At 30.2% G+C, this 144,179-nt stretch overlaps 13 protein-coding genes and 1 long non-coding RNA gene across 22 annotated transcripts in view; 4 read left to right on the forward strand and 10 right to left on the reverse strand.

Annotated features, from left to right (window-relative positions):
- Window positions 1-1,315: 1,315 nt before the first annotated feature.
- LOC109798827 (cinnamoyl-CoA reductase CAD2) lies at window positions 1,316-11,195 on the reverse strand. 2 transcript variants are annotated; one of them, XM_020359226.3, is made up of 7 exons: window positions 10,958-11,195; window positions 10,715-10,887; window positions 7,560-7,751; window positions 3,377-3,539; window positions 3,065-3,248; window positions 2,304-2,353; window positions 1,462-1,601 (listed from the first exon to the last, which is right to left on the reverse strand). In XM_020359226.3, the coding sequence occupies exons 1-6, from the start codon at window positions 11,076-11,078 to the stop codon at window positions 2,332-2,334; spliced, it is 855 nt and encodes a 284-aa protein (XP_020214815.1). In that variant the 5' UTR covers window positions 11,079-11,195; the 3' UTR covers window positions 1,462-1,601; window positions 2,304-2,331. The 2 variants fall into 2 exon arrangements, with proteins under 2 accessions (XP_020214814.1, XP_020214815.1); XM_020359225.3 differs by lacking the exon at window positions 2,304-2,353 and having other exon boundaries at window positions 1,316-1,601; window positions 10,958-11,191.
- Window positions 11,196-13,736: 2,541 nt separating this feature from the next.
- LOC145950691 (uncharacterized) lies at window positions 13,737-15,693 on the reverse strand. The gene is made up of 3 exons (XR_014428549.1): window positions 15,498-15,693; window positions 15,217-15,339; window positions 13,737-15,055 (listed from the first exon to the last, which is right to left on the reverse strand). It is a non-coding gene; the product is annotated as an uncharacterized LOC145950691 (long non-coding RNA).
- Window positions 15,694-17,407: 1,714 nt separating this feature from the next.
- LOC109798648 (cinnamoyl-CoA reductase CAD2) lies at window positions 17,408-20,744 on the reverse strand. The gene is made up of 6 exons (XM_020358992.3): window positions 20,385-20,744; window positions 19,678-19,847; window positions 19,375-19,566; window positions 18,862-19,024; window positions 18,224-18,410; window positions 17,408-17,785 (listed from the first exon to the last, which is right to left on the reverse strand). The coding sequence occupies exons 1-6, from the start codon at window positions 20,506-20,508 to the stop codon at window positions 17,641-17,643; spliced, it is 981 nt and encodes a 326-aa protein (XP_020214581.1). The 5' UTR covers window positions 20,509-20,744; the 3' UTR covers window positions 17,408-17,640.
- Window positions 20,745-26,729: 5,985 nt separating this feature from the next.
- Window positions 26,730-29,977, reverse strand: LOC109798914 (phenylacetaldehyde reductase). The gene is made up of 6 exons (XM_020359347.3): window positions 29,829-29,977; window positions 28,558-28,727; window positions 28,255-28,446; window positions 27,712-27,874; window positions 27,427-27,613; window positions 26,730-27,111 (listed from the first exon to the last, which is right to left on the reverse strand). The coding sequence occupies exons 1-6, from the start codon at window positions 29,947-29,949 to the stop codon at window positions 26,967-26,969; spliced, it is 978 nt and encodes a 325-aa protein (XP_020214936.1). The 5' UTR covers window positions 29,950-29,977; the 3' UTR covers window positions 26,730-26,966.
- A 12,151-nt stretch (window positions 29,978-42,128) lies between these two features.
- Window positions 42,129-43,815, forward strand: LOC109798527 (alpha/beta-Hydrolases superfamily protein). Its single transcript, XM_020358850.3, has one exon. It carries the CDS (start codon window positions 42,281-42,283, stop codon window positions 43,739-43,741), a length of 1,461 nt encoding a protein of 486 aa, XP_020214439.1. The 5' UTR covers window positions 42,129-42,280; the 3' UTR covers window positions 43,742-43,815.
- Window positions 43,816-49,263: 5,448 nt separating this feature from the next.
- LOC109798784 (protein RETICULATA-RELATED 4, chloroplastic) lies at window positions 49,264-53,097 on the forward strand. Its single transcript, XM_083062577.1, has 8 exons — window positions 49,264-49,898; window positions 49,985-50,053; window positions 50,408-50,539; window positions 50,632-50,685; window positions 50,807-50,851; window positions 51,620-51,759; window positions 52,473-52,598; window positions 52,688-53,097. The coding sequence occupies exons 1-8, from the start codon at window positions 49,434-49,436 to the stop codon at window positions 52,722-52,724; spliced, it is 1,068 nt and encodes a 355-aa protein (XP_082918703.1). The 5' UTR covers window positions 49,264-49,433; the 3' UTR covers window positions 52,725-53,097.
- A 3,961-nt stretch (window positions 53,098-57,058) lies between these two features.
- NADK1 (NAD kinase 1) lies at window positions 57,059-65,223 on the reverse strand. 2 transcript variants are annotated; one of them, XM_020359677.3, is made up of 11 exons: window positions 64,990-65,221; window positions 64,207-64,354; window positions 63,988-64,107; window positions 62,908-63,092; window positions 61,421-61,534; window positions 61,177-61,271; window positions 60,442-60,548; window positions 59,180-59,253; window positions 58,428-58,506; window positions 58,027-58,334; window positions 57,059-57,686 (listed from the first exon to the last, which is right to left on the reverse strand). In XM_020359677.3, the coding sequence occupies exons 1-11, from the start codon at window positions 65,014-65,016 to the stop codon at window positions 57,378-57,380; spliced, it is 1,566 nt and encodes a 521-aa protein (XP_020215266.2). In that variant the 5' UTR covers window positions 65,017-65,221; the 3' UTR covers window positions 57,059-57,377. The 2 variants fall into 2 exon arrangements, with proteins under 2 accessions (XP_020215266.2, XP_082918374.1); XM_083062248.1 differs by lacking the exon at window positions 61,421-61,534 and having other exon boundaries at window positions 64,990-65,223.
- A 13,683-nt stretch (window positions 65,224-78,906) lies between these two features.
- TRO (histone H3K4 methyltransferase TRAUCO) lies at window positions 78,907-82,534 on the forward strand. The gene is made up of 2 exons (XM_083061781.1): window positions 78,907-79,990; window positions 82,089-82,534. Exons 1-2 carry the CDS (start codon window positions 78,994-78,996, stop codon window positions 82,352-82,354), a joined length of 1,263 nt encoding a protein of 420 aa, XP_082917907.1. The 5' UTR covers window positions 78,907-78,993; the 3' UTR covers window positions 82,355-82,534.
- Window positions 82,535-83,179: 645 nt separating this feature from the next.
- On the reverse strand, window positions 83,180-90,252 carry LOC109798798 (ABC transporter G family member 15-like). 2 transcript variants are annotated; one of them, XM_083061778.1, is made up of 9 exons: window positions 89,731-90,249; window positions 86,516-86,595; window positions 85,846-86,307; window positions 85,288-85,404; window positions 84,973-85,098; window positions 84,464-84,748; window positions 84,067-84,342; window positions 83,873-83,980; window positions 83,180-83,663 (listed from the first exon to the last, which is right to left on the reverse strand). In XM_083061778.1, exons 1-9 carry the CDS (start codon window positions 90,059-90,061, stop codon window positions 83,307-83,309), a joined length of 2,142 nt encoding a protein of 713 aa, XP_082917904.1. In that variant the 5' UTR covers window positions 90,062-90,249; the 3' UTR covers window positions 83,180-83,306. The 2 variants fall into 2 exon arrangements, with proteins under 2 accessions (XP_082917904.1, XP_082917905.1); XM_083061779.1 differs by lacking the exon at window positions 85,288-85,404 and having other exon boundaries at window positions 89,731-90,252.
- Window positions 90,253-94,740: 4,488 nt separating this feature from the next.
- Window positions 94,741-106,190, reverse strand: LOC109798752 (ABC transporter G family member 15). 2 transcript variants are annotated; one of them, XM_020359138.3, is made up of 9 exons: window positions 105,686-106,187; window positions 102,899-102,978; window positions 102,334-102,795; window positions 97,179-97,301; window positions 96,479-96,598; window positions 95,930-96,214; window positions 95,581-95,853; window positions 95,395-95,502; window positions 94,741-95,237 (listed from the first exon to the last, which is right to left on the reverse strand). In XM_020359138.3, the coding sequence occupies exons 1-9, from the start codon at window positions 106,125-106,127 to the stop codon at window positions 94,881-94,883; spliced, it is 2,250 nt and encodes a 749-aa protein (XP_020214727.3). In that variant the 5' UTR covers window positions 106,128-106,187; the 3' UTR covers window positions 94,741-94,880. The 2 variants fall into 2 exon arrangements, with proteins under 2 accessions (XP_020214727.3, XP_082918350.1); XM_083062224.1 differs by having other exon boundaries at window positions 95,179-95,251; window positions 105,686-106,190.
- A 10,799-nt stretch (window positions 106,191-116,989) lies between these two features.
- LOC109798893 (ABC transporter G family member 15) lies at window positions 116,990-122,827 on the reverse strand. Of its 2 annotated transcripts, XM_020359324.3 has the most exons (10): window positions 122,381-122,827; window positions 120,069-120,148; window positions 119,468-119,929; window positions 119,142-119,264; window positions 118,749-118,880; window positions 118,375-118,659; window positions 118,021-118,293; window positions 117,822-117,929; window positions 117,547-117,620; window positions 116,990-117,456 (listed from the first exon to the last, which is right to left on the reverse strand). In XM_020359324.3, exons 1-10 carry the CDS (start codon window positions 122,619-122,621, stop codon window positions 117,264-117,266), a joined length of 1,971 nt encoding a protein of 656 aa, XP_020214913.1. In that variant the 5' UTR covers window positions 122,622-122,827; the 3' UTR covers window positions 116,990-117,263. The 2 variants fall into 2 exon arrangements, with proteins under 2 accessions (XP_020214913.1, XP_020214912.1); XM_020359323.3 differs by having other exon boundaries at window positions 116,990-117,620; window positions 122,381-122,823.
- A 6,057-nt stretch (window positions 122,828-128,884) lies between these two features.
- On the reverse strand, window positions 128,885-133,737 carry LOC109799010 (2-C-methyl-D-erythritol 4-phosphate cytidylyltransferase). Of its 3 annotated transcripts, none has more exons than XM_020359483.3 (9): window positions 133,583-133,737; window positions 133,292-133,409; window positions 132,456-132,558; window positions 132,207-132,266; window positions 132,010-132,072; window positions 131,689-131,889; window positions 131,490-131,601; window positions 131,189-131,406; window positions 128,885-129,298 (listed from the first exon to the last, which is right to left on the reverse strand). In XM_020359483.3, the coding sequence occupies exons 2-9, from the start codon at window positions 133,399-133,401 to the stop codon at window positions 129,206-129,208; spliced, it is 960 nt and encodes a 319-aa protein (XP_020215072.1). In that variant the 5' UTR covers window positions 133,402-133,409; window positions 133,583-133,737; the 3' UTR covers window positions 128,885-129,205. The 3 variants fall into 3 exon arrangements, with proteins under 3 accessions (XP_020215072.1, XP_020215071.1, XP_020215073.1); XM_020359482.3 differs by having other exon boundaries at window positions 133,563-133,587; XM_020359484.3 differs by lacking the exon at window positions 133,583-133,737 and adding an exon at window positions 133,492-133,515.
- Window positions 133,738-136,842: 3,105 nt separating this feature from the next.
- BIO2 (Radical SAM superfamily protein) lies at window positions 136,843-140,555 on the forward strand. Its single transcript, XM_020359723.3, has 6 exons — window positions 136,843-137,271; window positions 137,529-137,708; window positions 138,023-138,129; window positions 138,358-138,563; window positions 139,313-139,452; window positions 139,999-140,555. Exons 1-6 carry the CDS (start codon window positions 137,077-137,079, stop codon window positions 140,296-140,298), a joined length of 1,128 nt encoding a protein of 375 aa, XP_020215312.2. The 5' UTR covers window positions 136,843-137,076; the 3' UTR covers window positions 140,299-140,555.
- Window positions 140,556-142,405: 1,850 nt separating this feature from the next.
- LOC109798440 (tRNA synthetase class I (I, L, M and V) family protein) overlaps window positions 142,406-144,179 on the reverse strand; it is a 15,867-nt gene continuing 14,093 nt past the window's right edge. Inside the window, exons 24-27 of one of the 2 annotated variants that reach the window (XM_083062608.1) lie at window positions 143,299-143,364; window positions 143,088-143,199; window positions 142,883-142,983; window positions 142,406-142,796 (exon numbers count right to left, since the gene is read on the reverse strand). In XM_083062608.1, coding sequence (XP_082918734.1) covers window positions 142,692-142,796; window positions 142,883-142,983; window positions 143,088-143,199; window positions 143,299-143,364 — 384 coding nt within the window. In that variant the 3' untranslated portion in view covers window positions 142,406-142,691. The remainder of the gene's footprint in view (window positions 142,797-142,882; window positions 142,984-143,087; window positions 143,200-143,298; window positions 143,365-144,179) is intronic. The other variant, XM_020358725.3, reaches the window with a different exon arrangement.

Below are 144,179 nucleotides of genomic sequence, written 5' to 3' on the forward strand. Positions count from 1 at the left end.
AGTGTACCGTCCAGGACGCCTTCCGACCTGGTTTCTCATTCGGAAATAAGGCGAGTAAAACCACCTTCTCGGCATTAACCCGACTGGGGGTCCAGTACAGACCTAGTCGGTCATAGCCCGACTTGACCCGTTAGACTCGGTTTCCCTTGCCTACAAGCGAGCTACTCGGCACTTATCCTGCTGGACCCTTAGTATGGGCCCAGTCGGTCAAATTCCGATTATGCTTGTTCCCGCTAATCCCGCGTCATCGTGATAAGAACAGTTAGGGAAATCCCTCGATCCTCGGGGCCCAAGAGGCCCATGAACGACGTACTATAAAACCCAAAACCCTAGGATTAAGAAGACAGATTACACTATTGAATGTTCTGGCTGTGAGGCACGATCTAGGAAAAAACCCTAGTCCACCCTTTGGCCGGAACAGTATTCAATTTAGTATATTTTCTATTTAAAATATATTATACTTTTTCTATCTTATATATGTTTTAGATTTTTTTTTTGATGCATAAATGTTTTAGATTAAAATATGAGTAGATCACCTATACACTGTCAGTGTAAAGTTTTTTTACACTGGCAACCAAATATATCTTTTAATTGTACCATGTCACTGTTAACACATTTACTTTTAACAGTGACATGGCATAATTAAAAGATATAATTAGTTACCGTGTAAAAAAACTTTACACTGGCAGTGTATAAGTGATTAACTCTTAAAATATTTTCCTTTCATGTTTTTTTAGCATAAAAAAAGAGAAGGGTTTTTTTTAAATTTTTTTTTATTGAACTCGCAGACTTGTCTGTTTGACTGTGGGTTTCGAAGGATGAATACATGGGAAAAAAAAAAAAAAAAGAAGGACTAATTATCTCACAGGTTGGGCTTATTTAGCCTATTAAAATTGCCGGATTTACAGGTTGAGCTATAAATGGACCAGACTGGTCAATGTATCCAACCCTAATTACAGTAACATTGTTCCATGAATTTCAATTCATTTAATCTCTTGTGTGATATGATTTACACAACCCATTTCCATTTAAAGTAAAATATCTTTCTTGGACACTTGTATTTTTAAAATGTACACTTCACAAAGATAACCGCATGGAGAAAATAATTTAAATGTACTTTTTAACTTCGGTAATTGGAATAATATAGCTTTGATAATTTATTGAGCTAATGATATTCACTAATGTTACATTTGATATATATATATATATATATATATATATATATATTCGTACATATTTGATGAATAAATCAAAGATCTTCGTTAGCATAGGTTTGTTATAAGAAGTACTCAACGTTATGTAGTTGGAATTCATAAAATGCAATTTCTTTTTTTTATTTGGTCCTTTATTAATATAACAATTATCCTGTTTGATTAAATACAAGCCTTATTCCTTCTCAAGCATGGAGTTTATCGTAGTCATTAACATTTATTCATGTAGGATATATCAAGAATTAAAAGTTAACAATGTCCTTTTCTCTGAAGCTTTCCACTGTCTCCTTAAGACTCACTTCCAAAGGAGTAAAGTCTATTCCCAAACTCTTTTTTGCCTTTTCCGTGGAAATCTGGTATGTTGGCATATACGCCTCATCCACCTCACACCTGATAACATTGTTAAGATCTGTCAATGTGCAAATGCTTTTAAGGAAATAAAAAGAAAAACTTAAATGATTAAATGCTGAGAACACACAAAAATAAAAAGAATGGAAAGAAAAACAAAAGATTTTCACAAAAGAATTTGCTATTGCTGGTATAATTAATGTTGAAGTAGCGAATCGCCCATGATTCGTCTGTACGGAACTCAACATTTGCAGAATCATTTGTTATTGGTCATGATCATGACGTATACTAATACAGTAATACTGGAGTTTCAAGGTTGTCGCTCCCCACAGGTTGTAAGGCTACATGTTCAAAGTTGTTGCATTTGACCTTATCTGAAGGCATGCCATTTTGTTGCAATAACTCTGAATACATACATAGACACAATAACATCTCTAATCTCACTTTAGAGAGAAACGTAACATATCTCAACCATTAATGTGGACAAAACTCATTCACAAATTGAAATTTTACTTTAGTAATATGCATAAATGTATATGAATAAAATCTGCATTAAACGCAAGAATCTCAATTTTGATTGGAGAACAACATTAATTACATTTAAAAAACTGTATGTAAGCTCTTTCTCTCTCTCTCTTCCATATTCAATAGAAATATAAAAAATGTTGGAAAATCAATCCAAAATTTCCAATTATGAATAAAGAGTCATAAACAAAGAATTGTGAATATGAGTGAGAGAATCACCATCTATTGCAAAAGAGGGGGTCACTACTCAATGAGAGAGGATCACCAACCTATGAGAGAAGAGATTTTTGTAATGAAAGGATTTCTCAAGTTTGTATAGAAAACTTGTAATGTATTTGAATGAATAAATATCAGATAAGATGTTCCTATATACATAAGTAAAAAGTGTTAAACCACGTTAAACTCGTGTCTTTCCTATTTTATATTTGTATTGTATGTATATGTCTATATCACATTCATCTTCACCGTGCGGAATGTTTCCCCAACAAAAAGTTGGAGTTCAAATTATTGGACATCCATTGTGATGGAAAGTGTGCAATCATTCCATTATCATTAAAACCCGGGAACAGGTCATTAAGCAAACTAAAGCAACTACAATAATCCTCACGTCTGTGCAACATACACAGACACAAACATCCATACTAACTAAAATTTTTGCTTAATTATTTTCTTTTGTTTTCCACAATACATCAAATATCAAAGTTATGTATCTTAGCTTTTGAAGTTAGATATCGAAACTTCTGAAAAAGATAAGATGCGTAACCATAGATTGATTTTAATTTATGAAACATGTTTGATTTATTTTATCATCTCATTTTCTTCTCTTATAGAATACTCCTTATTATTAAGAAGTTTATTCATATCGAACCCTACTCAATGTCAATGCATAATCTTTTCATTTTCAGCCTTAGTTGAAGTTTCAAAACGAGCTAGTAAGTGCTATAAAATCCAGTATTCATGTTTTGTAAAATTAAACTTACTTATCTGTAATTTGTAACGTGGGGTACATATCACGTAAAATCCGAGCAAGCTCAGAAAAGTGTATGACTCTCTCAGCCAAACAGTATCGTCCACAAGCAGAAGCAATCTCATATGCTAGAATATGAGCGTTAGCAACATCTTTCACATCCACCCATCCAAAAGATTTATTTGGAAATTGTTTACCTGCATTAAATAAGTTAGAGTTGGTGCTTGTTTGTAAAATATACAAAATAAATTCTCTCCCGCACTTTCTAATATAAAATTTATGCAAACAAAAGTTATACACACTTTTATGAGTAAATACAAATTACCATTTATTAGGTTCAAAATTGGCTCAACGCTTTCATTAATCTCTGATTGTAAGAGAGGTCCTGACACCATTACTGGGTTAATAGTAATCATGTCAATATTGTTTTCATTTACAAATTTCCAGGCAGCATCCTCAGCCAAAGTCTTTGAAAGCGAGTACCACCTCTGAAGACACATAAGAAATGGAAAGGAAATTAGCAAGCATGGTAACAAACTATAGAAGAGAAGACAAATTATTGCAGCATGTTGGAACCAATATATTAGAGATTGAGTTACAACTCAACAGCGATTGTCTACTGAGTACAAGATTAACAGTACAAAACAGTTGTTGAATGATGTTGAAACTCGAAACAGATTAAAAAGTTTTATGGACCATCTCTAATACAGTGGCACAGCCATACGAGCACTGGTAGTGGTGGTGTCAAAGTGTTGTTAGGAACAGCAGCAGTGGTAGTGTTGATGGATGTCAAGGCATTCGATGATGTAACAGTGGAAAAGGTTCAATAGGAGGATATTTATTATTTAACTGTCTGTTTCTCCCTTTTAATGTATATTTGTCTCATGGGGGGAACATGGTACGAAGAAGACAAAACTGAAAGAAGAGTGACGAGAAGAAAATGAAATTGAATGATAAAATAAAAGTGTGTTCCACAATACATCATGAGCACTAGTGTCACATCCCTTACTAATTAAACTGAACTAATAACTGACAAATGAATCAATCTTGCAAACTAACAAATGGAGTTAACCAAACTAAACCAACGAACCGTGTGTGATAATACTTGTATTTATGGGAAGAAATCTTATCATTATCCTAGGGAGTTGCATTTTTCTAATAATTCCTCTTAAATGTAATTCATTCTGAATTCTGAATAGTTATAAATAGAGAAGCAGCTGAGTGCTTCCTCACTCAAGCAATTCATCAAAATATTCTTGCTTTTCAACTTATTCTTGTTATTCAACTTCGGGAAAGTTAAGGAAAATAACGTAAGATATGTCCGTGTTTAATCATATTTCCCTTTCATTATAAAAACAAGTTATGTATATGTATTTATATAATAAGTACTTCTTCAATATGACTTTAATTAAGTTGTTTATCCAAATGGACCCTTATATTTTCCTATGAATAACTCTATCAACATCCCTTGAAATCAAGCAGCGAAGAACATCCACCACTATGGTAAATGTTGAATTTAGGGGGAGAGGAAGAGAGACATAAGTGAAACTAGTTGATAATTTGTTTGTCCAATACTAAAGGTTGTTTAGAACATCTATATGGAGAGACTCTTAGTAAACTTATTAGTAAGGACTATTTCCAAGATAAAGAGTCGTGCTACATCCTAAATTCTAGTTTCTACAAAAACTAAATGCAATTATCATGTGATACATGACCCTTCTAACACAAATGGATTTATATTACATTTCTAATACTTGATAACAATTTTTGCTCTACTATAACAAAACAAACAGAAAGGTACATCCTTCAAGACTCAGTGAACTCCACTTGATCTGGTGACTACTGAATTTCAAAAGGTAAAGAATCACTTATTTCCATCTATTCATTGAACAGTAGTAAAGGATACAATTTTCAACAATCATAAGGATAAATAAGTTTCAGATTAAAAGAAAAGGAACAGATGAGATGAGATTAAGATTAACTTAACAATGCAAGACTGTTTCTGACAATATTATTATAACATTTAGGAATGATATACACCAATATTATTGGAAGGTAACTGTTTTTTGTTCTGTTCCTTCCGGGGAGAGTAATGTCTTTCTTTGTTGTTAAACACTTCCCATAATCAAATAGAGTCGGAGTGTATAAATATCCCCTGCCTTTGGAATTAACATGCTTCACATTCTTGATTAGCAAACGCACATTTATGCTGTTCACATGTTATGATCAACTATGATCAAACTACATCAAAATCACATGTTCTATTACCAAATATAGAAGAACAAATTAACTCAGTTAATTCAGTTTCAGTTGGTTAGACTCCGTTGTTAAACAATTTATTAATTGCTGTTTGTATCCTCACCTCTCAAATATATACAAGAGAGAAGAGGCGTTGTATCAAGTTGCTGAGTTTTATAATATTAGTTTTTTTTTCTTCCTTATCTTCAGTTTCTTCTCTGTTTCTAGCCTGTGTTATGGTATTGGAGCTCTCTTGAGAGAGAGCTTTGCTGCGCTTTCATCATGCCAAGAAATCATAATAATAGGGGTACGAATGACCCAATGGATCCATCTCAAAATCCTAAGAGTCCTTTTTTTTGCATCCAAGCGAAAATCCAGCAAGTGCTTTGGTAAATTCTCCTTTGAACGGAAGGAATTATCACTCTTGGGCGAGAGCAATGAGGAGAGCCCTAATTTCCAAAAACAAGTTTTGATTCTTGGATGGGTCTCTTATGATTCCAGATAAATTTGATCCTATCTTTGACCTATGGGAAAGGTGCAACAATATAATTCAGTGTTTCCTTCGATCGCACAAGGGATTATGTACATGAATAATGTTGTGGAAGTGTGGTGCGACTTGAAAGAGAGGTTTTCTCAAAGTGACTCTATTTGTATAGCCGGAATTACAACAAAAATTATATCAACATAAACAAGGTACACAATCTTTTACTGAATATTTTAATGAATTTAAGGTCACGCGGGAGGTATTAGAGAATTACAGACCATTTCCTCATTGTATGTTCCGTGAGATGCAAGTGTTATGCAATGCGAAATGTCAATAAGTATAAAGAACATGATCAAGTGATGCGTTTATTGATGGGTTTGAATGAGACTTTGGCAATTGTAAGATCACAGATTCTTTTGATGAACCTCTTCCATCGTTGAATCGTGCCTTCTCCTTGGTTATACAACAAGAAAGGCAATCTGTTTTAGGTTCAATTGATCAATTGAAGACCCAGTATCGGTGAATGCTGTTGATAGTAAGAAGAATTATAAAGGAAAGGGCCATTATTGTGGAAGAGTTTGTACTTATTGTGGCAGGATTGATGACACTATAGAAACTTGCTACCGAAAACATGGATTTCCATCTAATTACAAGTTCAAAGGAAATGGTTCTTCAGTAAATCAAGTATCAACAGATGAAACTGAAAGTAGAGATGATGACAGGTCAGTGAGGGATCATGGAGCACCCACTCTTCCTCAAGAAGAATACAGGGGTTTACTTTCATTGCTCCATTCTAACTCGTTCAAAGGAAATTCTGAATTCAAAGGTATTAAAGATTGTGTCACTTGTTCTATAGAAAGTTCTAGCAATAGATGGATTATAGATTCCGGTGCTTCCGATCATGTTTGCTCAAATCTGAAATTGTTTTCTACATATAAGAAAGTCTCTCCCATTTCAGTTAAACTCCCAAATGGGAATATAGCCTCAGCTGATTTTACAGGCACTGTTAATTTGAATGGTTCCATAACTCTCCATGATGTGATTTACCTTCCTATATTCAGTTTCAGTTTGATCTCAGTTTCTAGACTGGCAAAGGATATGAAGTGTTCCTTATTCTAATGGTGTATGTACTATACAGGACACATCTCAGAGGATGATTGGTTCGAGTGAGTTGCTTGATGGATTATACTACTATGATTCTCACACATCAGAGGTTTTTTCTACTGTTTCTAATACAAACATTAAATGTTGTAACACTGTAGTGACAGGAGGGCATTACACATGGCAGCTAATCCTGTTTTTCACGAATGCACGAAACACATCGAATTGACTGTCACGTGGTTCGTGAAAAATGTAAGCAGGCCTCTTGAAGCTACTGCCTTTTTCTAGCTGAATTTGGTTGATATCTACCAACCTTCAACTTACGGGGTATTACCAAATATAGAAGAAGAAATTAACTCGGTTAATTTAATTTCAATTAGTTAAACTCAATTGTTAAACAGTTTATTAGTTGCTATTTGTATTCTCGCCTCTCAAATATATATAAGAGAGAAGAGACATTGTATCAAGTTGCCGAGTTTTATAATAATAGTTGTTTTTCCCTTATCTCGAGTTTCTTCTCCATTTCTAGTCTATTTTATATTTCACCTGCGTGGGCTTGAGGTTTTTCATTTATAAATAAATTTTAGCAAAAATAGCACAAACCTCTAATTCCCTAAAGAAATCTGGATAAACCATATCTCATCAACTACTACTTCAAATAAATTTTAGCAAAAATAGCACAAACCTCCAATTCCCTACAGAAGTCTGGATTTGAAAACCATGTCTCATCAACTACTACTTCAGGAGTTTTAGGTCTTTCATTAAATATAACTGCAGAAACAGAAGAAGTGAAGATAACCCGTTTCACAGATGGTGATTTTGCACATGATTTGAGAACATTAAGAGTTCCCTTTACTGCTGGATCAATTAACTCGGCCTGAAATGAGGAACAAAAGTTAACAGTGGATAACAGGCAATGATCTATTTACACAACAAAGAGGTAATTTTCAAGCTGTACTACAAACTTTTTAAGAAAGTCAAATAGGGATAAAAAAAATCCCAGCTTGGTGAATCTCATGATCTATAAACCATCTATCTCATCAAAACAGGAAGCCAAGGCATGGAACTTAAATTCTAGTGTGTACTTTTCATAAAGCTCACAGAATTTGCTCGATAGCTAAAAAAATTTCTGATACGTGAAATAGCTAAAGTAGAATTTCGACAGTGCATTCACTTTGTTAAATATGCAGAGACACAGAAATTGGAGAGCCTTATCCTTATTATTGGTATTGTGCAGGAGAGAGAGGATACCTTATCATATGCTATAATAGTATCCCACGAACAACTCTTCACTAAAATTCCATTTATTGCTCAAAATAGGAAATTGTAAACAAGTTTGAAGGGAAAGTGACTACATCAACGAAGTCATGTCATTTTCTTCAAATGGTAAAAAGGAAAAGTGCTACAACGTCACGGCCAGACCATTTACAACGTGCTATAAATAGATTAATTAGAATAGTGGTCCTTCTATATCTTCCTGTGCAATAAATATCGGAGTGAGCAAAACTAATTGGGACGGGTGAAATTTCAATAGTACGAAGTCTTATCACTTGCCTCTCTTACTAAAAAAAAAAAATAATAGTTATTTAAAAGTGTATCTTTCTCATTTAAAAAAATTAAAACAAAAAAAAAATTAGGAGAGTGTAATAGTTATTTAAAAAAGTATAGATGTTTATAATTTATAAAGTAATAGTTTAAAAATAAAATTAGAAATAAAATGTATATGTGAAAAAGGCCTATCATATTTATCTTATTAAAATTATTCTATTCAATAATTCATAATATATATTAAATTTCAACAATTAAATCTTTAAATTAAAAATTTTAAATGCATAGATTTACAAATTTTTAAAAATTTAAAAATTATTTCAATATTTTATTTCATTAATTTAAATTAATAGATAATCTTAAAAGTATTTTATATGTTAATTTAAATTTATATAATAAAATATTATATAATTTTAAAATATTTTTAAAATTTATAAACTTAATTTATACATTAAATTTTTTTAATATAATGGTCGAATCATGAAAATTCATTTGATCTCTTCTCTATGTATATATATCACAATAAATAATATTATGTATCAGTAAATATGATATTAAAATCAAAATATTTTATTATATATATATATATATATTTTAAATATAGGGACATGGACTAACTTAGGACAAACCAAAATATAATTCAAACTTCCTAAAATATATAAGGACATGGACTAACTTAGGACTAATTGGTCACGTAACCCCTAAATAAACATATATGATACACGGATAATAATTTGTACATTATCATCATAGATATTTCTGTATCTATATATAAATGGAATTCTCCATTTTGCGCACTTTATTTGATTTAAATAAAAATAAATAAATTTATATGATAATTTCTCAACTATTTTATTAACATGAATAGTTATACGGAGGGACGTAGTGTCTTTTTCTCATTGATTATTAATAACAATTTAATAGTAATAATTGACATTTAATTATAATTTATTATAAATAATAAATTTATTATTTTTATAATAACTATTTTTATAATTATACAGTAAATTTATAATTATCAATTTATTCTTTTTAAAATTTCTTAGACAATATATCACCATTAAACTTTGTTAATAAATACAATAAATAAGATTATGGTAAAATAAATAGACATCCTCCTATCTCTTGCATGTAATTACAGTAATATATATTCACAAAAAAAAAATATATGTAACTTATACTTATTTAATAATAAAAGAGATTACTCCATCTGGGTACATAATTATTTTTATAACTACCTCTTAAATTACTTATTTTCTCTCTCAACCATTTTTTATTTGGTTTTATTTTTGTTTTTCACTTTACAAAATTGCTCAAAAATTACATTTATAATTACAATGTTCCAAAAATTATTCAACCTCTAATTATTAACCGTTCACTCTTATTTTATTTTTCTAAAAAATATGTGATATAAAACATCTTTTTTACGCTAATTAATATAAGATATTAATATTATAATTTGTGTAATATATATGTTAAATATTTATTATATAATTAAAATGTATAATAAATTATATATACAAATAAATATTATGATTGAGTATATAAATTATATTTAAAATTTACATGAATAACTATTTTTAAATATATAAATTATATTTTAAATTTATAATAAATAATTTATATGATAACATAAAAATATTTTATTTGTTGATAATTTATTTTTAAAATATTAAAATTTAAATAAAAATCAAATTAAATAAATTCTGAAAGACAGCCTCTGCGAACATAAACGTCTATCGAGCAATTATTTTTTCAAAGGCATCATTCAAGGAAAATGGATCCTCTCAATATATTTTATAAAAAAAAGAAAAGTAAAAATAAAAACAAATAGACTAATCAATATTTTAGAAAGGAAAAGAGTTAAATTATTGATTGATATAGTTAACAGAGGAGAAGGATAGGAGAGGTGAAGCTAATGAACCAGGTTCGATTTCCTTTTATATTGAGATAATATACGATTAACAAAAACGACGTAAACACACATTAGTGAATAAGAGAAAAAGTGGAGGAGGATTAATCAGAATAAGATAGTGAAGAGGAAAAGTGGAAGTGGTTTTACTTTTACAGACAGAATTATCGAGAAAAATTTAAGTCTCGTTACAATTAAAAGTTAGATAATTAAATAATATATAAATGAAAAATAATTCTTACAATGTTACAAGTTAATTTTGGCTTTGTAAAATTGAATTAGACGTATTCAAATTTTATCGAATTATTTATTTATATATTATTTAATTATTTAATTTTTAATCAATGTAACAATTAATTTCTAATCGACGTAGAACTTACCTGTGGATCGTTGACAGGCCCTAGACGAACAGGTGAAGCGGTATGAAAAACAGCGTCGCAGCCGTCGACGGCGGAGTCGAAGGAACCTTCTTCCAGCAGATCCGCCTTGAAGAGCTGCAGCCTCTCATTTGCGCCCTCCAGTCTGAGCAAGTGGTCAACCTTGTTCGGATTGCCTGCATTCATTTTCATATCAAACATTCAAATTACTCAAACAATTAAGACTGGAATCAGAAGCTCACTCACTAGGCTCGCGAACGGTGGCTCTGACGGTGTAACCGCGTTGGAGAAGGAATTTGACGATCCATGAAGCCATGAAACCGGAAGCACCGGTCACACACACCACATTTCCCACGCCCTTGCTCATCCCACACGCTTTTCTCTCTCTCCTTCCTTACGCTTCACTTCCCAATTTTTCAGATAGTTATTGCTTAACGATGATTATTTTTTTAAAAGAGTTTACTCTTCGTCCAAGATAATCGGTAGCAAACTCTGAAATATAACACTCTTTTTCATTTCATTTTATTTAATGTTTAAGGCTCTTGTGCATTGATTAAGAAAAACATTAATATTTTAGTTTTTTTTTACAAAAGAATATTATATTATTCACTTTCTTAATTATATCATTCAAGTTTAATTACATTTTTGTTCGTATAATTCATGGATTTTATCATTTAATTTTTATAATTAAATATATTTTGTTTTAATTTTTATGCATTTTATTTTCATTTTTTAAATTTCTATAATTACATAAAATTTACATTTTTTTATAGAAATAAACTACAAGAATCAGAAGCAAGCAAAAATAGTATAGATAAGAATTAAAATATAACATTTTTAATTATGGAAATTAAAAAAAGTAAAATTTCCATAAGACTAAAAAAAGTAATTAAACCTATCATCTATAGTATTGATTACTTTTTCTATATTTTATACTTTTTTATATTTTTCACCTTACTATAAATTGTTAAGTATATAATAGAAAAATATCTTTAACGCTTAATAGATTTGTAGAATGTTAACTGAAATGAAAGAATTTTTTTATTTTTTTTATCACAACGTCAAATAAAATACTAAAACTGAGAGCATAAGAGATGTTTTGTTTGTACTCTTGAAATATAAAACACAAAAATGTAACGCTTACTTTTTTCGTTATTTATTTGTAAATAATTAAAATTTTATTAAAAATTATCAAACAACAAATAAACACTTATTTCCGATATCTTAAAAAAAATAAAATTAAAGTGTACTATTTTTGGATGAATTAAGAACCATATGTATTTATTACATATATTTTGCATATTGATTTTGTATTCCTCTTAAGGATAAGATTTGTTTGCCAAGTTTGAAGTAACTTCCTACTCACGTAACTTTGTTATTTATGAAGGAATGCATCTTGACGCATCTATGATGAAGATTATTTTAGAGAAATAATTGTTTTAATTTTATAAGAATTTTTAAAACTTTATAAAAAAAAAGTCTTGTGAAACAATAATTATAAGGTGTAACACTGTGTGAATATTTAATTTATTGATAATTATATATTATATATTGATTAATTATTGTAATTAATGTTATTTTAAAACATTGAGGGATAATGAAACTTTGAGAGTTAAATTATTGCTGAAGTAGTTTAGTTAGGGTCAAGTTGGCCAAACTTGGAGAATAGTATATAAGATATTTCTTAAAAGGTAAACATTATAAGTTCATTCTTAAGAAAAGTTATAGAGAGACTCTAGAGTCAAATAAGTTTTTTCTCATTCGGATTTTGTTGATTTCCTTCTAGATCCTTCCCTTAGATGAGTATAAGCAATAACGTATAAGATTCAACGTTTGGAGGCTGAGAATATGAAGTTTTGAGTTTTGTGGAGAAGTTGTGTTCTTCTTCCTTGTTTCTCATCTCTTCTTAATTTGGAGCAGTTTGAGATAAAAGGAAGTTTGTTACTCAATACAAATTGTAACTATATTACATACTTTATCACAATTATTAATATTCATCGGTAATAATATAGAAGGAAAATAAAACTAAGTTGATTTATTTAGTTAAGAAATTTAAAATGTATTATCCCTTGAAGCGAAAAAAAAAAAGTGAGAGATGTGGGAAGAAAATAGAAGAAAAAAAAATAAAAATAAAAATAAAAAGTTCACAAAAATATTCAATAAAATTACTATTTAAGAAATAAAATTAAAGCACTTTTTGCCTTTATTTCTTTTTTTTTCCACAATTTCAAAGTATCTAATTTGTGATATTTCCTCTTCCACAAGACTGTATTAAATCTTATATTATGTGTGACAAATTGAAAACAGTAAAAAAAAAGAAGAAAAGAAGTAGTACTTTCTATTTTTGACAAAGATGATAGGAGATAAATTAGATAAAATGTAAATATGTAATATAGAGGGTAGAGGAGAAAAAAAGTAGTATCTTTCATTTCTAACAAAGATTGACATTTGAAATGAAAAATAAACAAAGAGGATGAGAGATAGATTAATAAATGTAAATATGTAGTATAAAGGATAAAGGAGAGAAAAAAAGGAAGAAAAAGTGATACTTTTCATTTCTGACAAAGATTGACATGTGAAATGAAAAATAAGCAAAGAAGATGAAAGATAGATTAGATAGAATTAAATATTAATATAAAGGGTAGAGGAAAAAAGAAAAAGAGAAAAAGTAGTACTTTTCATTTCTAATAAAAATTGCCATGTGAGATGAAAATTAAACAAAAAGGATGATAAATAAATTAGATAGAACGTAAATATATAATATAGAAGGTAGAGGAGGAAAAAAAAAGAAAGAAAAAGTAGTACCTTTCATTTTTGACAAAAATTGTCATATGAAATGAAAATAAAATAAAGAGGATGAGAGATAAATTAGATAAAACGTAAATATGTAATACAAAAGATAGAAAAGAAAAAAAAATAGTACGTTTTTAATTATGATGATTATAGTAGAATAAAAATTAGACAATAAAGAAATGAGAGTTAGATTATATAAAATGTGGAACAAGATATAATATATAGAAGGTAAAAGAAAAACATGATAAAAGATAAAAATTTTGAAAATTTATCACATAGACAAATATGCTGACATGATAATAATATAAAATTAATTTTGTAATAATATATCAACATAATAGAGTGTAACTTAATTTTTATATTATAAATAGATATTTCATTTGATATATATATATATATATATATATATAATTTTATTTTATTTTTTTCTATCGTGCATTTTCAATGAATAAATCAAAGGAGATCTACCTTAGCATAGGTTTGTTATCAGAAGTACTCAACGTTATATAGTTGGAATTGAAACAATGCAATTTATCTTTTTTTTTTTTTTTTAATTTGGTCCTTTATCAAATTAATTTAACGCATTTCATTAAAAACAAGTTTTATTAACAAAACTTCTTAGACCAATGACAGTAGGGTCTGTTGTGAAATACGAACTCCGATTGAACTTTTTAAAACTGATTCGTGTAATAAAATAAAGTTTGAACGAGTCAGATCTCATCTTATTTTAAGGTGATAATTCCTTCTTAAGCATGGAGTTTATCATAGTCACAAACCGAAGGCGGTTGAGATCATCAACATTTATTCATGCAGGATATATCAGGAATTAAAAGTTAACAATGTTCTTTTCTCTGAAGCTTTCCACTGTCTCCTTAAGACTCACTTCCAGAGGAGTAAAGTCTATTCCCAAACTCTTTTTTGCCTTTTCTGTGGAAATCTGGTATGTTGGCATATACGCCTCATCCACCTCACACCTTATAACATTGTTAAGATTTGTCAATGTGCAAATGTTATTTGTCCCTTAATGGGGGATGAAAAATAACTTTCCGAAAACTGGGCACAGAGACATGGCAATGAACATATGATAATACTAAATGAAGGCTAAACTATATGCTTAATCAGAGATAGCAATGATTATAAATACTGCAAGAAGCAATTACTGGGGAAAAAATAATGAAAACAAGAAAGATAATTTCAGCTTCAAAATAATGAAACATCTCTATAGGCTAGTACAGTGCCAAATTTAGCAAGGTTGTTTTTCAAAGAATCAAGGGCAAATGAACGAGGAGGAAACGAGCCAGTAAAGGGCCACAAAAGGAGTTTCAATAAATGGGAATTCCAATTCATGTTTTATAAAATTAGATTTACTTATCTGAAATTTGTAATGTGGGGGTAAAGATCACGTAAAACTCGAGCCAATTCAGAATAGTGTATGACTCTCTCAACCAAACAGTATCTTCCACTGGCTGAAGCAATCTCATGCAAGAATATGAGGGATAGCAACATCTTTCACATTAATCCATCCTATAGATATATTTGGAAATTTTTTACCTGCATTAAATAAGTTAAAGAATTACTTCCTGTTTGTAAAATATACAAAATCAATTCTGCCACTGTAACACATTTTCTAATATAAAATTTATACAAACAAACATGAGTAAATACAAATGACCATTTATTAGGTTCAAAATTGGCTCAACGCTTTCATTAACCTCTGGTTGTAAATGAGGACCTGTCACCATTGTTGGGTTAATAGTAATCATGTCAATGTTGTTTTCATTTGCAAATTTCCAGGCAGCATCCTCAGCCAAAGTCTTTGAAACCGTGTACCACATCTGAAGACACAAATAAGAAATGGCAAGAAAATTAGCAAGCATGGTAACATATATACTATATAGAAGAGAAGACAAATTATTGCAGCATGTTGGAACAAACATATTAGAGATCTAGTTACAACTCAATAGCACAAGACTTGAATCAGAAGCTCACTCACTGGGCTCGCGAACGGTGGCTCTGACGGTGTAACCGCGTTGGAGAAGGAATTTGACGATCCATGAAGCCATGAAACCGGAAGCACCGGTCACACACACCACTTCTCCATCCTATCACTGTTCCCACTCCTAGTCAACCTTATCTTTCACTTCCCAAATTTTAAATAATTAACTTCATCATTATTCATTCATATGCCCCCACAGGCCCACATTCACTATAAAATACATATATACCACATCGCCTCGTATCAACTTCATAGATTTTAAGTTTTTAATCAATTTATAATTTAATTTTATCAAATACATTATTCAAAATAAATATTTTAATAATTTCAAAATACAAGTAATTATTTTATTATTTACGATTTTAATAGCTGAAATTTTATTATTTTCATAAAATTTAAGTATCCAATTTTCTATAAGAACAAAGAACTTAATTATATCTAAATGTTTTCTTTGTATTTAGCTTTAACTCCTTAGGAACTTTCTTTTATTGAAATTTTAGAGTATTTAATAGAATTTGTATAAAAATTCACTTGATAGTAAAATATTATTAAATAATAAATCGTTAATATTTTGTTAAGTAGGAATAGATGATCTTAAGGATATTTATGGATTGAATTTTTGAAAAATTTAAATCAAATCAAAATGATCTGTTTAATAAAAGTGGATATATTAATAGATATTTTTTATAAAGTGAATTAATTCAATTTTATTAAAATATTAATTTTTTTTAAATTAGATCCCATAGTACAATTATCATTTTTTTAATCATATGAATCAATTTTTTTTTAAAAATCAAACCAAATCAAATTGATCACTTTGTAAAAATAAATGAGATAATTAAATTATTTTTTATGAATTGTTCAAACAAAAATTCAAAATTGATCAATTTTTTTTATGCGAATCAATTATAGATCACTTTGAATTTTGTACACCCCTAACTATTATAGGGTAATAAACAATAATATATTTGGACCGTGATCCATAGTTTTAAAAATCGGACCGGTCATCGAACCGGTTAAGGTATTGGGTCAGTGGGTCAAAGGTTGAATCGGTGGGTCACTGGTTGAACCGCATGACTCGATTTTTATTAAAAAATATTCATATTAAATATATTTATACTTATAAATTTTAATAAATTCATATCTTATTTTAAATTTAAATTTTTCTATCTTATTTAAAATTATTTTTATTTTTATTTTGTAAAAAAATACATAAAAAAATTACATGTTAAACGGTATATTAATACAAATTAAAAATATAAATAATATGTACATATATAATATGCTTGCAATTAATATCACAAAATAATATATGTAATATTTACATAGATATTGAATTATTAAATATATAATTTAAAATTAATAATATACTATAAAAGTTATTTAAGTTGTATATATTGCAAACAAATATATTAGAACAAGTTGTCATTGTTATATTTAATAAGACTCATTGCTTTTTCATTAAGAGATTCAATTTTCATTATTATTTTTGTGATTTATGGTCCCTTAAAAAAAAAAAAAAAAGTGGTTGAACCGGTTTGAGCCACCGGTTCACCGGTTGAACAGGAAAATTGACCGGTTCAATCCGGTTTGAAACGGGTCGACTGCATAACCGATCCAACTTCAGATTCGGACTGGCTGGACCACCGGTTCCCGGTCCAACCGGTCCGACCGGCCGGGTCGGTCCGGGTTTTAAAACACTGCCGTGATCCACACTTTGCCAGAAGAAAATAATTGCGCAGATGCTTTGGGTAGGATGGAGCTTTAAAAGGGTACCCTTTGGCTCTTGCTGGTTTTTTACTTGCGGACTCTTTGTGAACTTAGTATCAGATAGGCTAGATTTGTTTCACTACTTTCTGTTTTGGTTTTATTTTCGTCCCATTACCCAAAAAATACACGATAGTATATTTGGACAAGAAATAACATGATACTTATTTCCAACTTATATCACTAGTTGTTCACCTTCACGACTACAAACCAAAATAAAATCAACAAGATAACAAGTGGTCTTGCTTTATTACATACTTAATATTTCAAAACATTAATTTATTTTATAATATGGAGTTCCTGAAGCCAGAATCATTTGCCAAACATCATTGAGATTATTAATGTTCACTCATGATGAAAGGAGACGTTGGAGTTAAAAGTTGGCAAAATTCTTTTCTTTTAAACTTTCCGCAGTCTCTTTAAGGGTAACTTCCAAAGGAATAAATTCAATCCCCAAACTTTTTGCCTTTTCTTTAGAAACTTGAAATGTTGGTACATAAGGCTTATCATCTGCAGACCTGCATGAATACCAAAATGTTATTAGAAAAATAAAAGATAATTTTGGTTTTAAAAATATTTAAATATAAACATGGACATATACCCCCCCCCTCTTTTTTTTTTTTTTTTGCAAAAAGACATGTAATATATGTTACACTAATCAATTAATCAGCTATGATTCTTATTCATCTAACTCAATATCTGTATACATGCCTACATATTATCAAACTTGTCTATATTTTGAGATGTCTTGAAAGACACATTATCTACTAAGGTTTGTACCATAAGAAAAACAAGAAATAGTTAATGCTTCAAAATAATTTAAAAAATAAACACATTTTCAGTATTGAATCAAGATGCAAAGTAGCCTAAAAAAAAAGTATTTAGAAAATGAGAATTTGAATTCTTATACTATTTACAAGTATGAAAAAAGTATAACAGCACAAGACTAAACTCACTTTTCTGGAATTTGAAATGTCGGGTACAAATCACGTAAAATATTGGCGAGTTCAGAGAAGTGTGCCACTCTCTCGGCTAAACAGTATCTTCCACTAGCTGAAGCAATTTCATATGCCTGAATATGGGCATTTGCAACATCCTTCACATTGATCCATCCATAAGTATCATTTGGAAAAGTTTCTGAACCTGCATCAATCAGTTCAAAAGAATCGGAATATATTTAATGAACATAACATGGTCAATGAAAACATAACATACGATACATATTATAACAGCATAGGAAGTGCTCTTTCTTTCACTTTTCCCTTGGTTTTTATGTTGCAACTTGACGAATGAAACCTTATTGATATTTTTTTCCAAACAAAACCTTAATAATATTTTTTTGTGTCTTGTTCAAGACAAGCCAATGAGAAAAAATAAATCAAGCTATAAATATCAAGGGATCGTATTCTTATCTAGCATAACAATATCTCCATTTTCACCTTTTGTTTCCCTTTTCAATTTTACTTGAGACGAAAAAAGCAATTCAGTTGGATTCGATTTGGAAGACATCATGTAATGTAACCCAGATGCAGAAAAATCTGATGACAAAATTTCATTGCAGCCTAACAATAATTCAATGATAAACAAAAATTACCATTTATTAAGTTTAAAATTGCAGCAGCACTTGTGTTAAGCTCTGCTTGCAAAAGTGGCCCCGCAACCATTGCTGGGTTAACAGCAACCAAGTCAAGGTTGTTTTCTTTTGCGAATTTCAATGCGGCATCCTCAGCCAAAGTCTTTGAAAGCATATACCATAGCTGATCACAAATAGCAAATGACAATAAAGTTAACTACAATGCTAACACACTACTAATTATTACCTTCATGCTCATCGAAACAAATACATTAACAACATAACTGGCTTAATAGTTATGGTCTAGTGATTAAGTGATTCAAAGTGCTAAGATGTTTTCAAATTCTTGACACCAGCAAGAATACAACGAAGTTCATAAATAAAAAGTTCTCTCTCACATAAGGAACACACAAATGATACAATCATATAGCTCACATTTATCATAGTAATGTCAATGCACGAAAACTAGGTTTATATGGAAAACATGTGTTATTCAATTCCAACTTTTGAATGATTATGAAAAATAAGATATACCTTTAATTCCCTACAGTAATCTGGATTTGAAAACCAGGTTTCATCAACTACAACTTCGGGACTTTTAGGTCTTTCGTTGTATGCAACTGCAGCCACAGAAGATGTTAAGATGACTCGTTTCACAGATGAGGATTTTACACATGATTTAAGAACATTAAGAGTTCCATTCACTGCTGGGTCAATTAGTTCTGCCTGAAATAAATAAATAAATAAATAATATAAAAAAAACTTAGTTGACATCGAATGCTTATTTGACCATAAAATCAGATCACATTCAATTAGTTATAAACAAAAGCATCATGCCTGTGGGTCTTTGATGTTGACAATAAAGGGAGAAGCAGTATGAAAGACACCATCGCAACCCTCAACAATAGAGTCAAAGGAATTTTCAGCCAAAAGATCTGCTTTAAACAAGTGTAGTCTCTCCTTTGCACCTTCAAGCTTAAGCAAATGTTCCACCTTTTTATGATCATCTGCAAGCAGTGATTACAAATTCAAGTAAATCACTCATTCATAGTGCTACTCAATTATGAATCACTACTTATTAGTTATTGGGTTCATTTTTCTTATTACAAAGGAGAACACAAACATACTTAAAGTCATATTTTAATAAACTTTTCGATAAGCCTTTTTTTTTATTTTAAGAAACATTAATTTTTTTAAAAAAATATTTCAATTTTTAATAAAATATGAGATTTGTTTCTTAAAACAAATTAGTAAACAGTTTTATTATCTTAAAAAAACAATTTAGACTGACATATTAAAAAAAATTGAAAACTGTTTAAAATAATTTTTTTATATAATTTTTAAAAAAAAAATGGCCAATCAAAAGTAATTATAAAACCTCTCTCATTTAGTTTTACAAAAGTTAACATTAACTTATTAAAAAAAATAATTTATTTTACATTCTTACATGTAAACTCAAGGATTAAATAACATATTAAATGGCGTGAAAGACAGTATTAAAGAAAAGATGAAGAGTAACAAATTAATAAGGGAAAAAAACTGACTTGGATTTCGAACAGTAGCCCTGACAGTGTAACCACGTTGAAGGAGGAACTTGACAATCCATGAAGCAATGTAACCGGCAGCTCCGGTGACACACACCAATTTCCCTGCACCGTTGTTACTCATTCTTCACCTCTTCAACTGATTAATATTATTATGGATTGAAATCACTCACTTAAGCACTTGCCATTGGTGATGCCTTTATATAGACCCCTGTGTTTGACCATAAATTAATACCATATTAGTGGCCACTCAAGATATGGACCCATTAAAGCTGTGCTTGTGCTTCTTAATTTAGTTTTCTATTTCATTTTTTTTATATGTTAGAACTAATAAGACTGTTTCACTATTTTTCCTAACAAATCTAATCTAATCTGGTCTTTTCATCTTTGATTCATTCGACTAAATCATGAAGGATTAAAAGATGTCTGCAGCAGAATATATATGATTAATCTTTTATAGTAGAAAATTTTATTCTAATCGAATACATTTATTATGAGTAGTAAAATTTTCTATTCAAGTATTTAATATAATTATATATTCAACACTTGAATTCAAAATTAATGATTAAATTATAAAACCTTCTTACCTCATGTGCTTGTTGGTACAAGACAAACGGAAAAAATTAAAATTTAATTAACTATAACATATTTTCCTTATTTAATTGAAGAAATATAATAAAATATTTATAAAATCTTTTTGTTTCCTTTATAAAAAAAAGGGGTTAGGTAGACTTGGCATGAATGTATGAAACACTTGAGGTTTTAAAAATGTCATTTGATTAAGTAAAATAAAGGTCCACTTTGAAAGCTATGATAGCCATATATTGTAGTTAAAATAAAATAATATGATATGAATATGAGAATATATGATGGGCGAGTACTGTGCATGACGTGTGCACTTACATCACTACATATATGATTGCAATTAGTACAATGTAATATGTGAAGAGGCTGCTAACTTTATTTAGAGTTGTGCTACACAGTGCGAATAGTTATTCGAATCATCGTTCGAAATTTTAAAATATTAATATTTTATAATAAATTTATTATAAATAATTATTTAATTAAATATTTTATAATTTAAATTATTATTTTAATGTTTTGAATGAATTCGGCACACATTTTTCGGAGGAACAATCATTTTCCCTTTATTTACTAAAGTAATCATGCACAAATGAAATTTGCTGGTGTTCTGTAAAAAATGTTTCATATGTTTTAGAATAAATATTTAGGAGAGGTAATGGGAGCCTCCAGGCCTACACCTTGTATTATTCACCCAACACTATCATCTTTACACCGCTTTTTATATCTTTAATATAACCCCATAGACTACCTTGGTTAAGTATCTTATACCGACACATAGCAACAATAAATTATTTGGACCAACAATAACTATAATACTGTAAATAAAGTTGGTCACTACAGGTGTCGGAGATATTAATGGTAAGAAGAAAAAAAAAGATTGTGGATTTTGTGTTACAACATCTGTCTGACAAAATAAAATTTGAAGTTCGTTCATTTTAAATTTTTCTAAATTTAATATTGAATCATTAAATGTAATTAAAAAACGTACTCAAATAAATTTAAATCATAGGTTTTATGTTAAAACATATGTTACGATATAAGAAATCGGTTTTGATATCTAACTTGGATTAAGTCAAATCAGTTTAGTTTTGGTTTTCTAAACCAGAATTATACTAATGCAACTATGTAGTTTGATTCGATTTGTGGTATTAGGGTATATATATATAATCAAAATAGTCGTTAAAAATACATAAAGTCCTTGTCAAACAAACAAAACAACAATGACCTATAAAAAATATTACAAGATTAAGGTATAATATCTGTTTCTTAAATTATTATCAAGTTGGGTCATTGATCACATAATTTAAAGGGCTAAAAAAAGTTTAATGATAATATAATATTAATGTCAATTTTTTTACACAATTAACCGATTAAAAATCACAAATTATATGATTTTTTTAAGATTATTATTATAAAAATTAAAAAAAACTTGTTATATATATAAAATTTTAACATTATTAATATATTATTATTAAACTCTAAATTAGATGACAATTTAATACTTAAACTAATTAAAATCAAGTTTCATTTGTTTGAGTCTTACTTGTATTTTTTGACTTTTTATGTATATAATTCATTAAAATTAGGAGCGGCAAAATGGGTTAATTTGATCTCATCCCATTTTACCTCGTTCAACCACCAACTTGTCAAAAATAGGGTGAGAGAGTTAGCTTATTTGATGAAAGCGGACTAAAATTTTTGGTTTGTTTCACTTAAAGACAGGTTGGCGAGTTAGCCCACTAAAATTATTAATTTTTTATTTTATTATTAATTTATTTTTTTTACAACAATTGAAAATTTTAGTCAAATGAATCATAACATAATATAACTTTATCTTTCAACTTCACGACTATAATATAAAAATAATAAATAATAAATTACTAAAATCTTTCTTTTCAATTAACATTATTACTAATGGTCTTTCAATAAATAAAATTATTATAATCATTAAAAATTACAAAACAAATACTAATAGTTCTTAAATAATAAGATTATATTCCAATACAAATTGATATACAATAAAAGTTACATATTAAATAAATAAAAAATTAATTGAATGGACTAGCAAGCCAATCCATCCTAGTCAGACATTAATTTGGCCAACATGTTGTTAGGTTAGACGGGACGGGCCTGACAAACAATAGTTCAAATGTATTATAGAATAATTTTTGTTTTGTACTTCTAAGTTCTAACTATTGGACAATGTTCATAAATTTTATGATAATTAAAAAAAAGTCGTAGTGAACTTTGATAAACATTGAAGTAAATTTATAGAGTTATTTTACATGATTTGTGCATTGATTTAGAGGAATTTTAAAGGAAATGACCCAATTATTAATAATGTAATGCATTCATGTTTTTAACTTCGATATTCTTAAACTTGACATGTTTTGGGCAGGAATCGGGTTTGGAAGTCGCTCGTGAGGTTGATGTCAAACACCACTCGCTTGACAATGCATTGACAAAGTCTGCATATTGGCTCATACAATGAGTTTTTGGGTTTAGGGTTTTGCACAGGAAATGAAGGGGGAAAAACAAGACTAAGTATAAAAATAAAAATAAAAAATGTTATATGTTTGGAATTTCTTGAACTATTCAGAGGATTGGGAGCAACAAAGACTTGGAAGTTGGAAGAAACATTCTTTAACCATGGATCTTAGGAATTCAAGTTGGACTTTTTTCGAGGTTATGTGACTTTTCTATTTTATTCTATTTTCATTGTTTTGCATTTAGGAACCCACCAGTTTTTAAGCCCTTTCTTGGTTAAGGTAGGATGAACCTTGGTTGAACTTTTTGTCATTCATTTTTTTCTTTTTGATTTGATGACTGTTAATATAATTTAGTTATTAAATATTTGTGTAATGTTTTATTTGGCGATTGATACTCGTTAATTAGAAATTGATTTGTAATTTAGATCTTGCTATTGAGAAATTGAAGTTTAAGTTTAAGTTGATTCAATTTAATAAATTGATTTGTGCGTGAAAAAATTTATTTAAATTGTTATACCTTTGCACAATTTTTTTCTACTAAAAGTGTTCATGAAAAAATTTATTTAAATATTTTTGTTTCCGACTAAATGCCATAAGTTGTTTAGCTTCACGAGAATAAATGGTATAATAAAATCAATAATTGATTTTTTTTTTTTTTTGGTGTTGTTTTTTTCGGTGTTGAATTGATTTTGTTTTATTACTAACTTTACATTTCAAAACAATAATTTATTTTCAAGCATGGAATTCCTAATATCAGAATCATTTACCATTGGAAATTAAATTTTTAAATTATTACTTATTATATAATTGATTTATTATGGAATTCCTAATAATTTATTTATTACTTATTATATAATGTTTGAAAATTGAATTTTTAAAAATAATTTCAAATTAAAATTAAAATTCAAATCATCCATGATAATAAAGTTGTCAATATCTCTCGATAATAGCAAATTAATACAATAATAAATATTTATAACAACATAAATATCTTTAAAATGATAATAAAATAATGATTTATGTTTTCAAGAAAATAATAACATATTATAATTTTAAACTTAATTTAAAGTAAAAATAATAATATTAATAATAAATATTAACATTATTATTTTAAAATAAATAAATTAGTAGTAGACTGATACTATAAATTTAAGTAATAAAAATATGATTATAATGATAATTAATATATTAATAATATAAAATATTATAATATAATTATAAAATAAGAATAATAAAAAATTCATATATATTAATAAATCTTATGATAATAATAAAGATAATTAAAAAGTTTTATAAAACTTAAAAAAACTACTAAAAAATATAAATATTTATACATATTTATATACAGTACCAAGTCTAATTATTAATATATATATATATATATATATATATATATTATTTAGTTAAAAGATATGAAATCGAAATATTTCATCAATTGAGACAAATATCTAACATATTAATACCTTAACAATTTTTTTTAGCAACGAAGGGTAAAACTGATCTAAACAATAATCATTTCGTTCATGAAGTTATTTATTCACTCGCAGTCAATTCTAAAGGAAGAGACAAAACATAATCAATCAACTTGATACATGGATAGCTATACAAAATCTCATAGAAAGATTGAATCTATTATACATGCTTCCTTTTCGTGAACAAATAAATAAATTAAAGTGATCAATTTAACAATGAGGAATTAGGTTCACTATCCACCATGTGTTTGGAACCGTGTTAGATACACACGTATAAAGCCAATTTAACGCCAAATAACAAATTAAACGTTTAACCAAAAACTATCAAATAATATTTAGCATATGAGATAAAAGTAATTTTATTCAATTTCTCGAATTAATGAAGTGAATATGTTAAGAGTATTTCTTTTAGTAAAAAGTAAAAAATCACACTTTCATTTGACTACGGGTAATGCAGTTTTTTGAATTTTTTATTATAAGATTAGATGAAATTCCATGTTAATCTAATTAAAATTTTATATTTAATAATGATTTAATCACCTATATACTGTCAGTGTAAAAAAAATTTTACACAGACAACTAATTATATCTTTTAATTGTGTCATGTCACTGTTAAAAGTAAATGTGTTTACAGTAACGTGACACAATTAAAAGATATAATTGGTTGTCAATGTAAAAAAAAATTTACATTGACAGTGTATAGATGATTAACTCTTTAATAATTTGGATAAAAATTCATTGGATAGTACAATATTATACAGTACATTGTTAATATTCATTTAAGTGGGAAAAACTGGTGTAGTAGTAATTAACAAAAGAATATATTTGGTCTCGTCAAGAAATAAAATAAAATGGAGCTAGAATATATTTTTGAAGCTCAAATTGCTTGATACTTGTACTGGGAATACGCCGAGTATCCCCTCAGGCCGAATACACATCAGGTCAATGAATAGGTCGAGTACCCCCTTCAGGCCGAGTATCCATCAGGCCAATGACTACTAGGCCAAATACCCCCTCAGGCCGAGTACCCATCAAGTTAATGAATAAGCCGAGTACCCCCTCAGGCCGAGTACCCATCAGGCCAATGAATAGGTCGAATACCCCTTCAGGCCGAGTACCCATCAAGTCAATGAATAGGTCGAGTACCCTCTCGGGCCGAGTACCCCCTCAGGCCGAGTACCCATCAGGCCAATGAATAGGTCGAGTACTCCCTCAGGCCGAGTACCCATCAGGCCGAGTACCCATCAGGCCAATGAATAGGCTGAATACCCCCTCAGGCCGAGTACCCATCAAGCCAATGAATAGGCCGAGTACCCATCAAGCTAATGAATAGGCCGAGTACCCATTCGGCCAACGATCATGTCAAAAACCCTTTCGGCCAATGAACAAGCTGAACACCCCTTCGGCCAACGATCATGCCGAATACCCCCTCGGCCAATAGACATGCCGAATACCCCCTCGGTCGATGAACATACCGAATGGGAATTCGGCTGTAACGAATTTACATGAAGTAAAGTAGAACAAATATTAATTACATTAAAGACATCCACGTCAGCTATAATCAGTGTGCAAAACCTTATGCACCAGCCCAATAATACAAAAAGCTCACCAGGCCCAAGAACGTCACTATAAATATGGTATTGATGGGACTGATGAGACATGTATGATTATTTAATGCAATAGCCTTTATTGCTCTGTGTCGAATACTCTCTTGAGCATCGGGGTGTCTTTGTAAGTACCCTCCCCACTACTCGAAGACAGGACTCGACCAACATTTAGAACTTAAAGAGACTAGTCAAGAGAAAGGAGAGAAGAAATGTTCATAGCAGGAACAATACTTATTACCAACTTATACTAGAAGTTGTGTAGCTTGACGAGTACAAATCGAAATAAACCTACAAGTAATCTTGTTTTATTAGAAATTTTAACTTTCACAACAATAATTTATTTCAAGCATATATATGACGTTGATAAAATCAACAAGCAAATGCCGTTAATATCATTATTCACTCTTGATGGAGGAGAGATATTAAGAATTAAAAATGGACCAACTTCTTTTCTTTCAAGCTTTCCACAGTCTCCCATAGACTTATTTTCAAAGGAATATATTCAATCCCCAAGCTCTTTATCTTTTCTTTGGAAACCTGAAATGTTGACTCATAAGGCTTATCGTCCACACACCTACACCAAAGTGAAAATATTATTAGAAAAATAAAATTATATTTTATACAAAAAAAATTATTAATTTTTTATTTCACAAAATAATGTGTCATATAATATGATATATGTTACAACAAGTAACAACCAATCAATCACCCATATAAAATAAAAGTAAAATGACTAAATAATTAAAAAATGAAAGAATAAAATATTATAAATATTATATAAATAAATTATTAAAAATATAAAAATATATAATAAAATTATAATTACAACTGTATTAATACCTTCTTAAATAATAAGGATACTATAGAATTTCTCAATAAATAAACTTACTTTTCTGAAATTTGAAATGTCGGGTACAATTCACGTAAAATCATGACGATTTGAGAGTAATGTGTCACACTCTCAACTAAACAATATCTTCCACTAGCTGAAGGAATCTCATATGCCTGAATGTGAGCATTTGCAACATCCTTTACATTAATCCATCCATAGGATTTATTTGGAAAAGTTTCTGAACCTGCATCAATCAGGTCAAAGACACCATAATAATGTATAATAGAATTTCATTGCAGCAAACGTGTGTAATAATAACATCATAGCATAAACTGAAATCACCATCTATTAGGTTTAAAACTGCAGCACAACTAGTGTTCAGATCTGCCTGCAAAAGTGGTCCTACAACCATTGCTGGGTTTAGAGAAACCAAGTCAAGGTTGTTTTCTTTTGCAAATTTCCAAGCAGCTTCCTCAGCCAAAGTCTTTGAAAGTACATACCATTTCTGTTCATAACACAAGCTAGTTCATTAATCGGATGATGTATCTTAATGATAGTCAGTATATCACGTCATGCAATTATGAGACCACTCAAAAATGATTAATAATGTAAAGTTTACATTCAAGATGTTAAGCTCTCATAGACTGTCTGATAGAAATGACACATCCACTAAAGATATAATCCAAGATAAATAACTCTCATGTCATAAATAAATTTTGTTGGATTGAGCTAATTTTAAAAAGTAATATTTTAAGACTTAAAATTTACAATTATGATGCTCACACAAATTTGCAATTATAATGTAAAGCACACAAGTGATGTTTATATAGAAATTAATCGTGTTATTCAATTCCAAGTTGTTAGGAAAAAATGACACATGTATACCTTTAAATTCCTACAGTATTCTGGATCTGAAAACCATGTTTCATCAACTACAACTTGGGGAGTTTTAGGTCTTTCATTATATGCAATAGCAGCAATAGAAGATGTTAAGACAACTCGTTTCACAGACGGCGATTTTACACATGATTTAAGAACATTAAGAGTTCCTTTTACTGCTGGGTCAATTAGTTCGGCCTGAAATCAAAAGAAGAAAAAATCACAGTCAAAATCGAATACTAAGTTGACCATGAAATTAGACCATATTTACATTCAATTATTTATCAACATAAGTTGAATGGAACAAACCTGTGGGTCTTTGACATTGTGATAAAAAGGAGATGCAGTGTGAAAGACACCATCGCAGCCCTTGACAGCAAAATCAAAGGACCCTTCATCCAGAAGATCTGCCTTAAAAAGTTGGAGTCTCTCCTTTGCACCTTCAAGTTTAAGCAAATGTTGTACCTTTTTTTCATCATCTGCAGGCATATAATCTACACAATTACTATAATAAACCAATAATTCACAATGTTACTCAATAAATTACTAACCACCGAATTAATTATAAGATCCAACCCCATATAATCTACACAATTATTTTAGTTTTCTCCTGTTGAGAGTACTAAATTGCTTTCATAAAAGATCTATTCTCTAGCATTAAATATTAATCGCAACGTCCATCATGAAAACCAGTAACGTAAGATAAACAAAAAAAAATGGTATTAATCAACACCTGTCTCTCATATATATATGGGTTACTCTCATGTGTCAATATTATAAATGATTATTTTATCATTTATTTTTTACACACTTCATCTTCTATTTCTTTTTTTCTGTACCAAACAGAATGTTACTCTTGGGTGTTTGTATAATTGAAATGGAAGGAAGAAAAATAAAGAATATATCATATATTACTTGTGTTTGATTGGAGATAGAGAAAATTAAAAATATATATATTTTTTATTTATATTTATTTAATTTAAATTTCAGATCAGTGTCGTTTTTATTTTTTAAGATGGCGACAGATCTAATTTTTGTTTTCTCGCATATCCCAGGGTCACGAGCAGACAGTTAGATTTATTTCTATCTATGAATATGAACAACAGATTTACTTTTTTTAGTTGCTTTCTATTTGTTACTTGTTTTGCTACCCAACAAAAGTACACCAAACTTGTTCCCAGTCACATCCCAGGGTGGACCGCAAACTTTTCACTCCCCACAACTCTCAAAGCTATTAACTCACGTTTGTGAATTAGACGTGCCTATTTTCGTACCAAACAAATTAAACATTTTTGTTCCTCCTAAAAATAAGGTTAGTTTGTCTAGGACAATCACATTTTAGGTTTTAGGTTGTTTTGGGTTTAATCCATGTTTTTGTTACTCTTTTGACCTTAGCTCTTTCTTTTTATATCAGTTTTTTAAAATAAGTTTTCTTTCTAATTTAAAAATGAAATTAGTGCAACTCTATTATTTTACTTGTCCATATATTTACGTGTTTTAAGGTGACATGACTAACATACACAAACACTAAAAAAATATTAATGGGTGAAAGGAAGTATGGAGGAAGAGGAAGCACTGACATGGGTTTCGAACAGTAGCTCTGACAGTGTAACCACGTTGAAGGAGGAACTTGACAATCCATGAAGCAATGAAACCGGAAGCACCAGTCACACACACCACCTTGCCGTTGCTCATGCTCATTCTGCACACTTCATTCTACACCTTTCTCACACTCACCTACACTTTATAAAGCCAAATTCTACTATGCTATCCATACCTTTACAATTTATTCCTCCAATAAAATATTGTCACGTGTATATTATTATCCACCTTATCTTTTTTTTTTTTTTTAAATGTTCTTTTAATTTTTTATTTTTAAAGTACCTTGGTAAAAATTATACAATTATTAAATAATCGACAGGACTACCCTCTCGGATTGTTATTGGATTTTTTTGCCTGGAACAGTAAGGTATGCACCAATTAGTCAGTTTTGTAGTTATAGCATTAGGACAAGAGTACATATCACATCATATTTTTAAAAATAAAAAAACAAAAATACTATTTTGGTCCCTTATAATATTTTAAATTTTTAATTTAGTCTCATCTTAATTTTTTTGTTTTAATTTAGTCTTCAATAATAAGTTAAATCACTGTAATGTCGGACCTTCCGTCCAAATTTCTTAAATGGAGTTAATTATTGGCCACGTAGATGCATAGGTGGCAAGGTGTCACGTCTTCCTCCTCCTCCTTCTTTAATGCATCTGGAACGGCCCGTTCTGAAATCAGAATGACCTGTTCTGGTTTCAGAACGGGCCGTTCTGATCCCAGAACCCCAACCTCAAACGATCAATGATTATAGTTCACGCCCGTGATTCAAAATCACGATTGTGAATTGTTCAAGAAAAAAAACCAAGATACAAAACATTTCAAACACTGAATTAGGTAATATTATCAATGGGGGATTGATAACTTCAATTACTAAATATTTGGGCTATACACCATTTCTAAACCAATTGCAGGATATAGAAACTCTTATAAGTATTAATTATAATACTTGTTATGCAATGCAATGTATCATTAAGGACACTAAGAACAATGGTGACAGGTTTTATTTCATTGTTAGTTGTGAATCACTTACTATCAAATTGGCACTATACACTTAAGGATGAAACGACATGGTTTTATTTCCCTCCTCAGTAATTTATTTGAACTTTCTTAGCATATGTTTTGTTATGAATTTATTTGTAGTCTCTGAACCATATTTCAGTCTTTGAATTTATGTTATATTATAAATTTTTGTTTTCAATCTCTGAACCACATTGCTGCATTCTTTTGAACATATGTTAGCTTTCTAGAACGACTCGTTCTGAATACAGAACGACCCGTTCTAGAACCAGAACGGCCCATTTTGGAACCAGAACGGGTCGTTCTAGTTTCAGAACGGGCCGTTCTGCTTGCACTTATTGTGTGTTAAATGTTGTATCAGGAATAGCTCGTTCCAAATGAAAAATTAACACACAAGTAGTGCACGCAGAACGGGTCATTCTGGTTTCAGAACGGGTCGTTCCAGATGCATTAAAGAAGGAAGAGGAGGAAGATGTGGCACCTTGCCACCTATATATGCATTTACGTGGCATCCACGTGACCAACAGTTAACTTCGTTTAAAAAATTTGGATGGAAGGTCCGGCATTGCAGTGATTTAACTTATTGGGGACCAAATTGAAACAAAAAATTAAGGTGGGACTAAATTTAAAATTTAAAATATTATAAGGGATCAAAATAGTATTTTTACCAAATAAAAAAAATTACAATGATGATTGAAATGAGAATTGAACATGTCTTCATATTTTTAATTATCCAACTCCTTTCTATCTAACTACTAGACTAACCTTAATGGTTCATCACATCATGTTTTAAATATATACGCGAGATTTATTTTATAAAATTTAAATTTAAATTTGACTTATTATATATTATAATTTTTTTTTATAAATTTGACTTGAACTTTTTAAAATTAAACATGATTTATTAATTTATTTAAAAAAAATTATATTAATAATGTTAATTGAGTCAATAAATTTAATTTTAAAAAAATTAACATAATTATTTTTAAATATGTCACTATGAGTTATTTTTTAAGTTACATGATAAAATATAATTTACTTTATTAAAATTTAAAATTTTAAATATATTCAATGTCACAAAAAAGGAAAAGAGTGGATCGTTTTTTTTTTTATTAAAAAGACAATTTATGTGCAATCACCACTAGTACATAATATACCTTTTACGTCGGTCATTTTAGGGGTTTTTACGTCAGAAAAATTTCTGACGTTAGAGCGGTAAACGTAAATTTACGTCGAGGTGCGAAAACCGACGTAAATTTACGTCGGACGTGCCAAGGTCCGACGTAAAAAGTTATAAAAAATTTATAAAAAAAAAATTTGAGTGCAAGGAGAACGGCCCGTTCTGCTGCAGATCCACCCACGCGCAAATAATTTTCTACCTGTGAAGAAACGAGAGGGTGCAGCAGTGAAGAAAAATACATACAAAAGGGAACTTGTACATGGGAAAAGGAAACGTGACCTTTCTCTTGTTGCCATGCATCTACAATGTTGGTGTGGATGAAGAAAAAAACACCTCTCTTCCACAGCTTTCGAAGGCTTGAAGTCCTGTTTCAGCGGAGAGCATCGGGCACCTCTCTTCCACAGCTTAGCATCTGGCACCTCTACCCAGTTAATCCCAAAGGAAGTTTCTGTGAGAGAGCTACGTTCCCCTACCCAGTTATACCGAAATGGCTCAATTTAAAACTTACCGAAATGGTTCTTGAGGCGGGAAAATTTGGAGAGATTTTTTACGTCGGGTACAGTAAACTCCGACGTAAAATTTAAAATTTACGTCGGTCATTAAATACGTGCGACGTAGATTTTATATTTTACGTCGGACCCTATTAAGTCCGACGTAAAAAAGTTCACAAAATTTACAAAAATGCCACCGCGTCTTTTCTACGTCGTTTTCTGTTTTGACCGACGTAAAAATAGTGACGTAAAAGACTATTTTTCTACTAGTGCACATACGTTGGTATACACTCACGCATATGTCATAAGCCTATAAATCTATAATGAAAAATGATAATTCTATAAAAAAAATATTTAAATATTTTTTATATTTAATTTGATATATTTTAAATAATTGAATCATATTTTAATAAACTAAAATAATTATAACAACAATTTACAGACTAAAACATTATTTATTGTACATGAGGTGATCTCAAGATATCAAATACATATACAATGTCATAAAGAAAAAATACATAACATTATTATATATTATAGGAACAACTCATATACATCCATATATACTATGTACGCATAGACTATGATAAAAGAAGTTAATCTTATTAAAAAAAATTAAAATTATTTCAATTATCTCATTTGAAATATTTTTCAGTAACAAACTCTTATTTTAAAAAATTAAAATAACTATAATAATATTCATTTAGATTATCAGTTTAATTATAGTAAAATTTAATAATTTAAAAATATTACATAATTATTCAATACAATTAGTTTAATATTAATACAACTATTTATTTATTTATATTATTAATAAGACATGTATATAACTTTTTATTACATTTTATAAATAAATAGACTAATCTAACCGATTTTATAACTTTTTTAAATAAATATTATTTTAAAAAATTTAAATATAATTTTTTTATTAAAAAGATCACACAGATCAAATCAAACTTTAAAAATATCTATCCCCTATTTAAGATATGAGATATTTCATGCCTAATTACCATGAGTCAAAAACATAACCTGAGAAGTAGGCATGGCAATCTAACCCGTCCCCGTGGGTACCCGCCCGAACCCGCCCCGATTTGGACGGGGAAAACCCGTGTTTATCGGGTTCGGGTTCGGGTTCGGGTTTTCCCCGATTGATAAAATCGGGGGCGGGGGCGGGGACGGGGATGTTAATACCCACCCCGCCCCCGCACCCATACCCGCCCCCGCCCCCCGCCCCGCTTAATAATATAATTAAAAAATTATTTTTATCTATATATAAACCAAAATTAAAAATATTTATATGTAAAAATTTATATTATTTTTCTTTTCTTTTATTTTTTTAAAATTATTCATATTTATTTAAAAGAAAAATAGAAGAAAAAAAAAAAGAAAAAAAATAGGAGCGGGGGCGGGGACGGGGCGGGGAAACCCGAACCCCGCCGGGGGCGGGGATGGGGACCTAGATTTTACCCCCGGCAGGTATCGGGGGCGGGGGCGGGGGCGGTTTAAATTTGCAGGGGCGGGGGCGGGGAACGTAAAACCCGCCCCCGCCCCGCCCGCCCCGTTGCCATGCCTAGAAGTGAGAAATGACCAGATATAGTAACTACTATTAGTGATCCCTCCTTCAAATGCAGCCTCTAGTGATGCTAAATTAAAAATGTCAGATGCTGTTGGAATAGCTGTAGCATTCACGTAGGAAACAACCAGTAACCATCCTCTTCAAAAACATTTTCTCTATTTATTTTTTTACTAAAATTTTAAAAGTGTAAATACAATTCTTCCTAAAATATACATTAACTTCATTTTATTGATTTTTCAAAAATTTAAAAGATGGAAGAAATTTAAGTAAAAGGAAATAATGGGATATATATTCGGACCAACACCATTGGCATTTGTTTTTTTAAGGTGATATATAATATTTCCTTTTGTTTCATAATAATTACGATTTTAATATTTAAAATTTTAAAATAAATTATTTTTTTTATTTTTTAATATAATATTAATTATTTTTTTAATTTGTTCTTTTATAAATTATTCTATCACCATAATTCAAAGTAATGTAATTATTAAAAGAGTGAGTTATTTTAGTAAAATTGCACTACTTCTATGGACTCATATATATGTAAAAATACTTAAGTTTAGATATATTAAAGAAATTAATTAAGTTCATTTCAATTTTATTGATTTCATACCAAAAAAAAATATTTTATTTCTTAAATTATCTTTAATAGTAATTATTGGAAATAGTAATCACATCTAATTTAAAGATGATTTTTGAAATAATAACATTAAATAGGACTAAATTAGTTAGAATTTGCTTATATTAAAACTAAAAAAATTTAGGTATTTTTTTTACTTATATACGAGTCCAGAGAGAGTTTAAGGTATATATACTCTCTCCTTCCTACGATGATTACAATTTAAAGTTTCAACACATAAATTAAAAATAAAAATAAATATATCACTTTTTATACAATTTTACTAAAATAATTTTACTCTCTCAATAAATACATTAATTTTAATAATAGTAGTTAAATAATTAATATATACATCAAAGAGCGAGAACATTAATAATTTTGAAACAATTTTCAAATACTAAAATTGCAGTTAATTTGAAACAAAAGGAGTATATTATAGTTTTCAAACTTTGTAAAAATTATAAACTTGATTTATTCATTAAAGACTTCTAATTTAATAATTGGATTGTTAAAATTTAATTTATATTATAAATTAAGTACGATAATTTTATCAAAAATTACTTTTAGAATAAGTATATATCTTCCCATATATGTGTGTGCACACATTTTTTACATAGGGTACTAAATGAGAAAATTACAACTTAGAATTTCTTTTTTACAAAATTATCTTATAAGTTATAAATATTAATAGTTAAAATTTTATAAGAATAATTTTTTTTCATAATTAAGATTAACTTAAATATAAAAAGACATATTTAGTTATTTAAATTAAAAAAAATTCAAATAATTAATAAAAATCAAAACTAAAATAAAAAAAAATAGTTTGTAAACTAACTTATTTTCATAAACTACTTAAACTAAAATAAGTTAAAAATTACTAAAAATATATTTGCGTAACAAAAAAATTATTTTTTTAACATATAAATCAGTTATATTGACATCTAAACTTCTCTGGTATCTTCTCAGACAGAGTTTTTTGTCATAATATCTTTCTTCATTTATAATTTAGTACTTAATTTAATTATTGTACAAGTTAGTCTTGAACTTAGAAAAGGCATATCAAGATAGTTTTCTCATGAACATCTAGCATGACACATGGTAGTAATGTACACATAATCTTAACCTTTTTATTATTACTATAATTTTAATGAATAAAAAATTCAGTTTTTTTTCATAGAATAATTAAATATGAATTAAGAAAATAAGTTGATACGAATTCTATAAATTCAGAGATTAGCTCGTAATAGCACAAAAAAGAAAGACCAACTCATAAACAAAATCAAGTTAAGAACTAAACGATCAATTCAGCGAAGAGTTTGAATTTCTAACTTGTTCAACAATTAAACTTACTTCCCCTGAAATTTATATAGTTGGGTATGTATGTAGTAAAATCTTTGCAAACTTGTTAAGTTTATCGCAGTAAACTTGTTTGTTGTTTACTTTTTGCGTGCATCTGCTCTTAGAAAAATTCCAAAATCATTGATATTTTTCTTAAATTTTAATTATTGTGAAATTAAATCAAAACTAAATTATTCTTCATTATTTCTATTAGTTAGTAGTTAATAGGTATGACAACTAAACGAAACAGAAACAAATTCCAGGATCTTCGTCTCCATTCTTGTTTTTGTACTCGAGACTTATCTCTATATTTGATAAGTATGAAATTTTTATGTTCATCTCTATTTCTGTTGGATATTAGATATATTTATACTCGTAGTTGTCCGCTCCAAAATTAATTAAATATACTTTTTAATATATATATATATATATATATATATATATATAATTAATATAGAATAACAATTATAAAATTACATTAATTAAATGTTATTTAAAATAAATTTAAAATTAAATAAGAATTATGTAAATTTTAAATAATAAATTCGAAAAAAATAAATTAAGTTTTTAAAAATTTAAAGTAAATTCGGATATAAGTAGAGGACAATTATGTATGTATAAGCATTTCTTTCCCATATCCAATAAATCTAACATTATTCACACCTGTATTTAAGAATAGCAATGGGGTTCGTGGGAGCAGGTAGTAGTATACACGTCCCCATCCCGCAGGATAAAATTTCGTCTTGTACCTGTTCCATATCCATGGATAATTATGATTTTTTAAAGAAATTAAAAAGTAAAAAAATTATATTACAAATAATTTTAAGTTTGTATTTGATGTCTTTGAAATGTTAAGAATAAAAAATTGATGTTAACTTTTAAACTTGCATTTAATTTTAATTCTGTTGATATTAAAAATAATAAAAAAGAATGCAAGATAATCAATAACTTAAAATACACCAATCTCATAATTTAAGAAATTTTATTAAGTGAGTACCTGCAGGTACTCGCGGGTATGGATACTATTATACCTGTCACACCCCATTCATAAACGAATAAAAAATTATCCGTACCCACTTGTGAATATTCATTTAGAATATTTATTTATTACCTGTAACGAATTTTATCTATAAATACCCACAAGTATATGTATTTTTTGTCATTCCTATCAAACTAGATATTCCCTATCAAATGAATTCAAATATTACCCATCAGTGTACAAATTTACTTGTCTTCTATGGTTGACTTTGTCAACTAACATATTACCTTTCAAACTTCAATTCATACAAGCGAGATACTTTGTACTTATAGTTTTAATTTTTACGATTCAGCAAATTCGTCGTGCATTTTCCCACTATAGTACAGAGCGAGGCACGCCATGAAAAGTTTCAGACGCCAGTCCACTAGTAGTTCTTCCTTTGTGCTTTAGTGGGCACGCAAAAGGACCACCACAGATCCCACTCCATGTACTCCTATACAATTATTACATGACCATTCAATTTTATTTATTTATTAATTTATGGAATACAAATACAATCATATATATATATATCCCTTCTTATCTCTAATTACTAATTAGTATGTATTTTTTTATATTTAAATGTAAAAAATATTATATCTGTTATAAATATATAGGTTAGATTGCACTTTTTATTTATTTATCGTTGTTAATATTTAATTTTAGTTTTTATTTTAAAATAAAAATATTTAGTTTTCTTATTTAAAAATATGGAAACTTAATTTTGTTATTGATTTAATATTTTTTTAATAATTAAATCTTAATGTTGTTCAATGATTTATTAAGTTGTTACGAGTTAAATGATATGATATTTAATAAGGTTGTATGTAGAATTTAAAAAAAAAATAATATACAAAAAAACTTTATTAATATATATTTTAATCAGTAATTAATATTTATTTTATTAATAAATTTTATTTATATTATTTTTTTAGCTTTTTTATCTTCAAATATCATATTATTAAATATTACATTATTTAAATCGAGTAAACATTAAAACTTAAAGATTTATATATGTTAATTTGAGGGAAGCACCAAAAGTGGGGATTGATAAAAATAGAGATTAAAAATATAATTTAATCAAATATATAATTTAAATAGGTCAGTCAAGAAATTATATAATTTTAAAATATGTCTAAATATATTTCTGATCCATATAAAATTAGTAGATTTTGATTTTAATTTCTATAAAAAATTGTGTGTTTTTATCTTTCCAAAATTGGAATTATATTTTTAGATCCTATTTTTTATGTGATTATTTTTACTACATTTTATTTATTAAAAGGTTAAATGATCATGTTATTCATAATTATTAGTGAATAATGATATCATATCATTGTTTGAAACCTTAAAATTTAATGGATTCTTAAAATAAATATTATACATCTATTTCCGTTAGGGATTAGAAATAATAACTTTGAATTTTAAAGAATAAAAATCTAAGAAAAATATTTTATAGTGGGATCAAAAGCAAAATTTATTAAATTTACAAGGATAAAAAAATAATATTTATAAATTTTAGAAAGGTGAAAAATAACAAAAAAAATTTACAAAAAACTAAAATCAAAATTTACTTATTTTATAAAAAAATAACAATATATTTAAATATTTAAAACATTATGAAAATAATAATTAATATATTATATTAATACTTATATAACATAATATAGATATAGTTTTAATTAACACTTAATTTATACATATCAATATCATTGTGTATTGAGAATATTCATTGGTCTAGATCTTATCCTTAACATTTTGATAATTTATTTCCTATGATGTGGGAATGAAGAGCTCAACACCATTAATTCAATAGTGGACCATAAAAGTGTGTAAGTTGACAGAGTGAGGAATCCACAATTCCACAGCATGTTTTCTTTCATAAAAATCTTATTTTCCCAGCACCCCATTCTTAACCAACTTCATTGCCACAAATCAACTCACACAAGTTCCACATGCACTTTCGATTATTAATTTTTTATAAAGGGATATAATTCTTTCTAATCTAATTAATCTTATAAAAATAAAGTCACATTTTTTAATCACATCTTCATATTCAAATCGAAAATTAAATCCTATTTTTTAATTAAAAATATAAATATTAAACTATTTGTATTAGTAACTTTGGATTACACTTTATATTTTAGCTCACACTCCTTTAACCTTAAAATGACAAGAGCTTCAATTATATTTCATAAGTTTGTGCTTTAATTATATTTTCTAATTTTGTTTTCTTTTATATTTTACTTTCTTGGTATGCATCATAAGAGAAAATTTTACTTAAACCAAAAATGTGATCGTAAAGCTTTTTCTTAAGTATTTGTTTAATTTTTGAAAAAATTATTTATTTTAAATAAAAAATAATATTTTGTGCAATAATATATTAAAAAATAAAATATTCTTTTGCCGTCACGTGTTAGGTGTATATATCTCGAGAAGGATGGAGAAAAATGACAAATAGCAAGTAACGAGAAGATGAAAAATGCAAAAATAAACATTAAGTTATAGAGTTTTTCAAAATTAAAATATAAGGTTGAAATACAATTTTTATCCTTGTAATTCACCATTATTGTTGGTTTATCCTTTTAGTCCTTGCAATTCACCATCTTGGTGAATGATTTTTCATTCTTGGCAAGCGGACCAAGCTTCGTTGTAGTAATTTGATATCGTCCTTAGGGATTTGGGGATACTAGTAATTTCCTTTCTTGTTTACATAGAACATGAATGAAGTATTGATTTAAGTTAAATTAGAGTAATTAAAAGCGAAAGTAAGAATCTAACAGTAAACCTTATATGAGAAAGATATTGGATTCAAATGTACTTTCTAACTCTTTTAATCTTCATCAGATAAATATGATTCCACTTCTATTACTTCCATGTTCAATAGTTAGCTCAACCAGATTCCTCAAAATTGAGCCCTAAGGTGATTAACCCTAAACATGATTCCTCTATGATTTAAGATTAACACCTTGCATTAAGACAATAACTTGAACCAAAATGGCTAACAAAATCAAGTCTATTCCTAGAACAAGAGATTATTAGGTGAATGATTCAGTTCGGGTTTTGAAAATGTTTCCCAACAAAGTTCAAAAACCTAAAATCATAAAACGGGTGATCAAACCGGATTAAGCATTAAGAGAAGAATCAAACACAAGTAATAGAGCTGAATATCATATAGATCTAAGAAGAAATAGAGTTAGTAGTTACATTGAATCCAACCCAAGAGAAACTAGCCACTCATGGTGAGGGCCATAGTAAATAAAAAGATGAGATTACACAATAGAAGAGAAGAAATGAAGATGGGTCCTCGTTCCCAAGCAAGCCAATCTTCAAGTCTAATCTTCAAGCTCTCCTCTTCTCCTGGGTGATCTTTCTTTCTATTCTTTTCTTTTTTTCGTTCTATTTCGATCCCCTTTTTCTTTCTTTTCTTGCCCTAAAATACCTCCTGTCCAGGTGAAAGTTGGGATTTTTAACCCAAGGCTGCAACTCTGGATGTGTGGCTGCAGCTCTAAAAGTGCTCCAAGATGCACAAAGCTTCAAGGTTGTAGCTCTGGAATGGGGGCCGTAGCTCTGAATTTCTGGACTGCTCAGAATGTTCCAAGGCTGGAGCTCTAGTTTCATGGCTGAAGCTTCAACTCTCTGGAATTGGTTCAAGCTTCGTGGCTGCAGCTTTGGATCTGAAGCTATAGCCTTAACTCTCTGGAACACTTCATTTTGGTTCAGGCTTCATGGCTGCAGCTTTGGCTTTGAAGCTATAGCCTTGGATTTCCAACTTCATCAAAACCTACACAAAAAGGAAATATTTTCAACCAAAGAAACTATACTCTTGTAACTTCTTAGATTAATCTTAAATTATCTATTTGGAGGGTCAAATATAACCAAAATTACTTACATCTCTCCCAAAAAAAGTGTCAAATTAAGCATAAAAATATGTAATTTGAGCACTTATCACATCTCCTTTATGAGGTCATCACCAATCGTCATCTCATCACGGAGGAGTTTAACCTCATGTTCGACTAATTTTTTATCATGGAAGAGTTCATATATTGTTAGAAAGTCTACTATTGCAAATATAGCATCTTGCAAGGTCAAGAAGAACTGGACAAATTAACTCAAGACATCAAGATTGTTGTTACCTATTATAATTGTCTTCATAGTGACGATCGGGACATCTCATCAGAGAAGGGGGGACAATAGTCTAACCTGACTACTAACGACAACCAGGATGTGGTGTTTCGTAACCTAAAGAGGTTATGAGCGAAGAGTGTGATAGAATGACAACACTGAAATACATTTTGAAATTGTCTAAAACAAAATTAAAATCAAGTTACTTAAGCATTAATAATGAAGTAGGCTATTTTTAAAACAACAAAAATTTTACAAGAATTAAAAGTGAAAAAATGATAAATTATAGGGAAAAAAATTATATTTAAACAAAAAAACAAAGTATCATCCATCTCATTTTGAAGGGATTGATATAAAAAATGATAAGGAGATAAAGAAGAAAAAGATAGAGAAAAAAAATGATATACATCATAGATTGATAAGACAAAAAAACGAAGAGAGTGATTGAGAGAAAAAGAAGGTGAAAGTAAAATAGGAATAGAATTGCTAACTCAATAGCTTGACAGAGTGGTTAAGTATGTTTGTTTCTTCCTATGTGCAAATGAAAATTCCTCAAGTCAGCAATAATTGCAATATTACAAGCAAATGAGATTAGTCTATGATCGAGTAAAAAAAAAGTGTACATACATCAGTATTTTTCATTGTTACAGTGCTGCAGAAAGCTGGCCTCTGACAATACAAAAGCAGCTCAATATGAAAAGCAACAACTAGCATACTAGCTAGTCCAATAATTTCGGGGTGATCATTATTACTTCCTCTATGTTCCTGCCTGTTTTTAGACCCAAAAACTGAAACAAAGTCTAAAATATTTGATTTTCTTTTATTAGATCGCTTATTCTTTCCCCCACTAGTAAGTGTATATATATATAAAGGTGACCTTGACAATACAAGTGCAATCCAATATAACAAATAGAGCTGCACTTATTATGGCTCAAGTAACCACAGCAAGAACTATATGTAATATGAGTCCATTGATTTGTTGGTGATCAAATTGTTGCTTGCTCCCCATATATTTGAGGCTACTTATTATTTCATAACATAATTAATAATTTCTCATAGTATGGCTTTAGTTGTACCTCTACACCACACTCTCCCTTCTCTTCCTCTCCTTGGAAGATCACCCATATCCACACCCACAAGTCTCTTATCTCACAAAACCAAACCTAATTCAGCAACCATCAAGTGCTCTTGCACCTCAAGTGAATTATCCGAATCAGAGCCTCCCTTGAGGCAAGTGTGGAAGCAAATCCAAGGCAGCAACGATTGGGAGAATATGATAGAGCCGACGATGAACCCTCACCTGAGGAACGAAATAATCCGGTACGGAGAACTAGCCCAAGCATGCTACGACTCCTTCGACTTCGACCCTCACTCAAAGTATTGCGGAACGTGCAAGTACCAGCCCTCGCAATTCTTCGACAACCTCAACATGTCCCACATGGGCTACACCATAAGCCGGTACCTCTACGCGACCTCCAACGTCAACCTCCCGAACTTCTTCCAGAAGTCCAGCCTCGGCACCGTGTGGAGCCCACACGCCAACTGGATGGGCTACGTGGCAGTAACCACCGACAAGGAACAGATCCAACGCCTCGGACGCCGCGACATCGTCATCGCCTGGAGAGGCACGGTCACCTACGTCGAGTGGATCTACGACCTCAAAGACATTCTCCGACCACCACTCTTCTCCAACGACCCCACCATCAAAGTGGAATCCGGTTTCTACGATTTGTACACCAAGAAAGAACACTCCTGCACCTATTGCTCCTTCTCCGCTCGCGAGCAACTCCTCTCCGAAGTCAACCGCCTTCTTCACTACTACCGAGACGAACACATCTCCATCACCATCACAGGCCACAGTCTCGGTGCTGCGTTGGCCATTCTCAGCGCCTACGACATAGCCGAGCTCAACCTAAACGTTCTTCAGGAGACCAAGAGTATTATTCCGCTCACGGTCTTCTCCTTCGCGGGTCCCAGAGTGGGGAACCTCAAGTTCAAGGAGCGGTGCGAGGAGCTTGGGGTGAAGGTGCTGAGGGTGGTGAACGTGCATGACGTGGTGCCCACGCTGCCTGGGATAATAACCAACGAGAAGTTTCAGTTTCAGAGGTACGTAGAGGAGGCGCTGCGTTTCCCGTGGAGCTACGCGCACGTGGGAACGGAGATGGCGTTGGATAACAGGGAGAGCCCGTTTCTGAAGGGGAGCAATGATCTGGTGTGCGCGCATAACTTGGAGGTGCACCTGCACTTGGTGGACGGGTACCATGGGAAGGGGAAGAGGTTCTACTTGGCGTCCAAACGGGACATAGCGCTTGTCAACAAGAGCTGTGACTTTCTGAGGAGTGAGTACGGTGTTCCGCCGCACTGGCGCCAGGACGAGAATAAGGGGATGGTCAGGGGCCGAGATGGGCGGTGGGTTCTGCCGGAGCGCCCCCGCTTGGAGGCTCATCCGCCGGACATGCTTCACCATCTTCACCAAGTGCTCAACAACCACCTCCTAGGTCACCCATTAGAAACCACTTAAACTTGTTTTTTTTTTCTTTCTTTTTCTTTTAGAATGAAAAAATATATGAATGTCAATTCTTCATTTAATTACAATGCATATGGATAATGTCAAATTTTCTCATCTAATAATATGTTCAATCAGTTCAATTTTAGAATAGTTACTTTAAATAATACAACGTCATCCAATCTTAGATTATTGTATATAATAAAATTGTTAATTTTTATAATAATTACTTTTAAAATACTTTTTTCAATTGATTAACGATATAATATGTTCAAATTAATCTCTTTTGTTTCATTTTTTACGTTACGTAATTATTATATTTATTATTTTCTTCATAATTTTTCTCATTTGTGGTGCTTACGCCCTAAAGGATATCTAAGTAATGGTTAGAAGGTTGTCGTTGTCTCCTCCCCCAAAGTGATTTGCAACATCGTTATTGACACATAATAAAAGTTTATTTATAAATTTATTTTTTCTATACAATGTATTAAATTTTTTTTTTTATCTAACTCAAGGAAAGAGTGCGGACATGGGCTGCATTAAAAACTAAACAAAAGTCCATTTTGGCATGACAACAAAATACATGGCCCATGAACACCATGAAGGGCTTGAAGACCCACTAAGGAGTGCTTGAGTTTGTGTTGTGCCCAAATTCGACGACATTCAACGATCCAAACTTAGTTGAAGCATATAAAATTAATAAATATAGTAGTAGCCATTAGATTGGAAGTTTGATGTACAGAATGCTATTTATGGTTGAAGAAAGTTTATTGCTCTAAACTAGGTTAAGTGATATGGAAATACGAGGTGGAATCAATATGTGTACGTTCAACTAACTTTGCGGTTGATGTATAGCATAATTGCAAGCCAAAGATATAAATTGTTAAAGAAAAGGCAATTAACCACAATTTGAATAAAGCAACAATAAGGATTCAACTACAAATTAACCACAATTTGAATAAATAACAGATAGAAATAGAGCACATGCAATATCTTAGGTACACCCACTCAAACACACACACACACTACATGACACGAAACATCATGCATTTACTATGTCCGTTGTTAGGGTGGAAAATGGACAAGTAGATTTTGTGATAACAAAATACTAATTCTCAATAAGATTTAAGTGACAACAATAAATTTTTGGGAAAACTTTTACTAAACAGAGTTCGTCAAGATTTGTTAGAAATCAAGTTTCACGTGGAATTTATTAAAAATGGTTGAAATTGTAATTTTCTTGTTGGCTTAGTTAGTTTGGAAGAAGTATACAATAAAGGAAGAGTAACGAAATTTAAATACCTATCAAATTTGAATTTATTCTTGTGGGCAAAACAAGAAGTTAAACATGGCAGAATAATTTTAGTTAGAACATTAATTGATGGTGTTCGGGAGTAAGTAAGAAAGGATCAAAAAGATAAATCTTAATTAGTAGTACTGGGTGAAGGCCCATCTCAGTAGGTAGTTTAATTTTTATATGCCAAAAATAAAATCAAAGAATCTTGCTCGTACTACAACTACAACGCATCTTTAGGATTCCAGAATATTCATTTAATATACTAATATAGGCACCCACGTTTGGGATTGGGAGATTACCCTACGTCTGAACGACTCCACCCAACCGAAGACTTAAAAGTTATAATATCTTTGCAAGTATCCCCACCTTCTATCATCTACTATCTAAGTAATCATGTAAATTATTCATGAACAAAGTCCTGATGCTTGTCCTAGTTCAGTTAAACTTTCTTAATACTATATAAAAATAAATAAATAAAAATCTACCATCATGGTGGATCCATGCCTAACTCCATCGTCAACCCTCAAGCAATTCATGTGGACATCACTCATTTCATCCCTAGTAACTCAATTTTATCAAATAATTAACTTTAAACAACGCTTGTAGGAAACTATTAGTCAGGTTTTAGAAAAAATACTTAAATACACTTTTTACTTTCAAAAGTTTAACATTTTTCTGTATTTTTAATTTTTAATTTTTATGAATTAATTTCTCATCTTTTAGTTTACATTAAAAATAAAATTATAAGAATAAAAGAAGAAAAAAAAACAGATTGGATGGGAGGTGACATTGGCCGTAGAGTCACATAGTGACAGTCATATAAGTTGAATATTTAGAGTTTAGTGAAAGAAAAGAATGTTGAATATTGGGGTGAGAGAAAATAAAAAAGATATTCACCTGACGTTGGATTTGAAAATTGAAATGAAAAGCATTAAACAGCCGTAAATAAGTCCAACTTCCGCGGAGCTTGGACCGAGGGCCGGCTCCTAAGTCTTCACTCTTTTCTACTCTTTCGTCTTGTATTCTACTCAATAATTTATATCACATACTACCAAAATCATCACCCACAATTCAATTTGTTTCCTAGTAACACCAACAATAGTGTTTAATAATTTATATATCTTTAATACCATGGTGAGATTAAACCTTTTTGTTTTTGGCACAAAACCCAGGTAATAAAAATTTTGACCATGTAAAAACACAACTAACTATGCATTTTAAGATTTGAAAATGTAAAGACTTGGACCATAAATTTATATTTAGAGGTGATCAACACAGTCCTAGTTGAGGAATACGCGCCAAATAATTCAGGATATTTGGTAATGGTGATTTTCTTCCAGACAAACTATAGTCACAAAAAAAAATTATTGTAATGAAACAATATTTATTATTAAATATTATTGTAATAAAGAATGGATTGATTTGGATTGTATTTAATTTAATTTAATTTTTGAAAAAATAATTTTTCAAATTCATTCAAATTTAATCACAATTTTCTTTTATGATTGAATGAGATATATTCTTTTATCAAATTTAATTATATGAACGCAGTGCATCTACCATCATGCAAAAGCTAGTGATGCTTTTCATTTTATAACTCATTAAATATTTGGGAATATGATGAGTATATTTGAATACACATTTTGAATGAAGAAGAATCACATCAAATTATTCAGTAATGTATAAGTTATAATAGGAAGAATCTTGACACAAAAGAAAAAACGAATTTTAAAAATGTCATATCAAATAAACACGCACTATAAATATTGAATAATGTAAAACTTTGTTAAGTTAATGGTGTCAAACTTTAAAATTGGACAAGTTATCTTGATTTTCACTCTTATTTTCTAACTAACGTTTTTTTTCATCTTTTAGTCAACAAAGAAATGAATTATTATTATTTCTTTATTGTGAAAACTTTTAATTAGAGTAAGAGTATAGTATTACTCTGAATAAGGTGGATGACTAATATGTCTCGATAATCCTATTTAAAAAATTTGAGCACTATTTCACTCAAATTTGCCGCATGTTGATCAATATAATAAATATTTAAATTATAATAAAAATCTAAAACCACATGTTGACTAAAAACATGTATTCGCAGGCATATATTAGAAAATTCATTATTTTTTAAAGTTTAAGATTTATAAATTATTTTAACTTAAATAAAGAGCATAAAGCTATTCTAGAATGGTGATTAGTGAATAGAAAAGGGTGTGTGGTGTGAACGAATAATTTTCAACATCATGCAAAAGCCAATGATGCGTCGATTTTACAATTTATCGAATAACTGAGAATATTGGACGATCTTAAAATAAATGCGGCCACATAAAAACCACTAGTAATAAATATTTATTTAATATTATCTTACATAATCATCGATTTATATTGTGACATGTGAAGAATCTTGGTTACACTCTCTCGATACCATCTTTTTTACGATTAGAAGATTTTTATTCAAAATTACAAATTTTATTGAATCTCATTATTAAATTATAAAAAAAACGCATTTAATAAAAATTGGGACTCATCAATTATCGTAATTTTTAATAAATTTATGTTCATTAAACGAAAAATATTAGCAAGATAGTGTTTCGAAAGTGTATTTTCTTAATAATTCTTAATCAATTTTATATAGTATTTAAAGGATAATATATTTATTTTTATTTATACCAATATTCCAAGCTTTTATCTTAAACTAATTTAGTTTGGTTAAAGTAAGTAAAATTTAACTATAAATTATTTTTGTTGAGAATCAATAAAATATTTAAGAGAGTACGACAAATATTTTTCGATGAAATAAATTTTTATATATTAAACACAATTTTTTTTAAGGGAGTATCTTTAAGAGTTTATTTTTTAATGAATGAATTTGTAGAGATTTTTTTTAACTTTTTATCTAATTTGATTTTTATTTATCATAATTATTTATAAATTAAAATTTAACATTTTAAAAAATATTATCAATAACTAAAAAAATTTATTTATTACAATACAAATTATTTATAAAAATTTAAAATATAATTTATATGTTTAAAAATATTTATGTATATGAATTTTAAATATAATATATATATATATATATATATTTTCTTTCAAATATAGTATTTATTTATATATAATTTATTATAAATTTTAATTATATTATATATAATAAATATGTAATACTAGTATTATTAAAAAAATATGGGTCATGATAATAATAATTACTGATTATTAAAAAAGCATAAATAAGTCAAATGATTTGATGCTAGTTAAAGAAAATCTAATTTTTCATTTGGAATTAAATAAGTAGAAGGCAAAAGAAAACAGTTAATTATGAAAGTGTGAATATTTTATTGAGGAAATAGAAAAACGAATCGAAAGATACACGCTATATACTATATACTATTTATTGTTTAGAGAAAGGGAAACTTTATCAAAAGAAAGATAAAATAGAATAAAAGAGATCTCAAAAAGGCATGGTTGTTATGGATTATGATAGCGCTTCGGCCTGACATTTTTTTTTTTACCAAACAAAACATTAAAAAATCAATATACTTTTTTTTATTAATAAAAATGACTACAATAACAATATTAAATATAAAATCTAAATTATCATACATCTACGATCTATCAAAACCTTATACTTATACCACTCTATAAATCATCATAGTTTAATAATTAACACTATCTTTGATCTTATTTATAAATAATATAGGATAAATCTTTAATACAAAAATAATTAATATTATTCTTTTTAATTAATTCTATCATAAATTTAAATTTTATTCTAAATATGCTTTTCACTTTTAAATGATTGTTATATTTAATATAATTATAAATAAATACATAAAAAAAAATAGAATTAATGATAAATAAAAAAATAAAATAAAAATAATTTTTAACAACTTTAAAGATTAATAATAATTGCTTATAGTCAGGAAAAAAAATAATTTATCACTTATAATTAAGATTGAAATAGCATTTTTTTTAATTTTTTTTACAGCATATAATCAATCTAGTTTAAAAATTAATAAAATAAAAATAAAAAACACATAATATTAATTTAGGTATTTTAAATAATTTGTTGATTCCTAATTAATAATACAGCGAGAATAATGATATTAATATTAGAGATTATGGGGTGTGAAAACTGAAAACTGAAAACTGAAAATAGAAACGTGAATGTTGAAAAAAAAGAGGACAGGGTGGGAACAAAAAAGTAAACCTAAGAAGTAACGCCCGTCGCCTTCAGCTTAAACGGAGAAGGCAACAACAATTTTGTCCCAATATTAAATATGGCATTGCAGTATTCCACAGCACTCGCGAAAAACGAGAACAACAACACTAAACACTAAACACACAACACAAGACATACATAATAAACAACATAAGAAAGTAGCACATCATTTGTTTCCAACTGTAACAATGTCGATCGCTTTCTCCTTCTTCGCTCCTCCCTCTTCCCTTTCCAACGCCAAATCCATTCCCTCCTTTTCACTCTCTTCCCCTCCCATCCGCCTCCCCCTCCGCCGCCACTCCGATCGCTTTCTCCCTCTCCGCTCCTCCGGCGGAGGCTCTGGCGGCGGATCCTTCGGAGGTCACGGCGGCGGCGGCGATGCTCATGGAGACGGCGGCCATGAAAGAGAGAACGAGGCCTTGATGGTGGTGGCCGAGGCCGGTAGGTCGCTGGAGAGCGTGCCGGCGGACTTGGCGGCGGCGATAAAGGCGGGGAAGATTCCGGCGTCGGTGGTGACGCGGTTTCTGGAGCTGGAGAAGTCGGCGTTCTTCCGGTGGCTGCTTCAGTTCTCCGGCTTCAGAGAGCGTCTCCTCGCGGATGATCTCTTCCTCGCTAAGGTCGCCATGGAATGCGGCGTTGGCGTCTTCACCAAGGTTTCTCTATTTCTCTTCTCTTATGTTCTCTTCTTTCATCGTTTAAATATCGTTTCCAGAGAAAAAACTAATTCTCTTGTGTTTAGACTGCTGCTGAGTATGACCGAAGAAGAGAAAACTTTTTCAAGGAGATTGAAATTGTCTTCGCTGATGTGGTATGTTTTTTCTCGATAAATTATTCATTTCTTAACATTTTAATTACCAACAACAGAACTTAGATACAATACCATAGATATTGTTGTTGCTACCTTAGATACTTTTGGTACTATTTTCTAACTTGAGAGAGTAGGGATTCATATATATATAATAGGATCATTTAACAACACCAGCAATAACTGATACTGCTTGACATGCAATCAGAATTAAAATACGTTTTCCATTTGATAGAATCATTTAACAGCATCAGTGGTACCTATGATAGGTTTTGCTTCTTAATACATTTCAGTGTGTGTTGTATTGCACTTTGTACATGGCATGACATCAGTTTGTACATGGTGCTGTTTTCTTAGGTGATGGCCATAATTGCAGATTTCATGCTGGTTTATCTTCCTGCGCCTACTGTGGCTCTTAGACCACCCCTGGGACTCAATGCAGGGCCTATTGCTAAGTTTTTCCATGGCTGCCCAGATAATGCATTCCAGGTTTTTAATATTCACACAGGTTTTCATTACTACGTAGTTTTTGTAGCTGAATGGTGGTATTTACCTATCACATTCTTGATTTCCTTCATCAGGTAGCTCTCTCTGGAGCATCGTATTCCTTGTTGCAAAGGTTTGGTGCAATTGCGGTACGTACAATTTGGTAACTTATGTTTTGTTTATCTTGCAAGTTGAATCCGTTTTCCTCCCTTTTCTTTCTTTTAGTTTCCTGTCGCTAATTCTTGTATGTGATTTGGTTTCGTTGCACAGCGTAATGGGGCTAAGCTTTTTGCAGTTGGAACTGCTTCATCACTGGTTAGTTCTTGTATTCCTTGGAATTTTTTCTTCTGCTTTTGTGGTTTAAGAAAATTTTGACGTCACCTGACCTTCTCTTCCGCATAACTTTATGAGTATTTCTGGATATTTATTCATTAATCATCACAAGAGTGGAGACTCATGATTTGGTAACTGAGTTGACTGATGCAGTCTCTCATTGACCTTCCATAAGTCTTGATAGTTGCACAATGTTTTGGACTTCATGTTTACCTTCAAAATATGGGTATGATCTTAGTCAGAGTTAGCACTGCCGAAATTCTTGTGTGAAAAGGGGTTATTTTTTAATGTTTCTCATATAGGCATGTTGAATTGCAATTTTAACTACTGATAACACGGGTGCTATTTGAATGTTCTTTTGTATGATTTAGTTAAGTTTTATGCACTTGGGTCTACGAGTTCAGTTTGTCTATGATAGTGTAAATATTGATCCTCGTGCTTCCTTTTGAACTTATTTTTCACCCCTTGAAGGTGCAAGATAAGACTGATTTGGCATAATACATTTCCACTATTACAATCAACTGACTTTTTGCATGTTCTTCAAATATGATTTTGAGACGTTGATCAACTAGTTCTTAAGAATGGCCTAAATGGTTTTCCAACAACCCATTTCATATGTATCGCAACCTTTTCTTTTAATAAATAATCCTGTCCTGTCAAAGCCTATTGTTCTTTGCCTTCATGTTTTACATGTGACTGGAATCAACTGACTTCAGGCACTGACATATACTGCATTTTGTATTCATTCAGGTTGGAACAGCTATGACGAATGCCTTAATTAATGCAAAGAAGGCAGTTGATAAGTCTTCTGAAGGGGAAATTGAAAATGTTCCCATATTGTCTACCAGTGCTGCCTATGGTGTCTATATGGCAGTTTCCAGCAATCTCAGGTAAAAGGGACTATTTAATTATTGATCAATCATTTGATTATTATAATATAAAATCTATAAATGAATCTAGCATGTGGCTTTTGCTTCAAACTTGCTCTTGTATTTATGCATCTGGGTTTTCCACTAATTAAATTAAATGTTATACATTTAAATGACTACTGGAACATTTATACAAGTTATTTCTCTACTTAAATGAATAAAGACTATAAGAACCATTGAGAAATCAATGTGAAAAAATATCATCAATATGATTATAATGGGAGTGCTACTCACCCATAATTAAGTAATCTTCATCAGTTGTCACTGTTCATAATGTTTAACTCATTGTCATCTGATTATGGACGATCATCTCAATCCATATATCATGGTGAATTGCTTGGCAAGAAAGGGCATGCTTCCTTCTCCATTGTCGTCCTATTTAAATATGTTTATTTGATGTGATAATGAACATTTAATAGACAACTAAGACTACTGGTAAACTTAAACAGTTGTTATGAAGTGCAGATTATTGTAGATGGTATTTGCACAATTTTATGATGTATAATTTTCTAAAGAAAACTCTTGATTTATAAACGCATATTTTGCCATATAAAGTACGTTATCATTATTATTACTTTATCATACTAAAAAACGCTCTAGCTTGTTCATGCCTCCGATAACTGTATATTGATTGTTGTTTAAAACCCTTGCTAAGAATCTGATTTTGCTGACAGGTATCAAGTACTTGCTGGAATCATTGAACAGAGGCTTTTGGAACCTTTGCTGCACCAGCACAAGCTCATGCTTAGTGCACTTTGTTTTGCTGTGCGGACTGGCAATACGTATTTGGGCTCATTATTGTAAGAAATTTCATGCCCTTTTCTGATTACATTTAGAAGGAGCTTTACTAGTTGCAAGTGGTTCATGTTCTTGAATTTTGCCTTGCCAGGTGGGTGGATTATGCTCGATGGATAGGAGTCCAATAGGCCCAAGAACAAGATTACATTACTTTGATCTTTCGTGATTGACTATATTTTTCTCAAGATGTTCATTTGCTTCAGTACTGGACATCACAAAACTTTATTTTCTTCAGAGGTTTGGTTGTAGGATTATCTCAATAGGTTTTGGTTCCCTCTATTTTTATATGCTCATTGCTGAGCACTCAGCGAATTCTTGTTTTTCTCTCGAGTTTCCTCATTCAATCAATGCTATGAGGATGTGGAAATAATTTATTTTTTGTTATCAGGACATAATTTGACACTTAGATGAAAGCTGAAAAGCTTGTGATTGCAAGACATTAAACTAGTGTTTTGTTACTAACATAATAAAACCTCTGCCATTGAACGAGCATTTTACAAACTTAGCCTTCATGTGGACTAATTCCCTGTAAATTTGGTAGAATTATGCTACTCTTCAGGAGATTTTTAAAATCGTTTAATTCAGACTGGGATATGGGTGCATTTGCTTGAAGGGGGCCTTTTTTTTTTTGTTTTTGTTTCTCTTCCATTCATAAAATAGAATTTTATTATTTTTATCATCAATATTTAAATACATGAAAAAAGAAAAAGGCTTATTATATATTTGGATAAGATCTAAATTTTATATATACTTTTTTATCCTGTATTTGATCATAAATTAATGGACATTAGTTCTCAAAAAATGTTATAGGACATTAAAAACACACTATTAAACACTTTTAATTATTTAAAAATAAAATATGCGTAACTTAAAAAAGCACAATTTTTTAGTTTTTATTTTATCTACTTGTACTCTTGACGTTTAAGACATAAAAAAATGCTAATGAATTTAATCTATAATAGAAGTGAAAATTACAATAACTTCATTTATAACAGGATTTTAAAGGACATGTTATAAATTGTTATGCTAAAACATGGTATGACATATCCGTTCCAAAGTAATTAATAATTATAATTTTTTTATTGTGCTATAATTAATAATATCCTTACACTTTGCCTAAATAATTAGGTAAATTATTTTAATAAGTCCGTTTTATATTTTATTTCATTGCTTCGTATAATAACATTTTCTTCGTTAAACTTAAAAAAATATTTTTATGTGTTTCTAATTTGATTTTACCATTGATATACTAGTACTGATAAAGTTCATTATGAATATAAATATTTTTCATTCATCAAAATCGAACACGATGCAAAAAAAAAAAAAAAAAATCCTATAACTGTCAACCAAATAAATTTGATCCAATTGCTAGATAATTATAAATATAATAATCTCTCATTTCCAAAGTTGTATTTCAAATATCTCATTTTCAAAGTTGTATTTCGAATAGATTTGTTACTCGTGCAATACTTAGATTATTATGATAATCCATTTGATGATCTCTAAACTTTTTTCATCATAATAATTTTTATATAAGTTAATTTCATGAAAAAAATTAGAAAATAAAAAATGATACTTGATTTTTCTTATATACAAAAATCAATTAGAATAAAGTAATGAGACATAATAATGAGAACATGAATAATAAAAAAAAGTTAAAATTTAAATTTTAACTCGTACACATGTAAGTAAAAGTTTACGATAAAATGTTATTTTTTTATGTCAAAAATGAAAAATGGTATTGCAAACTTAGTAATATTTGATGCTGATAAAATATTAAAATAATTTTTATTATAAGAATTTCATTACTTTTGGTAGTTGTTAATGTAATAGTGTGAGTTTTAGATGTTTTAATTTAACTATGTGAGTAAATGTTGTTGTGATGTTATAAATGTTGTTATTAAGAGCTTTGGAGTTAAGAGACCATGAAAGTTAAGTTGTTTTTAAAGTAGTTGAGTTGGAGTTAAGTTAGTTCAACTTAAAAAATGATATAAATTTTTTCTTCATAAATGAACTTCATAAATTTTTGTTTTAAGAAAAATTTTAGAGAGAAATTCTTTGAACAAAATATTCTTCTCCTATTATTTCCTAATGAAAAACTTTTTTTTTCTATAGTTGATCTACTTGGCTAAGTTGAAGATTCAAGATCGTAGCTGAGAATCTTAGTTGGTGGAGGTCCTACGGAGTTGTTCTTTCTCTTTTCCTCTCTCAATTTGAGTAGACAAGAAGGGAAGCTTGTATTAAATGAATTGTTGAGTTGTGGTTGCTTTGTGCTAGTTGAAATCATTTATGAAATGAATTTTTGATCAGATTATGTTGAATTGTAGTTATTCTTGAATTTTGGTTTTCTTGTTGATACTTGGAAAGGAAATGAGTGATTAGGGTAATCTAATGGTTTTATGTTGTTTTTGATGATGGGAAAGAGATCTTTATGTGCTTATATGTTGTATATTCAATGCATGTTGGTAAGTTGTTGTGTTTTAGGTGAATTGTGAGAATTTAATTTTTTTATAAGTGCAAAAACTAATATTACGTTAGGCGCGTTTTCAAGGCATCAGACACGATTTCAACCAATGGATTCTATCTTACTCACATCGGACATAAGATTGGTGGCATGGGACATGAGAAAAGAAAATTGTTTTACAATTGAGGAGAGAGAATGACATCATGCATGAAGAGAGAGAATTGTCTCTGCATGGATTCATGTCAGACGCTATTGGAGTGGTGTTGGGTGTGAATCAGGCAAAAAAAAACCTCTACTTGATTGGCGTCAGACATGGATGAGATATGAAGTCCCATGCCTCAATGGTATCGGGTACCTAGGGGATATCATCAGACACAAGTTACATGTCTTTAATATGATGTTTAAGTTGTTATATGATTGATAAATGATTACTGAGTTGTATGATGAAGATGGTATGATGATAATTCATGATGTTCCTAGTTTATATATTATATAATGATGTTTATGTCGTTAAGTTGTAAGCTGATAGATGATGATGTTATATAGTTGTATAGTAACTAAACTATAGTGAGTTTAGAGACCTATCTAATGAGAATTTAGATAAATGAAAAATATTTAGTTAATAATAAATGAAAAATATAATTTAATTTAATGGTGATTAAAATATTATAATTTCATAATTACATAAAAAGTAATGTTTATTTTTGTGTAATTAAGGAAAATAATTAGTAACTATTAGTAATGATATTTATAATTAATAATAATAATAATATTAAAATACAAAAATATAATAAAATGCTAATTTTAATTGTTAATTACACAAAATCTATATATATTTTTGTCAATTTTATTCATTTATTTTGTCCAATTAATTTTTAAAATTTAATAGAAATCTAATAATGATTAGTAATGATTTACATTATAAAATATTTAATAATGAAAAATATTAATACATATTTATATTCTTTTTAATTTAGTCAAATCTGTCAAAACATTTTTAAGAAATTAGTTTTCTTTTACATAATATATATATATATATATATATATATATATATATATATATATATATTGTTATCAAAATTTATTCTTTTATTTTATGAAAATAATTTTTATATGTATAAAAATTGAGTTTATCTAAGTAAAGATATAAACGTATGACAAATATTAATATATATTGAGATTTTTTTAATTTAGTCAAATATTAAAAAAAAAATATTATTTTACATAATATATTTACTAACTATTTGTTAACTATTGAGGTATTAATTATTTTGATATATTTATTTGTTTTTAATTATATTTAGTAATAATTTATTTTATAACAATATTTATATTTAATAATATATAGGATTTAGGAGGAAGTTTTTGGAGGGAAGCTTTGGAATTTATATATAGAAATACTTAGGAGAGTTTTTGGAGGAAAGTTATGGAGGAAAGAAATTGCTCCCTTTATATACTTTTTTTTTATAATATTTATTTATTTATTTATAGCTGAATGTATTACCAAAATCAATTAAAGAAATTAATTTTGATTTGTATTTAAGGTCCAACTTGACCGTTTAATCAAACGGATTCATTTATTCCCTATCCATTTTTTTAATGTCTTAAAATGTTTTTAAAACTTTATTAAAAAAATTCCCTTATTTTCAATAAAAAAAAAATTTTCAAACACTTATGAATTTGTATCTAAACATATTATAAATGAGACGAGTTAAATATATTAGTAAATCAAAAACACCAACTTAACCTGTCATGGAATACAAATCCACAAGATTTAACCTTTTCACAACTGTTTTCGACGTAATTTTAAATAATCCAACGTAAATCTAAAAAAGTTCATCAATCTTTACATATCTCATCATCATAAGTGGACACTACTTGTGTATAGACTATAGAGTAAACTAAATGGTATTCTCTTTCTTTCAAAATGTTTAAATTACACTTCTCTCCCTTTTTATTTTAAAAATTCATACGAATATAATATATATTACATTTAAATTTATCTTAATATAGATAAATTATTTAAATATTTTATTGAAATGAACTAAAGTATAATGCATATTCATCTCTTCCACGAGGAGAGTGTACATTTAAAAATAAGGGAGGAAAAGGGTGTAATTTAAGCATCTCAACAGAGAAAGTATAATTTACTCTAAATTATAACTACATGTGCCTACTGATAAAGGAATACAATTACATTAAATATTAAGCTGCTTCTAGATTTTCTGTAACACTGTTTTTTATCTTGAAAAAGGACTAATCAGTTTCCAACTATAGTTGCTCTACAGGCTTACTAAGAATGAAGGATAATGGCATGTCATGTATCCCGGGGGCCATCAAATGATTGTGTCTTTCTCAAATTCCAATGGAGGCCTTCATGAATACTGCGCAAGAAGTCATTGGTAGAATCAACCAAACAAGCTGTGGGAACAGGCCATGGAGCAATGCTACAGACAAGTGCATCTCCAGGTGCTAACTGCTTCCTGTCCTTGCCATCAAATGATGCCCATGCAGGGCTTCTGCTGTTGAATGGTACTTGCACCCGCAATGTCACATGTTCCGGAAATATCAATGGCCTAAATGATAGAGAATGTGGGCAAATTGGTGTGAATAAAATACCTGGAACCTGCATATCGAAGACTCAATTAGCCTCATGATCATGCCACTGACACAGTAAGGTTAAGGTGAATGTAGCTTCAAACAAATAGATTACTATGGCTCTTGAACAAATATAGCAGACTTCATTCAGAGACAAAGGGACTTTTTTAATGAACTGACAACTAATAGCTGTTTGATCAAATGCAATTAGTGCACAAAGGAATTCTTCATTCAAATTAATTCATTATTTAGAAGGAACAATATTCTATGGTTTTGACTTATGGGATAAGCACTAGACTGTAAAAAAAAAAAAAAAAAATGAACTCTGCAATCAAGACATAAGAATAAGAAACACTTCATCTAAGTACCTGCGGATGGACCATTGATCCTCCAGCTGCTAAAGAATATGCTGTACTGCCCGATGTTGTAGATAAGATTAATCCATCCCCTTGCACACATGTGACAAAGGAGTTGTCACAGTAGCATTCCAAATTTGTGAGGAAAGAAGATATTCCACGATCAATTGTAACCTCATTTAGCACAAGCATTGGTTCTTCAGTTTCATATTCATTTTTAGCTGCATCTCGTATAACATGACATAGCAGACGGTGCCGTAATGTGATACTAATGGGACCCTTTAAAATTGATTCAAGGCATTCTTTGTAATGTTCACTATCTGAAGGATGGTTAAGTTCAGCTTCCAATTAAAAAATGAAAACAGATATTATAATAAAAAGATAATATACATGAACACTAAGTTGGAGGATACAGAAAGGGGTCATAAAGCCCAGAGACCCTAAAGAAAAGGGGACAATAGGAGGGACTGGCCCTTTGAACATAGATGCTGCCTGCACGTTTAGCACATGATCATTACTAATCAATGTCACAACTCACAACACAAAGCAAACCAATATACAAAATATGATAGGATACTAAGGATAGGTAAAGTAAAATCAAGTATTATAATAGGCCTAATTACCAAACTCTTCAAGAATGAATAATCCATTGCCAGAGATTTATAGGAATAGAATAATTCAGTCATCATATTCTTAGAAATTAAAGTTAAAAAAAAATGATAAAAACCCAAGAACATTAATGTTAATTAAATGAAATTTAAACTCTTAAGATGAAGGTATTTTTTGTTTAGTGATATTAGTTTGAATAAGCAGATAAAAGTATAACAGTACAATTTGATACATTATGTATATGCATGATACAGACTTACTTATCTCAACACGACATCTCTCCCTCAAAACTATCACAATGCATAGAATAATTCACAATAAAGTATCTAGCAATACCTATTGATTAAATTTTATGCAAATTAGTTTCTGGCTTCTAACCATATATTATGTGACAAAGTTGACAGGTTTCACTTTGAAAAATGAACCTTTACTAGAATTGGATCAGAAATAGTTTTTGTTCAAAGACTAAAATCAAGGAAATTCCCAGCTTCATTGTATACTTGAAAGCTAGACTGCTTTCAAACATAGCAAATTAATTTAAATTTATTTCACATACCCATAGGACAGTGCCATCTCCACCAAGAGTTACCACGAGGTCAACTTTATCGTGCAGCATCAAAACTTCCTTATCTACCAAAAAAAAAGGTTGTTCATAAATAGTTATAATTTTGAGAAAAATGACAGTATGCAACCATTATAAGCAAATATTTGATTAAATAGATACTAAAAGATATTGCATGAAGTGAAATTCATCATCTTAATTCAAATAAGGAGGCTGTAATACAATAAATAGAACACAAATTTCTTAATAAAAAAATCATGTTATTTGCTTCAAGAAAATGATTGATTTGGGTCCATCAATTCTGAGCTAAACTCCAATAATCCTGGCATTATGTTCTGCCAAAATTATGCTGACAATAAAAATGCATCATTATAAGTAATATAGTATATATTTTTTTTGTGCAAACAGTAAATAAGCAAAAAAAAATTGATTTTATACATTAAGGAAATTAGCTGTCTGCATTAAATTTTACTAATCTCATAATATTCTTTTTAAATTTTCCTTGTTATAAATGTCAAAACAAGTAGTACAACTGAAATGTCATATATTAAAAGAGGGGTATTTTAGAGAGAATATCATTAAATGAGGTAAAAGTAGTTGAAATTTGCTTATATTTAAAAAAAAAAGTGCTTTTTGTTGTTTATAATAAAGAATAGAGGGAGTTATTTGTTTTAAGTTTGTTGGGTCAACCATAAAGGCTATGTATCTAGTGTGGGCTTTTATGAAAATAAAAGGAAAAAAAAATACCTGCACATGGTCTAAATGATTTAGAAAAGGCCCATGATAGGGTTCCGTGAGAAACTGTGTGTCTTACGGAAGGGTTTAGAGAAGAACTTCATATCAGAAAATAAAAAGGATATAATGGAGTAAATGACTATGTTTGGAGTTTGGACCAAAGGTTGACTCTGAAATCTGAATACTTCATCTTTACCTCTGTATTAGATGTATTTATTGGGAAACCAAGAGCTAATGCTTTAATGCATGCTTTTTACAAATGAAATGATCCTAGTTAATGAGATGATAGAAGAAGAAAATACTAAACTTTATTTGACCCTCTGTTTTCCTTATCTTCACACAAGTTTTCCATACATAAGGTAGCATATATAGGCAAGGTGCACTCTCGGATGTAATGAATCCACAAAAAAATTAGAAAACATCCCTAACAATGCCTCCAGATATAACCTCAATGTACAATCTGTACAATTTTGTAAAGCACATTAAATAGAAAGTATTCTTTCATGAATTTAATTGCTTACCATTATTCCAAGTTTCTACAAAATTAAAGTATGATGATTCTGTCAAAAGCTCCACCCTGACACGTGGTTCCACATAGATGTGTAGTTTCTTTCGCTGCCTCAACCATCTGGGAATGAAAAGAAAAAAAAAAGCAGAGCACCACTTAAACAAGGTTTGGCATGAGCTGAAATGGTAACATCAATATGAAAATTTCCATGCTATATAACCTGTTATTCATTTATATCAGACAAAATATATTGAAGGATGAAAAAGCGGAGGATAGATGTAAATAGATCATAATAAGAAGTGGAGTTAAACTTAAAACTTGAAAAGAAACAATCTTCACTTTGCTACATCAAACTCAAAAAGTCAGGTTAACTTTAATTTTTGCATGAATCTAGTAAGAGGTGATGGGATTGAATCTTGACTATCCATTATGATTGAATGGTTAAGACTCGTTCCTCTCACACTCTTTTTGTTTGTGTGTGTAATCACAGAAAGCTCTTCCATCTTAAGCAGAGACCTCTAAGTTTTCCCAACAACCATCAAGAAAGAAAGAATGAAAGACACCATCAGAGGTAGCAAGTTTCCATAAAAATGTAAAATGAGTTTTTGAACTCTGATCAAATTCTATTCCGTAGCAACATATTTCATACTTTCGTGCAGAGTTTCAAACTCAAATCAGTATCACATTAAAGAAAACATGACTTTGGGAGATCTAGAAGTGAAAACAAACAATATATTAGCATTCATACCTAATCATTTCAGCACACAAAATTTGAACTGAAACTGAATTTGGTTTGGTCAATATGAGCACTGTCTGTGGGCATGACTCCCACTTCAAAGAGATCTGAAATAAATATCACTTCTCAATTAGACAATATACAAGTATAGCTATCCAAAATTTAGTAACTAGCATGAGGCAAACTTTAAGAAAAAGAAACACGAGCTTATCGATCACGAGTAATAAAGTCAAATCGCTCACAACTGAAGAGACACCTGCTTACTACTGCGCTCTGCAGTGGTTATATTTCCTCTTTCAAAAGAGACAATGTCATGTTTGTACTGATCACTTTGCTCACCTTTGCAGAACCATGAAAGTTTAAACGAAGCCTGTCTCGAGAATAAAGAAAAAAATTAAGATCAATTTGCTAAAGTAGGAGTAAAACAAAGTATATGCATTGCAACTTTAGCAAGAGGCGAGGGGAATATGACTTGGAAGTAAAAATGACAGAAGATGTCATACCACATGTTTAAGTTTAAATATTTGGGATCAACAATACAAAATGACAGAGAAATTAATGAGAATTTCACACAGGATACAAGCGGGATATCTAAATGGAGAAAGGCATCGACGGTTATTTGCGATTGCAATGTGCCTGCCAAACTCGAAGGCAGGTTTTATTGTACTGCTATATGTTCGGCTATGTTATATGGTAGTGAATGTTGGGCTTCTAGGGAAAATATGAGAGAAAGGTGGGAGTAATAGAAATGAGAATGTTAAGATGGAGGTGTAGCCAAACAGAAAAAGGACAAGATACAAAATGATTATAAGATTGTTGTAGCATCGATGGAGAAAAGGATGATAGAAAATTGATTGAACATGTACAAAGAAGCCTGCGATAGGCACTAGTGAGAAGAGTATATGGCATGGTTTTTGGACCTGTGAAAAGAAGAACGAGACCAAGAAAGACTTTCGAGGAAGTCGTCAAGAGAAAGCTCATAGTAAGTAATATTCTTGAAGGTTTAGTTTCAAACCAAGAAAAAAGGTGTCGTGTAATTGAAAAGATGTAGTGGTAGTTCTTGACATATGGTGATAGTACTTGCATAATTTCATTGAAAAGATGTACAACAAATTCAATAGTAATTTCCACAATTTTGTATCAGTAATAACATTACTAGTTAGTAGTTAACCCGATTGTCATTTGAATGTAGTGACTCAACAACATGTGCTGTTGTGAAGAGTCGGTGTATTCAGCCTAATGGATGTTTGAACATCAACAAAATGGCTAGACAAACACGTGTACACAATCTTAGGAAGTGAATTTGAGCCTAATTTAACTTTATAAATTTGGTTTATAAGGTGAAGGTTGTTCTCTACCTATAAACTATTTGTTTGTTTTATCACTAGTCAATGTAAGATTTTAAATTTTTCTAATACACCCCCTCACATCCAACATTATTAGGTTTAATACGTGGATAAATGGCAGATAACTCTTTTTAATGATCTAAGGTAGTCTTAATACCATCTTAGAAAGTGGATTTGGGTCTAACTCAATCTTACAAAACCAGCTTGTAAGGTAAGGGTTACCCCCTACTCAAACTTTTTTTTGTCTTATCTCTAGTCGATATAGGACTTGAATTTTTTTCAATATACAAAAACACAAATATTTCTATCAAATATCAATAGGAAACCCAACTGTGACAGGATGATCGTAGCATAATAGCCCAATTTGCTTCAAGCAGGGATTTATAAAAAAAAATACCTTTTTGATCATCTTGGAATCGGAATCAGGTGCTCCATCCCTAAGAACCTCATGGGAGCAAATACCATTCCTCGAACAACATTTTTCAGATTGCCCATTAGCCTCATTGCATAATGTAGGTTGTTTGGCTGGGTTATCTGTCCTCGTGTCATCAAGATCAGCCTGATGGTCAAGACATGATTTCTCTGCAATTAAAACAAACAGTGAAAATAAATTATAAACTTATAAAGTTGAGATATAGACAGAACAGATCATAACAGTTAAGATGGAAGGCATATAATCAGCAAGAGTATGATACAGGCACATGGTAACACAAATATGGACAAAAAATTAGAAAATTCCAACATTTACTTTTATGCCTCAATCATTATATCTTTGAAATGTTTTCAATATTACCAGTGGACCTTTCTACATATTAGGAGTTTAGAACGTATATATTAACATCAAGAATATTTAATGGTTCAATTTCTCTTCATGGCAGGATTGAGACCATCATACTGACTTCTTTGCAACCATATGATATATATTTTATTTTCAATTTTCAATAATGGAAATGGAAATTCTGAATTACAATATCATGTCAATTGAGAATGAATACATAGTGAGTTCAAGGGAAAACCAAGACACTCAGAAAAATGTGATGAACAAAACCACTCCTTATTTAAAGGAAGTGAAAATCTTCAATGCATCAGAGATTTATAAAAATAAAAAATAAAGCCAGTAAAGTATTAGTAAGAGTAGACTGCAAAACAATATGATACAACTACAAGAACACGAATCCCAATCACTAACAGACAGAAATTGCATTGCATTAAACAAAGACTCTAGACAACAATTTTGGATGAAAAGGGATACAAACAATGAAAATAAAGTAACAGGAATTGTATATAACTCAAATATAAGAATAGAAGCAACCAAAAGAAATAAATTATTCATCAATCAGCAAGTATACAGAGAGCACAATTACAGTTAAGTCAAAAAACAGATGATAAATATTATTTTCCTGATGCAATATCACCTTTATAAAATAGAAAATATAAATAAAGAATCTAAATTTTGTAGTTATTCAACTATTAGCACCTGCATGTTCAAACTTCAGATTCCGTGCCCTCTCCAATTCAAATTTACGTTTCCATTCAGCAGCCTCAGCTTGAGCAGAAGCTTTCCCTTCGGCAACCTGCCTGAGAGCCTTCGCAACAGCTAGAAGAAGTTTAAGATAAAATAAGGACAAAGATCTTTGTATCAAGATCACGTCTTGTTGCAGTTGATATTATTAATTTGAACAAAATATGATCATACTTCTTAAAGCTTCAGAGAACTCTATAAGATGGTCATCCGACCCCTGGACTGGAGATTGAAGAAGCTCTTGCACTGCTTTCTCAGGGAAGAGAGAAAAGGAATTGACAAAACCATTCTCAGCCTGCGAACATGACGTACTTGTATTTCCCTGTTGCACGAAGGAAATCAAACAAATCAATAAATACAGTTGTCACTGATACTGATGCATGTGATACAGCTGCCCTCCAAAGCTGGGGAAATACTTGGACTTTGGTTGTCCTTTGTTTTGTTGTAACTTGTAAGCATGAACATATGAATGACAATAGATATTGATTTGAAAATATCCTCTATGGCTCTATGTCAAAGAGATATGAAGGTAGCCCAAACTGACATGAAGAGTAGTGGTTTACATCAAATCCAAACTAACAATTTTGTTCATACAAGCAATCCTACTGGACACTGATCCTACAAGTAATGAGAGAATCAAGGTCAATTTTAATTGTAAGTCATTTTTGTGCATTCTCATTTATCTTCTCCGTGTATGGCATGTTGCAACAGTAAATGATTCATTCCAGGCTCCCAAATTCCAGGAGCACAAGTCCAAACTAAATTAAAACATCAAAATGGGACATGAAGCAACAACCCAATGAACAAAGGCTATTGGTAAAGAAAAACCCTAGCAGTAAAAACACATGAACCCAACCAACCAATAATTAAGATTGAAAAAAAAAAAAAAAAAAAAAGGGGGAAAACAAATAAAAACTGAAATTGAGAATGACATGATGAAGATAAGAATACAATTACCGGGGAATTGAGCTTGTTTGGAGCCATAAAAGAGAGAGTGGAGAAGATGAAGAATTTGGATCCTTTTGCCTGGTTAAGCCTTCCCCGGTGTGGTCTTTATTTATACATACCAAGTGCTTGAAGAATTTTGACCATGTAATAATATATATATAATATATATACCATTCACAATTCACTATTCTCCCAACGTAACGCAACGCACATGCTGTAGATTAAAGATTTCCTTGAATTGTAGTAATTTCGAATTTCAAACAACCCAGAAACACTCCAGTTTTCACATCTTATTTTTATAGCCAGTAGAACACTAAATTCACTCGACAGAATAGTGCACTGAAATATTAATTTAATTTCACTCATCAATCTATTTACTTTTTCTATTGAAAAAAATAATTAAAGTAAGCATAATATCACAATCCAAAAAAAAAATTGAATCTATGAGCTTAGATTTGATTATATAAGTGCTTATATTTACGGATTTACCTCAACAACAAGTGAAAACTTTATTTCTTGCCCCGCTAAAAAATCTGATTTTTGGTCAAGTTTGAGTTCATCTAAATGGCTAAAATTAATGAACGCTACTACAAGTTTAAATTCATTCGTTATTACTTATTTTCTTAATTCTACTTAAACATTCTCTATATTAATGAGTTAAAATCATGTATTAGTATATCTATTAATTTAGGGAATAAGAAATTTAATTTCATTTTGAATAAAGCTTTTTTGAATTCAAATATTATGAATTAAAAAACTAAATACATTATTTTCTATTAGCCACCTTAACATTTCATGGAAAACTAGTATTTTACGGATTAAATGTTTATTATATTTAATTAAAATTTATGTAAATAAATTATAAATACATTATATACTATATTTGAATATATAAAATATATTTAAAATTTGTATAAATAGATATTTTTAAACATATAAATAATAATTTAAATTTAAGATAAATAATTTGCATTGCATCACATAATTATTTTTAATTGATAATTTATTTTAGAATATTAAAAATTAATTTATAAATAAATATGATATTAAAAAAAATTAAAATATTTTGATCGAAGAATAATCCTTAAAAAAAGACTCTTGTGTAATATAATCATTCATGTTTAATATACATGGGTTGATAAATTATATAAATAAATAAATATTATATTTAAATATATAAATTATATGTAAATTTGTATAAATAAATATTTTTAAAAATATAAATTATAATTTTGATGTATAATAAATAAGTTAAGTTATATTGTGATATAAAAAAATAATTATTAATGAGTTATTTTCTAATTATTAAATTTTAATTTATAGATAAATATGATAAATAAAGTTTAAAATAGATAAGTCAAAAAATCTATAAAATAATTTCATCAAATTTATTTAAAATATTAAAATTTAATTTATAGATAAATATGATAAATAAAAAAATTATATAACAAAATTTTTAAAAAGAATTAAAATCACTCTTGTTAAATAAATAACAAGTTTTAATGCCTAGTGTCATTGAGGCTGAAAGCCTCTAGCACGCCAACGCTTTACAAAAATTTCACGCCAACGCTTTACGAAAATTTGCCTATGTCTAGCGTGGATGAAGTAAAGAGCCCTTATGTCAATCATGTCTAATGTAGCTAGACTTATGCTCAACCTCATTTAAGTAGAGAGTCTTTGCCTGACCCACATTGGGTGTCATTCATCCTACACCCAATGTCTTTTAAGCAAAGAGTTATTACCTTGATCACATCTGACGCCACTCAACCAAAGCCTAACATTATCAAGTCATAAAGCTCTTAAGGCAATCATGCTTGGCATCCCTCAACCCACGCTTGATGTAACCAAGTCAAAGAGCACCCATCTATCTCACGCCCAATGTTACCAATCTTGCACTCAACGCCAACAAAGCAAAAAGTCTCTAACTTGCATTATGCTTTGCGTCATGAAGTTGCACCTAGCACAATAGCGATTCCTACACTCAACATAATCACGATTTGACTCAATTCACTAGAAAATCAATACAAAACCAACATGTTATGCATAGCAGCACAAATATACATTTCAAGCAACTCAAAAGCATCATAATCAACATGCAACCATCAAAGGCAAGATTCACCAATTCCTTTTCATTTCACCAAAAAACAAAGAAACTACACATCAAGTATTCACTACTCAATTTAACTCACAACTATAATTTGATGAATCTTGGCAGCATACAATTCACAATGTACCACAAGGTGCAATCTTATAAGTTTCTTATACCTCCAATTGCCTATAATAAAGGAAGAAGAAGGGTGAGATCCTTCAAAAAAAACTATGCACGAGAACTCTAAGGTCTTTAATTTTCAGCTCCAAAAGTTTCGAATCTCTACACGACTACTCAATCTCACTCCAGGGAAGGTTCTAGAAACCTCTCGCGGACTCAAAAGATGGAAATCCCTCTAGCTCTATAGCTTCTCTCTTTTTTCTTTTTTTTTTTAAGAATTGGACTCATGAAGTTAAAGTCTTAAAGAAAACTTTATATACATTCTTTTAAACTTGATCAACTTTGATCTTAACTCAAAATAATTCTTAAATGACTAAACTTATAATAATTCCTAATTCTATAGAGTTTTACAACTATTAAACAACTAAACACACAATAAAATCAACATTTAATAGCAAAATTCACAGTATTACAATAATTATCTTTTTTGGTTTTCACTTTTAATTAGTCAATTTTACTCATAAATTAATCATTTTTAAAATTAATCGCTCTATAATAAATAATAAAAAACAAAACAAAAACACTAACTTACTAATCTGTATAGTTACCTATTTTAAAATCTTATTTTTTTACAACTATTTTAACACATGAAAATAATAAATATAAAGAGATAAAAAAAAGTGTTTATTTTCCGACTGTTTAGGATAAAGTAAAAGTTTCACACTTTTATTTTGGATTCTTATGGGACCACACCTATCTGCATAGTATGAAACTTTTACTTTATCTTAAATCGCCAAAGTTTAAAATAAGATACGTAATAGCAGTTATGAATTTCATGAGTGTTTGACTCGACCAAGTGAAAAATTTATGTTTAATATATAAGAGTTATTATTTATTTTAAATTTAAAATATATTTTATATATTTAAAAATATTTATTTATATATATATATATAATTTATTGTAAATTTTAATTACACATAAATATTAAAAGATCTGCATTCTAAAATACTGGTTTAAGTTTGAAAATTATATACAATTAAAATTTTTAGATTAATAATTATGAAAAAGTACATTATTGTTAATAAATAATATAATAATATAAATTTTTTTTGCATTTTAAAAGTTTTAAATTTACGTTTAAAAATTATTGTAGTTGCATAATTACCGTATATTTTTACCAAAATTTACTTATTATTTTATAGTTTTTAATGTAATTAAAATTATTAAAAAATATTTACTTTGCATTATTGTATGTGACATATGATTTGAGGATGTGTATTTTTTTTTCCAGAGCAAATACAACGGTAAAAGTACAATTTTGAAAGTTCACTAATTCAAGGATTAATTCACGATAGATTTCGTCTTAAACCTTATCTTTATTATTTCTAAAAATGTGAAGACAATTATAAAATATTAGTGGAGTTGTGATTAACTGTGTCCTATATTTTATTTAAATTTTTTAAATAAAATAAAATTTGAGATTAAATAATAAAGATGGTTAAAATTTTGAATGCTTAAAAATTATTAACTTATTTGAGTGGTTAATTTTTAATATTATTTTTATTATTTAAAAATATAAAAATAAAATTATCTTAAAAAATCTGAAAAAAAGAGCTATAATTTATGTATTTTTTTATTATATATAATTATAAATTTTATCTACCTATCTCTTTAAGTTTTTAGATATTTTTAAACAGAACTTATTCCCAGTCCTTTTTTAAGCACTCTTAATATTTTCATACCAATGAAGACTTGTAGATTAGAGACCACTAGTAAGTGATGATAATAGATAATAAAAAAGAAAAATATTCGCACACAAATGAATGTAGAAATGACACCGTAAACAAAAGCGTAAAATGATTTTTATTAATTATTAAATACATTGTTATATCCATTTTAATTTTTATGCATTGCGAATATAAAAAAATTAGACCATTAACTAATTAAATTTTTTTCTAGAAAAATTAAATTTTGTTATCAATATAATTTTTAGATATTTTATTATAAAAATTAATAAATTTAATATAAATAATATTTTTAATTTCATGTAAGTATAAAAAGTTTCTATATATAAGTATATAAATACTATTTCCTCTTTTATCTTATCATCAAATATATTCAACAATATATTTTCTTATTGTAAATAATAATAATAATAATAATAATAATAACATGTTCTATATTATTCTATTTTTTTCATTATTAGATCCATCTTAATGATATATTCAACTGTATATTTCAAATTTTATAAAATTATCAAAAATAAACAAAAAATAATTTTAAGAATATTATTCTTAAAAATCGCACACTATGATTGAATCATAATAAACATAGAATAATTTTAAGAATATCATCCATGAGAATTTTGCACCACAAATGAAAAGTTATTTCCTAAAAAACTGAAGTTTAAGTTATAAATTTATCAATAATAATTTAAGTTATAAATTTTATTATTATTTTTTTAATAATTGCCTTAAAAATTATTAGAAAAAAAATCAACCACTCTAAATTTTATTTTATTTTTTAAATAGGCACTATAAACTTAAATTTATCTTAATCAATTATTAATTTTTATCTGTTTGTAAAAAATCATCATAAACTTTAATTTTATTCCAATTCTTAATTTTTTTTACAAATAAACACTCTTAATTTTAATTTTATTCTGATTGATATTAACATTTGATAATTTATTATTTTTATTAATAATTTTTTATTACTAATTTAAAGTTAGATTATTTGTCATAAATATCAATCATTTACTATTTTTTTTACCATTATCTTCAAATATAATAAAAATATAAATTTTGAAAGAAAGAAAAAAGAGAATGATAAAAATAATAAATAAATATTTATTTGATTTTTAAAAAATTATATATATATATATATATATATGAAAATAGATTAATATATGTACCCAAAAATTAATAAGTATGATTTAAAATAAATAATTTTTTATATATATTAATAATTTAATTTTAATATAATACAAGAGACTATTAAAAATCGATAAAATTAAAATTTAAGAATAAATTAAAATAAAATTAAAATTTATTGTGTCTATTTATTTACAAAGATTAAATTTAAGATAAAATTAAAATATGTGATATTTATTTAGAAAGGAGATAAAATTTAAGAGAGTTAAATAATATGTTTTATTGTTTAAGAATAAAAGTAAAGTAATTTAATTGAAGATATAGAATGAAGTATGAATAGTTACCAGTCGTGTTAAATCTTAGGGCCAGCTATCCTACTTTTTGAGGTACTTCCAATGTAACGAGGAGATTAGTCACTGCTATCGGTTATCAACGGTGAATACTCCAGAAAAAAAAATAATAAGATTAGTTACCAAATAAATGATGATGTGATTGCAGTTTGGCAGGTGTTGAAACGCACATGGTCAACGTCGAGACAACTACCACCCACCCGCGCATCCACAACCAACCTTACCTATTCCTTCTCTTTATAATACAACTTCTTTCTGTCTATTTTTTTTTTAATTTTTTTTTAATTTTTTTTAAGACCATTATATATACATGATAGTGAGTGAAAATAAAAATTATATAAGATACAAAACAAGAGTTGAAAAGAGACAGACAAACAAACATAATTATAAATAAGGATGGCAATGGGACTTTATGGGAGTGGATAATAGTAAATTTATTTTGTCTTGCTAGTTAAAAATTGACCCATATCTATCTTATATCTGCGCGGGTATCTATTAAGGGAGTATTCATGAATTTCTTGAATACTCACGGATATCTATGGATATCCATGAATATTTATAAATTTATTAAGAAATTAAAAAAATTATAGTACAACTAATTTTAAATTTATATTTAATGTCATTGAAATATTAAAAATAAAAATTCAATGTTAATTTTAAATGAAGGTAGCTGAAAACCAATTCACTTATCAAAAGGAGGTCCACCTCTTTCCCGCCTTCTTTTTTGTAGATGACGTGATTTTGTTTTGTGAAGCTTCAGAGTTGCAAGCCCATGTGATGACCTCAGCTCTTGAAGAGTTTTGTTTGGCATCTGGGATGAAGATGAATCTAGACAAGTCAAAGTTTGTCATTTTCAAAGGCGTCTCTAGCTCTCGGGTTGAAGACATTTCACATATACTAGGAATTGAGCATTCGACTAGGATAAAGAGTTATTTTGGGGTACCTATGCTTCAAGGGAAGACCAAAATTGCTGACTTTAATCAATTGTTGGATAGAGTCAATAATCGGGTAGCTTCTTGGAAAAACAAACTCTTGAATAAGGCTGGGCGTTTGTGTTTAATAAAACCAACTCTCACTTCCATACCAGTTTACATTATGCAATCTCTTTGGATTCCACAGGCTATTTGTGATAGGATTAATCAAGTTTGTCGTCGGATGTTATGGGCCAAACCAGGAGCTTCTTACTACTGGTCTCTAGTTGGGTGGAATACGATTTCAAAACCTCTAGAGATGGGAGGACTAGGAGTACGAGAGGCTCGACATATGAATATCTCGCTCCTTGGGAAGTTGATCTGGGATCTCATCCACTCCCACTACAAACCTTGGGTTAGTTTTGTTCGTGCCAAATATTTGAATGGTGAGTCAGTTCTCCATGCAAGCAGTAAGTCAGGCGCTTCGCCAGTTTGGAGGAGTATAGTTAAGGCACTTCCTTTCATTTGTGAGGGGTTTCGTCCAAAGTTTGGGTCTGGTCACTCATCGTTGTGGTTTGACGACTGGTCTGGAATGGGTAAACTCGGAGCTCAGGTTCCAGTGATCCACATCAGTGATTCTACTGCTACAGTGGCAGATTGTTGGCAACTTGGAACATGGGATTTTGGCTTCCTTCACACTACTATCCCGAATGAGTGGCTGATGTCTTTTCAACAACTTGATATACCTTCGTCTAGAGTTGGGGTAGACTCGTTCACTTGGACGGGAGACCCTTCGGGATGTTATTCAGCTACATCGTGATGGCTTCCTCCTTCCATGATTGATGTAGAGTGTGAAGGGGGAGACCTTGCCCTTGATCTAGGCTCACCAAAGGGTAGACAAAAGGGAGGTTTATGGTGGAGAAATGAAGATAGGCGTGAAAAGGTGGTGTTTGGGCGGAAGTGTTTAGAGTGTTGGTGTATGGTTGCTCAAGGTTGGCTCACTCCAAGTGTAGATGGAGGCCACTCTAGGGTTTCACTCTCCAAGGGTGGAGAATGAAGGAAGCTAGCCGAAATTAACCTAGGGACTAAGGATAGGATTTGAGGCAAGAAAATTCTCTCTCAAATTCATATAATCCAAAATATTTACAAGTGGTGGGGGTTGGGTATTTATAGGAGGGGAGGCATCTAGGGTTTCATTTGGGACATGCATGGCCGAAATTCATAAGGCAAATGCACTCTAAATGACATGCCAAATGAACCCTAGATGCTACTTGGTGACCAAGTTTGGAATCTATGGGTCTAGATTGGCTACATCAAGGTGCATGATATGATCATGCAACCTTTGCCCTCCACTTGGGCCTAAACCTTTCTATCACCAAAAAAAATAGGTCCAATGGTCACCAAAATGCGTCACCCTTCTAGTGAAATACCCTAACCCAAAATTAAAATCCTAATCTCCTAAAGCACCCCATAATACAAGGGTAAAATGGGAAATATAAAGAAAATAAATCCTATGACTAAAATACCCCAAAATACAAGGGTAAAATAGGAATTAAAGATAAGGGCAAAAAAAATAGGAATAAAAATAAATGCTATAAAAACTTAGGAGCTAAGGCCCAAAAGTAGGCTTATTCCTCCTATGGGTTTTCAACACTAACCCATTCCTCTTGCTTCCTTCAATATATCACCTCTTGGTCTTCTTGGCCTTAGTGTTATTCCATCACATCAGGATTTAGATTTCTTAGTGTAGAGGGTACCAGATTGAACAATCCTATTTGGAAGAAAGTGTGGCGACTACACATTCTGAAAAAAGTGAAATTTTTTCTTTGGTTAGGATTGCATTCAGCCTTACCTATGAACATGTTTCGCTACTCGAGATGGCTGGGGGAGACTGACCTTTGTGCTCGTTGTTCAGGTGGGCAAGAGACAATCCTTCATGCACTTCGAGATTGCCCACATTCCCGTGAAATCTAGTTTCGGTTAGAAAATACTCCACCTCATCTATTCACCGGCTCCGAGAGCGTTATATGGTTCAAAGACATCATTATGCATTCTGAGGCTGTCAAGTTGGCTATGACCAGTTGGTGGATATGGAGGTATAGAAACAATATGGTTTTTCAAGGTCTGCGTTGGTTAATGCCTTCGGTGCTAAAGAAAGTGCATGTTTCCCTTGCTGAATTGAATTTGTGGCTTAATTATAGGAAAACATGGTTGGAAAACACATGCTGGTCCCTACCGGATTATCCAGGGATTAAAGTAAATATTGATGGTAGCTGGTTGGAGGGTCAAAATAGGATGGGGTTTGGAGGGGTTATTCGAGATAGCGTAGGGAGATGGCTGGATGGTTTTGCCAGTTCAGAAATAGGGGGTGATCTTTTACGAGCTGAACTTTTGGCTATAAAGGAAGGATTATCTTTTTGCTGGAATTTTGGTTACAAACAAGTGGTATGCAAGGAATATTGTATTGATGCGATATCTGCGATTGAACGAGCTATTTGGGAGAGGAATCTTGTTCATAAACATAGAGATATAATCAATAATATCAAAGATTATGTGACACCCTTACTACCCCAACACATACATCAAAATAATATAATAAAAATTAGAAGAATAAACTTGATCAAATTGGAAAAAAAGGTCACATAAAACTTTATAACTATTCTTTCTCAATGACTGAAAAATAAAACTTGAAAGGTAAAATCTAAGAGTTTACAGATTTTCAAAGAAAATTACATTCATTACGATACCAAATCCATATAAATATTCTATCCTAGAAATCCTCTGCCCCGATGCCACACTATCAGAGCATTCCCAGAATTTAACCGTTGGCATTCTAGATGCCACTCGTAGCCGGATCTTCTCCACCTAAAATATCCACAATTTGTACGGTGAGAAAAGAATATATCTATATGCAAAGTACATCCAAACACACCATATTAAAATCTCATCATATTTCTTTTATTTAATAAAATATTTACAAGCATGTACCATAATGTATCAATCCATCACAATCCATTTAGATTATCATTTTTACCTTTCCTCATTCACATCAATATAACAATCATTTCAACATCTATAATTCATGTCAATCTCACAATTAACATTATGCCAAGACCTCGCCACATCTGACACAAGTGATACAGGTTAATTGCCTCACTCAACCCACACCAGACCAGGGTCATGCCCTCCCTGTAGCATCACTTACCCAGGGGTCATGCCATCCCTAATCATTTGGTGTGAGGAAACACAATCACATTACAATCAATACAATCTCTTGCAATTAACCCTATGTCAGGACTGCCATAAACGACATAAGTGGTGTGTGTTAATTGTCTTACTTATCCCACACCATGCTAGGGTCACGCCCTCCCTGTAGCACCACTTACCCAGGGCCGTGCCGTCCCTAGTCATCGATGTGAGGCACCACAATCAAAATCAAAATCACATTCATAACAGATAAGCTCAACAAATAGGGTTTACATACCCCTCAAGCAATTCACATCAATATCATTCATTCTTAACAAGTAATATAGCAATAACTTTCATTAATATAATAATCAATAGAATAATTAGTATAAACAGTAAAACCCCTGATTATTCCAAAATCTAGCTCACCGCATTTCCTTTATAATTCATTCTTCTTCTCAGATCATCATTCCTACACTTAGGCATATCTATAAACCTCAATACAGATAATTTTAATAGAACCAATAAATCTCCAAATTAAATAATTATAAAATTAATTATAATCCTAAGGAATTCTTCCTCTACCCAATTTCCTCATGTACTCTTCATATAAATAATCCCCTTTTCCCCCGTACCTGGATGAATAGGAACTCGAGCAGAATCTCCTCATCTTTTTCTTAAATCGGGACAAGAACTAGAGCAGAACTTCCTCTATCTTCCTCCTCTTTTCTCTCCCTAGGCAGAACCTCCTCTTTTCTCTCCCTAGGCAGAACCTCCTCTACTGGCTTCTTCTTCTTCTCTCTCCTCTTTTCCTTCCCCTCTTCTCTCTCTCTCCCTTTCTCTCTCTTCTTTCTCTCTCTAGGACCTCTTCTCCAAGTTATGATTTTCACCCCCTGCCTCCTATTTATAGGAAATCTGACGCACCCGGAACGGTCGTACTGGATTCGGAACGGCCCGTTCCGAATCCTTCAAATGTACGTAAACTTTTGAACTGGAACGACCCGTTCTAAAATCGGAACGACCCGTTCCCAAAAAGCAGAACGACCCGTTCTAAAATCAGAACGACCCGTTCTCAATCTCAGCAAAACGGCCCGTTCTCCCTCCGGAACTGCCCGTTCTCCTTCCAGAACGGTCCGTTCTCCTTCCGGAACGGCCCGTTCTGGGCCCGTTCCCAACTTAAAATTTCAGTATCTTTTTGTTGCTTGGAACGGCCCGTTCCAATTTTGGAACAGCCCGTTCCAAGTTACCCATTTACCCCTCAATCTTTAATAAAATTGTGAAAATGCCATTAATAATAAAATTACAAAAATACCCTTATTCCTTTATTAAAATTACGAAAAATGCCATTAATTACAACAATACCCTTTAAAAAAATTTGGGATGTTACAGATTTGGTGGAGAAAGATTGGCGAGTTGTATTTATTGGGATCCCAAGAGAGATTAATCAAGTAGCTCATGTTCTTGTAAGTTGGAGAGTTAGACTAGGGACTCAACATGTAACATGGAGGAGTCCTCCAAATTTTGTGTTTCAAGTGTACGGGGAGGATCTCTGTTCCCTACACTAATTTCATTTCTTTCTTGTTTTTTGTCCTTTATTTTTTTCCACAACACAAAAAAAACCCTTGTATTTAACGTTAATTTTGTTGAAATAATAATAAAAATGCAAGATAATCAATAACTTAAAATACATTAATCTCATAAGTAAGTGAAAGTATCATATCACAAAGATGAGAGTATAGTTTTAGGGTTATATGGTATAAGGATAATTATGATATTTAATAAATATTATTAAACGGGTACCCGCCCTCGCCCCGTTTATAAACGAGTAAAAAATTATTTGTCTCCATTATCCGCGGACACGCACTTAGTCTATCCATTTATTATCCGTAACAAATTTTACTTGCAGATACCTACGGGTGCAGATATTTCTGTCATCCTTAATTATAAGACTAGTGAATTTTTTATTAAAAATATAAATATAAATATAAATATTTAAAAAGTTAAAGAACAACGTGAAAATAAAAGTTTAGATATAAATAAATGATTTTTTTAATAAAATTTTAAAAGATAAAATAATTCAAATTAAATAGATAAAAAATAGTTAGAAAAAAAGTTATTTCTTTTATTTATTGTTATAAATATGCGTTTTTCTTGTTTTCCGTACAAGAAATATGACATCAATGTTAGATAGGTTATAAATTTTATAAACATAAAATGTGGAAGTATGTCATATTTGACACCAATGTTCTCAAATATTAATTATTTTCCTCTTCTTTTTCTATTTTATTGAGGCAACTTTTTCTTTCAAATAATGTAATATTTTTCTTCATCAAAGATATTAGAATAACAACATTTGTCTTCTACTATTTTTGTTTGGTTTCTTTTTTACTTATTTAATTTTAAAAATTTATTTATAACAATAATTTTATATACAAGATAGATAAAATATACTTCAATTGATTTTTTTTCTTTTAAAAAAACTTAAATTGGAACAAGATACGACCGTATGTAAAGACAAAATTAAGTACTATTTTAATTGATATAATTACCAATATTCATCTTAACTAAAATTATTTGATTTATGTTTATTGTTTTTAATTATACATTAATTATTATAATCAATTATTTTAGTTTCTTTTATTAATTATAACAACACTAACTATTTCATTTGTTATATGATTTTAGCAATTCTTCATTAATTGCTTTTATGTATGTTAAATTTATTCGTACAATTTTAATTCTATTATTAATTGCTTTCAAATAGATTTTTTCATTTTTATGTTAATTTTAAATTTTTTTTAGTTTAGTAGATAAACTATCTATTATTTGAAAATAAATTTAATGCTTAATTACTTTTTTTTTTATCGATAGTTTCATAAACATTATTATTATTTTTATTTCTTATATATAAAAATATTTAATTTTAGTTATTGTATATAATATTTTTACTTTCTTTTAATCTCTATCATCTATTGTTAATTATAGGAACTGAAAGATAAATTTTATAAAACAATAAAACTTAAATAAAACAAAAATAGTATATATATAAACTAAAATATAATGTTTTTAACAATAGAAACTAAAATGTATTCATGAGATTATAGAGATAAAAAGATAATTAAATCCAATGTTAACTATAAATCACTATTATTCATGTGGTAAAATTTTGTAACGTCTGAAAAAATTTTCTAATTCTTAGGTGACCAACTGACCATATACTTAAGAGACATAATTATGTCACATCTTATTGATCACTTATATACTATAATTAAATTGAAAAAATGAAGCCTTCAAATTTTTACATAATTTATAAGATTTTTTTTTCGTCCTATAACATTTCTCAGCCATTTCTTCATAAAAAGACATCTTTGTTTTACGAATTAAAAAAATATTTTCAATATCGTTAACTATATACATAATACTTATGTAATAATTATTAGTTTTGAAAAAATTATTTAAGAGTCAGCTTTCAATCTCTTTGAAAAATTCTGATCCGATTACAGATAATTGTCCCCTATTCTCAATGTAAATTTGAACAAAGGATATAAAGAATAACAACAATTAAATTCAATCTAAAGTTTTAAGTAGTGGTGAATTCAAGAACCTAAATTAGTGGAGAAATTTTTTTAAATAAAAATTAATAATCATCATCATATATACAAAGAATAAAACATAAATGTTGAAAATAATTATTAATGAGTTTAATGTATAAAATCAGGGTGTATATATACAATATTTTTAAATACACACTCATAATTTAATTAAAATGAAGAGATCAAATTTTTACAATATTTTTTTTTACAACTTAACAATTAAGGAGTTTATCTCAATTTAAGCATGGTGCGTGAATTGTTATAAATTTCATTGATATTAAGTTTGATTTTCACAAATAAAAAATTTATCTACAAATGAACATAAAACATGCTTACCATTATGATATATATAAATGTTTTGTGTTCGAATCTTATTATTTTCATTATAAATTTATATTGATAAAAATTAAATCATTCAAAGTTAATTTTTTTATTCTATATTAAATAATATGTTAATAGTGAATTGATTGTTTAATTTTAAAAGTTTAGAGATCAAATTTATAATAAAAAATTTTGAAGACCAAAATTACACTTTACCAAACTACACGAAGAAAAAAAATTTTAACCTAAAATTAATTACCACAATATATTTAGATATTAAATTATCACATTTAACCCGCATAGGATTTTGCTTAGGATTCAAATTAAAAGACCAATAAAATGTTGCATGTGTGGGCAGGTCTGGTACTGTGGTTGGTAACTTTCTGGGCTTATTATGGGCACATTGCGGCCTGCTATTTCAGGGCCTGAAGAAGCCCAACCCACTGGGCTTTACTAGTTAACTACTCTCAACTTTCACTTTCGTGAGTTTCTTCCATTCCACTCCTTATCGGAGCCACCCTCACTCTCCGCCATGGATAGCCTCCGAGCCACTTACAAAGACGAAGAGGATGAAGAAGACGAGGCACCACCTCCGCCACCAACCACCGCCGCAGCCACCGACGCCGAATCACCGGAACCCCCTCCCGCCGCCACCAGTACCCCCCTCCGACACCCCGACCGAGCCCCCCAACGACGCCCGATCGGAGCCAGACGACGACCTCTCCGACGACGAGGCCGCCTCCGACGGCTCCAAGAAGTCGCCGAAGTCCGGCCGCGACGAGGGCGACGCCTCCGACGAGGAACCGCCGCCGAAGAAGCAGAAGCCGCTCTCCTCTCTGACGGCGGTGAAGGAGGAATCGCCGTCTCCTGCGCCTCCGGAGGCCAACACTAACGGCGCCGCGGCCGCCGCTCCGGCGGCGAACGGCGCGGCGCCGAAGAAATCGAAGAAGAAGAACAACAACGTGTGGGCGACGAAGTCGACGCGGAAGGGGAAGAAGAAGAACAAAGGCAGTAGCAACAACAACAACAACGGCAACAACGCGAACGGCGAGGACAACGTGCTGATCACGCCGGTGCCGCGGTTCCCGGACAAGAGCGACGACACGTCGGAGATGAAGATTTGCCTCTCGAAGGTTTACAAAGCGGAGAAGGTTGAACTGAGCGAGGATCGAATGAGTGCGGGGAGCACCAAGGGTTACAGAATGGTGAGGGCCACGCGCGGGGTCGCGGAGGGCGCGTGGTACTTTGAGATTAAGGTTTTGAAGTTGGGGGAGAGTGGGCACACGCGCCTTGGGTGGAGCACTGAGAAGGGTGATTTGCAGGCTCCGGTTGGGTACGATGGGAACAGTTTCGGGTACAGGGATATTGATGGGAGTAAGATTCATAAGGCTCTTAGGGAGAAGTATGGAGAGGAAGGGTATAAGGAAGGGGATGTTATTGGTTTCTATATCAATTTGCCTGATGGGGAAAAGTATGCCCCCAAAGCTCCCCATATGGTGTGGTATAAGGGCCAGCGGTATGTTTGTGCTCAGGATTCCAAGGAGGATCCGCCCCAAGTTGTGCCTGGTCAGTACTCAACATTGCTACTTGGATTTCATCATTTTGCTTTGTCTTTTTCAATTAGGGTTGTGGAACTTTTGATTGGTATGTGTAGGCTTAGATGAGCAATAGGATTGGATTGTTGGATTTGGTGCATGGTGATTAGTGTTTTAAAGTGAACATGCTAGTGCCTGATTGATTATTGTTGCTAGTTTAGTGTTTGAGGGCCATGTTGACTGTCTATGTTTTTAGGGTGTTGGGAGGGAGAGATTTGGCTTGACAACCTAATTTTTATCTCGGGATTGTTTGATTGTGATTGGGTTAACGATTCCATTTTGTGTCCTAGAGTATGTGAAGCTCAATGTTGCCAAGTTATCACTTATCAATGATAAGTGGTGGCCAAAATTCTGTCATAGACACGAAATGGATGCTGAAGCTTCTAGTGGCAGAAGCTAGGAAACCTTGCTAAAAAAATGTAAAATACACAAAAAGGACCGGTGAAATGGAGACAAAAGGAAGTTAACAACTTATGTCTGCCAAGTACAATAAATATAATAAAAACGTTTTCTAGCTAGTAAAAGCTCGAAACCATGTGAAAATGAAATATTAGGGCTACCATAGATACTGATCATGCGATGATGATATCTTGCACACGAAGAAACCAAGAAATAGTCAGAAACACATGGTTTGATTTGCATAATATAAATGAAACTGAGAAATACTGAAAAAGCGAGAAACAGAGACACATTTATTATGGAAGCGGCCAGAAACAGTGTCTGAGATTTAATAAAACAGAGACTAGAGCCTCCGGAGAGAAAACAAACAAAAAAGATGACAGAGACAAAACTTGAGAGAGAAGATAGAAACAGAGATGAGAAAATTTGTTCAAAATTTCCACCCTTTTCAGTCAAGAAACATGTAGCAGAAATGAGTGAAATTTGACCATAAGGTTTTCATGTCTTTTTATTCATTTTTTTTTACTGTAACAAGAGTAAGTAGAAACACCAAAACATCATCTAAAATTTGGTAAACATGTGTTAGAGTTATGCACAGAACTGGAAAATGAGGAAATTCTCTTATGCCTCCTCCATTTTCATTCAGGTAAATGGTCATTTGAGAACAATGTCTCAGTACAATTCAAACTACTAAACTGTGTTATTTCATTCTTCCGAGCTCAAATCTTGTTGATTGGACTGATCATGGATGTGCTATATTTGGAATTTGGATATGGACATACGTAGATCCTAAAAATAAATAGTAGTTTTTTTGCTTTAATTTTTAAATGACAAAAGCTCAAAAGATAGTATTTATTTTTTTTTAATGAACAAAAGGCCAAAAAATAGAGCTTCTATAGAAGCTAATTGGAGGAGTTTTTGCTTTAATGAGAAGAGAAGCCCAAGAAAAGCTAAGCTAGGTCAAACATTGAGCTACATTTAAATACTTCTTATTGGGCAACAGCCAATTGGAGAGGAGGCTGGAGGGACATCATTTTGCAAAACGGTTTACAAACTCCAGGATGACGATTATGTGTAAGAAATAATGGCTGGTAGTTACTTCTGTATTAGAAACTGCAGGATGACAGTTATGTGTAGATGCTAACTGCTGGTAGTTATTTATTAGGATTTAGGAGTATATATCTGATAGGAGGTTGTGTGATTATGCTCTGTGAAGTTATTTGTAGTTTGTGAACAGAAATACTGTCTGTAGGAGACTTTTGTCTCCGAGACGGCAAGTGTACTGCTATATTATGTGTGATTTCAGAGTTCAATATTATATTTTATTACTTTATCAATTGCTGTTCTATCAGAGTGGAAGTTAGGGGTGCTTGTCAGTGACTCGGGAACCTTCATAGCAAATCAGATTGTCAGAGCCCATCATTAGTCATGCTCCGACAATTGAAAATGCTGTTGACATTTAATATCTGCTTGCTTGCATATAGTACATAATTTACAATGATATTATTTGATCATTTATATGACCCCAATTAGCAGGAAATTGGCTTGATTGTGATTATTGTTCCATTGTAGTACAAACTTTGAATTTCCCTTGCTGTAATGCAAGTTGTACTTTATGCATCCAATTTGTAAATATTAACTTGCTTCCGAATATTCTATTCTCTGTGCAGGAAGTGAGATATCATTCTTTAAAAATGGCATATGCCAAGGTGTAGCTTTCAAGGATCTTCAAGGTGGCCGTTACTATCCTGCTGCTTCAATGTTTACTCTTCCCAATGAACCAAACTGCACAGTCAAGTTCAACTTTGGTCCTGACTTTGAATGCTTTCCTGAGGATTTCAATGAACGGCCTATTCCCAGGCCAATGATTGAAGTTCCTTATCATGGTTTTGACAATCGAGTTGAAATTGGAGAGGCTAATGAGAAGAAATCCTAGAAAGAGTGACGAGGGTTGCATTTATTGTTAAGTTCATATGCACAGATGGATGGCTTCATATTCTACTTCAATGTTTAGTTGGTAGTAAAATTGATTCACAAACATTTAGATTAGTGGTGTAAACTTCTGAAAGAGAGAAATTGGCTACGTGAAATACATAAAAAAATTTCATGTGTTCAATCATATGTATTGTAGTTTCTTCCTTTGGTGTTGTCTTAATATTGTTCTATTGGAGATACGTAATGTCAGTATCATCCGCAAATCCTTTGTCTGGTCACTTCCCCCCAAAGGAAATAACAACGAGCAAGCCTATGCTCACGTGGTAATCTAATGATATCCCTCTTGTAAGGTATCAAGGCTAGGGTTGGTTTAGTGTTAATAGTGCCTATTGTAAAATGCATAACGGGAACTCTGACTACCCGGATCCTATTGGGAAAAATCTCAAAAATTGAAGCTCCTTAACGCTGAGGTTTTGTTTGGTTGGCCCATGTTGGCTGACTAAACACCAAAGTGAGAAGAAGAGCTATAAGTGGAATGGAAGTAACTCAACATCTGCTACTGTGGAAACCTTGATTCCATTATTCATGTGCTTTTCGTGCTGTGTCCAATGGGCAATAGTCTGGAATAGGGAGTAGGCGAAGACCAATTTCAGTAGCCATCACTATCCTGTGCTAGCAGTAAACAGTGAACTGGCAAGTAGAAATAACTTCTACAGAACGTTATGGGACACTACTAGCCACAACTTTTTTTTTATATATATTTTTCTTTAATTTATCTGTTCCTATTGAGATTCGGCCTTTGGTACCCTTGACTACGTTGTATACCTGACCTGAAACCATAATACTACGTGTTCCCGTTCTTATGTTTATAATGTCAAAACAAAGTATTCCCCAATATACAATAATGTTCGGGGTATGATGTGATTCTTGTGTTTGTATCAGCAATGATGGTTCTAATGAATAGGGGAGTTGAGACCCTCTTGAGAAGACAAGGGATGTGGTGACTGGTGACGCTTTGAAGGGAAAGATGGTGCTTTCCTGAACGAAGGTCGCTTCTTAATACGGTGCAGTGTTTGCTTGGCGTAGATACCATAAAGGAAAGGTGCAGCTCTCTCCTTAAATTTCAGAATAAGAAAGAAAAGAACTCTAAGCGATATGAGGATGATTATGACTGCAGCTAAGTCCCACCACTTTGAATTATCAGCTTGAATGCCGAGCATGGTTTTGAGAATGATTTCTCCTTTCAGTTTTGGGTCCCCAGGTTCTAAAGGATCAAACTCTTTCCCAATCAAGTCATTCTTGTATTCTCCCTGCATTCCCCATGATCAGTAAGTAAGCTCAACAAATCGCGCTTGTCAACTAAAGCATTAGAAGTTGTGATTGGAAAATTATATTTTGATTTGTTAACAAGTTTAGATATATAAACTATTTAGTTGTCAGTTGGATCATGAACTTTAGATTTTGTATGTTATTGGAGAATGGTGAGGTTCCTAGGCGTTATGATTTATGAACTTTCTACCTGCAATCCCCATGCGCCATAATTGATGTATGATACTGGGTAGCGCCAGAAGATTTTGGGAAGATCAGGGATCGGACGGAAATAGCCACAAGTCATCATCAAAACACCCTGCACAAGTACTTCAATCAGCAACAAAAGATTTTCAATGAAAAATGGGCTTATATATATATATATATATATTGGATTACACTTACAACATATCCCGCTCCAATTATCAATCCCATGAGGAAGTTGGGAACCAGTGAAGCTATAATCATCATGGAGCTCTCCACAACCGCTATGGAGCCCATAAGATCCAGACAGATATACAACAAATGTGAAAATTCTGAATGAGACCCATTAACCATATAATAGGTTATTGTCCCCGTTAAAATGGACATCCCTGCTACAAAGGGAAAGGAAGAGAGAAAATTTGATAGAATGTAGACGCCAACGCCATAATACCCATTCAGTCTTTCTTTGTAGAACACCTATCAGGATGGGGGCAAAAGTTAAGCACTGATAAAAAACGCACTGATCAAAAACTTAATTAATGCCATAACCGTTTCCCCATGTTTTGAACTAGTTAAAGTTGTGTCAAACATTTGATACCTTCACTTCTTCTATGAAAGACGGGAAACCCCCTATGGACATGAATGACATGAAGCCTGATATAAAAGCAGCACATGATCCTCTCGCAAAAATGTCTCTATAACTCAATCCAACTCCATGAAAGATTGTTCCAACACACAAAGATAAGACAACATAGACAGCTATCCTTATCCAGTAGTATCCCACATCTCTTGACATGTTCACCATAGATCTACGAGTCAGCGTTGATAGTTGCTTCCACCATTTTGCTTCGCATTTGCTTTTACGTTCAACATCACGTCCTTCCTGTAATAACATTAATTCCTGTAATCTAAAGGGCCACCACCATCCCACAAAATATGTTTCTGACGACCCACGGTCACTGTTATTTCCTAATAATTATTTTCTTTCATAGTCTAACTAGCTGTAACATTTTCAGCTCATACAAAGAATTGATATTACGTGACCCTTTTATGTTCTGTGAACAACAGTTAGCAATTATAACGTGTTCTGAGTAAATGGCTACTTACATGAATGTTTGAGATTTCTTTGATTCTTGCTCTTGCGGTGGTTGCGTGCTCTGACCATCTGTATTTCTCTATGAGTATTGCTTTGATTTCTGCAGTTGATAATGACCCCGTTAATGATATTCCTTCCTGTATACAGCGAAGATAGTGAGAGGAACGAATTTTAAAGGAAGAGATTTCAAGGGAAGGAGGAAAAATATTACATTAATAGTCAGAACTAAAAAAATAAAAATGGAGAAAGAAGGAAATAAGTAAAATTGACAAATAATTATGAAACTTGTGAATGTATTGATAAAACAAATTGTTAGAGATATATACATGAGTTCTTTGGGACATAGTGGTCGTGACAGCGTCAAAATCTGAATTAATACAACGGAGGAAATGATCTGAAGGATTTCTTCTGCTTGGACATGGGAATCCCGCTGTGGCAAAGAACTGTGGAAATATATAGATGGATAATTTATAAATGCAGGTTTTAACCTATTAAGAATCGCAAGGTTGTTATATCAAAACACAACAATTTGCATTGGAACATATATCGGAGAGGCACAAGAGCAAAGTTAAAAATTCTAACTTGAAAATTTCTAGCACACTAACATGTTGACAGATTCTACGAAATGCTATCTCTCTGTTTTTATTAGCTTCTTTGCAGTTATTCAGTTAGATTCTGTTTCTTTTAGTGTAAGTTGACTTTTAGTTAATGAGTTATGTTAGTTATTAGCCAAGCAAGTTATTTAAATTCACGTTTCCTATGAATAACTAACTTGAGCCTTCTTTTCATCTTTCATCTGATTCACTAACACCAAACCAAACACATTAAAACATAGGCAAATCCAATGCACCCTTTGTATATCACACGTTTTTTTAGAAATGTACCTCAACTGCCTTTTGTGCTGCTCCAAAGTAAATAGTTTGACCTCCAGAAAGAAGAAAGAGATGGTCAAAGAGTGAGAAAACTTCACTACTTGGCTGATGTATAGAAGAGATAACAGTCTTGCCATCATGAGCTATGTTTCTCAAAGTTTGAGCAACAAAATATGCTGAGGCACTGTCCAAACCGCTGGTGGGTTCATCAAGGAACAAGAGGGAAGGCCTTGTGAGGATTTCAAGTGCTATGCTTAGTCTTTTCTTTTCTCCACCGCTTATGCCTCTCAAATGCCAATTCCCTATAAGCCTATCAGCACACTCTTGAAGACCCATTTCCATGATTGTTCCCTCTATCAAGTCATTCACCTCTTCTTTGCTCATGCTAGATGGGAGCCTTAGATTGGCTGAGTAAGATATTGTCTCTCTCACTGTTAGTGTTCCCAGCAATGTGTCTTCTTGGGTCACATAAGCCTATATAGATAGATAAAAAATTTCTATGATGAGGACATTAACAAGCTAATCAACAAAAAATAAAGTAACAGTTTGATAAATTGGAAAAATGTCATTTGCATAGCGCCTTCTTTTATTATCCATGCAAATTCAATAAAAGGCCAAATACCAGTATAACAATATACCAAATTTAAACTGGAATGTAGAGTTAGTATTTACTTAGACTTACTACAACTCCATAGTCTAATCTCCTCTTCTTTCCATTTAAAAGCACGTTTCCAGACATGATAACGTTTCTAGAGAGTCTTCCTGCAATGAATCGAGATTAAATTTGCATTATATTAAATTATTATATAGTTCAAAATATATGATATGAGAGTTGCTAAAGTATCATTTTAAATTAAGATGTTTTGATACAGTCAATTTTTAAAATCAATACAAATTAATGACTTAAAATGTATTTTTTTTTTCTTTTTTCTTTTACTTTTTTCCCTCTGCATTAAGTATGTGTTATTGACAAATAGGTAATTTAAGTAATTAATTTATTCTTTTTTCTTATTAAATACTAGTCCAAATATTTTAAATCATTTTGTAAAAATCAAAATAACTTTGAAAAAAAACATAATAAAATTCTATTTGCTGAAATAAAGGAAGATTTTGTGAATTTTTTTTATCCAATTTGTTTCTCAAAATTTATATATAAATATGAAAAATCGTAATATATATATATATATATATATATATATATATATATGTATATATATTAAGAATTTTAAGAAAATAATAAATATAATTAAATTATTCTAAAATATCAAATATTCACAATTTTTTTAAACATAAAAAAAGTTTCAAAACCCTTTAAATTTTTAACGGTACTGTAAAATTTCTCATATGATAATACATATGGTCCTTGCCAATCTTCTTTTGATTTTTTTTTTTAAATTTACAAAAAAAAAAGAAGTTAATATAATATCCACTTACATGTCACCTAGCGATCGACTTTAATTCATAGACATTGGTGATTTCAAACCATGCAATGATTTTTCTTATAATTAGTGGAGCTTTATTCATAATAAACAAGAAACTGAAAAATAGCAAGCGGCTAGCTTACAAGTTCATTTGTTCCTACCCAATTTCCAAACATTCATGGATCTACAAGCATGTATGGCTGAGGATGATAAAATGATTTTACATTTATTTTCCATTTTAAGCATTGTTTAATTAAGAAAATGTTTCTTTTTTAATTTATGTCTTTTCAAAGTTATGTATAAAAAATTGTGATTTTTTAAAATTATTTTTTATACAAACATTTGAAAATAAGAAATAAACAAAAGCAATTTTAAGTTTATTTTGTTAACCAAAGTCGATCGTGAAAATAATCGAACATTCAATCCTCCTACCAAAGGTAGATATTGTTACTAAATTGTACGCAAAAGAATTAATGAGTTTTCCGTATAAGATAAGGATGGGGTCATAGGATGAACATTTATTTATTAACAATTATTTTATATATATTTTTTATCTATGAAACCAAATTCAATACTAAACAAGATTACAATAACTTATGTACTTTACTTAAGTGAAGTATACTTCATTGTTAATTATATTTTAAGGTATACAATTATTACGTGTCCATAATTTTTATTAATTTCTACGTGATAATCAAATTTTATTATTATTATTTTTCAAAATGATTAAATTTAATTACGTGTCACATAAAAATTAATTAAAATAAAAGATAGAATAGTCGAAAATTAAATCATACTTAATTTTATTGTTGTTGATAGATGTTAATGAAGGAAAACTTATTACATAATTCCATTTTTTATTTACGAAAAACAATAATTAATAATCTGCATAGAGATTGATAGTACTACGTACTCTCATTACTATATAATAATTTCACGTTCGCTAAGGCACATTTGGCTATAAAGAAATTTTGCCTTTTCAAGCGTTGTAATAAATAAATGGGGACTGTGTGTCGGACTGTCGGTAAACCAAATAGCTAATTTTCCATTGCTCATTTTTAGCCTTATGTTATGAATCTACATCACCATGCTACTTACTTAACATTTTTGAGGAGGAAAGAAAAAGAAAAGAAAAAAAATACTATAACTATAATATAAAATATAATGTGATAAAAAGAGATAATATGTGTTGAGAAGTGTTTATCATGGAGATCATATTCATATATAATTATTATAAATGACTGATAGCATTATCCTATTTTGTATATTTTTTAGGACGTTATTTATCTCTTTAGAGATATTTATTAAGTTATTCATGTTTACTGAAAATACATGTATGATTATATATGTTAACTAATTTAGGGCACACTTCATCCTTTTAGACCTTTATTATTACTATATACTTAAAAGTTGTCATGACATTTACTAATTAATTAGTTTGAAAGGGCACATGTCCCTTGGTCCTTTGATTGGAATGGACATCATGATGGACTTATTATGATTTTTTCATACCAATATCTTTCAATATTTTCTTCGCACCTCTTTTTATTTTCACTCTTTTTAAGTTATTAATGGAGATCTCACATATATAGCTAAAATAATATATATAATTATAAGAGTTTTTAATAATTTTTAGAGTTTAGTTAGGTTTAAATTCATCATAAACTTTTTAACCTATGTTTTTATTTGAGCAACTTTTATCAGGATGTAATGAAAAAAAGGTATTGTTGAATATACAATTCATTTTTAGGGTGCATGAGTAGAAAAGAAATAGAGAAAAAATAAAGACATCAGAAAGAAAAAGTTATAAATATGACAAATGATATGAGGAGGAATAACGAGAAAGAAAGAAAAATAAAATGAGAGTGGAATGGATGAAAAAGTGAGCCCATATTTTTCTAAAGAGAAAAAATTGGTTAGAACTAGATCACGTAGTTATTTACTTCCATTTTCCCATTCTTTTTCATTTGTGCTTCCAAACTACAGAAAAGTTTCTCTCCCTAGTTTTCTTTTCCTCTAGTTGTGAGTTCTCGGTCTTCTGATCCAAAATTCACCTTAAAAATTCTATTTTTGGTACTGCATTCTCACATTGGGTGACTTGAAACACATAATAAGTCATAACCATGACCTCAACAAGAATATTAATTCAAACTTTTCTTATAATAAAAGAAAAGACAAGACTAAATATGAAGACATATGTAATAAGTTTTAAAAGGGAAACTAATGATAATTAATCAAAAGTGCGTGGAACGGGAAACAAAAATCTTACGTGCCATGGTGCAGATCACGGTTATTAAACAAAGCTAAAGGGTTGTTTAAGTTATAGAAGTATAGCATATACTTATTTAGGTACTAGGTTCTTTGATATTAAAACCAAACACGAAATTAAAGAGAATCTTTTGGCAAGAAAATGGTATACAGGTAGAAAACAAAAAAAAACATGCAGACACTTGCAATGATATAGGGAGAGAGAGACCTGCCAAAGCATCAAGAAGAGTAGATTTTCCGGAGCCAGAAGGACCCATGATAGCCATGATTCTGTTTGGTTCAGCATATCCACTCAACCCATTCAGCAACCTCTTTGTGTGTTCATTCCCAAAGTTTGGAACTACAACACTTAAATCTTCCCACACAACATAATACATCCTTCTCTTATCATCACAAACTCTCATCATTTCATCACCACACTCACCAACACTCTTTTCATTCCTACTTGCTTCTTGTTCTATCTCCATTTCTGAAAGCGAATTGATGAAAACGGGGTTTGGTTGTAAACAAATCAAAGAGCAGGGAAACAAATACAGCATATATGTGGTATAGTAAATTACATAGATATGTACGTGATCCAATATTCAATTGTAAGGGTAAGCAAAAATTAGTGGGGCCAGTCACAATACAATGTTATTTTGGGCCATTGGTCAAGTATGGCCATTAATTATTATCATCCAACTCACACAGAATAGTAATAGAGACGCAGCCATCGTACGTTTTGTATATGCATGTGAAGGAAAATGACGATACGTCTCTAGGGGTGGGGATTCAACTCAACAAATTGAATTGATGTACATATATACTTGTCTCATAAACAATCAAGGTTTTACTTCTCATTCTTTCTCCATTTTATGAATTTTGTCTCTCACCCTTTTTTCCCTTTTTTCAAACGTAATTATTCTACTAATTCAATTAATTTGGTTCTACAGTTAAATTTAAATCTATCTCAAATTAGTTAGTAATAGGATGTGCATTAACTGTATAGTCTCTTATATATTATCACCATTCTTGTAAATTTGATCTCTCATTTTTTATTTATTTATGTAAGTATGCGTCGACCATTAACTATATATTATTTATTGTATAAGTAAAATAAAGATGAAAGTAGTGGTGCTATGATATGTCTTCTTAAATTTGTATGAGATGAAATTGTGTAATGTTATCATATAGGCCAGCCACAAATGTTATTCTTTTATCCTAGCTTGTTTATGTAACATGGTTATGTGAGACACTGAAGAATAAGTTCAAAGTTTTTTCCTAACATTTTCTTCTTCAAGCATCTAATAATTCACAATTGCTAATAGCATATGTTACTAAACATCTTAAGCATAAAGTTTCTAGCATTGAATATATGTAAATAATTTGATAATGATCCCGATAATAGTGTAGTTGGGAGTTTAATAATAAAAATTATTAAAATAAATTTTGATATTATTTTAAAAAATGTGTTAAGAGTCTAATTCAACATTGTAAAATTAGTTTGGTAAAAATTGTTCTTTACTTTTATATATATATATATATATATATATATATATTAATTTAATCATATCACTAATTAATGTGAGATCTTCAACACTTAATCCCAACTTATTAAAAAGTTTGCTACCATGACCATGTCATTAGAGGATATCACATGCAATTGAATCAATTGTGTAAAGATATACATTCATTATCATTGTTTCTGCTATATTTTCCATCCATACCTCATACCCTCACATCCGTAAGTATTAGTACAACTCCCTTTAGGTGTGTAGTACAATTGAAAGGGAGGTTCTCCAAAAGTACTAGTACAACTCCCTACAGGTGTGTAGTAGAGTCTAGTTTTGAGTGATTCTTTATGCTTGTCAAATAAATTCATAAATATTTTTGTTTATTACGTCACACTTTTATGATGCTTAATTATGTAAATTTTATTTTAGGAATAATTTGAGAATATTTTAAGCTACTTCAGTTCATGCTTCCTTTGAGAGGATGTTCATTGAGGGGATTAATGTTTGGTAAACATGAGGGACAAATTGAACATCGCACAAGAAAAACTGACACCGGTTGTAAATATCAAACATAATTTTTTTGTTTGATTATTTTACTTGATTTTGGTTCAATAATTTAATTTGTATCTAACTTATATATTATATTTTCTCATAATAGTTTATTTTTCAAGTTATTCAACTCATAAAAATCAGTATTAATTTTTTAAACAAAAATAAACTATTATGAGAAAATATAATATATAAGTTAAACTCGTAAAAATCAGTATTAATTTTTTAAACAAAAATATACAAATAAACAATATATATTAACTAAATTAGTTACATTATAAAAGATAGTTTCTATTATATATTTGAACATAATCACTTTACGGAAATTATTTTCTATAGTATTACAAAACTACTTCATTTAATGTTAGCTGTACTTTTTAGAAATACTTTTCAAAAAAATATGTTTTGACAGTAAATATTTTTCAAAAATTAGTTTGAAAGAAATACATTTATCAATAAAATTACAAAAAAGAAAAAACAGCTAAGAGGCCGGTGCCAATGGAATGCCGGTAAATTAGTTATATTGGGTTACTTGAGCCCATTTGTATTAAATAATGTTAATCCGGTCCAATATACATTAACACAAAATCATATATATAGATAAATACACGGAGAAATAAGAAATACATTAAAAATAAAAAAAATTAATAATAATAAGTATTTTTCTTAGTAGATGCGAAACTTAATAAATACAATATAAAAAAATATTGCAGATATTTTTTCTAATTAAAATCAAAATTTTACTCTCTGTCATTTTTTTTATATAAATTTTACTTTAATAATATATAATAATAATAATAATAATAGTTATTATTATTATTATTATGAGGGAAGTACAACTTTAATTTTAAATATGGACTTCAATTCATAGTTTATTTACCGCATATAAGTTTTTCTATTATTATTTTAAATTTGCTCTGATCACAATACTTTTTCAGCTTGTATCTGCATTAATTTCATCATTATTTTTCAACTTGTATCTATCTGCATTAATTTCATCATTTTCAAATTATATCTATCTATCTGCATCGATGTTCAACCTTCTTTCTTCTGCACCATGCTCGTCATTTTCAATCTTCCTTTGCGCCATGCTCACTATTATCTACAAAACAGCTCAGCAGATGAATAAATAATAAATGAATGAAAGCGGAAGCAATTCAGGAAATTTAGATCACTGCATTATTATTACTAAGTATAAATATTTTTTTAGTTTTATAATTATACTTATTTTATCTTTAATTTTTATAATTTAAAATAGATTCTTCTAATTTATATTTATATATATATATATATATATATATATATATTTTTTTTTTTTTTTCCATTCTTTTTATTTTGTATAGTTTAAGATAAGTTTTTTTTAATCTTTATACTTATAATTGTTTAAATTTTTTTATCTCTATCATTAATTTTTTTAATATTATTCATTTTATATTGACATAATATATAGATATTTTAAATTTTGTGAAGGTAAAAAAATTATTTCAATAACAAGCTTCCTATATTAGGACATAAAAATAGTACAAAATATTTACATACTTGACTTAAGGCAAATTCAATAAAATAAATTTAACATAAAATATATAAAGTTGAATTAATATCTCTATCATATTAAAAAAAAAAAGATTAATAACAAAAACTAAAATGATTAAAAATTTGTAAATATAAATTAAAAATATCTATTTTAAATTAAAAAAAAATTTAAAAATATATTTTAAATTATAAAAAATAAAATAAGTAAAATTATGATAACTAAAAATATATTTTAACCTTATTAACGTAAAAACTCTTCAACAAATGAGATTTTGCCTCCTTCGGCATCTCTACCTCTTCGTGGTTCTCAAATACCTTCGTATGCAATAATGAAAGTCATCAGTATCATATATCAAGATATCTACAAATGATTTATACATAATATTTAGATACATAATATTTAACTTATTCAGTTAAAATGTTTTAGTAATTTAAATTTTATTTATTATTTCTTCCAATCTTTTATATTAAAATTAATTAATTAATTTATCAATAATTAATAAAAATAAATAAGAAAGTTAGTTTTCATTAATATATAATGTAATAAAATTAAATTTATATTAAAAATATTCCTTGAATTAATTGGTAAAAATAATAGTAGCATTAAATAACATTATAGATACATTTTTCGGTAAATAATTTAAATATAATTTAAAATTAATAAATAATAAACTTATATAATAGAAACATTTTTCGGTAAATAATTTATATGGTTTATTATTTAATATATTTTTTATACAATACATATAAATATACAACTTTGTCTTTCATTTATTTAATTTTTAACTGTTTTTTTAATACATCACTAATATTATATTATTTATTTTAATATTATAAAATTTATATTCTTTATTATATTTCTATTATTTATGAATGATATATCTATTATTTACTCTATTTTTCATTTAATATCATTAGATTTTATTCAATATTTATAATTTATTATTTTCTACTTTCAATTCTAATTATAAACAGTAAATTAATTTTTTTATTAATTATAAATAATCATTATTAAATTTTAAAATTACTTATACATAAATTTCTTTTATATTTTTAATTAGTATTTTAGTCTATATAATATATAGGCTAAATATTTATTATGTGTAGTCAAAACTTATAATAAATTATATATATATATATATATATAAAATATGTTTGAATAGATAAATCATATTTAAAATTTATATAAATATATATTTTTAAACATATAAATTATATTTTAAATTTTTGATAAATAATTTATATTGTAATACAATATTATTTTTATTTATTAATAATTTATTTTAAAATATTAAAATATAATTAATAAATAATTATAATAAATAAAAATTGAATCAAATAAACAGTTAAAAATTCTTTTAAAATTTTTTCATTGAAAAAAATCAAATAAATATTTTTACGTAAGATGGGGATTAATATTTAATACATAAGAGTTGATTTGATTTATTATTAACTCTATTTTTTTATTCATTTATTTATAATAAACATTAAATATAACAATCATTTAAAGTAAAGAATTTTTTTTAAATAAAAATTAAATTTACGATATAATTAATTTAAAATGATTAACTTTGTTACTTTTATTGATATTGATAATTTGTTATAATTAATACATGAGGTAATGTTTTTTCATGCAACATATATAAATATAAAATATATTTTGCTTATATATTTTATCCATGTGAATTGTGAAGACAAAGTATTCCTCATTATACAACGTTACATATATAATATTGGGAGTATGAGGTGTGATTGTTGTGTGTATCAGCAAATGATGGTTTTTCTAATGAATAGGGGAGTTGAGACCCTCTTGAGAAGACAAGGGATGCAGTGATTGGTGACGCTTTGAAGGGAAAGATGGTGCTTTCCTGAACGAAGGTCGCTTGTTGATGCGGTGAAGTGTTTGCTTGGCGTAGATACCATAAAGGAAAGGTGCAACTCTCTCCTTAAATTTCAGAATGAAAAAGAAAAGAACTCTGAGAAATATGAGGATGATCATGACTGCAGCCAAGTCCCACCACTTTGAATTATCAACTTGAATGCCAAGCATGGTTTTGAGGATCATTTCTCCTTTCAGTTTTGGGCCTCCAGGTTCTAAGGAGTCAAACTCCATCCCAATCATGTCATTCTTGAAAGCTCCCTGCATGCATATCACTATATAATTAAGCTCAACAAATTGATCCACTTCAGAAAAAACAAACTATTTTTATAAAATTATCTCATTTGTTAACACGTATATATAGATATATAAACTATTTAGTTATCAGTTGGATCAAGCACTTTATAATATTTTCTACCTGCAATCCCCATGCGCCATAATTGATGTATGATATTGGATAACGCCAGAAGAATTTGGGAAGATCAGGGATCTGTCGGAAATAGCCAGCAGTCATCATCATAATACCCTGCACACACACTCCTTAATCAGCACCATAAGATTTAGTTTCAATGAAAAATGGTCTTATATAATATAGTACACTCACAATATATCCTGCTCCAATTATCAATCCCATTAGAAAGTTGGGAACCAATGAAGCTATAATCATCATGGAGCTCTCCACAACCGCGATGCAGCCAAGAAGATCCAGACAAATATACAAAAAATGTGAAAATTCTGAACGAAACTTAACCATGTAATAGGTTATTGTCCCAGTACCAAAGGACATCACTGCCACAAAGGGAAATGAAGAGAGAAAATTTGATAAAATGTATACTCCAACGCCATAATGCCCATTTCGTCTTTCTTTATCGAACACCTGTAGTTAAGTACTCATCATAAACTAAATGCCATAACCATAATTGGAGATTTATATTGTATCAAACATTTGATACCTTCATTTCTTCTATGAAAGATGGGAAGCCCCCTATGGACATGAATGTCATGAAACCTGATATAAAAGCTCCGCATGCTCCTCTTGCAAAAATGGCTCTATAACTCGACCCAACTCCGTAAAAGATTGTTCCAACACACAATGATAAGGCAACGTAGATAGTTATCCTTATCCAGTAGTATCCCACATCTCTAGACATGTTCACGAATGATCTACGAGTCAGCGTTGATAGTTGCTTCCACCATTTTGCTTCGCATTTGCTTTTGCTTTCAAAATCACGTCCTTCCTGCGTGTAACACACCATGCATTAATTCCTTGCTCTTTACATAAAATGTTCTTGTTATTTAACGGATCAGCACCTTCCCACAAATTATATATGTTTCTAATTAATGACACTCGATATCACTGTTATTTCCTAATAGTTTTTTATTTCCACAGCCTAGCTAGCCGTAACAGTTTCAGATCATGCAAATAATTAATATCACGTATGGTCTGTGAACAATATTAGTTAGTATTATACCATGTTATGAGTAAAGGGCTACTTAATTACATTTATGTTTGAGATTTCTTTGATTCTTGCTCTTGCGGTGGTTGCGTGTTCTGACCATCGGTATTTCTCTATGAGAATTGCTTTGATTGCTGCAGTTGATACTCCCGTTGATATTCCTTCCTGGGTTAAAAAAGGAACAGAAGATAGTCAAAGAATAGCAATTTATAAAGGAAGAGATTTATTACAGTAATAACCTGGTTAAATGAATAAATAGTCTTTTATTTTTTTCCGTTGTGTATCTCATTCAATTTTGTAATTGTCGTATATATATAACTATAGAACTATATATATATATATATTGACATTATAGTAACAGTGAATACTTAAAAGTCATATTTACTATATTTTTTTGTTAGGTTAAGAATATAATTCATACGTATCAAACTGTTCGGATAACAGATTCTTGACTCAAGATACATGTAAGCTACCTTTTGAGCTTTCTATGATTTTTTGAGGATCCTGCAAAATTAAATATGTTCCAGCTAGATAGGTAAAGTTTCTTTTGCATCAAGTTCACCTTCTAACAATAAAATTGAATTTGCTCTAGAGCAGGGAAAACAATATGAGGAGTCTTAGACGGAAGAATAATATCAAAAGCAGGTAGAAGGGGAAAAAAGAATTTAACAAACAAGGAAGTAAAACAGACAAATAATTATGAAACTTGAATATATAGATTAAACAAATCGTTAGAGATATATACATGAATTCTTTGGGAGGCCTTCATAGTGGTTGTGACATCATCAAAGTCTGAATTAATACAACGGAGGAAATGATCTGAAGGGTTTCTTCTACTTGGACATGGGAATCCCGCTTTGGCAAAGAACTGCGGAAATATATGATAAATTTGTCAGGTTTTAATAACCCATTAAGGTTCGAAACACATGGTTCTGTTTATATCAAAACTACACAATTTGCATTGAAACATATATATGGAAGACGAGAACCATGTTAAAAATTCTAATATAAAAACTTCTATCAAATTTTCTCGCACTTGGCATATAAGTCTTCCAAAGTATTCTCAGATTCTACCAATTGATCAAGTCGAGCATTAACTTTTTGAATCTGAGTAGAATTTCAGTCCAAATTTTCAGTCTAAAGTCTTAAAATGTTATTAATTATACGTACGTGTACACACTGAATCTAAATAGAATTTTAATTATCATTACAAAAAGATGTTTGAATTTTTATTATTAGAAGAAAAAAAAAGTATTAATTTGAAGAAGAACTAAGTGGTATAACTTTATCCCACTATATCAATCTATTTTTTTTAAAGTAAAGTAGTATCTTTAATTAACACCATATGTATAAGAGAGAAATTGAACACTAATTCTTGATTAAAAAATCAAACAAATTTTAATTCTCTTTACATTTTTTTTATCATATTACATATCACCTATGTTGTTGTGTTGGTTATTCTGTTTTGGTTATTCTGTTCCTTATCTCTTGTATAAATACTGTGGTTCTCTCGTTTTGCAATATACATTTTACGTTCTAACAACTGGTATCCAGAGCTGTGGTTTGAAAGAAGTCCCCTCCAACCAAGAAAGGTTTTAGACTTGAAGGGATTATTGCTGCAATGGCAACAATATCAGGTTCCATTCCCACGAATCTTCCAATTCTCACGACAAAGAACTATGATAATTGGAAGATACAGATTCGAGTTATTATGAGATTTCAACGTGTATGGAATTTCGTTGAACAAGGCTATGAGCACGTCGGATCAAGTGGGACAGAGGCACAAAAGGCTGCGTATAGGGAGAATGAGAAGAAAGATTGCAAGGCTTTGTTCATCTTGCATCAAAGTGTGGATGCAGCCAACTTTGAGAGGATCTCAAAAGCTGAGACATCAAAGGAGGCATGGGATATTCTTGAGAAAGTGCATGGTGGTGCAACCAAGACCAAGAAAGTAAAGCTTCAAACGACCAAGACCAAGAAAGTAAAGCTTCAAACGTTACGGCGGCAATACGAACTTTTGTCAATGGAGAATAATGAGACTGTAGCTGAGTATATTACTCGTGTTCAAACAATTGTGAACACAATGAGAGGTCTTAGGGAAAAACTAGTTGAGTTGCAGGTGATTGAAAAGGTGTTGCGTACACTACCTGCAAAGTTTGATCACATTGTAGTGGCGATCGAGGAGTCAAAGAATCTTGAGGAGTTGAGTCTTGAGGAGCTTCAAGGTTCTTTAGAGTCACATGAACAAAGGATGATCGAAAGGGGTGAGGAAAGAAAGGCTGAACAAGCCCTTCAAGCTCAGTCTAACCCAAAGGATGTATCAAAGAAGAAAAAGAAAAATAAAGATAGACCGAGGCAAGATTTAGGCAGAATTGAGGGAAAAGAGGTTCAAGATACCAGAAAGAACGTTGATCATCAACAAAAGAAAGGGCGTAATGTTGACCTAAGAAACGTTAAATGCTACAATTGTAATAAGCTCGGTCACTATGCCAAGAGTTGTCAGTATCCTAATCCTAGAAGGGACGAAGCCCGACTTGCTCGAGAAGAGGAAGATGACGATTCAGAACAAGTCCTTTTAATGGTTACCACGACTCAAAAGGAAGGTGGAGGAGACAATTGCTGGTATCTTGACACGGGATGTTCGACACATATGACAGGAAGGAAGGATTGGTTTGTAAATCTTGATGAATCAATAAAAAGCAAAGTAAAATTTGCTGATGATCGAGTCACGATAGCAGAAGGGGTTGGAAAAATTCTGATCAGGAGAAAGAATGATAGTCGGGCTTTCATCACTGATGTATTGTTTGTTCCCGGGATGAAAAGTAATTTACTTAGTCTCGGACAACTTCTTGAGAAAGGATATGTATCGAAGTTAGAAGATAAGATGCTTACTATATATGACAGTCAACATCGATTGTTATTAAAATCACCATTGACCAAGAATCGAATGTTTAAGGTCGATATCGACATACTCGATCATGAGTGTTTTGCAGCTGCAATCAATAAAGAGGAATGACTTTGGCACTATCGATTTGGACACCTTAACTTCAAAGACTTACATACCTTGAAATCAAAAAGCTTAGTGAAAGGATTGCCCCACATTAATCAACCTAGTGAAGTTTGTAAAGAGTGTCTGGAGTGTAAACAGTCAAGAAACTCGTTCAAACAGCATGTGTCGATAAAATCAAAAGAGAAGTTGGAAGTAGTCTACTCAGATGTCTGCGGTCCAATCCAAACTGAGTCCCTTGGAGGAAATAGGTATTTCGTTTCTTTCATTGATGATTTTTCTAGAAAATTATGGATTTACCTAATCAAAAGAAAGAGTGAAGTCTTGGAAGTTTTTGAGAAGTTTAAGGTGCTGGTGGAACGCAACAGTGGCCAATTGATCAAAGTTTTGAGAACTGATGGAGGAGGTGAGTACATGTCAAGAGAATTCCAAAAGTTTTGCGATCAAAAGGGTATTGAGCATGAAGTTATCCCACCATATACACCTCAACATAATGGGACTGCAGAGAGGAAAAATCGAACTATAATGAACATGGTAAGGAGTATGCTAAAGAGTAAGGAGCTACCAAAGTATTTGTGGGGTGAGGCTGTGTCAACAGCCACCTACATCTTGAACCGAAGTCCATCAAAGAGGCTGGAGGGAGTGACTCCAGAAGAAGCATGGTCTGGAAATAAACCCAACGTAAGCCATTTCAGAGTGTTTGGCTCAATCTGTTACAGACATGTACCCGACCAATTAAGAAGAAAGCTGGATGACAAAGGGGAGCAGATGGTGTTGTTAGGATACCATAAAACTGGTGGTTACAAGTTGCTTAATCCAATTAGTAAGCAATGATAAGTAGAGATGTTGTGTTCGATGAATCGAGAAGATGGAATTGGAAGTCAAGTTCAGATGACAGATATAATGGTGTTGTCATTGATTCTGAGGAGGCTGAAATTGATGAGAATCAGGAAGTTGATTCAGCAAGAGGTAGAAGCATATCCCCAATTCAAAGAAGATCTCAAAGGAACAGCCAAGTTCCCAGTAGGTTCAAAGGCTTTGAAATGACGTCAGATGCAAATGTCAATGAAGATGGTGACATTGTACACTTTGCATTATTTTCGGAGGTTGAACCTGTTAGTTTTAAAGAAGCTATTGAGGACAGGAAGTGGGTTGATGCTATGACAGAGGAGATTAGGTCGATGGAGAAAAACCAAGTGTGGGAGCTAGTATCCTTACCGAAATCAAAGAAGGCCATTAGTGTGAGATGGGTCTTTAAGATCAAAACTGATCCAGGAGGTAGGATTGTAAAGTATAAAGCGAGGTTGGTCGTAAGGGGATTCCTTCAAAGGCCCGATATTGACTACAAAGAAGTGTTTGCTCCTGTTGCTCGAATTGAGACGATAAGAACAGTTGTCGCTATTGCAAGCTCAAGAGGATGGACATTGCATCAGCTTGACATTAAATCAGCATTTCTAAATGGGCCCCTTGAAGAGGAGGTGTATGTGTTGCAACCTCCTGGGTTTATAATAGAAGGACAAGAGGAGAAGGTGTTTAAGTCGAAGAAAGCTCTCTACGGTCTCAAACAGGCGCCGAGAGCCTGGAATAAAAGAATCGACAACTACATGATAAAACTTGGTTTTGTCAAGTGTACATGTGAGTTTGGAGTTTATGTTCGAGAGAAACGAAGCTTGATTATAATTTGTCTGTATGTTGATGATCTTTTGATTACTGGAAATCATGAAGGAGATATTGTCAATCTTAAGAAGGAGTTGATGCTTGAATTCGAGATGACTGACTTGGGACCCTTGTCTTATTTCTTGGGTTTCGAATTTACAAAAGTAACAAGAGGAATAGTGATGCATCAACGTCGATATGCAACAGAAGTGTTGAAGAGGTTCAACATGCTAAATTGTAATTCAGCAATCACTCCATCAGAAGTGGGTCTGATTCTAGAGAAGGATGGGAGTGATGAATATGTCGACGAAACAGAGTATAAGCAGATTGTTGGTTCATTATCTCTGTCACACAGGACCTGATATCGAGTTTTCTGTTGGGCTGATATCAAGGTACATGCAGAAACCTAGAGTATCTCATCTTCTTGCTGCCAAAAGGATTTTGAGATATATCAAGGGAACAATTGCGATAGGTATTTTGTTTCCGAATAATAATAAATCAAAGGAGGAGGTTGAAGTCATTGGCTACACTGATGCAGACTGGGGAGGTGACAAGGACGATCGAAAGAGTACTGCAGGATTTGTATTCTTCGTTGAAGGAGCTCCGATATCGTGGAGTTCAAAGAAGGAACCGGTGGTGGCTTTGTCTACTTGTGAAGCTGAGTACATAGCCGCTGCTATGTGTGCTTGCCAAGCAGCTTGGCTGGACAAACTGCTGATAGAACTGGGGCTAAAAGGAACAGAAGGTGTGAAATTGCTCATAGACAATAAATCAACTATTAGTTTGTCTAACAATCCTGTGACGCATGGGAGAAGCAAAACATATCGAGACCAAATTTCATTATCTAAGAGATCAAGTAAATAGAAGGAAATTAGAATTGATCTATTGCAGTACTAACCATCAGATTGCAGATGCTCTAACTAAAGCAATAAAAGGAGAAAGGTTTAGATTTTTGAGAAATCAATTGAATTTGATCAATCTTGTAAAACAGAATTAAGAGGGAGTGTTGTTGTGTTGGTTATTCTGTTTTGGTTATTCTGTTCCTTATCTCTTGTATAAATACTGTGGTTCTCTCGTTTTGCAATATACATTTTACGTTCTAACAACCTATACTTTCTCTATCCGATTCACCCCAAAATAGTTTGGACATTTATCAGTTTTCAATTTATAAACAGAAGTTAGTTCAACGCTAGCCGTTAGTATAGCAGAGTTTTTAGAATGTGAAAAATAAATGTACCTCAACTGCCTTTTGTGCTGCTCCAAAGTAAATAGTTTGACCTCCAGAAAGAAGAAAGAGATGGTCAAAGAGTGAGAAAACCTCACTACTTGGCTGATGTATAGAAGAGATAACAGTCTTGCCATCATGAGCTATGTTTCTCAAAGTTTGAGCAACAAAATATGCTGAGGCACTGTCCAAACCGCTGGTGGGTTCATCAAGGAACAAGAGGGAAGGCCTTGTGAGGATTTCAAGTGCTATGCTTAGTCTTTTCTTTTCTCCACCGCTTATGCCTCTCAAGTGCCAATTCCCTATAAGCCTATCAGCACACTCTTGAAGACCCATTTCCATGATTGTTCCCTCTATCAAGTCATTCACCTCTTCTTTGCTCATGCTAGATGGAAGCCTTAGATTGGCTGAGTAAGATATTGTCTCTCTCACTGTTAGTGTTCCCAGCAATGTGTCTTCTTGGGTCACATAAGCCTATATAGATAGATAAAAAATTTCTATGATGAGGACATTAACAAGCTAATCAACAAAAAATAACAACAAAGTAAATTTCAACTGGAATATGTTGGTTACTTACTACACCCCCATAGTCCAATTTCCTCTTCTTTCCATTTATAACCACATTTCCAGACATGATAACGTTTCTAGATAGTCTACCTGCAATGAATACCAATCTGATGATGAAGTACATAATATACAGAGATTTTTTCATAAATAAGAAACTAGCTTAATTACAAGTTCATTTGTTCCTATCCAATTTTCAAACCAGGGTCTATCTATTCAGAGAGTTTTTGATTATTTTATTTAGTTTTCACCTTTTTCTAAGGGAAAGTAATTTATTCATTGTCAATATATATGATTTTTTTTATATAATCAACTAATTAAAAAAATCTTTATACATGATAATTTTCAAATTTTATAATAATTATTGCAAAAGTCATATCTAAGATGATATTTTATTGGCAGATAGTATATTTTTTAACATCAACAATTAATGTATAATATTCTCTTTTTAATTGTGCTAATTATGTACAAGCATGTTTAGCTGAGGCTTATGTTTAGATGATAAAATAATTTCACACTTATTTTCCTTTTTCAACATTGATTTAAGAAAGTATTTTTTTATTTTTTATTCTTTTAATAAATAATTACGTAAATGTATCTTCTTTTTTAATTAATTTATGTCTTTTTAATGATTTGTTTAAGAAATAATGAAGATAAAAAGAATCTTATTTTTACTATTTTCTATATAAATATTTGAAAATAAGTAATAAAGTGAAAATAATTATAATTATAATTATTTATATAAAAAAAAAAGTAAACATGAAATTTATAAAATTGAAGTATTTTTCTGTAATCAAAGTCCATGAAAAATAATGAAACATTGAATCCCCTGGCAAGGGTAGATATTGGTACTCAATTGTCAATAAATGAACTGATCATTTTTTCCGAAAGAGGAAAAGGATAGGTCAAGGGAAGTAATCCTCCTGTGTTACCAAAGTACTAGACTATTGCATTGCTTTGCTTAAACCGTTGTAATAAATAAATTGGAACTATATCAGTAAACCTAATGGCTGATTTTTTTTCCATCTTATTTTAGAATGTCGGTCCAATAGTAAATGTACCTTAAATGAAACATCTACATTTTATAACTTATTTTATTAATAAACTTAAAATTTCAATTTTAGTTGCCTTATCATTGAATCGGACCTGTACTTTAGACGGATTAATTTAGTGAGGGAATTCTTGTGGTTAAGGTGTTTTTCAGAAAAAAAGGAGTTTTGTTGGAGTTGGAAAGAAGAAGCTTTGAGTAGAGAGGAAGAGGGTGTGGACCTTGGGTTTGGATTTGGAGAAAAGAAGTGTAAGCTTTAGGGTCAGAGAGAAAAAAATGAAGAAAAAAAAGGGAAACTCTATTTAAAATTGGTCTCCCACCGTGGGAGATATCATCTAATGACCCACATTAGCATCCGTCCCTATCTTAAATTGTTTTCCAAAAATACCAATGTTTTGCTTTGCTCTTTGAAATCAAAAAACAAAATTCTACACTTTAATGCCTCCATTGCTAATTTTTTCCCTTTTGTATAAATCTACAGTATTTCGACCTTTCACCTGGAAAGTGTTACCATGAATAAAGGGTTCATAACGTTATCTTTTTCCTTTTGGCTTCTCTATGTTGGCAAGTCATTTAAGTATATGGGATGGACTACCTACCATTTTAATCACCAAAAAAATGTGGAATGAGCACCTTTTCATTCTCATCAACGTTTCTCTTCATACCCCTTTTAATATTTCTCTTTCTCTGTTTCAATTATATGACCATCAAAAGCTTTTTAATCTAAGCTTTTATGGCAACTAATGAGGTGTTAAAAATTCCTCATTCGTGGTGCGAAGTAGAAACCGCAAATTATATACATCTATGCACTTTTTTGGAGAGAAAAATTGAGATATGAAAAAACATTTTTTTTATCAATAATAAAGATTATAAAGACATCAACAAGTTTTGAATAACAACTTTTATATATATATATATATATATATATATATATATATATATATATATATATATATTATATTCCAACTTTTCGTTATTAATAAATCAATTCTAATGGTTTAGGAATATTTAAAAAATAAAATAGAGGCTATAATGAAATAGGATTTGTATCCATGATTGTTTTGATTAGATGAACATAAAACAAGGAGGAAAAAAATAGAATAAATACTACTATATAATAGAAAGAAGAAAAAAAAAACTTCAAATAAATTGTAAATACATTATTAACTGATTACGTTCAACCTTGATTTCAAGAAAGTTAATGCAAAATAACGAGAAATATCAGTAAATCCTTTTCGAAAGAGAAAAGATTTGGGTAGAGATCACATACTTTCACTTTCCCAAATGTTTTCATTTTGTGTTTGCAAATAGTGTTTAATAAAAACAGTTTCTCTTCCTAGTAGCTTTGAGTTATTGATTAATTGAAACTAGGTTGTCTTCTAAATACCCCACAAATTCTATTTGTAATAGTATTACGTATGAAAGAGATCACACAAACTTTCGCTTAGATGGAATAAGATAAAACGAAAGACAAGACACATTAAGATCTGTACAAAATTTAAAATGAATATGAATGAAAATCAGGTGGAACGGAGAAATAAAATCTTACGTACGTACCATGGTGCAGATCAAGGTAACCAAAAGCCAAAGGTTCGTTGTTTAAGTCATAAAAGCATCTCAATGTTATTAGGTACGAAATTCTTTAATATAAAAACCAAAGATGAAAGAGAATCTTTTGGCAAGAAAATGGTACACAGGTAAAAAACAAAAAAAACATGCAGACACTTGCAAATGATATAGGGAGATAGAGACCTGCCAAAGCATCAAGAAGAGTAGATTTTCCAGAGCCAGAAGGACCCATGATAGCCATGATTCTGTTTGGTTCAGCATATCCGCTCAACCCATTCAGCAACCTCTTTGTGTGTCCATTCCCAAAGTTTGGAACTACAACACTCAAATCTTCCCACACAACATAATACATCCTTCTCTTATCATCACAAACCCTCATCATTTCACCACACTCACCAACACCCTTTTCATTCCTACTTGCTTCTTGCTCTATCTCCATTTCTGAAAACGGGGTTTGGTTGGAAATTGGAATGAAATGAAAGAGGGAAAGAAATAACATAAGTAGTAGCCAGCCAGCAGCTTGCATACACATAGATATATATGTACGTGATGGATGGTAAGGGCAAGAGAAAACCTTAGTGTGGGACCACTCACAAAGTCCCAATGTTGTGTTTTGGTCATTCATGAACTATGTGCAGTAATTACTTTCATCCAACTCCCACAGAACATAGTAATAGTGACATAGCCCTCGTTGTGGAGTTATGACCATGCATGTGAGGGAGAACAACACGTCTCAGGTTTAATAAAGGAACTGCACAGCTTCGGGATTCAACTCAACAATTTCAAAGAAATATAGTATTTTTTAGAAACAATAAATGGCTAAATATTATAACTAACGTTTGGTTGGTTTGAATATACGTATCGGATTCCGAGTTATGTAGAAGAAGAAAAAAATCACTGAAAGAGAATATTTTATTAAAGATGCATGGTCGGATAATTAAGTTCTTTGATAACTCGAAGAGATTAGTCGTAACTCGTAGTTGATAAAACTGGTACATATTTTACATTTTTACGTGATAACAAAAAATCAACGATGTCTAAATCAAGTTTTTTTAATATATATATATATATATATAAAACAAATTTACTGTATTAGCCCATACACCAAAAACCCCTGAAAAGGCCACTTCCTCTACCACCAAAAATATCCCTAAAGAATTTCATATTTTAGAAAATTGTGAACATGTGGTTACTCTTGAAGATCACTGGACTGAAGAAGATCCATGGAAGATTATGCAAAGTCTAGCTCCTCCTAAATGGAGTTGGATCCCAAAAAATGAAAATTTAAAGAAAAATAAAAAGTTTTATCAATTTATTTTAATAGATACAGGCTCTGTTGAAATAACTCCTGTATCAGATACCCGAGATCCTTCTATAGTAAATTATTCAAAATTGGCATCAGGACGCTCATTTATGCGGAAGGAGAAGAGAAGAGAAGATAAGAATTATAAAAACAAATTTACAAAATCTTCTAAATATTCAAAGTTACTACTTGAAAGAAGAAATATGCTAATAAAGTTATTATATTCTTCATCACTGTTAATTTCTTGATTATATATATAAACAGGAATTAAAAATGAAATTTCATAAAAATAAAATTCGATAATTACAAAAGATTCAAAGAGATTATAATTATCATACAGATGTACATGTGCAAAACCATCAATAAAATATTTAAGCATTATTATTAAACTTACAAATTTTTACAGACTCATTTCAAGGCTGGGCGTCTTAACTATGAAGGAGACTCAAAGGAAGATAGAGGTTTTAAGGCTCAGGAGAGCTGTGTCCTCTTACTCCGAATGAATACTCTTTTATAGATGAGAAAAGAGCCTCACGACTTAAAGCAACACATCCTATACATACACGTGTTGCAATCTAAGAAAAAGAAATTACAACTGGCAAGCCTTTACTTTCGGCTGCCGACACAAACGACAAACTAAAGAAAGCATCTTTTGGGCGACGTGGGAGAAAAGGGACCCACGACTTCTTACTCAGATGCACTAAACTATTCTTCAATAGTATTCCAGTACTGATCTTCATCTGATTTTATCTTCAATTTTTCCAAGATACGTTGCACTTGTTCATTCATTTTCTTCTTATTTTGCATACTTTGTTTTTCAGGATGTTCGTCAACATTTTTCTTAATTAAAACAATCTTTTCAGATGATTGCTATAAATTAAGAAAATCAATTTCTTCATCTTCTTCAGGCTTCTGAGCCATTTGGATGGCATAACAATCTTCAACTTCTTCTTCGTCTTCAGAGTCTGAACCCAAGGAAGATAAGGCTTCCATCAGTTTTTTCTTCAAGAGCGTCTTCTCTTCTTTGGATGAGGAAATTTTCTCTAAATTTTCAGATGTTAGAGATTCTCCTATTTTCAATTTGGGCTGGACCTTATATGATGATGTTTGAAGGCCCATTGTTTTCCATTTTTGAAAACGATCTTCAACATATTTTACTTCAAATTTTTTCCACCAAAAAACTTTTGTTTTTCTACAAATAGTTTTCGGGTAGGTTTCTTCTTTGTGTTGATGAACTTCAAGAAGATGGGCCATGAGCCAACTAATTCCCATGGCTGAACAGAATTTTATTAATCTGAGATGGGGTAATTCTTTTGGGGGCTGCCGACACAAACGACAAACTAAAGAAAGCATCTTTTGGGCGACGTGGGAGAAAAGGGACCCACGACTTCTTACTCAGATGCACTAAACTATTCTTCAATAGTATTCCAGTACTGATCTTCATCTGATTTTATCTTCAATTTTTCCAAGATACGTTGCACTTGTTCATTCATTTTCTTCTTATTTTGCATACTTTGTTTTTCAGGATGTTCGTCAACATTTTTCTTAATTAAAACAATCTTTTCAGATGATTGCTATAAATTAAGAAAATCAATTTCTTCATCTTCTTCAGGCTTCTGAGCCATTTGGATGGCATAACAATCTTCAACTTCTTCTTCGTCTTCAGAGTCTGAACCCAAGGAAGATAAGGCTTCCATCAGTTTTTTCTATACTCTCACCTATTTTTTAATTGGAGTATGTTAACAACTTATACCAAAATTTTATATATAAAAAAAAAACATTCATTTCTTTTGATTTAATTAATATATATAAAAGATATTATAGTAATTTAATTTTAAAAAAAATACAAATATTTTCTATCTTCTATTAATTTCATTCTCTAACTTACTTCTCTTTTCTATTAATTAATTTTTATTTATTTAGGGAGAGAGGAAACATTGTGAGAGGTGAGAAAGAAATGAGTTAGAAAAATAATTTAATAAATGGGAGAGCAATGAGTTGGATAAGAAATTTGAGAAATGAGTTAAAATGAGTTGGAAAAGAAATTTAATACGAAAGAGAAATGAGTTAAAATGAGTTGAAGAAAGAATTTAATAAAATAACATATTAAATTCCTTTTTCAACTCATTTCTCTCTCACTTCACACGATGTTCTCTCTCTCCGTAAACAAATAAAAATTAATTAATAAAAGAGAGAAATAAGTCGAAGAATGAAGTTAATAGGAAAGAAAAAATATCTTTATTTTTTTTAAATTAAATTAAATTACTATAATATCCTTTATATAAAATCATAAAAAATGAGTGATTTTCTTGTCTTAAAATTTTAGTATAAGTTGCTAACACACTTCAATTAAAAAATAGGTAAGATTTTTTTTTTTTGTACAGAAAATAGATGAGATTATGTTAGCAATCCTCGTATATATAATTTACAAATGGGATTCAAGTATTTTAAAAAATTAGAAAAATGATTATTTTTAAAAAGTATTTTTTACATTTTAATTTCTCTATTATTTTTTTTTCTTCATTGAATAAATTTATGATCACTTAAATTATAAGGAGATTTAGAACTCACCACGATATGATCATGTTAGAAAAAATATATAACTTTTATTAAATATAATTATTTTGTTTTATATTTAATTACAACGAGTCTTTATTTAATAATAAAAAGTAATTTTTTTCTATAAAACTATTAATTTTTAAAGTTAATATACATAAATAAACAAGTATTTAATAAGTGTGAGTATTTCTCTTTTAGATTAATTATATATATTATTACGAAATGTTATCAATATATATACGTAATACGGTCTTTTTAATAACTCTAATTATTGGTAAACATTTATAAAAAAATTATACGAGTGAGAATCGTTAAATAAAAAGTTATACCTACAAATTTTTGTGGTTTTTAACAATTTTCAGTCAATAATGAAAAATGACAAGTGAAATCTCTCCATTGAAATTTAATATGAGAATAAATTAATTTAATGTCATCCATTTATACTATTTAAACACAAGTTTATAATATTTTTCATAAAATAAATTAAATAATTTATTGACAAGTGAAAATGTTACTACCAAAGATTTCAACCCTTAAAAGTTAGATGTGTTACTAATAATTTTATATCTAATTCTATATTATTATTTTTAATTTAATAAAAAGTATAATTTATTTTACCAGTTTAACTTCTTTATAAATAAAATGATATGACTTAATACTTAAATAAAAATTAAATCCGAATATTTGATTATGAAAAGGACAAATGTGGAATCACAACTTTTATATTATTATATGACTTGATTAATATAGAATATAAATTGTGAGATTCACACTCTCTATTCTCTTAATTAAATGTGTTTTTTTTTTTTTTACATTCTTTCTTATTTCTCTTGTAAGCATATTAATCATGCATTGCTTTCACAATTAACTAAAAATTATAGTTCACTTTCACTCATATCAAACTATTATTCTTTTGTCAAATATTGGTTGTCACTAGTTCCAATAATTTATGTCTTTCAATTAAATTATTTAAGATTTAAATCTTAATTTTAAATATAAAATAAATTATATTTTAAAAATATTTATTTTTATACATTCACGATTTTTATAGAGATTAATCATCATTTTTAATAATAAATATTTATATTAATATTATAATTATCTAAAAGTAACTATTATCCTTGTAGGATGTAATTTATTTTTATGATAATTATAATATTAATATGAAGTATTTATTATTAAAAATAATAAATAATCTTTATTAAGAATTATAAATACACATAAATAAGTATTTTACTCCGAATATAATCTATTTTATATATATAATTAGAATTTAAATCCTAAATATCTTAATTAAAATACAAATTACTATCTATTAACCAACATTAATAAGGTATAAAGTTATTTTCTTTATTTTTTTATTGAGCATCAATGTCATTCACTCTAGACTATTTTGGTTTAGGCGGAAGATAAATAAAATGATAAAAGAATTATTTTCATCAAGAATCGAACTTGAATATTATTAAAATAATTTGAACTTAAATTCAATTTATTAAGTACTTATGTCTAACTCTATTTTTATGTAAAAAAAATATTATTCTTTTATTTTTATATTTAATCTTTTAATTATATTTCTTTTAATTTATTTTTTGTATCTAAATTAAATTTTAATATTTATTTAAAATATAAATAATTAAAAAATAATATATTTAAATTATTTATTATAAATCTAAAATGTATTTTATATATTAAAATATTTATTTATTATTATAAATTTTAATTATATAAAAAAGTATTTTCCTACACAAATCTATACCGCATAAAAATAAATAGTATTTTTCTTTAACTAAGTTGTCAAGTAATTATAAGTTCTGTATTATGATACTTTTATATCTGATATTCATTCATATTAAAATAATATTTAATTAATAAAAATTATATTTTATGAGTATAAATTAATTCATTATCAATTTTAAGATATTATATACTCGTATATCATATTCATGAAATTGTTTTTTTTTTCTTTGCGAATGAGAAATTGATTGATGATGACTGATGAGCAGTAACTAGTAACTGTTCTCACCAAACCAACTCTATAACCTGCTATACAATAAATTGCTATACAATAAATTCCATGATGAAGCTGGTGTGAGGAAACTAGGATGAGGCCAAAGGTGAACAGTCTTCGATGTTTGAGCATTGAATATTATATTATACAGTATGATTCTTCTATGATCTATCCTTCATAGTTCGTACTGTCCCAAAGGATTTCATCTTTAGCCTCCACCTGTGCGGACACAAGCTTTCACATCTTTCAAAACTGTCCACTCTGCCAAAATAATTGCTGCTAATTTATATTTATACTTAGGCGACAAGGAAATTATACTTTTTTCGTAGGTCACTATGAGATATATGTACTTTAAGAGGATGTATATTTACTATTCCTCGGCATGCGATACCAAACTTCAACTACCAATTAAATTCCTGAGCTATAACAATCCATTTTTTATTGTGCATCTTTCTTCACCCTTTAGGTGCGTGGAGGACCTTATGGAACGACACATCAAACTTTGGGGCAATGGCACAAACCCATTTTCGTGTTCATGTGAGCTGAATGATTATGTTTTTTTCCCAAAAAAAAATTGGGTTAATTGTGTCATACTCACGTGTATATATCTTTATCATGCTTAAATTAGATGTTACATGCTATTTCAGGGATCCATTGTGATAGTTTGTTCAAATTTTGTTTAAAGTATACATCTTATTGATATATATACCGGTTTTTTTCTCCCCCACCCCCAAAACAATACAACAAAAACCTTATCACATGAACCGCTTTAAAATATATACAAAAAAGATATAGTCATGTAGATATAGGGAGTCTTATTCTCTATTAAGAGCATAGTTTTAAAAATCGGATCGGTTATTAAACCGGTTAAGGTATTGGGTCAGTGGGTCAAAGGTTAAATCGGTGGGTCACTGGTTGAACCGCATGACTCGATTTTTATTTATTTTTATTAAAAAATATTCATATTAAATATATTTATACTTATAAATTTTAATAAATTCATATCTTATTTTAAATTTAAATTTTTCTATCTTATTTAAAATTATTTTTATTTTTATTTTGTAAAAAAATACATAAAAAAATTACATGTTAAACGGTATATTAATACAAATTAAAAATATAAATAATATGTACATATATAATATGCTTGCAATTAATATCACAAAATAATATATGTAATATTTACATAGATATTGAATTATTAAATATATAATTTAAAATTAATAATATACTATAAAAGTTATTTAAGTTGTATATATTGCAAACAAATATATTAGAACAAGTAGTCATTGTTATATTTAATAAGACTCCTTGCTTTTTCATTAAGAGATTCAATTTTCATTATTATTTTTGTGATTTATGGTCCCTTAAAAAAAAAAAAAAAAAGTGGTTGAACCGGTTTGACCCACCAGTTTACCGGTTGGACCGGAAAATTGACCGGTTCAATCCGGTTTGTAACGGTTCGACTGCATAACCGAACCAACTTCAGATTCGGACCGGCTGGACCACCGGTTCCCGGTCCAATCGGTCCGACCGGCCGGGTCAGTCCGGGTTTTAAAACACTGATTAAGAGTTAAAATTTTCTCTCATTTATATACGTATATGTATTGATAAGACCTCCATCAAATAATACTAACCATTCATTAAAAAATTATATTTAAATTTTGTCTAGATATATATCATTAAGTTTGGCAAGGTAGGCTAGTTTGATTAGAATAACTTATTTGTTTATAATTAAATTGTGTTTAACAAGAAGATGAACAACTGCAAAATACCCCACTAGTTCAAATTATATTTAAATTAAAGTTTTTATTTACAAATTAAAAAATAAATAAATATTATTTTTTATATAAAATTTTATTAGAATAATCATATATACTCTTAATAAATGTATTATTTTTATTGAGACTGATGTAGTTTAAGTTAAAAAAAAATGGAAAAGACGTTACATTGAAAATTAAAAATCAGTTATCTTGAAAAAATTTAAATATTGAAATTGTAATTATTTTGAGATGGAGAGATAGTTTCTATGTTATTTTCATAAAGTGGCTTATAAATTATTAAAGCAAACCTTAAAGTTGTGTTTAATTAGTGATGAAAATATTGAATGGTGGCGGATGGAGCAGCTTTAGCGGCACGTAAATTGATCGAAAGAGAGGTCTATGGAAGCGAAGATGTAGCCATGTTACACCAGAAATAGTACGTCTGACGCAATTGCCAGACTCATGCATGTACACTCCAATCATATTCATATGTATCCATGCTTTTGTTACGTAATCTAAACATTAATCCAGAACATGCATCATATAAATAATATTGTATGCTGTTAAAGTTTAGACGTGAATATCAAGCGCCGTCACTTCCAATACAGATCAAACCTCAGAAATAACAAATTGAGACAAAAATTTTACGTATTTCATTATCTCCCCTTTTTGTTCAACTGCACCGACACCATGGGAGACTTTCCGATATATATCTCTCATGTTGGAGTAGGAGACTGTTTTGTTTTCTTTTTGTTTTTTTACCTTTATATAATATATATATATATATATATATATATATATATATATATATATATATATGTGTGAAAGATTCTTAAAACAAGTCTATTCATATTTATTGTACAAAATAATTTATATTTTATATAAATTCTTAAAGATTCAACATTAAATTAAATTTTTTTAATATATAGATTAAGTTTATAATTTTTTTAAAAATTAAAAATTATCTAATTTTGTTTTGTTAATTTAAATTAATATATAAAATAAGACTTAAATATGTTTAAACTACCTTCAATTAGGTCAATTTTTAAATTATTATTTATTAATTTTTTTATTTTAATTATTTGATTAATTTTTTTTTAATTTAGTACCTGATGTTAGTCTCCTTCTGTTAAATGATGACGTGGCTGACAAACTACCACGTCATCAACCAATAGTGTCTACCATGTCATCTAAAGGCTGTCACTCTCCACCGCCACCGACTGCGATCTCTTTCGCCTTAACCTCGCCGTGGAAGATGTTTCTCATTCGTGGAAGCCTTGTGCAGATTCAACCTCTTATCTTCCCGGCGAACGGCTTCACGAATGTCGTGTTGTCGTAACTGTTCATCGCGGAGGACACGAGTCCTTGCAACATTGCCTCGCATGAGTCCTCTCTCGAAGGAGAAACCCTAGCCACGAGTTCCTTCGACTCTTCCTCGCTCAGGAAGGGGATCAATCTCACTACTCTCTTCTCCTCTTCGTCCGTCCATGACACCTCTTCTAGGAAACTAACGCACCAACACACGCACTCCTTGAAGAGAAGCTTTAGCGCCACCAGTAATAGATCTAGCATTGTGGACGCGCTGTCCACTACGACGACGAAATTGTTCGTGTAGAGAAGCTCTAGGATGGTGAGGTGCGACTGGATCGAGGTGGCGGTGACAGGAGCGACGATGAGGTTGAGGCGAAAGAGGTCACGATCGGCAACGATGGAGGAGTGACAACCTTTAATGACGTGACAGACACTGTTGGATGATGATATGATAGTCCGTCAACCACGTCATCATTTAACAGAGAGAGATAAACGTCAAGTACTAAATTGAAAGAAAAAAAATTAATCAGGTAATTAAAACAAAAAAAAATTAGTCAGATAATTAAAACAATAAATAAATAAATAATAATCTAAAAATCGACTTAATCAAAGGTAGTTTGAATATATTTAAGTCATAAAATAATTTTTTAATTATTTATCAATTTGAGTTAATAAATATTAAATAATTTTTAAATTTTTAAAAATTTAGTAAATTTAGTTTATGCATTAAAAAGTTTATAGATTTAACGCGATGATCCTAACAATTTTAGCAGATTTTTCAGAACAATTTGTAATTTTAATATTTAAAAAAATATATTCACAAAAAAATAAATTGATATATATTGAAGCATATTTGCCACTTGTAGCCAGTGTTTTTATTCGATTATCGGCGAGCCACTTGATGTGGAGAAACCGCCCATGAAAAAATAATTATTAATTATGTTCTACTTAAAACATAACAACAGATGCCCCCCGTAAAGGCATAAACCAAAAGAAAGAAAAAAAATCACTCTGAGGAATGAGTGCAAGGTGAGGAAACAACCCTTCACCCTCAAAAATGAGGATCAAAAGAATGGGTTATGGGATGGATCACTCAGACGAAGTAATGCTTAAACATACAATTATTTTCTATATTATTTTGATTTTGAATAAGATTTTTTATTCAAAGTATTTTAATTTGAAAGTCAAATTATTCTTCTTTTTTATTTATGTTTGATATATTAAAATTTTATAATTTTAATGTTTATGGAAGACCAAAGTGCTTATATATATAGCTTTGTAAAAGCAATTAAAGAAGCTTGCGTGAAGAGAACTAGCTTTTGTCTGAAGAAGTCATCCTCAACAATTTAATGTTGCATTTCCACCTCACCCCAGAAAACAATGGGCTTGGTGATTGGTCCAGTTGTAAATAGAACTATGTTAGAGTATAAAAGTCAAAGCTGAAGATATGTACTGTACACAGCAATATAATCACAAATATATTAATTAATCTTGCCCAACCATAGCCTAAAAAATCAAGTCCAATTTTAATGAGACCTAGCCCATAAATTAATTGATTCCATGTGAGTTAAGCTCACAATTAACCCAATCCCCCTAATCTTGCTAATTTTATTTTAATTTTAATTTTATTCCGTATTATTATTTAATTATTTTGGATATATTCAAAGTATATATTGTTTATGTAAAAACTAGATCTTCGTACTTGAATCAACGATACATACTTTATATATATAGGGAGAGGGAAAGATTAATTTAAGCATGGAATGCATTAATGATAAGTTTTATTTAAGTTTCAAATATATTAAATATCAATTTCAGAAAGTACTATATAATGAATTAATAGTTTTATATAAATATGATTTAGATGTGTTAATTATTAAATATGAATTAATATATTGTTTTAGTCGTGAAGCAATTTTCTTTTTTAAAAAAATCGTTGGTCAATTTACATGGGTCAATTAATTTGTTGGTCCCAGTGCCCCACTGCTCATAATAAACTGCACTCTGTAATCAAATTCGTCCAACTTAACATAATTTAAAATTCTATTAATCCACATAAGCGACCTGTAATTCAAACAACTATTACTAATTATCTTTTTATATATATCCAACCAAAGTATGCTATGTTTATTGTTTGGTCATTCTAAGCGCATATATTCTTCACATATACATCTATATATACAAGTAATTCTTTATTTTTATTTACATAATTTTTAGATTATTTTATTCTTATAAATTATAAATTATTTTAAACCTTTTTCTTTTAATCACCTACTCTATTATTTTATTTTCTTATATACATTTTTAAATACATTAAATTAGTTACCTATAATAATAGTAATAAGAAAAAGGTTGCACATATTTTTATGGCACATATTTTTACATTAGTAAAATATTATTTATTTTAAATTTAAAAACTTATAATTTTATTTTTGAACATCATTAAAAATGTTTTTAATCAATGAAAACAATTGTATATATATAAATTTATGTTTATTCTCTTATTTAAATGATATGAAACTTTACTTCTCTTGATAAATCTCTTATAGTTAATAACATATCATCATCATCTTGACTTCATTCTGGGAGGTATTTATCTATCCCAACAAAGTCTCAACCTTCATAATTCGTACAAAGTATTTAATATTCCCAGTTTAGAGATTTTAGTTGCCCAAAAAAAAATGTAATGGAAGGACGTACACAATGTCCCATTAATTTGTAGCTTAAGACAGTTATGAAACATTTTTCTCTATACATACATGAGCAATACAATTTTGTATGTTAAGCGTGCAACACTTTTATTTGTGGTGGATGAATCTAGTTGAGTGGAGAATCAAGACCATCTTGTGAAGAAAGTGAATGGAGGGGTTGGTGCCTCTGTGAAGGGAAAGATGGCATCTTCCTGAAAGAGGGTCTTTTTTCAAGCTGTTGTATGGTTCTCTTTGCATAAAGTGTCTTAAACAATGGTGATGCTCTCTCCTTGAACTTCAGAACAGTAAAGAAGAGAAGTCTGTAACAAATGAGAATCACAAATAGAGCTGCTAAGTCCAACCACTTTGAATGGTTTAATTCAATGCCTAACATGTGTGTGATCACGTACTCTCCAGTCACTTTTGGGTCACCAGGTAGCATAGGTTCAAACTCAAGCCCAAGCAAGTCATTCTTGTATGAACCCTACATTTCAAATCATAATCAATCAATTAATGCATCATTTGGAAACTTCACAATTTGTTTTTAGGGATATATATATTGTAATTAGGGATTACTAATAGAGTTTAACCCAGCTAATTGAGAATGATATGTAAGTATTGTAAATTCTTTGTAACTAGTCTGATTTTCATTGTTACCATTATCATAACAAATAAATCAAGTTACCTGTATTGCCCAGGAACCATAACTGATATAAGAAATTGGGTAGCGCCAAACCGGTTTTGGAAGATCAGAAAGCAACCTGAAGAATCCGGAGGTCATCATCATGATTCCCTGCATTAAAAACAAAAAATAGAAAATTAACTTATGTGGATCATGTTTAAGTAGGATTTTCCTCTAAAAGGCTTAGGTATTTTATTCTTACTATTATTCCAGCCCCTGTAATTATTCCCATGAGGAAATTTGGAACAAGTGAAGCCACAACCATCATGAGGCTTTCAATTACGGAGATGCAGCTGTAGATGTTGAGAGTAAAAAACACAAAGTGACTAATCCCTGGCCTGAATTTCACCATGTTATAGGTTATGGTGCAACTAGTAAGAGCAATTGCAACCAAGAATGGGAACGAAGAAAGAAAGTTGGCTAAAATATATGCTGCAACTCCATAATATCCGTTAAGCCTTTCTCGATAAAAAACCTGAACAAATTAAAAACATGATAATTAAATGTTAAACATGTAGCTTATATATATTAATGTTAACAAATAAAATATTTTTACCTTCATTTCTTCAATAAATGATGGAAAGCCACCAATTGACATGAATGTCATAAATCCTGATATGAATGCACCACAGGCACCACGGGCAAGGATGGAAGTGTAGCTGTAGCCAACATCAAAATAAACGGTTCCCACACATATGGATACAATGATGTAAATTATGATCCTCAACCAGTAATAACCGACATCTCTACACATGTTCACAAATGATCTCTTTGTCAACGTCCACAGTTGCTTCCACCAACTAGCTTGACTTCCATGTTGTGTCGGAGGTTGAAGCCCTTCCTGCATTAACATAATTAATATTTTATCATAATGCTATCAATTCTCAAATCAAATGTTATTTTGCATGCTCTATGGAACTGCATATATACATCGGTAGATAGCTCTTGAATTCTGTTCTTTGCCCTTCTGTAATATGTTGAACGCCTATATTTCTCAACTAGCATTGCCTTAATCTCTGCTGTGGCCAGATTCAAGAAAGGATCTGATGAATTTGGAACATCCTAACAGGACAAAAAGAGAAACAACTCCATAAGTTAGTATAGACATTAAAACAAATTAATTTAGACCTTGAAAAAAAAAAATAAGTACAACTAGACAACTAGTTATCAACATCTCTAGTTCCATTCTTTAAATTGAGAGACAGGCAAATGCTTATTAAGTCTGTTTCTTATATCAAACACTAGAAAGAGTTTAGGGAGGAGGTGGATAATTACTCACATAAACGACAAAGCATATTGTCAGAATTAAAAACTAATACTTACATGAATTCTTTGAGATCCCTTCAGTGTAGCTGTCACAATGTCGAAATCAGAATTGATACATCGTAGGAAATGATCAGAAGGATTTCTTTTACGTGGACAAGGAAAACCAGCTTCAGCAAAAAACTGTGAAAATAATTGAAAAGAATTAGGCACTGAAGCAGAGTTTCTAACCATAACAAAATATTAAACTAACTAAATAGAGACTTAATGAAGAAGGAATATTTACATACATGAGGTTTAATTAATTATAACATGTGGATAAACTTTCTTGTAGATAAACTTTCAAAAATATTTATAACTTGTATCAAAACAAACTTTATGTATACCTCAATTGCAGATTTTGCTTCTCCAAAATAAACCGTTTCGCCGCCAGATAGTAAGAAAAGGTCATCAAAGAGTGCAAAGACTTCACTGCTAGGTTGGTGAATGGAAGAGATAACTGTTCTTCCATCACGAGCAACATTTCTGAGAGTTTGAACAACAAAAAATGCAGAGGCACTATCAAGGCCACTGGTTGGTTCATCAAGAAACAGTAAGCGAGGCCTGGTGAGGATTTCAAGAGCAATGCTGAGTCTCTTTTTCTCCCCTCCACTTATGCCTCTCAAGTGCCAGTTTCCAATCAACCTATCAGCACAGTCTTGGAGACCCATTTCTATGATTGTTCCATCGATGATGCTGTCAACTTCTTCTTTGCTCATTGATGTTGGAAGACGTAGATGTGCTGAGTAAGATATTGTTTCCTTCACAGTAAGTGTTCCCAGCAGAACATCCTCTTGAGTTACGTAAGCCTGAAGTTTCAACATCAAACACATGCATGCATGTCCATGCAGAATTAACATAAAATTGTTGCTAAATTCCAAAGTTACATGTATAAAAGCGTGTATATAATGGTTCGATAATGTATTGAAAATGTGTTACTTTACTTACAACAACACCGTAGCCTAAGCCTTTTTTCTTCCCATTGAGAAGAACATTTCCTGTCATAACCACATTTTTTGAGAGTCTACCTGCGACAACATCAAAAACATTTAAATATAAAGAAAATTGTAATAAATAGGAGCATATATGTCATGATCATATAGATACAAATCTCCTTTTAATTTAACTGAAAAAGTTATCTAAAATTCATCCACAGTTTCCTATGACGGATAGTTAAACTCTATACAGAACTAATTTTAATTAATTGTTGAATGGTCTAACTGAGGATGATTAATTCATTATGTACAACAACACTAATTGTAATTTATGTAGGAAAAGGGATACAAGAACTATTGCCCAACATTTTTTTCTTGCTTTTTTTTTTATGAATAAAGCCATCGTCCAATTTGGCAAATATGATTATGACGATTGCTTTTTTTGTCGTACACTAACACGTCTTATTCACCAAAAAGTAAAATTACACGTCTTCGCTTTAAGACAAGAAATAACAAGGTAAACTAGATACAATAAATGCTTACTTATTTACGGGGTGTTAGGTTTTATTTTGTAATCGATAATAATAAAAAATAGTACTTTGATTCTTATAAGATTTTATGAAATAAATTATAAAATATATATTTACATAGCTACTAAATTTATTTATTTTTTTGACACCAAACAACTAATTAAAATCTACCAACTTAAAATGGTCAAACCAAAACAAACTAAACACCAACTTACTATTAGTAATTATACGAAACCAATACTCTCCCCCTCGACATGAAGAATTATTATCACAATATTCAGGATCATTATTGTGGTTCCAAATAATTAATTTCTACATGGTACATAATTAAGTATTTGTTTCACAAATAAAAAATCTGAATTATATATATCTCATGAAGATTGGTAGGAATTACAAATACAGGATAATGAAAAACTATATAATAATTTCTTCTCATCACGTTACTACACCCTATGTATGAGAAATTGTAAATTGAAAAGCAATATATGTTAATTTCTAGCGTTCATGCATCTACTATTATATATGAATGATAAGATGTACATCAATCAATTAACTCTTTGCTAATGTTAGATAGAAATGCAAAGAGAGTGAAACCCAAAGCATGCAATGAAAATGACCATAGAAAAGCCTGCAAAGAGCAGAAAATCAAATATATGGGCCCAGCATGGGCCTCGGGGCTTAAAGTGCGTTATGTACATGTCCTTGGAAGTTGGTAAATGGTATAATGGTAGTTACTATGAATTATTGAATTAAGCAAATATCTATATTTTATAGACTAATCTTTTACTTAATGTGAAAACATCATTACGCGTCGATCTAGCCAAAGTTTTCATGTTTGGAATAGTATATATTATAAACAAACTAAATTGTCATATTCATTAAATAAGCCCTTTCTAAATCCGTGAGTTAGGTTATAGTTATACACTTAAACATGTAATTCTAATCTCATCGTTCCAACTACCAAAATTGAAGACGCGTCTACTATAATGTGTACAGAACCATCAACTTGTCCTTTTCAATGTCAACTATCAGAAATTTCGGAAGCAAATGAATGGAGAATAAATAGTAACTACCGCGAGGTTGCTATGATTATAGCCAATCCAGCAAAAAATGCAAAATCTAACGCACATTAAAAACCAAAAACAAATAGTGTAAAAAAAAAATTCAACTCATTAAAAAAAAAGTAATAGAAGACAAAACATAGGGTTCTTTTTTGTTTGTAATTATTTAAAGTGAAAACACTAATTTAAATATTATCAGAAAAGCAATATACTTTAGTCTTTAGATTTCGTCCCGGAAACTTGGATGGTCTACATAATTTAGTTTTGAGAGGTACATCATACCCCACAAAGGACTAAATCATTAAAACAAGGGCCCTTAGTGTCTACTGTCGCTTGATAGTAAATTAAACACACTCAATAAAATTTTAATTAATTAAACAATCCCAAAGATGAATCTCAATATGGAAAGATCTAAATCACAATATTCAGCTGCCCTAATTGATAAAAAGAATTCAACCACCATTAGCCGTGAGAAGACAAGAATTAAGGTGTGTCTATATTTCCATAAAAAAAAACTGTGAGATAGCTTTTAGGTTAAACAAAACATTGAAATTTGGAAAAGCCACAAAACAAACACACACTTAAAGGTTGAGTTTCTTTTCTAAAAATAATATTTTGTTTTGAAGAAACTCAAGGTGAAACATGCAAGTAAACTTGCATAAGAAAGGACCAACACACACACACAAAGAAAGAAAGAAGCTAGGACATGAGATAGATTGTATGTATGTATATACCTGCAAGTGAATCAAGGAGAGTGGATTTTCCAGAGCCAGAAGGACCCATAATAGCCATGATTCTACCAGGCTCAGCATAGCCATTAAGGCCATTAAGCAACCTCTTGGTTGGTCCCTTACCAAAGTTTGGAATGATAACTCTGAGATCTTCCCAAGCCAAGAAGGTTCCTCTGTCAAAGCCAGTGTATGGCTGCACCTCCCTCTCACTTGTGGCTGCTTCTATCTCCATCTCCATGTTCATCTGCTAAAGAAGTTTAGACCTAAAGATGGAACTTAACATAAAATAAATTAAAGAGATATAAGAGGTGTAGTAGGAAACAAGGAGTGATTGACACCAAATACCAAACAACTAACTATTAATGCTATCATCAAAGGAATTAGAAGCTTATGAAGAGAGAGAGAGAAAGGTGGAAGAGTTAATGGCTTGAGCATGAACAGATCAGAGGCATACAGGTGGCAAGTAAGGGAAATTAATGCGAGAGTTACAGCTGCATACATAACATACATGACATGGATACCATGCTTCTGATGCCATACCTATCAATGCTTATACTGCTGTCACTTTTAATATGGCTACACCTTTGAATTTATGATTTCGATTTTACATTTTTCTACAATATCCTCCTATAATTAATTATTGCTATCTTATTAGCTAAATCAAGAAAGTATTATTGTATTAATACTATTTTTTTTATATATATTTTTAAGATATTAGTAATACACTTTCTTTTTTCATTTGATACTTATATTTAATTAGAATGCATTAATCAAGTAAAGACTTTTTTTTACGTATTATTTATAGATTAATATATATACTATCATAGTATAGGATAACAATATTGACTTTTTGTAATAACTGTTTTAAAATTGTATATAAAATGTTTTCTAATTGATTAATTGAATTTATAATATTATAGAAGAATATATTTAATACAAATTTCAATATTCTATTCATACATAGACAACGAATAAAATTAGGCTTTTAATATCTTAAACGAAGACTAGCAGATTAGGAAAAAAGTAGTTTACAAATTTTAAGTGATTAGCTATTTCCCTAAGTTTTGGATTTTTTCTAAACAAATTATATATATATATTTTTTTTTTTGGTGTTGTAAATTATATATATGTTTAGGACAACAACTTAAATTTGTTAAAAAAATTAAAAATAAATTATTTCTGTTTAAATCTTTGATTATTTTTTGACAATTTTTTTTTCTTGAAACTGATTTATTGCATAAAATTTTTGTTTTTATTTAAATAAAATTAAATATTTCAAAATTATTTTTTAACAAATTTATTCAAAAAAATTCACACGGATTATAATTGATTATAACAATAATTAATTATTAAAATAATATAATTTAAAAAATAAAATTCAAACACACTGAAAAAAAACCCAATTCAGAAATCTTTTCGCTTGAAAATAAATTAGTCCCTACCATGAATTGAAAATTAGTCTTGATACAAATCAAAAAATTAAAAGAAAAAATTTTAGAAAACGCCAGTAAGGTAAATATATGTTATTCTTTCATTCAATTATAAAGTAGGATTAAATATGTTTTTGTCTTCCAAAAACTGATTTTATTTGATTTTAGTCTTTTAAAAAAGAATTATTAATTTTAGTCCTCTAAATTTATATAATGTCTATTTTTAATCCTTTTTAAATAATATTAATTTTAATGTTAAAATAGGTCACATCAAAATCTAAATCACCATTAATTTCAATAACATGAAACTTTTTTTAATTTAAAATGTTAATTATTTTATGATTAAGTTAAGATTTAAGGTAAAAATTAATTCTTTTATTTTTTGTTCTAGAAGTACTTTATTTTATTTTTTGTTCATGTATTTTTCCTTTATTATCAGCAGAGGAAGTCAATAATTTCTTGTTTATGAAAGACAACACTTGAAGCTCAAGGAAGGAGAATAATAAATTTTGTTTAGAATAATTAGTGCATTAGGTTTAAGATGAAACGATGTCGTTGAAAATTAAGAATTTGGAACTTAGAAGATTGTCAATAAAGATATAAAACTTAACATTTATGGACATAGTGATGACGGTGGAGAAAAAAAAACATTGATTTGAATTTGTAAGATTTTATTACTGTTTGAGTAAAAGACTATTTGTTCAAGTAAAAAATGAATTATAAAATCTTCCATACCTACATTTGAGATTTAATAGTGAAAATTTTTAAATATAAAATTAGTTTTTATTAGAGCTGTCAAAGTGGGCCGGGACCCGTGGGCCAACCCGGCCCACCTTGAAAACGGGCCGGGCCGGGCCAAAAAAAATTGAAGTTTTATAGTAGGTGGGTATATTTCAACCCGGCCCACTTTGACCCGGCCCACCCGGGCTAAACCCGTGGTGGGCCGGGTGGCCCACCAACCCACCATTTTTTTTTTAATAAAAATTTGAATATGATTTGTAGTTTATTTTGTATGATGATATATTGAAAATTTTTATTTTAAACTTTTATCATGATTTGTATTTAATTTTGTATGATGAATTATGACTTATAACTATTAATGATGTTAATTTTATGACTATTATGTTAATTTATAATTAATTTAAAATTTTGAATTTTGTTAATAATTTTTTTTTAATTTTTGGTGGGCTGGTGGGCTGGCCCGTATAACCCACCAACCCGTGGTGGGCCGGGCCGGGCCAAATTTTTTTTGAAAAAATTACAAGTGGGCCGGGTTGGGTTGGCTCGTTTTTAAAGTGGGTCAAGGTGGGCCGGCCCACATGGGCCGGGTTAGCCCGTTTTGACAGCTCTAGTTTTTATCCTAAAACTTAACTTACTCCTAAAATAATCAATATTTTAAATTAAAAAATTCATGTTAATAAAATTTATGGTGATTTAGATGTTTAGATGACCTATTTTAACAATAAAAGTTAAGGATGTTTTAAAAAAATTAAAAATAGATAATATATAAATTTGGAAAACTAAAATCAACGAAATTTTTTTTGAAGGATTAAAATCAAATAGAGTCAAATTTTGAAGGATCCAAACATATTTAATCCTATAAATTATTATACAAATAAAAAAAAATATTGACTTGGTAAAAAAACTTTTAGAAGTCGTAATTAAAACCATCTTTAGTTAATTGTGTAACTTTTTTTTTTAACTTAAATATTTGTATTCAAATAAATTTTGTGAAAAATTTTGCATAGCTTTTTTTTTCTCACTATGTTAACCATAAAATGATAATGTTAGGAATTGTACTCCAACTTAGAGCAACTCCAATGGGAGTTGCTTGTCTTATGAAGCAACTCAAGCCCCGATTTCTTGCCATTTGAGAACTTTGACGTGGCAACACGAGTTGCTTGAAGAAGAGAGAGAGTTGCTTCCTTAAGCAACCGTTCCTTACCAGATTTCAAGCAGATTTTATTGAACATATTTGGAAACGTTTTAAAAATAATAATAATGTAAATTAATTTCATATAATGTTTATGTATTTACTATTATTTTATTTTATTTTTAATATCTACTTATTGTTTTTTTTTTCTTGTAATTTATTTTCTTTCATTGTAGTACAATTATCTTTTTTAATAAAAATTTAAATTTGGTTCATAAATGATTAAAAAAATTCTAAAAATTAAATTTTTTAAAGTTTTTTATCATTGAAGTAAATTTGTGTTTGAGTTGCTTAATACTGACATGGCACACTAGGGACCACTTTTTTCATTTTTTAATGCATGAAACATCTCAAATGAGTTGCTTCCATTGAAGATGCCCTTAAAAAATTTTATATGCCTTTAATTGTTTGATTATAAATGATAATATTAGCCCTTAAAATCAAATTTTACTTTAAATTCTTCATTCTTGTAAGTGTAGTTTACCTTTCATTTAAAGGACGTGTTTGAGGCAAAGTCTTAATTCTTTAATTGGATTATGACCTTGATTTGCAAACAAAACTAAATAACTAAATTTGACTTTTCTTATTAGATAATTAGATTGGTCACAAAAGTAATTTTACGAGATTGTAAAATTATAAATACTTGTGTACAAAACATTTGTTCGATTAGTCTTATGTAAATCTAATTATAGATCAAATTGATAGAAACAATTAAAAGAACTGTCAATGTTATAAAATCAAAATTATATGACTTATTATCAAGAAGCCTCTTGATTTTTTTTTCTCTATTCTTGTAACAAAGAGTAAAAAAAGGAAAAACGAATTTAAATTAAAAATTATTGAGGTTATTTTATGATATTTATCTAAGAAAATATTTTATGAGGATTATGAGAGCAGTATGTGTGTATTTTATAAGTTATTATTTTTTCTTTTATTTTATCTATATAAAACTTGTTTGTATCCTAAAAAAATAAATAAATTGTTTAATGAACAGGCAGATTTATATTTTTTTTACACCGAAAAGTTTGTATTTTCTTATACAATCATAAGCAGTAAAGTTTATGTTACATAGTCATAAGCACCATCAACATCGTCGAGAAGTAGGCAGATGCATTCAAAACATAATTGGTCTAAATAATCAGCAAAAAATTTTTGATACCAACACTTACAATACATACTGATAAATGGTTTACCATTTTACATAAACATAAACACATACATTTACATGTGTTTGTTTAGACAATCTTCATCAGACTTGTAGTTATTGTGACATTTTATTTTGAAAATTTTCTAATAAAAGATTTTAAGTCTGATTTCTTATACATTGTATAATTTAACTTGAAAGAAGATAATTAAAAATAAAAATTGACAAAAAGGACAAGTTGGAGCCAATAAAAAAAAAAGTTTTCCTGCATTTATTTATATATATAATAATATATAAAGACCAGTTGCTGAACCGATAAAGTATCAATTAATAAATCATTAAATTGATACAAGTATCAACTCCCAAATCACAATGAATACATATAGAATCAATCAACAATAATTGATACAAGTATCAATTATCAATTAATACTATTTTCAGTCCTAATCATAGACAATAAATTAGACTTTTCTTTGATTTTAACTAGAAAGAATAAACAGTTTTAAAAATTACACAAGATTAAATTTCTTTTATACCTTTCATTTATTGTTAACTATATTTCATATACATTTACTTATAATTAGTATTAAATATAATAATCATTTAAAGTAAAGGGTATATTTGAATTAAAACTTGAATTAAGGTAGAATTAATTAAAAGTAATCATATTACTTACTTTTTTATCTTAATTATTTGTCGTATATTACTTGTAATTAAGATAGGATGTTATACTATTTGAACAAACTGAAATCAATTGAAAAGATTAAGATTTAAAAAATAATATTAAAAGGCAGAAAATTGAATCAACCTCTTATTATATTTGTTACTAACTATTAAATTATTATTTTTAAAATTTTGATTGGACTAGCCTAACCTAAAATCATTTGACCCGTTGGACTATGTAAGCCAGAACAAAATATTTGTTTCTATCTAGGTCACCTTTTTTTTTTTAAATTCACCCTACTCCTATTTATGGGTTGTTAGCCTATCAAATCAAATCAAAATAATTGGCCCCTTGAATTTGAATCCAAGGGTAAAGATGTGCACTGAAAATAAAGAAACAATTTGAATTTAAAAGAGCTTAAGCAAGAAAGAATGCAGCAGAAAGGACAAGAATGCAATTTAGAATAAATACTTGAAATATAAAGGTACAAAAATTTCAAGTCAAGCAATTCAAGTTACTAAAAATGTAAAAACTTGTATTTAAGAAAAGAAATGCAGAAGAGATTCGAATAAAAGGGAATCCTAGTTTTATAAATGGCAATGACAAATTGAAAAACAAATAAATTGCAAGAAACATAAATTGAAATGCAACTAAATGAAATGTGAAGACTTTTATTGAGAAAAAAAAATAGTTAGAACATATACTCGACTCATTGAATGACTATTGATTTGTGAGGCATAATAAGAGTCACAAAATATTGGATTTGTTTCAACAATAAAAATTGGGTTACAAAAATCCTATTTATAGATTTTCAACCCTAACAATCAAATCATGCTATATAAACACTCATAAACATTTTTCAAAAGATATTACCATTTAATTCAATTTGTGTATTAAAGATAATTACCAGTAACTTCCTCTTCATTGGAACCTTACCTTGAAATCATTTATCTAAGAACTTGTCTAATGTCTTCGATTTCAATCTTCAACTTTAACTCCAAATTTTAACCATATTGTCAACATCATTAGAAAAGAAACAGATCTTCAAGAAATAGATAGACCATTTGAATGCTTCTTCCAACACTTCAGAATTTTCCTACGTTAGACATCAATGTAACTTTATGGTAAACCAACCAGACAATGCGTAAAAGCATGTTTTGGAGTTGCGCTGATGCATGATTTAGACTGATGCTAGAGTTGGTCGACCTTTCTCTGGAATATGTCATGTAACAATAGCGAATTCCTTAAAACGTGTCTAGGACTTCCATAATTGTGAGGATTCCGTGCAAATTAAGTGTGTGGCAGTAGGGGAAAGGGAAATCGCAGCCAGCAGAAATAAACTTCGAACTGCATCGATCAGCAGTTAAGCACAACGAATAGACAAATTTGCCCAGTTAAAAAATACAACACTCATAATCTGAAAATTCTTCAAATTTTACAACTGGCGGTGGCGGGATCAAAATTAAACCTAGGAATGAAGTTTTATTTCTATATACCGATACAAATTATTTTAATATTCAATACGACAAGTCCCTGAGAAAAGTAATCAACTACAGAACACTTATCAGAGCCTCCGTAAAATTCGCAAATAATATAGCAGTAATATTTAAATCCAGTAGACCGAGCATCACAACAATTATTAACTTCAACAAGTGGATCATGACTCTTGCGGCGTCTCAAATCTTGTTGGGGTGTCAATTCCCATCATGCAGCAAAGGCCCGATATCAAAATAATTAGCAAAACTATACCCTGGATTATCACAGAAAGCAATATTATCAGAATACCATAAATGTCATGGTCACATTGCAGTATTTCCGCAACCCTCAGCAGATGCAGTTAAACATGAAGAGAAACCACACAAGACAGCCACCTACTCTAAATGGCCCACTCAATATCAGATGCACAGACAATTAAAATGAAAAGTAATTTTTGCTGTCTCGGGGCATGTCATGTAAAATCATAAAAGATGAGAGGAGCTAATTTGACTGTTCAACGTTACATATTTAGTTAAGATTAAACTACAAACTCAGTCTTAACCATCCATGAAAAATACAATGGTCAAAAATCAAGATTAAATCATCTCACACTTTCACCTATTACACTCCTTTCTTGTCTCTGCCTGCCTACATATTGCAGGTTACTTGGTTACTATAGCACGGGTTCATGATAAAATGTGTGATCAAGAAAAAAAAAATAGAAAGAAAAGCTAAATAACAAAACTAACTAGATAATGATAGGCCATACATGAAAACAACAGACCAGGTAAAGGGGAATAATTGACAAACATTTCATGCTCTAATTAAAAATCAAAAGCAAATATTAGCAACTCCTACCACACTAAACTGAATTTAGGGCCCATTAGAGACTCAAGCTCCCCATTAAGAATTAAGATCAACTTTCCATTTAATATTTGGTTTACTAAAGCCCAATTGCAACATAAAAGATCCTCTTCTGACGTTCCAAATTTCAAATATGTTCTCTATGCTACTAAAACCTAGACACCCATAGAATCAGAAAGGATATTCCTAACACAGGCAAAGATGAGTTTGGAGGATCCCAGGACAAAGTGAAGAAGTATAAGCAAGTCAGGAAAGTAAGGAGTAAACTGTAAAAGTAAATATCACATATTAATGGAGGTGTTAGCTAATATATAGATATAGAGCCTGTTTGGATAAACTTATCCATAAGCACTTTATGAAAAGAAAATTTGAAAGAAATGAAATTAGTATCTCCATAAACTAACATTAGTTTATACATGAGTTAAAAAACATATTAAGAAGCTAAAATACGTTAGCTTTTCCACACATATTTTGGAGAAGCTAATTTAAGAGAAAATTTCCAAACATATTTTAGAAAATTTAATATGAGAGAACTTTTCCAAATTTAATGCATAAACTAATTTTAATTTATAGACAAGCTAATTTTTTCCCCTTATTTTCTTAAAAGTGTTTATGAAGTTTATCAAAACAGACTCTTAATCTCCTTGTCTCTTATCCCTACAAATTAGGAGCTATCTTTCATAGGTCATTTGAATGATAGTGCTTAATGTAAATTCATAGGGGCTGAGAGCTTGAGGGGGAGAGATCTTAGACGACTCCCAAGTATTTTAAGAGTTCTCCAAACAATGCAAATCCTTTGATTCTCAGTTGATACAATGCAAGCACATCAATCCTCAACAAAATATGTCTACAGATATTTAGCAAGGTCTTCAACAATTTTGATACGCATCGGTTAAGAATACTGTCATGTTTTCACATATTAAGACTGAAGGACAGTTCTACAAAGAATTTTTCCATATATATAACACTGGTTAAAATTTTTAACACACCAAATTTAACAGATCGCATAGTCTGTAAGGGAGCAAATGAAACAAATGCCCAAGACCTCCTAAGTCAGGATACTGAGAATGCTGAAATATTACGGGATGAGCAATTGAATATGATGAGATTATCAACCTTGGATTGTTAAAACTGGAGGCATTGAGTTAGAAACAGACAGCAATCTACACAAGCCCAACAACAGTATAGTTGTGGTCTATAGAACTTATTCATCAACAAGGAAGAAGAAAAAAAACAGAATAGTAAAACAAGGCAACTCCCAAATCATCAAGCACTTGTAAAAATGGATAGAGAAGCTTACCACTAAAATTCCCTCTAGAAGAGATGATTTAAGCCGACAGACTTCATCACAAAATGTGGAATTGGTTGATTCATTCCCTGCTGTACTTTCTGCCAGAAACCTTTGCAGTTCCCTGTAAGAAGGATACTGGATTGACCTGGTGGGATCTGACACATAAAGAACGGCATATTTTGCACCAGATTTCTCCACAGAACTGATAAGCTTGGATAAAACTTCCCCTACAAACACACAACAGACACAAGCATTTAAAAATATGGTAAAATCATATCTAGCAAAGCACATAACATTAAAGCACATGCACCTTCAGATTGTGTCCTGTCAACATTTTTCAGAGCTTGAGAGCCTCCATTGCAAAACACGACCAAATCTGTTTTCCCTCTGTGACTCCCTTCCATCCTTTGGGTCAAATAGTCCTGCAAATGGGCAATAAAGAGCATTAGGTCACCATTACAGGACCCAAGATTTCATAATGGACCATGTCACATTAATTTGTTCATTACTTGAACCGAGTGCAAAGCTGTTGCTTCCTCATAATTTGTACCATCCATGGAGCAAGATCCGTGGAAAGCAACATTGGCAATTCCCATATCATCTTCACAGGCTTCAGCAAATCCTGAAACCAACAAGTTTTCCAAATGCACATCCTCTGATGCAGAAACATAAGGAAAAGCTACAGAAGTGTTGGATCTTGTGAAAGAGATCTGTTCATGACAATGGAACAGTGTCACAGTCAAAAATCCAAATAGTAATTCCTTTAGATATCTCAAATCAGGTTTACTCAACACGGAAACTTGACAGACTGCATGTCACAAATCTCTCACCTTGAGCATGTCTAAAAGAGCTGGGTCTGCATTATTGTTTATGATTAAATCAGAAGATTGTAACTGAAAAAGAAAAAAGTAACACATTTTACTCAACCAATGCCAATGCACTAGTTGACAAGAATCTAATATCAAGTAAACAATAAATACAAAAGCTGCAACATGAACTATCTATATAGATGTTTGACAGATATTACCTCTCTACCAATGAATAATAGTGCCACATCCAGAGGCTCATCAAATTTATTTCCTTTGCACTATCCAAAATAAATAAAAATTAAAAACACTAAGCAACAAAAATGATAGAAATAAAGTGAACAAAATTGAAGCAAAACTAGCATAAATAAAAAGAGGGGGAAGAAGTCCCCTTCTCCATAAAGGTTGAGGGAGGAGAGAGAACTGCAGAGTATATAGTGGGAAACCAGTCATGAAGACTAGTATCATACCAGAAAATTTGACCACCCCGCTTCAGATAAAACAGACTTGGCTAGATCTTTTGGAGAAATGACTTGGTAATTTACGGATTCCTTCAATTCATTCTCAGAAGCCCTGTAATTTTCAAGTAACATATTAATTAGTTGCTGAAGTACATAATGTAAACACGTGAAGGGAATATTCAACAACGGTACACAAAAGCCCATTCTTACGTGAAATAAATCGAACGAAGTATCTTGCAATTTAAAAATGTTATCAGTTGCCACTAAAGACAACAAGAATTAAGTGAGAGTGTTGCATACTTTACCAACAATTTTCATTTTAACCATGTTCATATTTTCCACTTATTTCACACTAAACCTTAAAACCACAAATTTGAAGCCCTAAAGACCACCATCTCTGCTATTCTCTTGAATAATCCAGAAAATCCATCTCCAGCTTATGAACCAAAGTGTGTGTGCGTGATGTCAGTTGAAACCTAAAAATGATGCGTGGATTTTTCACTACTTCAATTCCTCACTCGATTTTCTTCCGTTTTGAAACCTTTTACACACGTGGTTTCTATATTCCCTTCCCTGAACTACAACTACAACCCTAGAAAAGCTAAATTGCTCCGTCTTCCGACATAACCGAAATTCACCATTCTCTAGCTTTCGGATTAACCTTATTCTATCCTAATCATAAAAGCTGGTAATAACTAGATTAAATCTAACGCTGATTGTTATTAGCCACATCCACGCGAATCAAAGAGTATGAAACACGGCAAGTAAAGATTAACAGTATAAGTAAAAATTGTGAATTGTGAATTGACAGAAACACGAAAAAGAGTAAGAGAATGAGAAATTACAGTTGATAATGCGATGACCAAAGGAATGCGGGGACGGTGGAAGGAACTGCTAACAATCCATTAGGAACAAAAGCAAAAAGAATGAAAAGAGTGAGCAGCGGCACCGCCATGGTTGTTCCTGCACTCGCAAACAACAATTCGAGGTTAGATCGCGCGATGATTTTGATCGATCAGCTTCAGATCGAGTCCGAACAACATACAAGTACAAATTTGAAGGGATGAATTAAACAATCGAAATGGATGGAAAAAAAGAGAGAGAGAAAATGAAAACCTAATCGCATCGTAACTCACCTTCTTCTTACACGGACACGACTCTTATTATTAATTTTATTAGAAATTGCAATAAAAACCACTCTTTCAACAATACATGCACACCTCGCTCGCTCTTAATGGAGATCTATGCTCAGTAAGCTGCCAAAAAATTATGTATGTTAAATGCGTGTATTATACGGTCTAAACATTATTTTATTTTTATTTAAATATATTTTTTCCTTGAATAAAATCGGTTTCTAAATTTAATCTTTACATAAAATAATTATAAAATAAGTGGCTTCCTGAATAATCTTCGTACAGTTTTTTTTTTCATTTAATTCATCTGAAAAAGTCTTAATTAAGTTCTCCACATGATATTTTATTCAATTTCCTTTATTGATAAAAAAAAAATTAAAATAATAATAAATAAGATCAAAATTAAGTTTTCATATATCCATTCTAATTCTCAGCCTCTAAATTGATCTAATATATTTTTTTTCTTCAATTTGATTGTCTTATAACCCTTATTTATATATTTATTAAATTTACTCTAATTGTTATTTTTCAATTTGATTATAATGGATAAACTTTGTTATTGTCTATGAATAAAAAATATTATTAAAAAACTTTTATTTATATATTCTCAAATAAAAAAATAGGACATGTTAGTTTTTTTTAGGGAGGCATGTTTGATTTTCTTCTTGGCTTTTGGTTTTAAGAAATGTTTTTTTTAGAATAATTCAACACTATTCAATAATCAGTTTCTTTTCTAAATTTTATTAAATTTTGAACAATATTTTTAAAACAATTATTTTAAAAAAGAAAGAAAGAAAATGAAATAGTTGTGAGATATTTTCTCTTCTTTTATTCTCATATTGTCAACAAATTTTTCAATTTCAGATTTATCACGTGTCTCGCAACGTTTTCTACAAGCTATGTTAATACTAAACAATTTTATTTAGTTGTATTTTGAGAACTAAAAACATTTTCGAAAATAAAAATTAAACACAGTCTTACTACTTCTTTACTTCTTTACTCTTATTAATATTACAAATCCTAAATCTTCATCTTTAGACTCGGAGTATTTTTTTAAGATCTGTTATCATTTTTATTAAGTCACATGGGTTATCTTATCTAATATATTTAATATTTAATTTTTTTAAATTATTTATTCCTTTCAAATATATTTCTTAATTATAGTTTTAAATTTTAATCTTACTATGTTGTATAAAAATGAAGATATTTTTCTTACAATAAAAATTACAATATATATATATATATATGAAAATAAGTTTAAAATGATATTTAAATAATATTATTGTATTGGAATTTAAAATGAAAACTTAATTAAACTATTACAAAAAAATAAAATCATGAACTGTAAAAATATTTTATTAATAAACGTATTTTTAATATATACTCTTATTAATAAGAATACATAATTTGGATAGTCTAATCATTCTTTGAATTAGACATTCTCAATGCTCTTTCTTATCTTCTTTGGATACGTATTCCATATTACAAATACACACCGTTCTTATCTGATGAATTTCTCATTCAACTAAGAGATATGAACTTTCAATCTAACGGTTAGATTTTTAAAAAATTCACATTTAATATAAAGTTATTGAGCGGTATAACACTTAGTAAAAGTTACACCGGTGTCGTTTGAACCCTCATATATATATATATATAGATGGTTCACGCATGAAACACTTGAAGCAGTTCTTCACAGTAGAAATCACCAAAATCTTGACTAGTTAACTTTAAATAAAATTATTAAAGAAAAATTAACTAGAAAAACATAAAGGTTTAACTTAAATAAAAATGTAAAATAACAAACTTAGATTTAAAACACAAAAACATAGTTTTGTCTATAATGTATTATAAAAAATTCTAACATGAAGCAGTATGAAATGTGGTACATGGATGAAACACTATTTTTAACCATTAGATTTAATAATATAATAATCAACGGTTCAGATTTGTTACCTGTAACTTGAAAAAGAAAATTTTTGTATTTTGCAGATTAGTCCCTGTGTGTAAAAATACAGAATTTGAGAGGGTTGCTATTTTGGCTGCCAGTGGGTGGTGAGGACGAGGAACATGACGGCGACGAGTGTAACAATGAGGCCGTCGAGGGCAAGCGAGCTAGGGGCGGGCCAGGGAGGGCTGGATTTGGAGGTGGCGAGGTTTTGGTCGTAGTGGATGTAGTTGACAGCTGAAAAGGCAAAGGAGAGGCCTGGGAGAGTTGAACGCCACGGACGACAAAGAGGGGGAGGTAGCGACAAATGAGGGACATGAGGCCAGTGGCGCCGAGGAGGAACCCGCACCTCTACTACCACCGCGCGAAAGAGGCCGCGCCTCCATTGCCACCACCGTGGAAGGAGACGGCACCTCCGCCGCCACCACACCTCTACATATAATATAAGGACTATTTTGCAAATATAAACAAGTTGAAAAGCTTGTTATTACTGGTAACTTTAGTGCCTCATGAATGAGGCATGAACTCAACTACTTCATGTTAGAAGCATTCATGTATTATTTGTTATTACTTATGTAAGTTTTGCGAAAATTCTAACATGAAACAGTGTGAAAAGTAGTACATCGATGAAATACCATTTTTAACTGTTAGATTTAATAATAAAATAATCAATAATTCAGATTTGCTACATGTAACTTGTAAATGAAATTTTTTGAATTTTACATATTAATCCTCTCTATTATGGTAATTATTTTTTTATTTTGGAGATTAGTCCCTTTCTTTAAAAATATAATTTGGAGAGGTTCCCGAAGAGGTGGATTTTGCGGAATGGGGAATGGGGATGGAAAAGGGGAGAGTGTGGGTTTTATGGATGAGGGAGTTTCTTTCTTTTGCTCTACCGCCTTAAGAAATCACGACATGGAAACCCAAACCGACCATAATAGCTCTGAAAATCGACATTCACACGTCTAGCAGTAACCCCAAATAAAAAAAGAATTAATATAGGTAAATTTAGTATTACAAAATTAATGATAATTTTTAACTTTTAAGAATTATTTTAACATAAGGACTATGTTACAATTATAAATAAGTTACAAAATCTGTTATTATAAATCATTTTACTATCTCATTGATGAGACATTGCTTCAACTGCGCTCTAAGTTTTGATGATCTAAGGCATTGTGAAAAGAGTATAATTTTTAATGAACAAATATTAAATGAAAAACTAAACGTATCTAACATTTAGGATTTTTTGTACCAAATAACTAAATAAAAGAAGTAATAAGAGAATATAAAATGATCCTTAAAAAAAAAAAGTAGTTGAAATGATAACTTGATGGATTGCAATTTGCGTGAAGTAGGTGGGAGTGGCAGCTATCTCTCCGACTGAGGGGAGTGTGAGTCATCACTTTTTTGAGATTTTGGCCGCCAAATAAAACACCAAACACCAAACGAAAACAAATTCCGTTGTCTCTGTCGTATTTTAATTCGCAGATCTCGCTCACCTTCCATTCCTCCTTCTCTGCTTCTGTGATTCGGAAGCAAAATCATGTTTTTGGCGAGACCCATTTTCCGAGGACCCATTTCCCTTTGGGCGTTGCACTCTTCTTCTTCCTACGCATATTCCTCAGCAGCCGCTATTCAAGCTGAGAGAACCATCAAAGAAGGCCCCAGAAACGATTGGACCCGAGACCAAGTTAAATCAATCTACGACTCTCCCATTCTCGATCTTCTCTTCCATGGGGTAATAATTCCACTTAATTTCTGCTTTAATGGCTTCCTGCATTTTTTTACATAAGGAAAGTCCATTACTTTTGTGGGAAATAATGCGCGCATATATATACAAGTTGTGAGTGAGTTAGTCCAAACCTAAATTCTAAGATGGTATGATAGTCTTGCACAGTAGTAGTTGTTGGGCCTATTGGGTCACCACATGTTCATATTGTTGTAATTTTACTGAGAGATTTTGTTTCTATTTTGGGGGGTGATTTGTTTTTTCAGGCTCAAGTTCATAGACATGCTCATAACTTTAGGGAAGTGCAGCAGTGTACTCTTCTGTCTATCAAAACAGGAGGGTGCAGTGAAGATTGTTCCTATTGTCCTCAATCCTCTAAGTATGACACGGGAATCAAAGGCCAGCGCCTTATGAACAAGGAAGCTGTTCTCGGGGCTGCAAAGAAGGTACACTTTTATCAGATAATCAATTTATGTGTAGTGTTCTTCTCTAGCTTGTGGCCTCGTGATGTCATTACTGATCTCTGGAAAACTCTTTGGATCTGCCTCCCATGGAATGGTGTCATTTGAGTTATGCATTCTTTTCCAACATTTCTTTACTTAAGCATCATATATCTTCATATTTAAATTAAGAAATGTACTGTAGTTTAGATGTCGGGAATTTTGTTTTAGGTAAAAAAAGAAAGAAAAAAAAAAGATCATGCAGCTTGTTGCTCATGCGGTGCTATGCTTTTTCTTGAATGGAAATCCTTTTCCTTTAGGCAAAAGAAGCTGGGAGCACTCGCTTTTGTATGGGTGCTGCGTGGAGGGATACTCTAGGAAGAAAGAGCAACTTCAACCAGATCCTTGAATATGTGAAAGACATAAGGTAATGCATCATCATTTTATTTTTGTCATATTTATCAAGTACTAGACTAAGCTGTTGTGTCTAGGAAGATAAGTCTTCTTATTTTCATTTGTTTGTTATATATACATAATAAAAGGTTGGTGGTGGCTGAAAAATATGCTGAAGTTTTTATTTATTACCTTTCAAATGAAAATATACTTTAATACTTCTGTAAAAATGATAACACTTGGGCTCTCTGCCTTATTGTAGGGATATGGGGATGGAGGTTTGTTGCACCCTTGGCATGCTGGAGAAACAGCAGGCTGTTGAACTCAAGAAGGCAGGTCTCACTGCCTATAATCACAATCTTGACACTTCTAGGGAATATTATCCAAACATCATCACAACAAGGAGTTATGATGAGCGCCTGAAAACCCTTGAGTTTGTTCGTGATGCAGGCATCAATGTTTGTTCTGGTAATTATATTAACTTAAAATACAATGAAACTTGTTAGTAATTTGCTATGACTAGTCAAGTTCATCAAGATGAATACAGTATAGCTTTCGTAAAATATTTTCTAGATTAGTAGTAGCTTGTCTATTTTATTCATGAGCAATTATTACTTTTTATTCTATAATCATATGTAGATCTTATTCGTTATGAACTCTTCTTTCACTGATTTTCTTTGCTCTGGACCATAAAGTTATATTGGTTTAATACTTGCTGAACTCGATAACTTAGTCTTGATAAATTGTTTAAATTTTGTTTACATGTAAGTGAGAATCAAGTCTCAAATTGGCTGCTTTTGGGAATAAAAACAATTCTAAATGTTAACTTGGAATTTGTAAAATTTGAAAAAAGTATGCTTTTGGGTTTATACAGATTTTATGACATAATTTCTATAACTTCCCTTAAAGCTATGTTTAAGTAAGCATCTTATGGATGACCAATATTTATTTGAAGACTCAGCCATGACATCACCTGCTATCAAATCTAAATTTGCTTTGTATCTATCTATTTAACACTAACCTGAATTACTATCGGTTATCATTTTCAGTTCAACCTGAAAAATGACTTTTCTTGGTCTCACTCCATTCACCAGTTTTTATAATTGAGTCATTCCATTTAGTGATGAATATATGATCTCAATGCAAGAAAATATCTCATGACAATGAGGAGGGTTATTTTTCTTACAATTTTCTGACTAACTGAGAATTATTTACAGGAGGAATTATAGGGCTTGGAGAAGCAGAGGAGGACCGTGTAGGTTTGTTACATACATTGTCAACACTTCCCACCCATCCAGAGAGTGTTCCTATTAATGCACTTGTTGCTGTAAAGGGAACCCCTCTTGAGGATCAGAAGGTGAATTCATTTAACAACTTGAATTGTTGAACTAAACTATTAGCGAAGAAATGTCCGTCATCTTAATGGAGCTTAGTTTTTTTTATCAAGTCTGATAGTTTGAGTCAGGAGGGCACAAATGTGTGATTTTATAGCGCTTGAATTGTGAAAGTAGCCTTCTCTGGAGACACCTTTTATGTAGTGTCTTTCAGGAATTGATGAGAGGATGATAAATCATGTTATACTTGGAATCTTGGATGACTGGTGCTGTTCAAAGATTTATATGACGAAAGCTAGGTTTTATGCCTTTTTTTATGTGGGCCCAGTCAGATATTATTTATTATGATTTTCATTTTCTGTCTTTTTCCCTGACCTTTGAGCATTTTAATGACTATATTTGTATCTTCTGTAGGATCTATAGGATGTATTGCCATTAATATTATTAACTAACTGACATCATTTGGATTGATTTTTGTGTCTTGAATATAAGTTTACCCAAATTAGTGTCATGTTGTTTTGAATTATCTATGTGGGTGAAAGGAATTGATTTATGTGCAATATTTTCAGCCTGTTGAAATATGGGAGATGATTCGCATGATAGCCACAGCACGTATCATAATGCCAAAAGCAATGGTCAGGTTATCAGCTGGCAGAGTTCGGTTCTCCGTACCCGAGCAGGCACTGTGCTTTCTTGCTGGGGCAAATTCTATATTCACTGGTGAAAAGCTTCTCACTACTCCTAACAACGATTTTGATGCTGATCAAAACATGTTTAAAATTCTTGGACTTCTCCCAAAAGCTCCAAGCTTACAAGAAGGTGAAACTAGTGAAACAGAAGATTACAAAGAAGCTGCTTCTTCTAGTTGAGTTGGTCAACGGTTTCAAAAAAATATCCGTCATCCTTCAACTTCTGTAATTGCAAGTTAGCATGCATTTATGTTAGGTTTTATTGAATTCTCTATTCTCAGCTTTGAAGTCATAAACTCCAAAAATTAGCATAAATATTGGAAATATTTATTTTGGAATAACTAGGTTTTTTTCAAGCTTAACTTCAACTAGTGTGAAAAAGCTGTTCTCATAATTGTGTCATTATTCTAAAATGTGCTCTATTATTTTATATTTTATGATTATCGCCTTTTTCTGGTGGTTGTTGGAGATTTAACTAAATGCTCTCTTAAAAGCAAATTACCATTTTCAAAATTTTCGCGAAAAACATTTGTTTCAGTTTACAAATGCCAGACATTTGTACTAGTGTAAATCCGCCGATTGCTGTCAAATATTGTCTTTATACGTCGGCCAAAAATTAAAGTTTCTGTCAGTTGTTAACCCACACAAATGTTTCAGTCTGAAAACAACCCTAATTTGGTGAAGTTTTAAACAATGTTCAGTAGTTTGTTTTTAAAAGAAGAATTATTACAGTAACTAACTTTCAAAATCATGTTTAGTAATTTAAAAGTTGAAGTAGAAATAAATGGTTTTTTTTTTTATATAGAAGTTTTAAGGGACAACATAATTTCATTATATATAAACACCTAAAACAGTTGAGGAAAAATATATCTTCTTTGTCTATAATCACTCAAGTCGAGATATTATTATCTCTACATTTGTTTAAAGATATTTAATAATTACTAATATTTATTAAATTAATTGTTATTATACCTAATTTTCAAATCTTAAAATTTTGGGTTCAAGTTTTAGATTTTAAGAATAATAATTTGTTTATTATTTAAAAAATTTAAAATAAATTTGTCCAAAAATTATGTACATAAAAAAAATAAAAGAATTGTTTATATATAAATATGAAATCATGATAGCATAATTAGTGAACATAAGTAGTTTCCGCATTTAAAAGGCAGTACCTGTCTTCACTTTGCTTACGATTATATCAAAATATACCAAAATATACGCATAACAAAATATATTCTTTAGTATAAAGAAACATATTGTGATACTACGGATATAATATATGGATTTAAATGATTTCCTATAATTAGTAATTAATAAATTATAACCATTCTGTTGATGTTAACATGTTTCTTACGTGGATGACTTAATATTTATCTAAGGTATAAGGCTATATTAAAATTATAATAGATAATATATCAAATTAATTACCATTTTGCAAAAAAGTGAAAACTAAAGGTTTTGGTTCTCATTACTAAAACCAAAGAAAACTTTTTGACAAGGTAAAAGCACTGTAAAATCTTTTAGACGATGATAAACCACCGGAATGAATTAAGGACTAAAACCTCCAATTTTATAGAACCTGTGACTTAAAACTAGATATAATTATATGATATAAGTGAATATTTAACCGAAAGACTATTTATTGTGAGTTTATAGACATAGCTTGAAAGTGTTAAATATATTTTTATTCAATATTATATAAATTACTTATAATTTTGATACAATAATTAGTATTTTTCTATAAATATTCTATTTTAAGCCTTTTATCATGTATTTTTAAGCCTATAATAAAAAAAATTTATGTATAAAACAATTTGCTAACCATTTTTTATAAAGTCATTAATTAAAAAAAATTATTAACATAATATTTAATGTGCCTGATGTAAGAAATATCGATACTAATTTTCTATTTATTTCTCTCCCCCGAACACTAAAATTGTCTGAACCATAAGGTCAAATAAATGATGAAAAGTTATGATAATATGCAAAAATAATCGTAAGTTTGAACCTTATTACGTACCGATCACAAAACACTAAAAACTGTCTGTTAACCAATGTCTAAATAGGCAGTCTAAACATTAAATATTTCAAATAAAAAAAACATTGAATAAATTTGGTATTTTTAATATAATAAATATTAAAAAAAAACTTTTATTGACACATTACTAAAATTTCAATATATCAATGGTATCATTCAAGCAAATATTTATTTTAGTTCAAATTTCAAACTAATTTTTTAATCAACTAAATTTACTACTAATTTTTATTAATGACATCTTAATCGTAGTTAGCCTAGGAAACTGGTAATTCAATGTAGGCACAAATAGCCAGCATGTATGCGGACTTCCAAAACAGAAAGACATTAAACAAGTTGTGCCGAAGACCAATTGGGTGTGCCAAAAAGTAAAAGAAGCACTATGGTCTTCAAAATAAGATGTGAGATCCTCTATACAGAAAAAGAATAATGATTGTCAATTTCTCACCCGTTACAATTAGACATATGCCTGGGTATATTCTGTGTTCCTAATCTTGCAAACTGGATAAAAGATCAAAAAGGAACTCTTGCAACGAAATCAGTCAGATTTTCTGGCAAGGTAATAGTCTCCCACAGTTAGAAAGACGTGCTCACCAAGAACCACTTCCACAGCAGGTTGCTGTTCAATTGAATCAACAATTTTCTGCAATAACAGGAGATAAAATGAATGTGCATATTTTCACCAAAAACTAAAACAAAGACTTGACTTTTGCTCAATCATTATCAAACCTTTCCATTTCCTTCTTGAAACTCAGACTTCAAATTCAAATGATCCCTCGATAGCAGGTAAGCTTGCAAATTATGTGCACATTTTGCATCACCTGTAACAACTGGGCAGTAAGTCGGAGCAACCAATGATCACAGATGTTGAATAGGTATCAAAGTACTGCTTGTTTCGGCAGGTGCATAAGACGGTAACTGAGAGAAAACAAACCTGTAAACAGTGACTGAATGGCTTCTATGTTAAACATCAATGCAGGTCTCGTCAATGTGATACCAAATGACATGTTGGCTATCCCGTGGAATCTCTCTTCGCCAAGGATAACCTGCAAAACAAGTGCCAGGAGCATCTCAAACCTCATTATTCATATTAATAAAACATAATATATCAGCCAAACCCAACAAGGTCCAAATTAAAAACTCACTGCATGTTCAGGCATCAGAGAATGTGGAAGCAAATGAGAACCAATGGCATCTCTGATGTAGGTTTCCTGCAAAATATACACGACAAAAGAACCAAATTACAAATTTGATATTAGCATGCGAATTTGGTGATGCCAAGAGGCAAATTGAATAATGACCAACAAGTTGTACTTAAGAAGAAACATGGTTCAATTATACCATCACAAAATGCATGGTCAGTTTTTTAAATACAATTTTTTAAGTTCTAGAACCTTTTGTCAACATGTGAATGAAGTACTTTAGAAGGGTAAAATAGAGATAAAGCTTATCTTCTAACTAGGAATTATATTTCAAGTTGTTTCAGCTTCTTTGTGGTGAATTCCAGAGTTATATAGTGGATTCTAGGTTATCTACAAGAATAATTACATGATAGTCATGCTCCCATACAAATGCAAATCTCCTCCCAGGAGCTGACAAAAAATAGTATAATGTACCGTAAATATGATCGGAATTAGTACCACACCAGAAATAGTGATTCTTCAATAAAGATGAAGATTAAAATTTTGATTGTTTTACATGAGAACACTGTCTTGCCTCCTTCCACTGTGATTCAATTTTCTCATTCTAGCTTTCATGTGTCTAACTATTCCCACACCAGAAAAATACTATCTACCAGCCATCTTCAATCTTCAAGACTTTCACAGAATTTCCGTCTTAGTATTGGTAATTCATTTGAAAGATTTTTTGTTGTTATAACAATTTTGAACTTTAGTTGTTCATGTTATTATATTTTATAAATTTAGTTGTTTAACATCCTATTTGAACACATTAAATTTTGTACCTGTATGCTTCAAAATTGAGAATCTTTTTGTTAGATCACTTTTCTTTGGGATAGAAAATAATA

This window comes from Cajanus cajan, chromosome 8 (assembly GCF_000230855.2).
Source record: "Cajanus cajan strain Asha chromosome 8, NIPB_CcT2T_4, whole genome shotgun sequence".
NCBI classification, from domain to species: Eukaryota; Viridiplantae; Streptophyta; class Magnoliopsida; order Fabales; family Fabaceae; genus Cajanus; species Cajanus cajan.

Bases quoted from the DNA above. Each gene is read 5' to 3' on its own strand.
- LOC109798827 (XM_020359225.3), bottom strand. From the start codon at position 11,078: ATGAGCAAGGGCGTGGGAAATGTGGTGTGTGTGACCGGTGCTTCCGGT. The intron at 3,540-7,559 runs GTTTGTGCTATT...ATGTGTCTTCAG, and splicing joins ACTTCTGTAGGGAATTGGAG to AGGTGGTACTCGCTTTCAAA. The intron at 1,602-3,064 runs GTAAGTTTAATT...CAATGTTATCAG, and splicing joins ACGTTACAAATTACAGATAA to GTGTGAGGTGGATGAGGCGT.
- LOC109798648 (XM_020358992.3), bottom strand. From the start codon at position 20,508: ATGAGTAACAACGGTGCAGGGAAATTGGTGTGTGTCACCGGAGCTGCC. The intron at 19,025-19,374 runs GTATATCTTATT...ATTTGTGATCAG, and splicing joins ATTACTGTAGGGAATTAAAG to CTATGGTATATGCTTTCAAA. The intron at 17,786-18,223 runs GTGAGTTTAGTC...GTATTCATGCAG, and splicing joins ACATTTCAAATTCCAGAAAA to GTCTGCAGATGATAAGCCTT.
- LOC109798914 (XM_020359347.3), bottom strand. From the start codon at position 29,949: ATGAGCATGAGCAACGGCAAGGTGGTGTGTGTGACTGGTGCTTCCGGT. The intron at 27,875-28,254 runs GTATACATGTGT...TGTTATGAACAG, and splicing joins AATACTGTAGGAATTTAAAG to AAATGGTATGTACTTTCAAA. The intron at 27,614-27,711 runs GTGATTTCAGTT...TGATTGATGCAG, and splicing joins AGTTTTAAACCTAATAGATG to GTTCAGAAACTTTTCCAAAT.
- LOC109798527 (XM_020358850.3), top strand. From the start codon at position 42,281: ATGGCTTTAGTTGTACCTCTACACCACACTCTCCCTTCTCTTCCTCTC.
- LOC109798784 (XM_083062577.1), top strand. From the start codon at position 49,434: ATGTCGATCGCTTTCTCCTTCTTCGCTCCTCCCTCTTCCCTTTCCAAC. The intron at 50,540-50,631 runs GTTTTTAATATT...TTCCTTCATCAG, and splicing joins GCCCAGATAATGCATTCCAG to GTAGCTCTCTCTGGAGCATC. The intron at 50,852-51,619 runs GTTAGTTCTTGT...GTATTCATTCAG, and splicing joins TTGGAACTGCTTCATCACTG to GTTGGAACAGCTATGACGAA.
- NADK1 (XM_020359677.3), bottom strand. From the start codon at position 65,016: ATGGCTCCAAACAAGCTCAATTCCCCG. The intron at 63,093-63,987 runs GTGCTAATAGTT...TTTTAATTGCAG, and splicing joins TCTGAAGTTTGAACATGCAG to AGAAATCATGTCTTGACCAT. The intron at 60,549-61,176 runs GTATGAATGCTA...TTTCATTCCCAG, and splicing joins TTGTGTGCTGAAATGATTAG to ATGGTTGAGGCAGCGAAAGA.
- TRO (XM_083061781.1), top strand. From the start codon at position 78,994: ATGAAGAAGACGAGGCACCACCTCCGCCACCAACCACCGCCGCAGCCA. The intron at 79,991-82,088 runs GTCAGTACTCAA...TTCTCTGTGCAG, and splicing joins TCCGCCCCAAGTTGTGCCTG to GAAGTGAGATATCATTCTTT.
- LOC109798798 (XM_083061778.1), bottom strand. From the start codon at position 90,061: ATGCTGTATTTGTTTCCCTGCTCTTTGATTTGTTTACAACCAAACCCC. The intron at 86,308-86,515 runs GTAAGTCTAAGT...CTATCTATATAG, and splicing joins GATTAGACTATGGAGTTGTA to GCTTATGTGACCCAAGAAGA. The intron at 83,981-84,066 runs GTAAGTGTAATC...GTACTTGTGCAG, and splicing joins TAATTGGAGCGGGATATGTT to GGTGTTTTGATGATGACTTG.
- LOC109798752 (XM_020359138.3), bottom strand. From the start codon at position 106,127: ATGAATGACCAAAACACAACATTGGGACTTTGTGAGTGGTCCCACACT. The intron at 102,796-102,898 runs GTAAGTAACCAA...CTATCTATATAG, and splicing joins AATTGGACTATGGGGGTGTA to GCTTATGTGACCCAAGAAGA. The intron at 96,215-96,478 runs GTAATTAAGTAG...TGTTACACGCAG, and splicing joins AAGAAATCTCAAACATAAAT to GAAGGACGTGATTTTGAAAG.
- LOC109798893 (XM_020359323.3), bottom strand. From the start codon at position 122,621: ATGAACATGGAGATGGAGATAGAAGCAGCCACAAGTGAGAGGGAGGTG. The intron at 119,265-119,467 runs GTATACATAAAG...TTATTTTCACAG, and splicing joins AAGCAAAATCTGCAATTGAG to TTTTTTGCTGAAGCTGGTTT. The intron at 117,621-117,821 runs GTAACTTGATTT...TTTGAAATGTAG, and splicing joins ATGGTTCCTGGGCAATACAG to GGTTCATACAAGAATGACTT.
- LOC109799010 (XM_020359482.3), bottom strand. The intron at 132,073-132,206 runs GTAATATCTGTC...TTTCTTTTTCAG, and splicing joins TATTATTCATTGGTAGAGAG to TTACAATCTTCTGATTTAAT. The intron at 131,602-131,688 runs GTAATGAACAAA...GCCCATTTGCAG, and splicing joins CAGCTTTGCACTCGGTTCAA to GACTATTTGACCCAAAGGAT.
- BIO2 (XM_020359723.3), top strand. From the start codon at position 137,077: ATGTTTTTGGCGAGACCCATTTTCCGAGGACCCATTTCCCTTTGGGCG. The intron at 137,709-138,022 runs GTACACTTTTAT...CTTTTCCTTTAG, and splicing joins TTCTCGGGGCTGCAAAGAAG to GCAAAAGAAGCTGGGAGCAC. The intron at 138,564-139,312 runs GTAATTATATTA...AATTATTTACAG, and splicing joins AGGCATCAATGTTTGTTCTG to GAGGAATTATAGGGCTTGGA.